At 38.2% G+C, this 144,179-nt stretch overlaps 1 protein-coding gene and 1 long non-coding RNA gene across 2 annotated transcripts; one reads left to right on the top strand and one right to left on the bottom strand.

The window, feature by feature from the left end:
- The first annotated feature begins 30,670 nt into the window (after positions 1–30,670).
- LOC149267116 (F-box only protein 6-like) lies at positions 30,671–79,170 on the top strand. The gene is made up of 2 exons (XM_089431421.1): positions 30,671–31,887; positions 78,826–79,170. Exon 1 carries the CDS (start codon positions 30,708–30,710, stop codon positions 31,878–31,880), a length of 1,173 nt encoding a protein of 390 aa, XP_089287547.1. The 5' UTR covers positions 30,671–30,707; the 3' UTR covers positions 31,881–31,887; positions 78,826–79,170.
- LOC149267117 (uncharacterized) lies at positions 32,679–96,711 on the bottom strand. The gene is made up of 2 exons (XR_016260515.1): positions 96,013–96,711; positions 32,679–32,969 (listed from the first exon to the last, which is right to left on the bottom strand). It is a non-coding gene; the product is annotated as an uncharacterized LOC149267117 (long non-coding RNA).
- Between the last annotated feature and the right edge of the window lie 47,468 nt (positions 96,712–144,179).

The raw sequence follows: 144,179 nt of genomic DNA on the forward strand, positions 1-144,179 counted from the left end.
AATCACACAATAAATGCAACACCTAAATCATCTCCTATACAACATAAGATCTTCCTCGTAGTTGGCTATGAACCAAAGCAATAATACATCAATAATGAATTGAATAACACGTTGGAATCTCTATCATAGCAAGGCTGAAATTTGAAGTGAAATCATGAAAATGAGAAAGAAGGCAAAAGTCACACCAGGATTGGTATGTTTCACTGCAAGATTGCTCTATCTCGCGGTGGATAGAGAAGATATAAACACTGGGTTGTAAATATAGATAGGGCATCCCATTACTAAACCATGACATATTATCCATAATGCCCTCAAGCAACAATGGTTTAGGCGGTTCGAATAAAAAACTGTAAAATATTTCTTTGTTGCCCTCCAATAAACATTTAGATGAAGAATGGGGCAAGAAGTCATTTAGGAAAAAAAAATTGCTCATATTGTAGGACTTGATGCCCCTTTTTGAATGGCTGGAAATTTGTGCAAAGTACCATCAATTGAAAACATTGTTGTACCAAAATCACACTCCCATGCTGATTTTTTACATTATAAATATACCAGTATCTGAAGATGTTATTCGCTGAAAATATTCTACGTAAGTATATTTTTAATGTTGTAAAAGATCTACCTACAATGCTGCAAAAAATATGCCTCATCTATGAGAAGACATGGCTGAAAAATTTATATATTGACAATCATAAAAATGTCCATTAGGCTGAAACAAATATGTGGCAAAATTAACATGGTTGTTTGTCCATCGCAATTTTTTTTACATATACTCCCAATATGTTTCTGTCCAAGAGACACAAAAATCTGCAATCTTGACCCTATGACCCTCATCATGAGAATCTTAAATAGGCTCTCCATGAAAATACTAAAGATCTATGTCCATACATGCCCGCAATTTTTTTTTCTTCGATTTTTTCATCCTCTTGGTTGCTATCTTCTTCCTGATATGAGGGGGTGAGCACATATGAAACTTTTTCATCTTCAATTGGCTTTTCTACAAATTCATTTTTTTTTAAATCATCAAAATTTGCTTCATAAAACCAAAATTTCGAAGAGGCAAATGGCTTTCCAAACCCTTGTCTTCAAGACCAATTCACTACCTCATCTTCCAAAGTAATTAGAAATATGTATATCATCACATCCTCATGCAAAATACCAAAATTTGAAATAATCTCCATGAAAGATGAAACATGTAGTGTGGTTGAATGATTATGCCCATGAAATTTTGGAGTAAGCTTCTACCAATCTTCATCAAGGATGTATCTAGGGATACTTGGGAAATCTATCGAGGGATAAAATGCTTCGATTATAGATTTTACCATGCTTTCTTATTTCAATATTGAGTATGAAAAACTGATAAGATGTCTAAAAAATAAATAACCATCATACTGTTGGAAATTGTAACTAGGTCTGGTTTTTGTAATGATCTTTTGTAATCATGACATTGTATATTTTGTATAAAGAAATAAAAAGGAAGTAAAACAAATCTTTTATTGAAAGAGTGGGTTTCATGCTCAAGTCTAGGTCAAAAGCCTGTTTTTCGTGCTTCTAGGTTTTTCGAGGTCTTTCTAGGACAAAGAAGAATTTATGTCATGTATTATAGTCCCATTTGGACACTTTGTAACAAAGAAAAATATTTATTTTTGTCAATAAAAATACATTTATTCCTTCAAGACCAAGTTGGTCCGAGTCAATGACAAGTTGGCATAAAGGAGGGCTATTCGACCCCTCAAGAAGGCTATAAATACAAGGAGCTCGACTCATTTTTAGCAATATTCATCCACAAGTTCAATCTGTAATAGCGAAGGAGAAGAAAGAGCTAAAAGGACAAAGGAAGGAAGAAGAAATCGAAGTATATTAGATCTATCTCTTTTTTTGTCCACAGGTGTGAAGTTGTTAGTGTTTTTGTGAAGCTATCAGTTGCAAGAGGCCGAAATTTCAAGGCTGAAATTCTGACAAGCAGTTGCAAGGCCGAAATTCTAGAGCGAAGCTCAAGAAGGTCGAAGTCTTGAAGCTGACTTGGAGAGATCTCGTTGGGGGGCTAACTTGGTGCTTAGGACGATTCTGGGCTTTGGTCTTTGGGTCTTGGAAGTCTCATTGTAAGAATATCCTATAAGAGAGAAGCTTTATTTTTGGGTTTTCCCCTTGGAGGGGTTTTGCCCTGGCTTGGAGCCTATATCTTGTGTAATCTGCCTCTTTGTGATCTTCATTGTTTTGGTAATTGTTTGATGAACACGAAATAAAGAAGTAATAAAAGACCAACTAACATCACAAGTAATTATCAAGTTAAGGAAAATCATCTATAATCTACAAGTGTCCTGATTTTCCAACATCGTTTTAGAGTTAAGGTGCAAGGAGACTAAAGATCACATCCTAGTTGGCACTATGGAAATAGTTATGATGAAGGGTTTCAAGATTCTAAGAAATCTCTCTACATCTATCAAGGGACACATCTTGAACATCATTTCCAAGCTAGAAGTAATGGATGGAAGTTTATTTTATGCTTTATCTAAAACTTTCAAGGATGAAAATGTGTGTGTTATCGACAACGGTGCTTCTAGACATATGATGGGAGAATGCAACCAGCTCCAGACTTTGTCAAAAGGAACATACTCTCATTTAATCAAACTTGGAGGCAAAAAGAGGTATCTAGTGAAATAAACTGGATCTACTTCGTTGGAGCTTGAATCTGGTGGAAGTATTCACCTCAACAACATCCTTTATGTTTTAGTTTTGAGAAAAACTTACTTTCTATTTCTTGTCTAGAAGATAAGGGTGATAGAATTTATTTTGTTGATGGAAATGTTCTGGTTTGGGGTAAGGGATCTAGTATAGATAATTCTAGGGTGATTGGGATTCATGAAGGGACATTATATAAAAAATTTACACCTCTATCACAAGCCTTAGTTCACTTGGATGTGAACCCTTTTGAACTATGGCACAGAAGGTATGGACACATTCATTATAAGATCTTTCCATATCTAAATCAAATGGTCAATGGCATCCCTGAATTAAAGGAAGAACATTAAGGGACCTATATGGGTTGTGCTCTAGGCAAAAACATGAAGAAGCCATTGCAAGAAGTGATACTAGATCTAAGGAAGTTTTGGATCTCATACACTAATGTGTCTGGTCCTATGGAAATAAAATCTCTTGGTGGGAATCAATTTTATGTGACCTCCATTAATGATTTCTCAAGGAAAACTTGGTTATCTAGATCAACTAGGAGATAGATCGAAGGACATATCTAGGGTGTTGATAAGTTAGATCATATCCTGGGTACTGTTATTTATATAATTTCCTAAATGGGCCATTTTCCTAGCAAGGGAACCTAGGTAGGTTTTGAAGTTATTTTTAATGAATATCTATTGATTGGGAAAAAATTGTTTGTGTTTATGTGATTTAGATTGATTATTTAATTTTCTTCTGTTAAATATTATTGTTCATGTTAAGATCCTAGTAATGCTTTTATTTAGTAGATCTGAGTTATTTTGAGAGCTACAACTTTAAGGAACTGATACCACAATCACTCAGCATTAGGTTTTTACAGGCATTGAGAGGCTAGGTTTGGGGCAACGACTATATGAGACAAATTTTGTTTGTAGGTTTAGAAATGGTCTATACGATGTTTCGACACATGAGCTACTTAAAAGAATTTTTCTTTGTACAAAGGGCTAAGAAGTAGTCTGAGTTAAATATTAAGAAATATATATATATATATATATATATATATATATATATATAAAAGGGGTGTGTGATTAGAAGCTATGATAGTTGTCAGTAGCAATCACAAGCCATGTAGGGTTTATGGTCAATAGGCTAGCTGATAGTTCTAACTGACATCCACCAGCTAAATTGTTGTCATTGACAACCATCAAACAATTGTGGGCACAACGTATAGGTTGAGGTCAACGTGAAGGATCTTTGAAGAAGTTGCTAGTGGGTTAGGCCGAGTGTTGTTGCACCACATTGAACCCACAACCAAACAATTGTCGAGCAACAACTGTGCAAACAAGGTTAATTGCTAGAAAATGCAAAGGAGACAGTCCATGGGGTCAAGGAACAATTGACATCTCTAATAGGTTGCGTGAGGATAATAGTCCTTGGCAACCATAACCACCAAACATTGGGATCACAAACCATATTTGCCAGCCACTATAGTGTGAGAGTTTGAGGGAAGATGGAGTCAATAGGGGTAGTCGCAAACACTAGTTGGGGCCATCGTCGACAGTTCATGGGGATGTAAGCAAGGCATGTTGGGGCTACATGAGGGAAACCAGTAGGGTTATGCCATTAGTTGGTTGCAATAGAGATGCAAAGCACGAGTTAGGAATGTCATTGATAGTTCATTGGGACGTGAGTAGGGGGTGTTGGGGTTTCACGAGGAAAGCAAGCAGGGTTGTGCCACCATCCAATTGCTGCAAAGATGTCAAGTAGACAATGATTGACAATGAGGAGTCATTGTTGAGCACCATCCATGATCTAGCATGGAGTGCACTCGATAGGATTGGTGGAAGACACAGGTGTAGTATGAGCGTCACTTAGTTTTTAAAAATGAGATAGGCCGACAAGAGACAATAAGAGATCTACCACAAACAATAGTGAAACTAATAGGATTGAAAAAGGTAACCTTCAGAGGGAGAGAGGGAGACCATACTAGTTAAATGATTGGCAACAAATTATTTTGTGGGCGTTCAAAGGATTGAAACACAAGTCCATAAGGGAGATCCTAACAAGGATTTATTCTTGTGAGATTAGATCAAAGATGGAAATGACTAGTCTTAAATTTGAGGATCCATTGGATGGAGCATCAAATTTCTTGGCTTGGAAGGCAAGGGTTATCTTGCCGCAGAAGGAGAACGACTTTTGGGAGATTATGGATAAGGGGATCCAATCGCCAACAGATCCAACATAGTAGGCGGCCCACGAAAAGGAGGACATTATAGATTTGTGTTTCATCATGGATGTCGTGAAGGATCACTTGATTCCTCACTTGGAAAAAAAAAGATAAACAAGGAGATGTACAAAGCTTTACTGGATTTGTTCCAAAGCAACAACATGAACATGAAGATTATCTTAAGAAATAGGCTTAGATCCATTTAGAAGTCAAAATCTGATAATTTTACCAATTACTTCATGGGATCAACATGCAGCCATTTGGGAGATGGTTGAAGAAAGAGAGCTCATGGATGTGACACTAAATGGCCTTCCCAAGTTATTAGAACCATTTTTAAAACAATATACAATTGGGGCACCTTCCGAAATTGGAGAGGCTTTGGGATGACAACATCCAAGAAGAGAGTTGGAAGGAATCTAAGGTTGAAAAACAGGAATATGAAGAGGAGAATATGGCCTTGGATGGTATCGCCAAGAATGGAAAAGGAAAAGGTTTCAAAGGTAGTAATGAGGGGGAAACCTCCTAGCCATGGAAGAAGAAGGACTTGAGTAAGATCAAGTGCTTTGGTTGCCACAATAGGGGGGCACGATGCATCACAATTCTTGAAGAGTAAGAAGGGGTAGGGCAAGTAATAGTAGGCAACAAAATCAATAGAGTTTCAACTTGATGAGTTTACAATGAATTTCGAGAAGGAGTTCTCATTTGATTTTATCTATCTACCAACACTAATACTAGGAGTTCTTGGTGTCTAGATAGTGGTGGATCATGCCATATTACACAGGTACAAGAGCTGTTTAGCAGTATGATGGACATTGAATCATATTTACATGCAAAGCTTGGTAATGATGCCAAGTGTCCAATGAAGGAGGTTGGAACTATTAAGTTTCAACTAGAGTTAGGAGGGATGTTGGAAGCCAAGGTAATGTTATTCATACTAGGGCTAAAAAAGAATTTTCTCTTAGTATCAATCATGGAGGACAAAGGATTTGAGGTTAGATTTAGGAATAAGAAAGTGTTTGTTCATCTAGAGAAGTCTATCCCATAAACAAAAATGGCTATTGGAGTTAAAAAGAGAAGTTTACACAGGTTGATGGGTAAACCTATTTAGACATTGATGGATGCTTAGGAGCATATAGAGGCTCCTAAAAGCACATTCAAGGAGAGTAGTCCTTCGAAGAAGGACACTGTGATAGGATTAAAAGGACAACAAGTTTTAGGTAGCTCTTTTGGAAGTGCTTCCCTCACTAAGAGAGAGTGTTGATGTTTGGAGCTCAAGCAAGCTAGTGTGAATGGATGTTTGTAGCCCTCACTGTAAGGCTAGTGTGAATGGATTTTTCATTCATGTGTAATCTAACATTTGATTAAGGGTCTCCTTACTTGTAGAATATCGTGTTTGAGCGATACTTTCCTTGGGGAAATTTCTTGGTCAAATTCCTGAATTAACGCAGGCAAAACTCAGAACATCATCCTGAAGCATTAAGGGAAAATCCACTTTGAAAACTGATCGAACTTAGACTAGTTCGGGCCTAAACTATTTGGGGTACGAAACAGTCAGGGGTGTCGAACTTTTCGGGGGTCCAGGGGTTCCAATAGGATTTGAAAAGGGCTTTAGAGTTGTAGCCCGAACTCTCGAATTTTCATTATAACGTGATTAGGTCTGCCCAGTGTGGCCCAAGTGAAGTGGTGATGTGGCAAGTGTCACATAGGCATGACAAAAGAGCGTGATGACATGGACAACCTAGGTGATGTAGATGGTTTCACGTGGGCATCATGTGGGGGCCACATGGGTGTCGTGTGGAAATACCTTGTTGACGCAACAAGGGTTTATTTTGTTAGGATATTCTGACACATAGGAAATACATAATTATAACTTGGTCTAGTGTAGAGTTAGGTAAAGTGTGTTTCTTTACTATGTACATTTGTAACTTACAATCTGACGGTCACGATATGTTCTAGACATGAAGTGATCCGACGGTTCATTCTCTCCTCGGTATTACCGACACTTGATCTATGACTTAACACCTGATTGGTCCATGATCTCTATTTAAAGAGCATGGAGGGTCATTTGTAGGGTGACTGTTCATGAAGAAGCTTATGTAAATTTTCTTTCTTTTATTAATAAATTGCCTGAAGTGGCCGCGTTGGCTTAGGCCATGGGTTGTTTCCCTCTTTGAGGGTTTTAACCACATCAGAATATTGATGTATTGATCCGTGATCTATTTGTGAGCAGTGTCCTTTGGTGTTCTATCTGAGGAACTTACCCTGTAAATTCCTACATGGTATCAGAGCTATTTGAGGGCAGCATCCATTGGTGATCCAAATCTGAAGTCGGTACAACTGCATTTGACTATCGTTTCCTAGATCTATTGTTTCCGACTTCTTTCGGGCCGAGAGGACTACTCTATTGTGTTGGAAGCATCTGTTCCAGTGAGGAACCCCTTTCGTTTCATGCGAAAAGGTTTCTGGTAGCCCTAGCTACGTCATTTTTAAGATCTGGAGGTATACAGTCTTTTTGTGCAGTTTTAGTTATTCATCTCTCTGTTTATTTCTGTTTATTTAGCTCCCTGTTTTTTATTACCGAATCTATACCTTGCATTTCTATCTATACTCTTTTTCCCGCGACTCTGTGCGATCTAGGCAAATCAGAAATAGAAAGGAAGGATTTTTCTCATGCGTATGCTCTTTTCCACCGCGCCTTTGTGTGATCTCAGAAAATCATAAAAATTGAGGAAAATATTTAGTTTCTGGCGAAAGCTAACTTCAAGCCATAAGGTTTGGTTTTTTTTGCATGTCCATGTTGGGTTGTGTGGTTTTTTGTTTTGTAGGAAAAAAGAGTTTTTTCAAGTAAGCACGCACCCCAAAGCTTCAATGACTAAAACAAAAAAACAAAAAAGCCTTCCTCTTTTCCAAAACTTATTAACCTTTTAAAACTAGCTCACTTGGTCCAAAATTACTTTATGAGAATAGAGGTCTTGGGTTCAAGTCTTTCTTTTTGTTGAGCTACTTTTTCAAAAAGCACATCTAACTTATGTTTTAAAGTTACTTTATGTAAAAGTGTTCTCACCCATTATAAAAAGTGAGTCACTTATAATTCTAAAGCCTCTTTATCTTTTATTTAAGTTACAATTTAATGGGTAGCTCATAAAGTACCATTGTAAAAGTGACTTTCACTTATTTATAAAAGTGGGTCACATAAAATCTTTTTTAAAGTGAGTTAATTAGATTATGTTTGGAAATGGCGGGGTGGGAGGGTGAGGGGGAGGGGGATTTTTTTTTTTTTTTTTAATATAACATTCAAATTCACTTCCGCACATTCACGCACTTCGTCGACATCTTCGACAACTTTTCTTCAAAAAGCCATAACTTCTTCATCTGGAAGTCGTTTTTAGAGCCGTTTTTTTTAATTGGCCTAATTTTTCGAGATCTTTCCATTGGAACACTTAGTTTCAGCATCTAAAATTTCAATATCTGTTAAAATGGAAATTCCATGCCAAGTTGTTCTTGACAGCACCAACTACTTCCAATGGTGGTCCTACATTGTGGATTTACTTAGAAGTAAAGGTCTTTACATAATAGCCTCAGGCCAAGAATCTAAACCTAAAGATGAAGATAAGGCAGCCAAATGAGAAAATAGGCAAGATCAAGCACGTGGGTTAATAGGGATGTCTATTTCTCCATACCTTAGATTCCATATCGCAAAACTTGATACCCCTAATGAAGCAATGAAACAACTCACTAAAGTTTTTGGAATTAAAATGAAATTAGAGCCCATCAACTCGAAAATGAGTTGTTTACGTTGGACCCCAATAATTTTTCTTCCATTGAAGATTTTTTATCCAAGTTTAGGACCCTTAGACTTCTTTTGGAAGGTGTTAAGGTGAAGAAAGAAGATGGTAGCCTTATCTATTCCATTCTTACTAAGTTGGGACCAACCCACTCTGTGTTTGTTTCCACCTTCCATTCTACTAGAGAAGCCTTCATTTCTCAAGAACAAGACTACAAGTCCCCCTCTTTTGATGCCTTTTGTGATTATTTAGTAAGAGAAAAATAAAAACTCTTACATCTTGGTCTTCTTAATCTTGGAAACTCTTCTAAGAAAGCCTTAGCTGCCCAACAACAACCAATTCAAAGAATCCTAAGAAGCAGTATCCTAAAAAGAATGGTCCTCAACCAAACAAGGGTCCTAAGCAATTTCAGTCTCAAAATGAAAAATCAATTCAAAAAAATGATAATGCAAATAAAAACAAAGGGAAGAACACTGATAGACATTGCAACTTTTGTAATCGAGATGGCCACTTAGAATCCAAATGCTTTAAGAAGATGGAAGCCTTGGAAGCAGCAATGAAGAAGCATAATATCCAATTGGAGCATTCTTCAACTTTAAATTCATCTTCAGGAATAACACTTTCTACATGTGATTTTCAAGCATCTCAGTCTGGTTATGCATTAAATGTATCTTCTTCTTCTCATTCTCATGAGTGGCTCATTGATTCTGGAGATTCTTATCACATGGCCAAAAACAAAGCCATATTTTCTTCTTTAAATGATTGTAACACCAAAAATATATATGTTGCTAATGATAGATCTCTTAGTGTTGTAGGGACTGGAACTATTCACAACAAAGGGGCCTACAGTGATTGCGAGCTTGAACATACAACCTTTCTTGGTAGGGAAAAAGTGGATTTGGTCAGTGTTTAAGCTCTGCCTAATGAACTCTAAAGCAAAGATCTGCATGTGCATGAACAACTGCAATTGATAAGGAGGTAGTTTAGACCCATATACCCTGATTTCAGTGTAATCTTCAAATAAGTACCAATCACCTACCCTAGATTCTTTGCTAACTTGAATAATATTTCTATGTTGGGTAAAGACTCTAGGAGGGGAGACTTTGTTGATAATTTTATCTGTTGTATACATGAAAGTGGAAATGAACTATGAAAACCCCTCATTAATGGGTTTCTTCTTCATAGAATTGTCCCAATAAAATACAGACTTTATCAGCGTGTTGGAGTCTACAATGTTGAGGCCTAGATAGTCAAACCAGTATGGAGTAGTATTTGAAATATGAGGTAAGGTAAAAATGGCCAAATTGAAACTTGATGGCTTCAGCGAGGAATCAAGGGATATCAAGAATGGTGTCAGGCTTCATATTAAAACATAAGAACCCTAGAGTATATTTGGTGACATTAGTTGTTTCATATTCATCTATTAGCAACAACATTAGGGCTAAGATGGGTTGTACAGTTCCAAAAAACAAGGAAATTAGGAATTTCTGTGAGCTTGAAGGTAATTAAGCATTTGGAGCTAAATTTTGTTGAAACAAGGCTTGTCTTTCAAAAACTAAAGGTCCATTGTAATTAAAAATAAGGGCGGTCTCTGTGAACTTTTATAGGTTAGGGGATTTTGGGTAGATGAAGGCGTTCTGGACCAATATGGGGTGAATTCTAGAATCGTGTCCCCACTTAATGAGGCACAACAATTCTTCTACTTGACGTATGCATCCATAAGCCAATATACAAATTCAGGGAAGGGATAAATAGTTGGGACTATGAGGTAATATAACGTTGATTCGGCAACTCGAAACGGGTCCTCTTTGTTCAAGTAATTACCATACAAGTCGAAATGGAGGTATGATTGGTGTAGAGGACAAAAAGGGTCATGAATTTCCGTCTATATGTTCGTGAGGGGGTCGATGTGACTGGAGGGTTTTGACTCTTGAGGTTTGGGGGTTTTGGAAGCAAACTTATTCATTTTAATCATTATAATGGTGTTACGAGGATAGGGGATCACATATTACCTGGTGAACGGAGATAGTTGGACGTTGTGGGTGGAAGGAAAGCTCTGTGTTGGTCATCGACTCAAGCGAACAGTGTTTGCAAGGGGAAGAACAATAAAAAAATGAATAGTTTGGAATGGTAACAGTCATTTTATAGAGGTGTATGGGCGGGAAAAATGAGGGGGTAACATGGCGTGGCACTTGGCATGGTAGGATTCGAGAAGTGAGAAGGGGAGTGACTAGTTATGGTGGGGTCAGTGCTCGCTTACTGATGTTGTTTTAGTGTTGGCACATTTGGTGGAATGCCTCGTCCCCACCCTTTTGATGGGGTGGGTAGATGGGGTCAAGAATGGGGTTCACCCCCCCCCACCCCCAAAATTGATCCTGATAGTTTATTGTCCCTACTTTCCTTTTTGACGACTCTCTAGTGGTAAGCACTGCCTTAATTTCCACACTTGTTACCCTGCCAGAGTCTCACTGGGAGTGGACGACTTCGGGATGGATAGGGATCCTCCCGATATTTTCTTGTCTTTTAACCATCATACGTGAAATGCGTTGGGGAGCCCACATTGTCTTATATTTTTTCTTTTCCAAAGTTATCCATTGCTCCCTACATTTAAAACAAGTTCTCCTCTGCATCATAAACATTGAAAAGAAAAATGAGGAGGATACAACACCGACTCCTACTAGGTATAATGCCTTGATGTCAGGGCATTGTTAACTTGCAAATTAGTGCCTTCAACTTGGGCATGGAGTAAAAAATATGTATAAAAATTGAAATCAAACTAAAAAAATTGTTGTTTACAATGAAAGGGGACATATGTCTTTAGTGTTGAAAGTAGTGTTTGAGGTACTACCCATTTACAGGCAGCCCAAACACTTCACCATCAAGGTTTTCCAGTGGAAATGTATTGTTCCATTTTACTTCAGCTATCTTGAAGGGTCCAAACCACAAAGGATAAAATTTTCCATGTTTTCGTTTGTCCTCTCTCCTGACATCCCATCTGAGTACAAGGTCACATGGCTAAAAAACTATGTCCTTAGTATTTTTGTCAAACAGAGACTTCATCTTGTCCTAGTACCTGATTAGATTTTGAGTTACTTGTTGTTTATTCTCTTGCAATACAACCAATTGATTTATCCTCTCGGTCAAGGGATTAAGCTCCTCTTTTGCATCCTCGATGAATTTTTCCACAGGAATAGCCAATTGGGAAAGGAAAAGGTGTTGAAGTCCCATACACCAACTCAAATGGAGACTTACCAATTGACCTCTTAGTGGTGACTCTATTTGCCCAAAATGAAAACTTAAGTTTAGAGTCGCAATTATTTTGGTTTTATGCTATGGTCTTCTTGAGAATTCTAACCAAGGTTTTGTTGGATGATTCTGCCAATCCATTTCCCTGTGGGTAATAAGTGGTGGAATATTCTAAGATGATGTTATAGTTTTGACAAAACCTAATAAAATTGGTAGACTTAAACACTTGAGCAGTATTAGTAGCTATTTTCTTTGGACAACCAAAACTGGCTAAAATGGTTTCCTCCATGAACTTGATGACCACCGTATCAGTTGCATTCCTGGTAGGGACAACCTCTACCCACCTGGTGAAGTAATATATTGTTGTAATAATCCACTTATGCTACCCACTGGACGGTGGGTGAATCTCCCCAATAAAATATAACCCCCATTGTCTAAATGGTTCTTCCACAAAAAATATGAATGAAATGCAGGGGTGTCAGCTTCTGTTTTTCAACAAATATTTGACACTCTTTGCAAGCTTTCACTTTATCATGTACATCACCAAACAACCTAGGCCAATAGAAGCCAACCTTCAAAATCTTATGAGTTGTTGCTTTCCAGTAGTAGTGTCCTCCACAAATACAACCATGGAATCCATCTATTATTTTGGACACTTCTCCTTCACCCAAACAAAGCAACATAACTCCCACAGGGTCATTCCAGTACAACTAACCATTAGAGATGACAAAATTTTGTGCTTGAAGTCTTAAAGCTTTGTACCTAGTCCTACCAAACTTAGGTGGGTATTCCAAGAACAAAGATAATGGACAATGAACTTGTACCAGTCAGAAATCAAATACTTCAATATTGCAATTTTTTGTACCTCTCTCATTGCACTTTCTTGTTTGTCTTGCTTCTCTGGTTCGATATTTTAAGTTAGCAAGTTTATACCTAATGCTTGGAAATTTTCCTCTGACAAAATCGTGGCCAACCCCTGAACTTTTACCAATTTGGTAGATTTGATGTCCATGTCATATTTCTGAATTTTGGTTATCCACTTGCCTCCCTTTCCCTCATTATCTCCTTGGGTGAGAGCAGTGTTTTTAAAACCAGAACCGGTGACCGGACCGGTCCACCTAATGAACCGGTTTACCGACCGGAACCGGTCTAACCAGGACTGGCTTGGTCTAAACGAACCGGTTTTAGAAAAATACAATAAATAATTAATTTTTAATGAAAAAAACTATTTTTAAGATTTAAAACCATGATTCCAAACCAATAGAGACAAAATACGCAAAGATTGCTCATTTATATACCATGTAAAGGTGAATATATCAAAATGGCACCGAGTGCAATACATATCATCGACAAAATACATAAGCAATGAGGCTCTAAATGGCTCTAGAGTGCAAAAACAAAGCCTACAAACTATGGGGCCAGTGGCCTACTACAAGACTCAAGTCTACATCTATGATAATACTATAATAGTGATCAACATTATCACTTGAAACTTCTCATGAGTCATCATGATCAAACTCAGTTGGTTGAGTCTCGACTCCCAAACTTTGCAATCACAAACTTCTCTATTGGTTCAGTGACTTGAGTCTCAAACTTCTAAAGGTATTCTGCCTTAATATGCCCTATTATTTCATTTGGTGCTCCACATGGCTTTACATGGCCTCCTATCCCAGCCAAGTGTTGCTTGAACCTGTTAATACCCCCTCCTTGAATGGATTTTTGGCAATATTTGTAGATAATTTTTCCATCAATCATATCACAATGAGCCCATGCGGTATCTCTGGCTTTTGGAGGCATGATGACTACTACTTAGCTTAAACTCTGTTGTTCCACTACTCCAGCAAAAACTCAACACTCTCCAAGCTCCCAAGCAAACTCACAAACACTCCAAATGAGATGTGCGAGACAAATGAGAGGGAGAGGGCTCTCTTAAAGGCTTGGAGAGGGTGCTTTTGGAGGGAAAGCACCCTTAGTTTCCCTCCAAAACCCCTAAAACACAGTCAAAAAGTTGCTTTTTCAATTGACGGTGGGCGTGCCTCCTAACCGGCCAGTTTAGGACGAAACCAGCCAGTTTGATACAAATCGGCTGGTTCTGTCCTAAACCGACCGGTTAGGACCATTTTTCTGAAGAAAAAGAAAGGAGAAATGCCCCCCCTTACCGGGTTTTTTGGCCGGTTTCGACTAGTGGGCCTGCTAACCGGCCAGTTAGACCGGTAACCAGTTAGCAAGGCTGGTTTTGAAAACTATGGGTGAGAGTTCCCTTTATAATTGTTATAAGAACATAGGAAACTATCCTAGATTGAAGGATATACGTTTGAAAATCCTTCAAGGCCTTTACCAGAGCATAGGCTTGTTTTTACAAAATATCATATTTCATTTTTGCATCCCTCAATACTTGGCTAGAAAATGAAACTGGTTGTTCTTTCTCTTCTTCATTTTCTGCAACAAGACAACTGCAACAATGTTAGGAGATGCAAAATAAAAGATAAGAAATTACTTTTGATAATCGGGGCTAGCCAAGATTGGAGCCTCTCCAAAGGCCCTTTTGATTATGGAGAATGATTCTCATGCTTCCAGATTCCATTTGACCTCTCTATCTTTCTTCAGCATGTCTGTGATTTCCCTCACAATCTCAGCATAATTGGGCATAAACCTCCTCAAGAAATTTATCCTACCTAAGAAAATTTGTATCTCCTTTTTGTTCCTTGGAAAAGGGATGCTACTAATTGATTCTACCCTTTTAGGGACAATATTCACCCCTTCTTTTGAGACTATATGCCCCAACAGTTTGCCTTCTCTAAGGGAAAATTGAGACTTCTTTGGGTTCAGGGACGAGCCATACTTCCTGCATTTCTCAAATGTATGGTGCAAGTGTTGCAAATGTTCTTCATCATACTTTGAGAAAATTGTTATGTCAGCCAGGTAACTAACCACAAATTTATCCTTATCTCCTATAAAAACTAAATCCATTGCCCTATGAAAAATGGCATCGACATTCATTAGACCAAAAAGAATTATGGCATACATGAATCTCCCCCAAGGCACGGTGAAGGCTATCTTTTTTTTTATCATCGGGATGCATAACTTTTTGGTTGTACCTAGAGAACCCATTAATCATGGACAATCTTGATGAAACCACCACTTTCTGCAAAATATAATCCATCTTGGGTAGAGGATACATATCTTTTAAAGAAGCCCTATTCAGGTTTCTGAAGTCCACACATAACTTGACCTCTCCATTTTTCTTCCTGACAAGGACTAGATTAGCCACCCAATCTGAGTATCTCAAGGGTACATTGATCTTAGCTTCAAGCATTTTCATGACTTCTTTCTCTATCAAGGGGAGAAACAGGGGATTTATTTTCCTATACTTTTGTTTGTGAGGTTTAACTCTTGATTTCAAAGGAATATTGAATAATGCTAGTATCATAAGTTTTTAAATCATCATAGGACCAAGTAAAAATATCAACATATTCTGTGAATAGGTCAAGATACCTTTGTTCGTATTCTTCTGGGATCCCTTTAGCCAACTTAACTAGTTTAGGTCGTTGTTTCGTACCAATGTTACAATATTCTATATCCTCCTCATGCTCCTTATTGGTTGGTTTGACTGCCACATCATTAACATCAAACAATCTTTCCAATGGAACCAACCCCTTTGCAGTTATGTTTCCCTTCAACTGCAAAATTTTATGCCTGGTCATAAATTCCTCCCAAGGCACATGTTGCTCAGATCCTTCAATTTCCTCCATAGCTTCACCCCCCTGGTTTATTAGAAAATCTCCAATTACTTCTATAAAGCATTTAATTTTATCTTCGTCCTCAAATACCTGCTAACATTTTACATTGTCTGGCACTAAGGGTTTATCCCTGACCTCAACTTCATACCTAAGTAGGGGATTTTGTGGTGGCTTGAAAGTGTTGGCTATGGTTTCTAGGGAATCAACCATTTTTTTTTCTCTTTGGGAAAAAATTGAATATTAAATTCGAAAAAAGAAATTTTCAATTAGATCCCATACCTCATTTATGTAGGATTTCAACCTGGTATGTTTGGTTTGGCATTGATTCCTAATTTCTTTTATAACCAGTTCAGAATCCCCCAAAAATATCAAACATTCAATCTTCAGATTTATAGCATCTTGTAGGCCCAACACAAATGCTTCATATTCCACAATATTATTAATAGTGTCAACTTATAACTTATATGAGAGAGGGATAAAGTTACCTTCAGGGGATACCAACAACACTACTACTCCATTTCCTTCTATAGAGTAGGGCCCATCAAAGTATAACTTTCAAACACAATCAGCTTTCATTTGCTTCTTATTGACCTGTGAGGGAATTTCCACTCGAGTATCCTCCATGATTCACTCATCCATTTCTAACAAAAGAAATAAAATATCTTTTTCTTGGCCATGTACTGGTGAGTTATTGGAATTATCTACCCTAGTGATAGTTACAAATCTTGACTCTCTGTATAGTTTACATTCTTCTCCACCAAACACTGGGATAGTGGCATATGCGAGGTCAAGTTTAATGGGCCCTCCTAGCTTCATTCCCCGTGAACTAGAAAGAATCATACCAATTATTGTAGGAATGTCTACAACCACAATGTCCATTACTACACTCTTCACTAGGATTTGAGCCAGATTAACCACTAAATACGTGATCATCCCAAGGAATTTTACCATTTTGGAATCAAAGGAGTATAAGTCCTTATATGGTTTTGTTATTTGCAGGCCCAACTACTCCATGACATACAGAGGCATTATATTATGAGAAGCCCTTGAATCTATCATAGAATTATGCAACAATAAATCATGAATTACTAAAGTAACATAGAATGGAGGTGTGGATGGGTCTTGCTCCTCCATACGCAGACCAAACATAACCACAAGCCTGTCTTCCCACAAATTCAAAATGTCTTGTGTTGAAGTAACATGAGACACATCCATGAAATCGAAAATATGTATTTTATAGGCAGGTTGTTTTAGGAATTCAGTTAAGGGAACATCTATATTCACCTTATCCAACCCCTTTCGTAAACTAGAGGTTGAGGCATTCATTTCCACTTTCAATGGCTTAATTGACTCTTTATTTTCTTGATGCACTAGCTTGGTTTGTACTAGTATTTCCTTTGTGTTTGCAAATTCAGACTTAGAATGAGTGGGATGGGAGGTTTCTCCTTTGGTTTTTGGATCATACCTAACAGGCCGTTTCCCATTATCATTTTGTTTGGGGGTGGCAGGTTGGGCAAGTTCTTCATTTCGGTCTTGTGTCTGGGATATTTTTCTAGACCTCAAGTCAAATCTCTTATGAAATTCTTCTTGCATGCAATCTGCAAACTGCTTGCAATAAGCATATGTTTCTTGTTTATCGAAGGGAACATCTGGATCATCCTCCTGTGCTTCTATTTCATGCTCCTCTTCCGATAGAGTTGAGTATTCATTCCCCTAAATATCAAGAGCATCTTCAATTCCTTCCTCAAGGTCATCTTCTGTGTACAAGGGGGGTTGTATTTGGTTTTGTCGGTATTTTCTTTCTCTTTGCATGAGTCATAAGGGAGGTCTCCTATATTGGGAAATGAAGTTTTTGTTGGGATCTTGTTGTATTTTTTTAGGAGGGTTTTTTCTCTCCAAATCTAACTTCACTATCTTATTTAAGAGATTAATGATCAACTTAATCATCTCATCCAATTTCTAATTTGCGCGACTGAAATTGGAGGGCCATGCACTGACCTGGTGGGAGAGCCACACGGAAACCCTGAGGTTGGAGGGATAACCTCCAGTGACTAAGTGGTAGGATTTCAAAACCATCATTAAGTCACAATTTTATCCCATTGGGTACGTGGAAGACCAGTGGATCTGGTGGCATTACTTCAAGCAAAATTTGGGCCAAAGCGTGCAAGAGTACACCACATAATTCAAGAAGATGGCTATAATGTTGGGTATTTATCCAAAGAACCCATATGCACTCCTCAAGTATGTGAGAAAGTGATGTTGTTCAAGCCCAAAATGATGGACAAGGTTTGTGTACAGTTACAGTACCTGGAGAACATAGGCTTAAAAAGAGCGGAATCAAGTGGATCAAAGCAAAAGGAGCAACAAGACGCTTCTAAGGAGGGGAAGAAGAAGCAAAAATGGGGAAAAGATAAAAAGACAACCACAACACACCAGTGAAAAGATCCTAGCAACCACTGCAACGTTTATGGCCATACAGAGGAGAAGTGTTGGAAGTTGCATCCAAAGCTAAACCTAAAGAACAAGAAGAAAGATAATAAGAAGAAGAATATCATGGCCACTGATTCGAGCAACCAAGTTGAAAGAAGCTCAGACATGGATGAGAAAATTGTCTATACATCAGTGCAAAAGGAGGTGAATCTAAGTAGCCTTCAAAAACAAGAAGAGAAAGAAATGACCAAACTCTTCCATGTAAAGGTATATAGTGGTACCTAGGAGGAGCATATTTCACATTTGACGCAGGTGCTGGAAACATTGAAGAAGCACCAACTACTAGCAAATCTTAAGAAGTGCAAGTTTGTGCAGCAGTCCTTGGTATATTTGGGATATGTGATTGGTGGAGGAGAATTGAATATAGATCCTTCCAAGATGGAGGCCATCATGAAATGGTTGGTGCCTACTAATGTTACTAAGGTTAGGAGTTTCATTGGAGCAACGCAGTACCTGAGGAAATTCATAGCCTTGTTTTCAGCAGTAGCAGCACCACTCCACGCCATAACAACAAGTGGCAAGAGTTTCCAGTGGGGAAAATGGCAACAGAAGGCTTTCAATGAGTTAAAGAAGAAGATTAGTGAAGCACCAGTTTTGGCATTACCAAACTTGCAACTACCCTTTGAAGTGGAGACAGATGCGAGTGGGTATGCTATGGGATATGTCTTGATGCAAGGAATAAGGCCCGTTTGCTACCATTCTGAAGTATTTCATGGGGCAGATCTTAACTACCCTACCTAAGACAACGATCCCTATGCACAAATAAGTTGGTCGATATGCTTTCAAGGCCACCCACATGAAATATTACAGCTTTGGGGACTCTTATGCACACGGATCCATTCACCCATGATGCATACAAAGAGGCATATTCAGGATATGAGGACTTCAAGGAGGTGTATCAGCAGTTGCGGAGTCAGAGTCATGTGCATGATGGCGACAACACCGTTGACTACCATCTCCGGGATGGATTACTCTACAGGCTAGATAAGCTATGTGTTCCTAAAGGTGAGCATTTGCAGCTGATTAGAGAGGCTCACACCTCCAAGGTTGCAGGGCACTTTGGTGTAGGGAAGATTGTGGCTAACTTGTAGAGGTATGTGTGTTGGCCCAAGATGCAAGAGTAAGTAGCTACGTTCATAAGAGGATGCATGCTTTGTTGTACTAGAAAGCCTGGCAACAGGAAACAAGGTCTATATCATCCCTTACTTGTACCTACTCGTTCTTGGAAAAGCATTTCCATGGACTTTGTGGGAGGCTTATCGACAACTAGCAAGGGACATGACTACCTGTTCGTGGTAGTTGACAAGTTTAGCAAGATGTGTGTTCTGAGGCCCCGTAAAAAGACCATCAACGGACAAGAAGCAACAAAATTATTCTTTGGACAAGTCTAGGTACACTTTGGGATACCAAGGAGCAACATTTTAGACAGGGATACAAAATTTCTTAGTGCACTCTGGACTACATTGTGGGAGAATATGGACACGAAGTTGAAGAGGTCTACAACATTCCATCCACATACAAATGGGCAGACAGAAGTAGCCAACAGGACTTTGGTGCAACTTCTAAGGGGTTACAACCAAAAGCATGCAAAGACCTGGGATGAAAATCTGGTATATATACAACATTCTTATAAATGAGAAGTCCACACTTCTACAGGAAAGTCCCCATTTGAAACTTGTTTTGGATATTTGCGACAATCCACATTTGAAACCTATTTTGGATATTTGTGAAATTCACCTTTGGATATTGCATATGGGCAGCAAGGAGGAGTGAAGGAAGACCTTACAAGATATGCTTTGAGGGCTGAAAAATTTATAGAGAAGATCAGGCATATCCATCTCCAGGTACAAGAAATACTATAGAAGTTGTAGGCAAAGTATAAGGCTAGGCATGATCAACACAAAACATAGAAATCATTCAAGGTGGGAGACAGAGTATGGCTACAGTTGAACAAGGAGAGGCTGCAGGGGCCTGGTAAGAAAATCAAGGCTCTAAGGTATGGTCCCTTTGAGATATTGAAAAAGGTGGGTGATAATGCCTATCGACTTAGTTTACCACCATATATGCACATTTACTCAGTTGTAAATGTAGAGAATTTGAAACTCTATGAGCCTTCCATGCTAGATCAAGAAGAGGAACAGGTCCTACCTTCTGTGGAGGATTTGGCACCAGGTGCTTTGGCAGAGTTGAAAGAAGATATAGTTTTGAAAAAGAGATCTAGAACTATAAGACAAGGGCAATAAGACCTTTGCGAGATCGGGTTGAAGGGACAACTTCTAGACAAAGCTAAATGGTACACCAAAGAGAAGGTGGAGGAAAAATTTCCTCACCTCATTCAGTAAAATATTTTGGGGACAAAAATCCTCCCAAATGGGGAGGTTTGATCTGAATTGGATCATCATATTTTTTCATCCATCTCGATGTATTTGGAGTGGAAAAAGTGGAGGAATCAGCTCACGGGACCGTTTTTACTGGCGGGGCCCAGTTTGAAAAAACGAGGTCCAAAACCTTCTAGGAGCATTTTGAGGCATCAAACAACATTTTTTTTGGGGTAAAAATTTGTCGCTTATGTGCTACACCTCTTTATTCTATTTTACACATAGAAATATTTCCAACGATGCAAGAATCACGTCAACCAGAGTTTGTATGCAAAATTTATGCCACTCAGAAGTTTACCTTCTTGTTTTCACGTCTATAGTTTGGGAGCATGCCGCGTCAACCCCCATTATTCATGGAAAAGGGGCTAGCCATTTGTTTTTGATGTAAAAGACTCTATTTTGTTACTCTAGTTAAGATTTTATGTAGTCAAACTTAACCACTAGTCGGCTATCAGACTGTGTTATAATCAGGCCACTGGGAGAAAGAGGCATTCCATCCTTTCGAGAGCATTTTGTTCCATAACTGAGAAAATATAGTTAGGGGAGATATGAGGTAAAGCACACAGAGCGGATATGTGCATTGTAGCAGTCCACAGGCCAAAGGCATTACTTCTTTGTATCTGTAGCCATGTTTCCAAATGAGAAAGAGAGTGAAGCGACCTCACATTAAAGCTGGGTTTTCTCCCAAAAAGGTTTCCCAGAGAGCATATCTTGTGTATTATGTGTGTGTGAGCTTATTTTTTCGTTCTCTACTTTTCTGATTGATTTACTTTTACATGCATGCACTAATTACAGTCAATTTTACATATCTAGAAATTAAATAAAACTGTAATAGTGTAGAAAGATGTGGTGTTCAGAGAGGTGAAAGATGTTATTAAACATGAATTTCAACCAAAGGAACTTGAGAAGATAGAGTTTGAGCTTAAGGAGGAAGAATCAGATTCTACAGTAGAGGAGGAATTAGAAGACGAAGAGCCACAAACTCCGGGTGTGAGAAGATCAGTTCGAGAAAGAAGGCAACCATAAAGGTATAGTTCATCTGCTTTATGTTCAAATTTTGCTTTATCTATTACTGATGATGATCCCAAAACTATGAAGGAAGCAGTAGATTCAAAGGATGAAAAACTCTGGAAAGAGGCCATGGTTGATGAAATGGCATCTTTGCACAAAAATGAGGGTTGGGATCTAGTGGAGTTTTCAGCTGGAAGGAAACCCATTGGCAGTAAAATATGCTCAGAAACTGCTCAATCATGAACAAGATGTTTGCCAAGTCCTTCCTAGAACTGCGATCTTTCCGGGAAATGTGTGGCAGTTTTTACCGAAAAATAAATAAATAAAAATAAAAAATCCCTAAAATAGGAATCTATTTTTAGCTACCCGAAGGAGGCACTTGAATTATTTTGGAAATTGTCGCCAAGTGTCGCCTTTTCCATGATTTTTGGCATTCACGTCATAAACTTTAACTTGACCAAATCAATTTAATTGACGTTGCTAGAGCTCATTTTCACATTAGATCTTAGAGCTCTGGAATTCCCAAGGAGATCAAGAAACTTCAATGCAATTGTTATTGCTTTTCGAGGTGAGTTTTGCTTTTCTAGTCTTTTGCTGCTATTTTGTCACCTTTTGTTGTTTAGCTAGAGAGAGTGTTGTTTCACTTGTTTCTTTGAACAAATACTGGTGTTTTAACTTGTTTTAGCTTGTAGAAGTGTTGTTTCAAGTTTTAGATTGTCTTTCCTAAGTGTCGCATGTATTTTCTCATTTTTGCACCAAGGGTCGTCGTTGCGGTGACTCTCTTCACATGCTTCATTTTCTTTCAGTTTGATTGATTCCTGCACTTGTTTCACATGCATGCATCAACACTTAGTTATATATACATTCAAAATCACACCATCTTTCAGATTTGCTTGTTTGCAAACTCCCCATGGGTAAATTTGGGCTCCCCTTGCCCGCATCTCACACTTCACCGCATGCACTGTGCAATCTGGGAGCTCAACGCCTCTACCTTGGCTTCTCAAATTGCACAGAGCTTGTCGAGGCCTGGCTCCAACTGCACACTCCACATTCCAAGAGTCAGCCTCCCAACTTGGCCACTAAGACTGCGCAATGCGCAATATCTCCCGACCTTTCCCCAGACTAAACTGTGCATTGCGCAATTCCAGTCATCAAGGTTCCCAAATGATTGCTAGGAATGCACAATGTGTAGTTCCCACAGTCAGTCAATGACTTCTGCTAACCAAAATTGTGCATTCCTTCCCATCATGAGTATAGTTTGTTATTTGATCTTGCCTTGAAGTTGCTTTGGTTTTTAAGCTGCCATGAGTGTCCTCTCTATCCCACAAGTATAGAAATTGTTGAGCATCTCTCAAGAAAATACAGTTAAGATGGCATCAAAGAGAGATGCACCAAAGAAATCGTCGAGAGAAGTACTGGGGAAGTAGTTGAGTAGATATCAGTTGATCTACTAGTTTATGCAGATACTGAATTATTCATTGAGAAGGGTACAAGGTTAACATGGCAACAAATTTTGTAGAGGACTTCAAGGAAGACTTAGAGGACCAACATGTTTATATCAATATCCAACAGTCAGGATTGTACATGGTTGCATGAAGGTACCCCACCTTCACATGTGCAGACATTATCAGCTGGATTGTCTCACACACAGATGAACAAACCATGACATTGAACAGTGCCAATGGGATAGAGCTTGCCACCTTCAGGGCGAAGAACTTTCAACAAATGTATCATTTACCCCAGTTGATGAAGCACATTGACTTATTTTTCTATGCCACCCATAGCTTTGTGAACACTAGAGATATCGTCAAGCACTGGGTGAAAGAGCCATCAAAGTTTAGACATACACCCAATCATGTTTACAAGAGAAAGTCTCTCAGGAAGGCTTATAAATTCTTGATCCTCTTTGCCTGCAAAATATACGGTCAAGAGAACACAAAAACCTTTCTTAAAGTCTGGGTAGTCGCACTGGACCAGTTGGTGAGTGATGGGAAGCCATTCAAAATGTCATATTTGTTGGCTCATCAGTTGAAGATCCATGTGACTAGAGCTCGAAATCTGCCTAAGAATGAGCAAGCAAGGTTTTACATGTCTGCATACTGGATGCAATCTATGCTCATCAACAGTTTCCTGGCATGAGTTGGACATGGAAACCAAAAGATACTACCATCAACATCTTTTACAAGTTTATTTATGACAGCACCTATCGAGGAGTGATGGCAAAGCTAATTGACTATTTTATCATCCTGTTGTACAAATTTATCTTTGAGTAAGATCCACCTTGCATGTCCCGAGAAGCAATGGAGGCAATAGTAAATATTGCATATTGGTATGCCTCACTAGGTGGCACCTTCATCAGAGTGTTTGGCAGAGAAAAGCCTTCGCATGTTCTACCAAGGTATGTCATCGATAAGCTGATCATGCAAGATGTTTCATATCACATTTCCACAGGGTTGTTAACAGGACTGCATAGGAAGAAGAAGTGCCATGGCCCGCTCTTCCTTTGCAGATCGGATTATATGAGATTAAGAGCTTGAAAGATGCAGATGCCAATGTTAAGGACATATTGAAATTCAAGTTTGGCACAAAAGAGTTTAATATGTATGATCCCCACAATATTTTCAAGGACCATTGTGCTAAGGTGTATTATCCATGATCCACGAGACATTTCATTGGCACGAGGAGGACCCTTGGAGGTACTGTTATAATGCCTACAAGCTCCATGAGTCGGTCAATATATCAACAACTTGGAAGGTTGCTCTACAGGCATCAACGACTCAGGAAGCAACAACAAAAACAATATTAAGCAACAATCCAATGCAAGACAAGGCAAAGAGGAAGATTGTTGAGAACCCAGAGGTAGAGCAAAGCTACACGATGAAATCAGATCTTATCTTGGAGAAGGTAGCTTTGGCAGCGGAAGCAGAGAGGGAGCAATAGATAAAGAGAGCAGAGTGAATGAAGATAGAAAAATAGAGGCTGCAGGAAGTATAAATAAAGTTGTAGGAGATGAAGAAGAAGTTTAAGGAAGAACAAGAGTAGAGGAGGAGAGAAAGAGAAGAGAAGCATAAATAGGAGGAAGAAGAAAGGCATGGAGAAATGACAGAGAAAATGGTGCCCATATAGGTTGATGAGCCAGAACAACCAACAACTGAGGAAGACGGTGAACAAATGTAAGATCGGGAGCTTGCTCAACAGATTGAGCAACTGATTGAAGTGACAAACATGGAGTTGGAATAGGCCTCCAAGAGCCACAAAACGAAGACATTGACCTTATGCCGAGAGCACCAGAGGTCATCTCTCAGTCTCCACCACCTCCAGTGTCAGAACCAATCCTGAGCGAGCAAGGAAAGTCATGAGGGAAGTCAAAGAGTCACATAGGGGAATGTTAAAGGTCACCCCACCCTTTGTTATAAATAGAACCTTATAACTCATAGAACAGGGTTTTGGGAGCCAAGCTTTTGGCTAAGCTTAGGCTTAGAAAAGGCTTGGGAGTATTGTGAAGAGCCTTGTCTTCTCCATAGCGTAGAGCGAGTATACTTTTTTGGAGGAGCAAGTGTTCTTGACTGTAATGTTCCACTTATACGAGATTAAGAGCTTGAAAGATGTAGATGTCGAAGCTAAGGACATATTGAAATTCGAGTTCGACACCAAAGACTTTAATCTGAATGATCCCCACGATATTTGCAAGGGCCACTGTGCGAACGTGTATTATCCATGGATCCACGGGACATTTCAATGGCATAAGGAGGACCCTTGGAGGTATTGTTACAATGCCTCCAAGCTCCATGATTCAGTCAGTATAACAACAACTTGGAAGGCTGCTCTGTAGGTAGCTGCAGCTCAGGAAGCAACAATAACAACAACAATAAGAAACAATCTAGTGTGGGACAAGGGAAAGAGGAAGATTGTTTAGAACCCAGAGGCAGAGAAAAGATACAATATGGAATCAGATCCTATCTTGGAGAAGGCAGCTTTGGCAATAAAATCAAAGAGGGAGCAATGGATAAAGAGAGCAGAGAGAAGGAAGAGAGAAAAGCAGAGGTTGTAGGAAGCAGGATTGAAGTTGCAGGTACAAAGAAGAAGTTGAAGGAAGAACAAGAGCCGGGGAGGAGAGAAAGAGAAGAGAAGTAGAAACAGGAGGAAGAAGAAAAGAAAGGCACAACGACAGAGGAACAACGCCCTTATAGGTTGATGAGTAGGAATAACCAATAGCTGAGGAAGACAATGAATAGATGCAGGATTGGGAGCTTGCTCAAAAGATTGAGCAACTGATCGAAGTGGAAAACATGGAGTTTAATAGGAGCCATAAAATGAAGACACTGACCTTGTGCTGAGAGCACCAGAGGTCATCTCTTAGTCTCCTCCACCCCTAGTGTCAAAACCAGTCTTGAGTGAGCAATGAGATATTGTTCTCCTTGATGATGATCCGATCATGGATGTGTACAATCTATCATTTGATGAGTTGCGGAAGAGGATTGTACAGGCGCGAAGGAAGCACTTTCTAGATGATCACGCATCACCTTCATTCATCAAGGAAAGGGTGATAGTGTCAGACACCAGGAAGCATCCAACTGCCCTTGCTGAAGCCAGCTTGGCCTATGCAGGAGCAACAAGCTCAAATGTTAAGTACTTGTTGGCCGAGAATGAACAATTGGCAAAGAACTTGCAAGTTGCCAGGCAAGAGGCAAAACAACTTCGAGAGCAGAGTGCAATTTCCGCATTGGGGGAGATGAGCAAAGTGATACTTGAGGAAGTATCAACACTTGAGGGTACCATGTATAAGCTCTATGAGGGATTTGTCACCATGCATAAAGCAGTGGTCCGTGTGCATGGCCTATAACAGCGGAGCAAAGAGTTTGCTCAAACTCTCAAGAATATACATGCTGCCATTGCCTAAGTACAAGAGTGGACAATACGGTATAAAGGGGCCCTGCTCGACTTGGTAAAGAAGATGAAGCCACAGGCGGAGCTGGAGAAAAAAAAGGTCTAGATGTTGATCCAGAACTATGAGAAGCTCACCCTATTCATCGACAACATATAAGCCTCATATGCACAATTGTACAACAGTTTCTATGTCATGGTGAGAAAGCACAAGATCCCATCAATTGGTTCCCTCACCGAGGATAAACCCAAGAACCAAGTTCGGCTAGAGATCGATGAGTAAATGGAGCAGCTGAGACGAGAGGCAACCAAGGAAGACATGGAGTTGAATGCACACAGCATGAAAAAGTACATCGATGGTCCTGTCAAGGTCAACACCATGCTTCTCATGCTTCAGAACGAGTTTGATACAGGTTCCAAGACCATCTACCCAGATGCCATGGAGGCAAGAGTTTTCTTCCAGAAAGACACCATCACATAGTACCAAGCTTGGCATCAATATGCAGTTGAGAAACACCGAGTGGTTGTCGAGCTGGACTTTCCCCCAACTCCAGAATCATAGTGTTGTGTCTTGATAGGTTGTCTCTAGCCTATTGTCTTATATGGGTACATGTGGAAAATGTAATATGTCATTATGTCATTATGAATACCTCCCTAGTTAATAGGAAGTGTTGAAGAATGTAACTAGGTTCAGTCTCCATAATTGTATTTATGTCATAATGAAATGTATTTATCAAAAGAAAGAAAAATAAAATTATTATTATTATTATTATTATGACTTATTAAAGTATGGGTTTCATGCTTGGGTCATCATGTTTTAGGTCAAAGTCCTCATTGAGGACTTTTAGGATTTATATTGAGTCATTGTCCATTTTATGAGACCCTTCTTGGGTTTTTGAATCATGTAAAAATAATTATTATTGAGTTAAATAAGTCATTTTTCACCTCCACACCATGTCGGGCCTCACTTGTTCAAGTCAGCCTACATGAAGGTAATTCGAACTCCAGAAGAGGCTATATATACAATGCAATTTGATTCATTTGGAGCACTCACTCACAAGTTCAATATACAAGCAGAAGTAGCTGCAATGTACGAAATTTCAGAAGGAGAAGGAGGATTATAAGATCGAAGTTTTGGGTCATCTCTCTCTCTCACGTGTGAATTTACTGGGCTACTACTAGAAGATCGAAATTTATGCTGCTAGGTCGAAGCCGGTACTGCATCAAGGTCGAAGTTGCTGCTAGGTTGAAGCTGCTGCTACATCAAGGTCGAAGTTGTTGCTGCATCAAGGTTGAAGTTGTTACTACTACTAGATCGAAGTGTTGCTGCTACTACTAATGTTGTTCTAGGTCGAAGATATTGCTGGAAGGTTATCATCTACTCAAGAAGGGAAGGATTGACTTGGTGATTGGAGGAAGTTTGAGTCTAAATTAAAGAGTCTTGGATTATCTCGTGAAACTATTGAAGGAAGAGTTGACTCGGTTTCCCCTAAAGAGGGGTTTTTCCCTAGATGTCCGCATACATCTGGTGTCCTTGATCTTCGTGTTATGGTTTTCGTAATTGCTTAATGAACTAAACTAAAAGAAGAACACAAGAAAGTTAATAAGACCATAAGAAAATCACAAGTAATTATCAACATAAGAAAATCTTTCTGCCTTTCTGATTTTCCAACAAAGACAACCTTCAATCATGTAAATAAGTTAGGTAAGTGTCTTTGAAATACATAAGGAGAAGCATACAACAAGAATTTAGAAATACATCCATGCTTATGACTTAGTTGATTTGACATTTCTAGGAAAATATTTCATTTTATTGTAAATATAATTCACTATTTATAAATATGAAAATATGATATATGTTAAAACATGATATGTATTTGTGGATCTTCTTTTTTATTTGTTTTTTAGGTAATGTGAGTCTTGAGATGACTATCAAGCATCTAAGTCATTGAATCACCCACATATCTCACCCCGCCTAGGCTATACCACGCCTTATCATGAGTGGATTTTTATGACCTTTTCACCAAGGAGTGTCTTAACATAGCACACTCACTGTCTATTCTACAACCTGTGGACATGTATATGTTGATTCTCAAATAAATGGGTTAAATTAAATAATATAGAATTGTTCAATTAATTTGTTATATTAAATTAACTAATATACAATCTTCAACTACTTAATTTGAATAAGATTAAAATAATTAGATAAAACAATTTAAACCAAGATTATACTTTTCTTTATAAATTACTTTACAAACTTTAAAGTATTTTCACAGGAAAAATTCTATTTCAACTTTACATTTATTTTTCAATGGGTAAAAGGGGTTTCAATTTTTTATTATAAACTAAACTATAATTTCATTTGAAATGAATAAACCTTGCCAAAAAAAGCATACCAAGTCAAAGTTAAGAGGGGAATGTTAGTTTAATCCGGGATAAGTTTGGTTTGATCATTAATGTGTAATTAATATAACCTTGATTTGGTCATTGATATGTAATTGATTTGACCATAGGTATGTTTAACATTAATGATTTAAAAATTGCATGACCATTGTATTGGGTAACCCATGGTAAATACAGAGGATATTTGATGTGATAGAGTCAAAGCTTCACAATAAGACCTCAAACTTAATTAATGTAAAATTATAAAATTTCATTATTTAGTATTATTTAAAGGCAAAGACTAACTATTTGATGGTTAACGATGAATCATGTTCTATATACAAAATTAAAGTTGAGTTTATCTATTATATGTTTTGGAGATTTTCCAGACACATTTTTTGGTTTATTTTGACTTGAGTTGGTCTGTTTTGGTTTGAATTAGGTAAGAATTTTGTTGGAATCCTAAGTTTGAGTTGTGAACGCTCCAAAATCAGATATGTCTCTCGAGTTGTTCAATGTCATGAATCTACTAAAAAACCCAATTTAAATAACAAAAATCAAAATTTTACCCATAAAAACCTCCTAAACTTATAATAATTAAATAACACTTAGCATTAAATAATAATATATTTCATTTACATGTGCCCCATAACAACATAAGCTTTTTAAAAACTTAATAAATAACTTATTAATAATGATTAATATCCCGAGACTAATAACACTAACCGATTTTTGTTGATAATCTCTCTATTACCATTATATACACTAATTTCAAACACTCGGTATTTTAAATAATTTTAAATTATTAATTCAAAATTAAGGTCGAAATAAAAAACCTATATAAATTGTTCAATGAGGTTGAAAAACACACAATTATTGGGTTTCACTTTGCGTTGGATTCAAAATGGTTAAAATGAAATCAAACTAGTCTTTGGTGTGTCCTGAGTTGGTCGAGCATCTCGTAGAGGAAATATTGACGTTGCGGTGGAAATGTCCTGAGTTGGTCGAGCATCTCGTAGAGGAAATATTGACACGTTGCCGGTGGAAATATTGACATGGTTATCCATGGAAATATTGGCCCAGCATCTTGTAGAGGAAATATTGACATGTTTAACATTAATGATTTAAAAATTGTGTGACCATTGTATTGGGTAACCCTTGGTAAATACCGAGTATATTTGATGTGATAGAGTGACTTCAAATTTAATTAATGTAAAATTATAAAATTTCATTATTTAAAACTATTTAAAGGCAAAGATTAACTATTTGATGGTTAATGATGAATCATGTTTTATATAAAAAATTAAAGTTGAGTTTATCTGTTATATGTTTTGGAGGTGTTCCCGCATATTTTTTGGTTTATTTTGACTTGAATTGGTCTATTTTGGTTTGAATTGGGTAAGAATTTTGTTGGAATCCTATGTTTGAGTTGTGAAAGCTCCAAAATCAAGCATGTCTCTCAAGTTGTTCAATGTCATGAATCCACTAAAAAAACCCAATTTAAATAACAAAAATCAAAATTCGACCAAAAAAACCTTCAAAACTTATAATAATTAAACAACACCTAACATTCAATAATAATATATTTCATTTACATGTCCCCACAATAACCAATCTTTTTAAAAAATTAATAAATAACTTATTATTAATAATGAATCTTTTTTAAAAATTAATAAATAAGTAATTATTAATAATGAAAAATATGGGCACGATAATCTCTCTATTACCCTTATATACACTAGTTTCAAACACTCTGTATTTTAAATTATTTTAAATTATTAATTCACAATTAAGGTAGAAATGAAAGGCCTATATAAATTGTTCAATGAGATTGAAACATGAAACACACAATTATTGGGTTTCACTTTGCCGTGGATTCAAAATAGTTGAAATGGAATCAAACCAGTCTTTGGTGTGTCCTGAGTTGGCAAACCAGTCTTTGGTGTGTCCTGAGTTGGCCGAGCATCTCGTAGAGGAAATATTGACATGGTTGCCCGTAGAAAGTCTGTGTAGATTTCGCAGTGTCTCTCAGCACTGGAATGCTCTAATTTCATCTGCGAAGTTCATAACGACTCAATGGGCTCAGGCCCCTCCCAACCGGATGCCATGGCTGCTTGTGCACAATGGAAAATTAGGGGTTGCTTACTGCTTCTACACAGGAACATGGAAGAAAACTTCTGCCATCTCCTTTTCCTTCGTCGGTGATAATCATGGAGTTCTTTCCACTGCCGCAGGCTTGCTCTTACTGTCTGATCGAGGATGTTTTACTGTCTGCAATCCTCTGACAAGATCTTTCATAGAACTCCCTCCCATGACATCCATAAGAAAAATCAAAACAAGAGTCATCGTGGCAGGGGAGGGTGACCACCCAGAGACTTACAAAGTGGTAGCGATGGGCTTGGACAGTATGAACCGCGGAGTAGTCGAAATCTATGATTCTACTAAGAAGTCGTGGGGGATTGCACCGCATCGGCTGCCGGATTTGATTCTTTACTATATTATTCATCGCTGTGAATTTGTTTTCTGCAGCGGTTTCTTCTACTGCGTGGGGCACTGTCGTGGGAATTATAAAATTATGGGTTTCAGCATGACAGATGAGATCTCCATTTCTAAAGATTTGCCAAGGTTCGTTTTTAACTCAGGAAATAGGACCTACTTGGCTGTGTGTGGGTCGCAGCTCCTAGTTGTGGTGACCACATTCCAAGGGGGAAACCTACAGCAGGTCATCATCTGGGAGTTTGAGAAGGTGAACGTGAACTCTTCCTCCTCATCATCGCAGTTGAAGTTGGAGTTGAAGTTGAAGGAAACTGTTAGAATGCCTTCATCCTTGTGTGAGAGTGTAAACAGTGTAAACAGATATCCTACAGACGGACCCTGGCCAACTATCAGGTGCCTAGGAGTTAAGGATTGTGTCTGCCTTAGATTCTTTCCGTATGATCGAGCGCTGAAGATGATTACTTACAATATAAGAGAAAAGACATGGACTGAACTTCCCAGCGTAGATTTCGAAGATGGATACTTTACCAATGTCTTTGAACCAAGGCCTGACATGAAGGTTCAGTAAAACCGTGGTACGCATTCTTTTGCCTTTCACATCAACGTTGAATATTTTTAATAGATCTGCATCCCTTGAAAGTTTACAGTGATTTTCTGTATGTATACAAAGGCTTGGGTGTAGATAGGAATTTAACAATTCACCATTATTAGTAATCTAGTAATATTATGTTGGCAGGCTCTTGAAAATGGTTAAAATCCATGACATTTTGGTGCTTCAAATCAGGATAGGAATTTTGATAAACATTCATACAACTGTTATGAACACAACTTTATTACATTATTAGTTTCAATCAAAATGTTTATTTTCATATTTTGTAATTTGTGAGTAGTTTGTTATTGTTATATTTTAATAGCTTGAATTTTAAACTTTGAACGGCATTCAGTAATAACATATAACATACAGCTTTCACATCACTGAATTTAGGAGATTTTAGGGCATTTATATGCATACAGCGTACTCACATCACAGATTTTAGGGCATTTTTATATAGACAGCTTACTCACATCAAAAGTGATACCAACATTTTGATTCTGATATTTAAAAAATGTACTTATTTCTGATTAAAAGTTTTTTATTAAAAAATGGGTGGCAGCAGCCCACTCATCTCCTTTTTCCCATCGTGGTTTAGGAATGAACTTCATATATGATATATTGATCATCTTTATAACAGCACGATTATATATATATATATAAAACTTCAGAAAGTTATGAAAATTACATTCTGAGTGTGCAGAAAACCAGCTACATATGGCTTCACCAAAAAATACCTGTCAGTGTTTGGAGTCTGAACTACTGTCCCAAATATACATCCACAAAAGTGTTCCAAAATAAATACAGAGTGAGAAAATGTAATAACAGTTCTGTCATATAACAGTGTAATCTGTGCTGAACATTTAGCATATATAGCCTGCGATTTTTTTTACAAAAACTATAGATAAGGACTGTCATTGCTCTACCTGAGTGCCCTCTATGAAGGGCCAGTGATAGAATCCATGCTCCTGATCATTGATGTGCTCCTTGATGTTGATGTGCTATGTGCCCATAACCTGCGAAGCACCCTCCTTAGACAAAGCATCAGCAGCCCCATTTTTTTCCCTGCAAATATGACAAACAGAGATTTCATCAAATGATTGTTTTAATAGATAGATTTCCTCTAGGATTTGACTGTGTGTGTGTAACATCTTGTTGGGTTGTTGAACCAATTAATAACTATCTTTGAGTCCCCAAAGATCTGAATGCGGCAAATTCCTTTTTCAATGGCAAACTTCAAACTCATAAGCTCTTCAAAATTATTTGTGCCTTGCCCCAAACCACTTTTCATCATGAAAGAATTGTTGTGTGATATATGAAGAACAACCTCTCCCCCACAATCTCCTTCAAAAAGAGAGGCACCATCAAAATATGCCCAGGGATAGGTAAAGTCTGTTGAAAATGTAACTAGTGTCAGTCTTCATAATGTAATTCAAATGTACCATTGATGCATTTTTATATTCATTATTATTATTTTATTTCTAGCCAAACAATCTTCTTCATGCTTATAGGGTCAATTGAGAAAAGAAAATATATTGAGTCAAAGAAATGTATTTTAGTCAAAGTCCCATTTGGACTTCTTGTAAGAAAAGGAAAAATAATTTTATCTTGAGTCAAAAGAGTCAAAATGTCATCCACACACCGAGTCGGCCCTCCCTGGACAAGTCTGCATAAAGAGGCAGCTATTCGACCTCCTGGACATGTATAAATACGAGGCAGTTCGATCTCTTTCACTCACCAATCTATTGCATCGATTTATATGCAAGAAGAAGAAGAAAATCAGCAAAAGCCAAAGGAGAGAGAGAGCAAAGTCAAAGGAGAGAGAAATCTGAGTTTTTTCCCTAGTTTCTGTGAGATTTTCTAAAATTTTTAAGGCTGTTACAGGGCTAAAATTTGGCCATCATTGCAGGTCCGAGTTTTTTAGAGATTTGACCATATTTCAGGGAAATTTGACTATTGTTGACTTTGACTTGTTGAGGAGACTTGAAGGAGGGCTGACTTGAGGGCTGACTTGGAATATTTGTGGAAGTCTTGGTCTTGGTCTTGGGTCTTGGATATCTCACTTTGATCTGATTCTATAAAAAGAGGATTTTCTTGGGTTTTCCCCTTTGTGGGGTTTTTGCCTTGGCTTGGAGCCTAATTCTTGTGTTCTTTTCTTTTTGTGATCTTCATGTTTTGGTAATTGCTTGATGAAGAGAATATAAATTTCATAAGAAACTAACAAACATTCACAAGTAATTATCAAGTAAGAGAAATCAAACATTATATAAAAGCATCTTGATTTCTTAACAAAGTCAATAATTTCTTCTACTATGTTATGTGAACAAGTAGGAGAGACAGAATCGGGGATCAAGGAAAAGATAGCATCCGATTGTCATTTCCTAGATCTACTATTTTTGACCGCTTTCGAGCCGAGTGGACTGCTCTATTGTGTTAGGAGCATCCGCTCTAGTGAGGAACACCTTTTGTTTCACGCGAAAAGATTTCTGGTAGCCCTAGCTATGTCATTTTTAAGATTTGGAGGTATACAGTCTTTATTTGTAGTTTTAGTTACTTATCTCTTTGTTTATTTCAGTTCTATGCCCCCAATGACAACTTCCCCCAATATGAAAATTTTGTCGATTGGGAGATTAAGGGAGGATTTTGCAGGAAAAGGCCATCTACTAGGACATCCTAGTGCGTCCAGAGAACTCTGCAATATCTAAGGACTTTCTCATCTACTAGCTCTGGAACAAATTGTGTTTTCAACAAAAGTTCTAAAGTGGCTAGTCCTGCTTCCATGACTGTTCTTCTTTCTTCATCGGATGGTCCCATCCACCAATCATATACAATGCTTGTCATTCTTTTTTCGGCTAGGACCATGATAGAAACATTATCTAGTTTTGTGGTGACCTGCATCTGATACAGAGCACTAGTCCATATGTGGATTGATTCTTCGGGATTGGATGAATTATCTAGATCTAGAATATATCCACTGGAATTTGCAGCATATAAATCTTCTTCTACACGTGGGTATTTTGAGACTTCTTTCAATACATGAGCTTTATTTTGGTTATTTATAGAAGGTAATATTAAAGAAGGAAATTTAGAAGCTGCTTGATCAAGAGTCATAATCTCTTTCTTTGAAGCAAATTGTTTTTCTGTTTTATATGCTTCTTTTTTTACTCTAGTCAACTTACCAGAAGTTTTCGAAGTTGACTCTTTTGCACTAGTGGCAGTGAGGTCTTCTTCTGTGTCTTCTTCCTCTTCTTCTTTATCCCAAAAAATGGGAGTGCTTATGTCTATTCTAAATTTTGGAATTTCCTTGGCTTTTTTCTTCTGTCTTCTTCTCCTCCTCTCTGTCTTTTCGGCTTTCTCAGATTGTTGCTCTTCATAGATATTTCCGATGATGAGTCAGCTTTTGAAAGATTGCAACAAACAGGTAAGCAGCCGATCACAACATTGCCCGCATTAAATTCTTTTTGTCCTTATCAAAAGAATACTGCTGCTTCTACAAGTTTCAAAATTCCCGAAAATAGAGTTGAAGAGCAAGCTCTATTAAAAAAGATCATTAAAACAAATAGTCTCATTTATATTCCAGTACAAGTACAAGTCAGAAATGAATGGATAAATGTTGACGCATTCATAGACACTAGAGGATCCAATAGTCTGGCCCATCCATCTTTGTTTAAATCTCTTTGGAAGCCACTCCAAAATATTCTAGTGTCTGAAACAATTGGCGGATCTGTTCAATTAACACATTATGTTGATAATATCTCTTTGAAAGTTAGGGGGAATATTGTAAAAATCTCTGTTATTCAGCATTTTGATCCATCTGCCAGTTTAATGCTTGGAATGTATTTTATTAACTCTGTGCTCCCAGTGACTATCAGCGAAGATAAGCTGATAATCAATTTTAAAAAGAAGGTTATTGTTGTGCCTAGATTATCCATGGCAAATTCTGAGGCACGAAAAGAAAATAGTCAAAAGAAAGTCGGGGCAAGAAAACCTCTTAAGGACTCCAATAATTGGCAAGAAGTTTTACAATTATATGAAAAAGGAATGGAGTTAAAGAACAAACAAAAGGCATGCATTGACCAAAATTGGTCCGCTGAGCAGATTTCTATGCATGATAGATTATTAGAAAGCTGCTCAAACAACCCTCAGCAATTCTGGACAGTAGAAAGCCCAAAGCAAGAAATAGTGACTCTACATGACAATGGAGTCAAAGGAAAACTAATTCCATGCACATTACTCTTGTTCAGTGTTTCTAGTTAGAAACCATTCAGAAATAGTCAAAGGTAAGCCCAGAATGGTAATTAACTACAAACCTCTGAATGTTATCACTCAGGGTTTTCATTCCTTTGCCGAGACCAGAAACTATTATGCAAAAGATTCAAAACAGTAAAGTATTCAGCAAGTTTGACATGAAGTCTGGATACTATCAAATTCATATCCAAGAGGAAGATAGGCATAAAATTGCCTTCATATGCCCTGCAGGTTTTTACCAATGGAAGGTGGTACCTTTTGGCCTCAAAAACGCCCCTGCATTCTTCCAAAGAAGAATGGATTTTATTTTTGGAAAATATGATTTTATTGTAACATATATAGATGATATTCTTGTACATAGTCCAGATCTTGAAACACATCTCAAGCATTTAGAGATTTTTCTAAATGAAGTTCAAAATCATGGTATAGTCCTTTCAGAAAACAAAATGGTCTTGTTTCAAGACAGTATAGACTTTTTGGGGATCAATGTAGTGAATGGCCGAATTCAAATGCAGCCCCATTTTCTACTAAACTGTCTCAGTTTCCAGATGAACTAAAAGACACTAAAACAATTCAAAGATTTTTAGGTGTCTTAAATTATGTTCACAAATAGATTCCAAGGTTGTAAGAGAAAACAACCCTGATCAGAAAACATCTCAGAGAAGTATGGTCAGCCAAAGCCACTGCAGCAGTGAAAGAGCTTAAATCAGAATGTTAGCAACTTCCAAAGTTACAACCACTAGGTGACATCATTCTGATCTTACAAACTGATGCTTCTGATAGTTTTTGGGCAGCAGTCCTTTTTGAGAAAAGGGAGAATGAAGAAGGAACTGAAGAAGAAAAACTTTGTGCATATGCCTCAGGTGAATTCTCTCCTAGTCAAAAGAATTATTTTATTGTTGAAAAAGAAACATTAGCAATTTTTAATGGGATACAGAAATTTGAACTATATCTGGCACCAGTAAAGTTTCTTATAATGACTGATTCTATGAACTTCAAGTATTTCTTGTCTGCCAAAATTTCAAGACAGCTTGCTAGAGGAAGGTTGCTCTCATGGCAGATTTAGTTTCAACAATTCGATTTTGATGTTGAATGGATACCAGGCAATTCTAATTTTTTAGCAGATTCTTTAACTAGAGATATGAATAAAGCTTTTGTTATATCATCAGGGAATTTCTTTATAATACCAGGAAAGGGACCCTCAGATGATAATTTCAGCACATTTGTAGACAGATTCATAATTCTGGAAAGCCATGCAAATCATTTGACAGAAGAAATCAAGAAAGTTGTGGGTTTGCATTTGAGGAGGAACCAGTGGATTCGAAGATGCCAAGCATGACAATCTAAAAATGTTGGCATATCTTTAGGCCTAGACGCTGATTTGGTAAAGGTATATCCTTTGCCCAACATGAAGGTAAAGATTTATTTCAAAAGTTTATGAAATCTATGGTCTTCTCAATTCACTGAAAATATGGTTTGGATCCTCAAAGCATTGAATTATTATCAGTTGATTGGAGGAATAGACTTTGCTCTAAGCATATATACAGGAACTCAAATGTTGGATTTAGAAGCTATTCCAATCAAAGCAGACTTAGAAAAATATCTTTTGTCATTAAAAATTCCTAATATTTTTGAGGAACTTGAAACATCTTTTTTACAAAGATATGATGAAAAATATGCCCCCAATGACACCTTCCCCCAATATGAAATTTTTGAAAATTTTTACGATTGGGAGATTAAGGGAGGATTTTGCAGGAAAAGGCCATCTACTAGGACATCGCAGTGCGTCCAGAGAACTCTGCAATATCTAAGGACTTTCTCATCTCCTTGGGATTACCAAAGTCTAAATTTTTGAGAATATATTTCTCCAAATCCTTTTACACAGGTTTTCTGTCATGAGATAACAGGAGAAATTAAGACCAGTAATAATATTGAAAGAATTAAACAGCTGGCTCTTTGGTTCAAAGAATTTGGGATGCTAAAGTTAACCGAGAAGCGACAGGTTTTATAGCAATTGGATGAACTACAAGGTGAACCAAAAGTTTTAAGATTCATGGTTAATCAAACAGCGTTAATCACAATCAACATTGTTTCAGCAAACTGGAATAATAATGTAGTTCATATTATTAGTTTACTGTTGTCAAACAAAATCTGTACTTCAATGATTTTTGAAATGGGATGGCAATCAAAAGCATACATCAACGAAAACTGTAGATTATGGGTCCAACATGCAATTGAAACTTCCACTAACATGTTTCAGATATTTAAGTGGGAGCTTCTAGATGGTATTGAGTTGGCAGTTCAGCCTTCTCCCATGTTCAGAAAAGTCTTTAAAGATTCTTTTCTAGATATTGATATCAGCCCAGTACCTTTCCTAGACAAGTGGGAAAAGCAAGAAGTGATGTTTACCCCACAACAACAGAACCTCCACAAAATAAAAATAAATTCAGACTGAGGACAAACATCAAAAGATCTCTAAATGACAATGAAACAGTATCAGCAGATGCCAAATGAAAAGGCAAAGTTGAGGAATCTACTTTTCAGGACATATATGCAAATGCACAGGACCCGCATGATATCAATTGGGATAAATAATACTCAAAGATGATGGAGGACGACTACCTCAAGATGCTTGAACGAAAAGCCTTTGAAAGACAAGTGTCTGATGATGATGATGATTATGATTCTGACCGAAGTCCGAAAGGATATTGGTAGAATTATTGTACCAGAAAGGTTGAGTAGACACCGTCGGCTAAAGAAAATGCCAACATGACCCTCAATTATTTCCTTTTCATTTCATGTCTTAGATAGGTTTAGATTCCTTTAGAGGTTATAAAAGAAGAGATCAATGGATAGAAGCCCAGAGGTTGGACGGAGTGCTTCTTGATCTTGATCTTGTATTATAATCTTTCAAGCTTTGTAATTTTGATCTTTGAATTAATATCGAAGCCTACTGGGCCGCCTGTCTGAGGACAGTTTCTGTCATCCAAAAGAACTTGGAACTATAAGGCGAAGGCGTTTGAAGACCCGTGGAGAGAGGTCATAGTTGCGCGAGCATGTTCGGTTGAGGAGAAGTAACCCACTTCAGATCTGTTGTTCAATAGTCTTCGAATTTGATCAAAAGTAAGTTCTAATATCAAGGCTTTCTATTGTTGCATTGTGCTTGCTTTGCTTAGCCTCCAGTTAAGTGGTCCCATAATTTGTGTGCTCAGTTTAGTAAAGCTTGCTACAGTGCTGCTACAGTTTCGCACTCAGAAAGGCAGAAAGATTTTCTTATGTTGATAATTACTTGTGATTTTCTTATGGTCTTATTAACTTTCTTGTGTTCTTCTTTTAATTTAGTTCATTAAGCAATTACCAAAACCATAACACGAAGATCAAGGACACCAGATGTAAGCGGACATCTAGGGAAAAACCCCTCTTTAGGGGAAAATCGAGTCAACTCTTCCATCAATAGTTTCATGAGATAATCCAAGACTCTTTAATCTAGACTCAAACTTCCTCCAATCACCAAGTCAATCCTTCCCTTCTTCTATAGATGATAACCTGCTAGCAATATCTTCGACCTAGAACAACATTAGTAGTAGCAGCAACACTTCAATCTAGTAGTAGTAACGACTTCAACCTTGATGCAGCAGCAACTTCGACCTTGATGCAGTAGCAGCTTCAACCTAGCAGCAACTTCGACCTTGATGCAGTAGCAGCTTCAACCTAGCAGCAACTTCGACCTTGATGCAGTAGCAGCTTCAACCTAGCATCAAATTCGACCTTGATGCAGTAGCGGCTTCAACCTAGCAGCAGAAATTTTGATCTTCCAGTAGTAGCCCAGTAAATTCACACGTGTGAGAGAAAGAGATGACCCAAAACTTCGATCTTGTAATCCTCCTTCTCCTTTTGAAATTCCGTACATTGCAGCTACTTCTGCTTGTATATTGAACTTGTGAGTGAGTGCTCCAAATGAATCAAATTGCATTGTATATATAGCCTCTTCTGGAGTTCGAATTACCTTCATGTAGGTTGACTTGAACAAGTGAGGCCCGACATGGTGTGGAGGTGAAAAATGACTTATTTAACTCATAAATAATTATTTTTACATGATTCAAAAACCCAAGAAGGGTCTCATAAAATGGACAATGACTCAATATAAATTCTAAAAATCCTCAATGGGTACTTTGACCTAAAACATGATGACCCAAGCATGAATCCATGCTTTAATAAGTCATAATAATAATAATAATATTAATTTCCTTTTCTTTCTTTTGATAAATACATTTCATTATGACTCAAATACAATTATGAAGACCGAACCTAGTTACATTCTTCAACACTCCCTATTAATTAGGGAGGTATTCATAATGACATATACAAGTACAAGGAAGATCTCAAAACACATGAACCATGAAGAGTTTAGGCACCGCGATGCCACAGACTAGATACCTAACCAAGGCAATCTATCCATGTCCTTGAACAATTTAGGCACTCATAGTGCCATGGACTAGATTCCTCACCATGACAATCTATTCGAGTGGGACTAAGATGGACTAAAGCTTTCATGCACTCTAGGTGCTTGTTGACGGTGCTAGACCCACCAGCATTCAAGGAATCTCCCCGATAAGAAGTCCCATCTAGACCTCTAATTGTTTGGAGTAGGAGTCCCAGCAATGGGTGGTAGCGTAATGCCTTGACCGCGGTAGCGCGCATAGGTAAGTCTGATAAATTTGGGTGAGAGCAAGTGTGTGATCCCACGGAGAGTAAAGTGTGATGCATGAAGGTTCTAACACATATAGGGGAAAACCAACCTTATAAACCTTACTGGTAGTGATCCCAACCTTATAAACCATGTGAAGTCCAGCCTTAAAAAGCAGTTTGAACTGATAGACTTAGGACACTTGCATTATTTTCTTTGTCTTCAAGTCTTGCAATCCAAGGAAGGTATTTCCCTTTCCCAGTCCAAGTATTCCTGTGATCTTCTACGCCACTTTCACATGGAAGACTGTAAACCATCCCCTTCTCCCTTTCAGTCTAGAGCCAAACTTTCAGTCACTTGTACTTCCCCTGAAGTTGATGCTACCTTATATTGTCAGCTTGTAGGAAAACTTTTGCATTTGACCCATACTCGTCTTGACCTTTCCTTTGTTGTTGGCCTTATTGCTCAATTTATGCAAAACCCACATGAAAGTCATTGGAAGGTAGCTAAAAGAATACTTCGTTATGTTCGAGGTACAGTTCAGTTATTGGTTAGTTTCCCTTATTCTGATTGGGCTAGTGACCCTGATGATCGGAAGTCTACTACAGGTTATGTCTTCACTCTTGGTTATGGACCTATTACATGGGATTGCAAGAAACAAAGTGCCATTTCTCTTTCTTTAGCAAAACCAGAGTATCGTAGCATCGTAGAAGCTAGTAAGGAAGCCTTGTGGCTTTTGTCAGAGTTTGGTCCATATCTCTATTTAAAAATCATGGAGGGTCATTTGTAAGGTGACCGTTCATGAAATAGTTAAGTATAACTTGGTCTTGTTATGTAAAATGTGTTTCTTTCCTTTTGTATTAATAATATTTCCTGAAGTGGATCCGCGATTGGCTCAGGCCGTGGACTATTTCCCTCTTTGAGGGTTTTAACCACATCAAGAATACTGGTGTATTGATCTGTGATTTGCTTGTGAGCGGTGTCCTTTGGTGTTCTATCTGAGGAAGTTACCCTGTAAATTCCTACACAATCCTCATCATGACTCCAAGTTTTCCATGTGATCCTTGGTGTCTTCCAACCATGACATCATATGTCATCAAATCAATGTCCATCAAGAGAATTATATTTCATTAATGACAATTATTGACCAACAATCTCCCACTTTGTCATTGATGGAAATATCTGGACATCCTCTCCCCTTTTGACATCAATGGCAAATGGGGTGGCCAAGTACTCCCCCTATCAAATTGATTTCTTTGTCATGCTGCTCCCCTTGACATGTTGCCCTACTCTTGTGAAGATGATTATTTAATGTGGTGCAAGAGAAATGACCCCCATATTCTGGCGAAGGTGTTCAAATGCTTCTCGTGGAAGAGGCTTGGTGAAGATATTTGCAATTTGTTCTTTTGTATTGATGTACTCTAACTTGATGTTTTTTTCAGCAACCTGTTCATGAAGAAAGTGATATTTGATTGGAATATGTTTGGTCTTTGAGTGCATGACTAGATTCTTTGAGAGACTGATGGCACTAGTGTTTTCACAATATATGGTGATTGGTTGTTTAGTTTCTATGTTGACATCCTTCAAAGCTTCATCCATAGTATATGTGTACAAAAATCTGCAGCTACTATATATTCAGCTTCCACTGTTGAAAGAGATATAGATGATTGCTTTTTGTTGAGCCAAGATACTAGACAATCTCCCATGAAGAATGAATTTCTGCTGATACTTTTTCGATCATCCACGCTTCCAGCCCAATCAACATCGGTATAAGTTGTCACTGTAAGAGTTGTGCTTTTAGGACACCAAAGACCAAAGTTAGGAGTTCCTTTCAAGTATCTGGGAATTCTTTTCACAACCAACAAATGGGATTGCTTAGGATCTAATTGAAATCTTCCCAGCATTCCTATTGCTTGCATAATGTCATGTCTTGTAGCAGTTAAGTATAGGAGAGCTCCAATTATTGACCTGTAAAGAGTTGCATCTACCGAGGGGGATTCATCATCTTTGCTCAATTTGCAGTCTGTGGTCATTGGTGTGCTCATAGGTGTACATTTTTCCATCCCATATCTTTTAATCATGTCTTTAAGATATTTTTCTTGAGATATGAACATGTCTACTGTGGTTTGAGATACTTGTAGTCCAAGGAGGTAAGATAACTCACCAACCATTGACATTTCGAATTCTTTTGACATATTTTGAGCAAACTCATGGCTCATCTCATCATCATTGCTAGCAAGAATCAGATCATCAACATATACAAGAGCGACTAGTAATTTATCCTTGTCCATCTTCATGCGACCCCCTTTTTGAAGCCTCTTGTTGTAGATAGTGATCTAATCTTGCATACCATGCTCTAGGAGTTTGTTTCAACCCAAGTAGTGCTTTTTTCAACTTGCATACAAAGTCTTTTCCTTTTGCAAGATCAAACCCTTTTGGTTGCTCCATGTAGACTTCTTCCTTGAGTTCCCCATTCAGAAATGTTGATTTTACATCCATTTGATAGACCTTGAATCCTTTTGAGCAAGCAAATGCCAAAAACATCCTTATAGCTTCCATACGAGCTACTGGTGCAAAGGTTTCTTCAAAGTCGATTCCTTCAATTTGTGAATAACCTTTACAAACAAGCCTTGCCTTATTTATGATGATTTGTCCATCTTCATTCATTTTGTTTTTGAACACCCACTTGGTTCCAATTATATTTTTATCTTTTGGACGAGGTACCAGCTCTCATGTTTTATTCTTCTTGATTTGAGACATTTCTTCTTCCATGGCTTCCACCCAATGAGGATCCTTGCTTGATTAAAAGTGTTTGGCTCTATCATATAAGAGAGCGACATCATCTTTCCTTGGTGTACTTGTCATCCTTCTTTGGGTTTGTATTCCCTCATCTACATTGCAATAATCTGTTTTTCCCAGATGATGTTTTTGGAGGAATTTCACTTTTGAAGGAGTTTGAGATGGTTCTTTTTTATTTTCTTGATCATTTTCCTCTTTTGCTGACTCTTCTTCTTCGAATTCTTCAAGGATAGAATCTTCTTCATGGACTTTAATTTCTTTTTTCTGGAAGAGCTTCATCAATTTTTACATGAATTCTTTCTACTACTTTTCATAGTCAATTATTGTAGCATTTGTAAGCTCTGCTTCTTGTAGAATATCCAAGAAGTATTCCTTCATCGACTTGAGAATCAAATTTTCCTGGTGAGTCATCATGGATCTTCATAAAACATTTGCTTCCAAAGATTCTAAAGTACTTACCGAAGCATGTCTCCCTTTCCATAGTTTGTATGATGTCTTGTTATTATTTGGTCTTAGTTGAGTTCGATTAAAGGTATAAACTATTGTCCCGACTGCTTCTTTCCAAAACTTGGGCTACAAATCAGCGGCTAGTAGAATTGTTCTTGCCATCTCTTGTATAATTCGGTTTCTTCTTTCTACTACTCCATTTTGTTTGGGAGTTATAGCAACATAGAGCTCTCTCTTGATTCCATGTACTTTACACAATTCATCAACTCTTTTGAAGTAAATTCTCCTCCTCTATCTGTTCTAAGGCATTTAATCTTTGAATCTTTCTCATTTTCTTCTAAAGATTTAAAAATTTTGAAACATTCAAAAGCTTCGGATTTGAATTTTATAAAGTATACCCACATCATTCTAGTATAGTCATCAACAAATAAAGAAATATTCATTTTGCCTTGTAGAATTGCAGTTCTAGTTGGTCCACATAAATATGCATGTATGATCTCCAAATGTTTTGATGTAGAGAACTCCTTAGTCTTGAAAATGATTCTTGTTCGTTTTCCATGTTGACATGGTCCACAGACAACTTGATCCGGCTTGATAATTTTTAGAATGTCCCTTACTGCATTTGTTTTGTTGATATTGATCAAGTTATCAAAGCTTATATGTCCCAATCATTTGTGCCATAGCCAACTTCAATATGCTCGACTTACATAACATTTATCTTCTTGAATTTTGTTCAAAATGTATACATTATATGGTGTTCTTATTCCTTTAGCTATATGTTCACGTGAGGAGGAGCTCCTTATCTCACAATCTTTCTTACTATAGACAACCTTGTGTCCTTGATCACAAAGTTGGCTCACACTCAAAAGATTGTGTTTGAGTCCTTCCACCAACAATACATTTTGGGCTTTTCCTTTTCCATTGATGAGAGCAACAATTCCTTTCCAACTATCTTGGCTGATCCACTTCCAAAAGACACATTTCCATCTTTCTTGATTAAGGAGGTAAATTTCTTTCGGTCACCTGACATGTGTCTTGAACATCCACTGTCTATGAACCATTGATTTTCATCACTATGAGCACATAGGGCTAGGCCACATTTATTGATAGTGGGTTCATCCTTTTGTAGAGCTTCCTTTTTTAATGGACAATTTTTTTCATCATGACCATAATCATTACATAATGAGCAACTTGGATTATACTTAGCCAAAGGATCAAAAGAGTTGTAAGTCTTGATTTTTCCTTGTTCTTTGAGGCCAAGTGGCTTGCTTTGTTGATTCTTATTTCTTGAAGCATATCTTTATGAGCCTTGCAATGCTTGGCTTGATGACAAAAGTTTTTATGATAAAAACAATAACCAATAAAGATTGTTTGGTAATTGTTATAATAACCTTGACTTGAGGTAGAATTCTTCCTTGGAGTTTTCCTTCCTTCATTCCTTGGATTGATAAAAGTGAACTTTTGTTCTTGATGAGAGGACTTCTCTTCTTTTGGATGACTGGAAATAATGTCAGCATAGCTTCTTTGGATTTCCTTATTAACTTTCTCCTTTGTACTTGATGATTCTCCTTTGAAGCCAATCCCAGATTTTTCATATTGAGGTCTTTAAGCATTAAGGATGTTATCAAATGTTTGAGAGCTTTTCCAACTCCTTTTAACTTGATCCAATTCTTTTCTTAGCAAAACAATTTTAGTTTCACGTTTTTCTCAAATCTCTTCTTTCTCTTTTAGTTTATTGTTCAAGAAATCTTCCCTCCTTTTTGCTCCCTCCCTTTCTACTTTGATAGAAACAATCTTCTTTCGTAATTTCTCATTTTCTTCAATGGCACTCATTAATAACTCATCCACATTTTCGCCTTCTTGTTCGGAGTCATCATCATTTGTAAATGCCATGAATATTACTTCTCTTCTTCCAACATAGTCATTTTTATCATCTGACTCATCATCATTTCTTTTGTGAAAAGTGATATTTTTAGTTGATTTCTTCTCGGTGACCGCAAATTCATCTTCATCAGAATCGTCTTGTTTGGAGAAGAAGTTCTTGTTAAAACCTTTCTTTTTGAACATCCCCTTTTTATATTCCTCCTCATCATCACTATCATATTTATGAGGACATTTTGCAGTATAGTGACTTATCTTTCCACATTTAAAACAAATAAGAGGATACTTACCTTTTATCTTGGATCCTTTTCTTAGCTTTCATACAAACTGTGTAAGTTTAGATTCAGTATCGGAATCATCATTGTTGGTATTCCAATTCTTCTCCTTCTTTTTTTATTTTGAAGCTTTGAATGTTGCTTCCTTGGAATTTGGGATCCCTTTTCTCATTTTATAAGCAATGATAATTCCATGAAGTTCATCCATTTTTAAAGTATCCAAATCCTTCATTTCTTCTATGGCACTTGCCTTGGAGTCAAATCTATCTAGAAGAGATCTCAAGGCTTTTTGAACAATTGTGCTTTCTTCAATATATTCTTCTAACCGTTTAAGTGAGTTGATGACTTTAACTACTCGAAGAAAGAATGATGTAATGTCTTCTTCATCATCCATTTTACGACCCTCAAATTGTCTTCTATGAGTTTGGAGCTTTGCCTTCTTAACTTTGGAGTTCCCGTCATATAAATCAATGAGTTTGTCCCACATTTGTATTGCAGAATCATAGCCCATGACTTTTGTGAATTCAGAGTCAGTAATTCCACTCGTTATGGAATTTAAAGCTTTGGAATTTGCGATGTAAGCTTTCTTTCCATCTTGATCAGTTGGAAGAGTGGGAGGAGTTTTGTACTCATCCAAAACAGATTGCCATACTTCAGGTCCAGGAGATATTAAATAGTAGGACATCCTCTTCTTCCAAACCAAAGTTTGTACCAGCAAACAAGGGAATCTTTCATGTCATTTCCTGATTCTTCATTATGACTCTGAATCCTTCTTCTCGCTGTTAGGTTGATAATGAAGAAGCTGGCTCTGATACCAATTGTTGGAAATACTGAGAGGGGGGTGAATCAATATTTCTTTACAATTGTTCTTTTTACCAATTAGATTCTTTACAATTATAGTCATAAATGAAATAAATAATAACTTTATTAAGGGAGGACTTTAATCCTCTTTTCAAATAATTGAGTACAATAATAGTTGAGGGCACCAACCCTTCAAAGTTCCAGGTACCAACCTGTAGCCAAGCACCAACTTGGACTTTTTAATGATGCTCTGACCCCTAGGGCTTTGAACCTATTCTTTTGAAGTCTCCAACCTTGTGTTTAGGGGCACCAACCCCTAGGACACCAATTCTTTTATCTTTTAATAGAGAAAGTGAGTAGTACTTACTTGGATGTCGTTGACATAATTCCTCACTGTACAAACAATTCCAAAATTGCTTATGTTGACTTCATTGTTCGATCACTTCGCTTTACAATGTTGACTTCGATTCCAAGATCACTTTGATTCATTGTGTTTTCTTTACTGGGCTTCACTTTATCAATCCCACTATCCAAAGGAGGGTTCTTCAAAACCACTTTGTCATTGTTCATAAGACACTACAATCTGGTCGTTTACTTAATCTGAACACTGAAAGACAACCTTACTACTAATGATTATGAAGTCCAAATGTTACATGCCCAAGCCACAGTCCTAGTGCCAAGGTATAAATTTACTAAAATAATAATCCAAATCATTGTTCTTTATCTCACCCAAAAATTTGATTTATGTTAGTAATATGTAATCACCAATCCATGTAGAAAGAGTTGCCCGATCGGGATTTGGAGACATAGTCCGAAGATGACCCGAGTCACTGCAATGCACCAGGTCTGAGGTTAGTCTTCAAGTCTGAGTCACAGAGATAATCCACAATGATGGAGTACATTACAATCGGTTGAGCACAGTCATAGTGAGCCATCGAAAATGATTTGAGGCTCAGTCTAAAGATGATTTGAGGCTCAACAATACACCAGGTTCGAGATCAACAAGGAAACCCCGAGTCCGAGTCACCATTTCTAAGAAGATTGCACTGTGTCAACAGGTCCAAGGGTAATCTGGGCAGTAGAATATGAGTCCAAGAATAATCTGAGCACGAGAATACAGGTCGGAGACATTTTACTGTGGGTCTAAGGTATGTTTATAGTGAATAAGATTAATCTGTTGCCTGGAGTTGTCAACCATCCGATATAACCCAAAACATGTATTCGTAGTCTTTTTCTTCTTCAGTTATAAGCCTTTTTTCCTTCAAGTTCACGAGTTGTGAGATGTAGTTATCTTCCTCTCTATTTTTCACCGAATACTTGACGAGAAAAGAGATGTTCGAGCACCAATATATATAGTGATTTTGGTGCTAATGCGAAGGGACATGATTCCTATAGGTAGGCCGACATGAGAGACTAAGTACATGTCGGTTCCATAAATAAATAATTATATTTTGTCTTTAAAACATCGATTTCTCTCTAACCACCAAGAGTTTGGAGGCATTTGAGGGCTTGTTGGAGAGGGGAAACAATCCTCTTTCAGATGGTCTATAGTTCATTTTGAGAGGATGCCTTCAAGGTGTCCAGATTTAATTGTTTTGTTGATTGTGCATGAATTTTTGTGCAGACAGTCCTCGTCATGAATCCAAGTTTTCCATGTGATTCTTGGTGACTTCCAGCGATGACATCATATGTCATCAAGTCAATGTCCATCAAGAGAGATATATTTCATCGATGACAATTATTGACCAACAAACATAACACTCAATAACCATATTTGAAAATACTCTTTTACAGTAGTAATAACAACAATACAACAACACTATGATAGAATCATAGCAGTAAAATCAATCCCTTAGATTCTTCACTTAGATGTCAAATCACTAAGCAATTTCCCTTTTACTTATGTCAAGTAATTATGCATAAAGAACATATATAGCTGAGAATCTAAATGCCCAAGCATGCCAATTGAATGATCTCCTCAACAACTTGAACTCTCTTCATAAAGTGTTGACACCAATCTCCAAAGAGATGGATAGTTTAGATTTCATCTCATTCGTTGAGATCAAGATCTACAACTTAATATGTCATTGACCCATATACCTTTTCTAAAAAGGTGGCCAGCGAGTCAAATAATTAAATTAAACTATTGTCTAAAGTATTGACTTTAATTAAATAATCATTGTAGGAGCTACTTGAGGTGGTTGGTTGCATGTCATGGCGCATGACCTATGCAAAACCGCCTTCCAAGCTACACATTCAACATTTCCTCATAGTGAGGAACGTGTTTTGCACAATACCCAATTTACCCTTGAAGAATACAATTTTTCCCTTCATCAAGGCCTTGGTCAAGATGTTTGCTATTGCTCGTTTGTAGGGATGTATTACAGCTTCATTGCCCCCTTCTGCACAATCTCCAATGAAGTGGTACCCATTCTAAATGTGCTTCAACTTGTCATGAAACATTGTATTTTCTAAGAGCTTGATGCAACTCTGATTGTCACAGTGAAGGATAGTTGGCTCCATTTCCCAATCGAAAAGTCCAACAAGAAGTTTCTAAAGCCAAATGGCCTCCTAGGTTGCTAAGCTAGTATCCATGTATTAAGCCTTAATAGAAATCAATGCAATTGACTTCGGGGTCCTATAGAACCAAGAGGCTGCTTAAGTCACTTGACATAAGGATTCTGAATTCAACAGATACGAGGATTCAAGTGTCGGATACATACATGTTGGCTACCCAGAACAGGACAAGTTCGGATATATATATATATATATATATATATATTAACAATTAGATATTTCTTACACAAATTCTCAATCCTGATACAAATTCAATGATTTCAAACATATATCTTCATCTAGATGTAAGTTTTACAAAGTAACATTATGCATACAAATACAATTGTGACATAAATGATAAATCATAATACATATTCAATTCATCAATGATCCAATAGGAGAAAGACAAGATAGTAAGATAAAGATATTGTAGTTCTCTCAGTAAGTCATCAAAATCAAAATGTGCTACATAGGTAGTGCAATGCCAATGGCAAATAGAAATAGCAGATACAAAACAACTACAAGTATACAAGCCTCAAGGTAGTAGGTAGCTCATGACTCATGAGTCATCAATCCTCATAGTCATCATCAAAATCAGTATCATTGTCCTCATCATCATGGTCACCACTGCTCTCCTCTGTTGCATCCTCCTCCCCTGTATCCAAAGTCATCCCTGCATCTGTTGGTGTGGAGGATGACCCCTCTATAGTATCACCATCATCAAATGTGATAGACTCTAGCACTGGATCATTGAGATCCAAATTGGCCAATGCCAACTCAACACTATTGTCCATACCCATATCATTAGGAAAGACATCCCACATCTTTGTATTTCCCTTCAACCACTCATCCCTATGCCTGTAAATAAGACGAAGGTTGGTGTGCACATACACCATTGTCTCTGCCCTAGATTGCTCAAGCCTGCTCTTCTTGAAACTGTACAAATTCCCATATGTTCTCCAATTCCTCTCGCAACAAGAGGATGGAGTCTCCTGAGAGAGGAGGCTCATGGCTAACTGTTGTAGAGATGGGCTTGTTGCCCCATGATTTGCCCACCAAGAAAAGGGCTTCTTAGCCCCTTGTCTCTAATCATATCGTTAATTTTTGGTATGTTTTATGCTTAAGAGCAATTTACTTCAATTTCTTTATTAGCCCAATATCAATATCCAGTTTAGCAATCACATCAGCATGATAGTAAAATTCAGATAGAACATAAACATAAACAGTAGAAGACAAGCCAAGACAAGAGGATACAAGATGTGGCACCAGCCAGGGACAAACCCCAATGTAGGGAAACCCTTGATTAATTCTTCTTATATTCTTCAATAGTTCAATAGAGAGAGAGATGGTACAATTTTACAAATCTAATAATTTATGATAGCAACAGTAAAGCCCTAACTAGAAAAGTCAACACTGGTCAAATAGGGAATACTTCTTCCTCTAAGCAGCTTGGTCAAACCCAATCAACTTTGGCCTCCAACAACAAACCCAAACAATCCAAAACAGTCCAGCCTAAAACTGGTCAAAACGGAAGTCAAACTGTGACCAGCAACTAGAGTAGTCAACATTGGTCAAACCAAAGGTCAAATCACCTCGGTTTCTGTGCCCAAATCTACAGCCTGCCAAGCAGAAGATGCCTCACCCAAAGCACAATCAAAGAGAGGTGATATCATACCATTCTCTACTGACCCAAAGTCAGTCCCAAATAAAAGAGTGTCTCATACCACTCTTACTAACCCTAAGTCAACTCCAATTGATCCCAGATCAATATAGGTCATCCTAGCATAGAGTACGGTAGTACACGATGCATCCATTAATAGTACTATGGTCCCTATCCTCATTGGCCAGATTAGAGGTACTTCCCATGAGTCTTAGACTGCATGGGTAGGATGTCTCAACAGGAGAAGGACGAACCACTCATCCTGCCTACGTGTCGCCATGGGGTATCACAGGGGAAGGCTAAACCACTCACCCTGTACACAGCAAACCACTAGGGGAAGGCTAAACCACTCATCCAATAGTTGCTCATCGCTCCAAGAAGTAACCCAAGCCCCCTGAAGCTCCCCAGGCTCAATGTCCATATCATACAGGACCCTCATAAGAGGGTCTCTCCACGACTCCTAATCGTTCTCAGAAAGTCAAAAATTTGACCTTTCCCAGGGGCTTTGTCAGAATGTCAGCGACCTGCTCATCAGTCCCAATGTGAAGCCTTATCGCTCCTTGTTGTACCATATCTTGGATAAAGTGGGACCCGATATCTATGTGCTTGGAGTGATCATGAAACACGAGATTCTCTGGTAATCAGATCCCACTCTGGTTGTCACAAATCTCGGTGGTAGCCAGCACATGTCCAAACAGCTCACTGAAGAGCTTCCTCAACCAGACAGCTTCATAGGAGGCCATACTAGCAGCTCTATATTCCGTCTCACCGGTGCTCAAGGCAACTAATTTTTGCTTCCCGCTCATCCAGGATATTGAAGCAGAACCCAAAGAAAAACAGCACCCAGAAGTGCTCTAGCAATCCACCAGACTGCCGACCCAATCAACATCAAAATAACCATGTAGCCTCACATCTCCGGCAGTGTATCTCAATCCATGAGTGATTGTGCCCCGAAGATATCTCAAAAGATTCTTGGCACCAATCCAATGTATATGATGAGGCTCAACCATGTATTGGCTCAACGTGCTAACTGCAAAGCATATGTCCGGATGGGAGTTCACCAAGAACATCAGTGCTCCTATGAGTTGACAATACTCAAAAGCATTTCCCAATTCAAGTCCAGAAGTACTACCACATAACTTCTTGAAGTTAAGTTCCATCGAGGTAGTCACTAGCTTGCAGTCCACCATCCCAAATCTTTCCAATATCTTCACAACATATTTTCCTTGAGATAGGAAAATTTATCCTGGCCTTTGCCAGACCTCCAACCCTAGGAAGTAGTGCATCAGTCCTAGGTCCTTCATCTCAAATTTGGAAACCAACTCCCTCTTACATTTGTGAATGAGAGTGTATGCACCTGTCAGAAAGAGGCCATCCACATAAAGTACCAGTATGAGAGGTTTATCATCTTCAACCTTAAAGTAAAGGTTCGGATCGGCTTCACTTCTAGTGAATCTCAGCTTCATCAGATAGCTATCAATCCTCTCATACCAAGCCTGGGGTGCTTGCTTCAAGCCATATCTTCATCAAAGGTGACATCATGACTTATCTCAACTTCCTTTTGACCAACCACATAAATTCTATAGCCCTTAAATTTTCGCTATAGCCCACAAAGATTCTTTTCTTCCCAGATGCACCCAATTTGCTTCTTTTCTCTTTCAACACATGAAAAAATACGAGGCTCCCAAAAATTCTAAAATGAGAGACATCGGGTTTCTTACCAGTGAACATTTCTTCGGGAGTCTTGGAGCCCAGTGCTTGATGAGGGCATCAGTTTTGAACATACATGGCGGTATTCGCTGCTTCGGCCCATAGAAACTTCGGAAGCCCTTAATCATGAAGCATGGCACGAACAGCGTCCACAATAATGGGATTCTTCCTTTCGGCCACACCATTCTGCTCGGGAATGTATGGTGTTGTGGTCTCCCTCTTAATGCGAGCTTCTCTGCAATAGTCATGGAATTCATTTGATTCATACTCAGTCCCATTATCAGTCCTCAATATCTTGATTCTCTTCTCAGATTGATTTTCGATCATGGCTTTGAAGTGACGAAACCAGGTGAACACTTCGTCCTTCTTTTTCAAGAAGTAGATCCAAGTCTTGTGAGAATAGTCATCCATAAAGGTGAGATAATATAAGTATCCTCCCAAAGAGTTTACAGGCATCATACCAAATATGTCGGAGTGGATCAACTACAATATATCGGTGGTCTTGCTATTACTTGAGGGGAATGGTCCCCTTGTAAGTTTTCCTTCGGCACATCCTGAATATATACCTTCATGTTCTGCTTCGAACTCAGGCATACCTGTCACCATCTGTCTCAAATTGGGAAGAGACTTATAATGAAGATGGAAAAACCTCTGGTGCCATAGTTCAGAGTATAGAGATGTGTCGCAAGACATGGCTCCCAATGGACTTCCTCCAACTTGATACAAAGTGTCAACCCAGAACCCAAGAGTAAAAGCATCTTTAAAATTCCTTTTCTTAAACATGTATCAGATTAGAGAGAGCTTCCTTGTACCCAGTGAAGTGCCTTGAGGCACCACTATCAATTAGCCAATTCCCCAAAGTGTCTAGAGGAGAGGTAGCGGAGAGGGCCGATATGAGATAGTATTCCTTTTGCTTATTGTTAACAACATTTCATTCTTCATACTTGGAGTTCCTTGCTTTCTTGGAGGGTTGACCATTTCCTTGATGTTCTACATTCCTTTTCCTTTGCCATTGAACTTGCCATTCCTTTGATTGTTGTTGAAGTTGCCCCTAGAATCATTGTGATCATCATCATGTGATGTGTCCCTTCTATTCGGACACTCCCTTGCATAGTGGCCAAACTTATTGCAAACAAATCACCTACCCTTCCTTCCACCCTTAGATCCAGGCTTTCCATTGAAATGAGATTTGGACCCTGCATTATTTCTCCTTTTGGAATGAGCAAAGAAAGCAGTGGGGTTGCCTCTATTAGAAGGCATTTCTTGCTCCACCATTCTTGTTTCTTCTTGAATGCATCTCGACATTAATTCTTCAAACCCTAGAATTCGATCTTTATTTAGAATAGTGGTTCTAAATATATACCACTCGGGAGGGAGTCCTCCGAGGGTAGTGATAGTAAGTTCCCTGTTAGGAATTAGCTCTCCAATCGATAGAAGATCATTCTTGATCACAATGATCCTTAAGAAGTAGGATTGAATATCCTCATCTTTGCCCTTCTTAATATCCTTCAATTTATTTTTGAGAAATAAAATTTGATTTGCATCACTAACCTTGAACATGTTGACCATCTTGTCGTAGATTTCCTTGGAGGTGTTTAAATCAGAGATGTAGGCCACCAAATGCTTGTCAATGGAATCTCTGATAATCTCCTTCGCTTTGACTTCAGCCTTCTTGTACTTGTTCTTTGTAGCAGCCAGTCAAATCAAGAGACATCTTCCATCCATGATAGTCATACTTTTCACGGAGCTTGTCTTTAGCCAGGAAGTGGGATGAGGTACCCATTGAGCGTTTTGTCCTTGTCCAACTGCCTTTGGTGATTGCTCTTTCACTCTTGCTTGGGCTTTGTCTTCACCTCAACTCTGATACCATGTTAATTTTTGGTATGTTCTATGCTTAAAAGCAATTTACTTCAATTTCTTTATTAGCCCAATATCAATATCCAATTTAGCAATCACATCAACGTGATAGTAAAATGCAGATAAAGCATGAACATAAATAGTAGAAGACAAGCCAAGACAAGAGGACACAATATGTGGCACCAGCCAAGGACAAACCCCAATTTGTGGAAACCCTTGATCAATTATTCTTAAATTCTTCAATAGTTCAATAGAGAGAGTACAATTTTACAAATCTGATCATTTATGACAATAGTAGTAAGGCCCTAACCAGAAAAGTCAACATTGGTCAAACAGGGCAGAATTCTTCCTCTAAGCAGCTTGGTCAAACCCAATCAACTTCAGTGTCCAACAGCAAACCCAAATAGTCCAAAACAGTCCAAAAAACTCTAGTCTAAAACTGGTCATTGAAAGTCAAATTGTGACTAGCAACTGGGGCAGTCAACGCGGGTCAAACCAGAGATCAGATCACCTCAGTTTTTGTGCCCAAATCTGTGACCTTCCAAGGAGAAGATGCCTCACCCAAAGCGCAGTCAAAGAGAGGTCAACACAACCCAAATGACAGCCTTCTGAAATTCGGTCAACGCAGTCAAACAACCAAATAGGAAGTGTCCTTCTTCCTTTGCATGTGTGATAGATTGTTGCCCAGATTAGCGTACCCAATCAAGTGAGGAGAGAGAGAGATGATGAGATGAGATGATGATAAAATGACTTGAGTTCTCCTCCTTTTATATGCAACGTTGAGGATGAGCCGGGAGTTTGAATGTATGTTTTGTTTGTTGGCCGACCTTGATAATTTGTCCATAATATAAATAAATTCATATCTTTATTTGTACATGTCGGAATCAGATGATCTTTAGATCAATCCTACACCTCTCAGACACCATGAAGTTGATGAGTGGGTGTCATGCTGGATCTGTCCATCCATAAAAAACAATGCTAACCCCAAATGTTGGCCATAATGCTTTAATAGGCTCAAGCATTTTTCCACCTCTTTTTTTGCCTTTGTCAACAATGTGGTTCCAAGCTTCTCTAACCCAGGAGGCACATACCTTGATGGAGCCACTTGAGTTAGAGCTCGACACATCTCAATAAATAGAGGTGAGCGTGCAACATTAAAGGATATGAAGTTTTGATAGAAAAAAAAAAGGCAATGATGAGATCAAACTCTTCCTGTTTCTCCTTTTGAAAAATCTTGTCCATTGGACCAAGTGAAATTGCCTTTCTTTTTGCTACTTGTCCCCCACCAAAACTCCAAAGTGGGAATTTGTTGCTAGTTTTCCTCAAGAATGGAAGGGGGTCATCATTTTTTTTTTCATTTGCCATACCAACATTTGACTCTCTTTCCATTTCTTTCCTCTTTGGTAAAATCACCTTTGTATGTAACGACCAAAAGTCGTATATGCAGCAGAAATATTAAAATACTTCGTAGACATGGACATCCATTATAGGACAATAATTGTAAATTGTATATTGTATAAAAAATTGATGTAGGATGATTACAAATGAGAAATGAGGGTCCTGTATATATAGCCAGGTAAGTACCCTTTCACGAACAAGAATGTCTCTAAGACATGCCTTTTCATTATTAACTAACTAACCATTAGTTAATTTACTTATTATTTATTATTATAATGTCTCTAAGACATGCCTTTTCATTATTAACTAACTAACCATTAGTTAATTTACTTATTATTTATTATTATATTTATATTTATTATCTATTTTTACATAATTTATGTTCATAACATTTTACAAGCTGCAATTCCACAACCCGGTAAAGCGAATAAATGACCTTTCACACAGAAATATGTGCTCGTGAAAGTATTGTGGCAATAGTTGCATTTCCAACTCACATTGCCTCCTCCCTTCACCTTGCTGCTTGGCCCTTGCTCTCTTGTGACATATTTCCACAAGGGATATTTGTTATCTTGAGGAGGAAGTCTTCCCTTGGCATTTGAAGTTGTTGTTGCAGCCCCACTTGCAATAGAGGGAACATTTGCAACAGACCCTGATGAAATTGGGAAAAAAGTGGCATCTCCAATGGGGACATTCTTCCCCTTCCTTTGCCCCTTCACTGCTGACCTTGATTGAGCCATGAATGTTGTAAAAAAATAAACCAAAAATGCACAAATTTGTAAGAGAAATGCACATGCAAACTGTTGTAATAAAAATGCAAAAATAATAGAGAAAATGCAATTACTTGTTGCTTGAATTTCCTTGAAAATGCTCCCACATCCTTTGCTCCTTGCTCCCAAACACCCACAACAAACTAAACAACTCAATGTGAAAATAGAATGGAGAAAATTGCCTTTATAACGTCGCATAGGTTCCCAATTTTGCGGATTCGAATCCGAAGATCGGGACACGATTCGAATTTGATCGTGTCCTGATTGGATACGACATGTCGGATTCGAATCCGCCCGAATCACTTCTGATTCGCCTGATTCGGGACATGACAAGCCTAGGGGACGAACCTTAATCTCCTAAGAGATGGATGGTTGAGATTTCATCTCATTTTTTGAGATCAAGGTCTATGACTTAATATGTCATTGACCCATTTACCTTTTCTAAAATTGTGGCCAGCAAATCAAATAATTAAATTAAACTATTGTCTAAAGTATTGACTTAGGGAATTAATTAAATAATCATTGTAGGAGCTACTTGAGGTGGTTGGTTGCATGTCATGGCACGTGAAATATGGAAAACCACCTTCCAAGCTACAAATTCAACATTCCCTCTTAGTGAGGAAGGTGTTTTGCACAACACCCAACTTATCCCTGAAGAATACAATTTTGCCCTTCATCAAGCCCTTGGTTAAGATGTTTGCTATTGCTCGTTTGTAGGGATGTATTGCAGCTTCATTGCACCCTTCTGCACAATCTCTAATGAAGTGGTTCTTGTTCTAAATGTGCTTCAACTTTTCATCAAACATTGTATTCTCTGAGAGCTTGATGCAACTTTGATTGTCACAGTGAATGATAGTTGGATCCAATTTCCAATCGAAAATCCCAACAAGAGTTTTCGAAGCCAAATGGCCTCCCAGGTTTCTAAGCTAGTAGCCATGTATTAAACCTTAATAGAACTCAACGCAATTGACTTTGGTGTCCTATAGAACCAAGAGACTACTATTGATCCTAGATGGAAATTGCACATGGAAGTGTTCTTTCTATTAGTTGTTACCTCCCCAATCAACATTGGTATACCCCTTGAACTTCACTCCATCTTGTTGAATGTACCTCATCCTATACTTGTCTGTGCCTCAGAGATATCTCAACACATGTTTCGCAACTACTCAGTGAACTCACTTAGGCTTCACCATAAACTAACTGAGTGTGTTCACTGCAAAACAAATACATGAGAGAGCCAATCAAATGTCTATATAAAGTAGGGTCCACTACCTCTTTTTTGGAAGTGTCAATCTTCTTCCATTTGGTCACGAGTGGTATGGACATGGGTTTGTAGTCCTGCATCTTGAATCACTTCAGGATCATAATTGTGCACTTCCCTTTCCAATAAAGCCAAATCCTTCTTCTTGAACTCTGCTGCTAGGTCCCTTTTACAGTCTACTATGAGCTTCTCAGATCTTGTGAGAAACAAGTCATCGACATATAACACTAATATGATAGGTTCCTCGTTTACCTAAATGTAATATAGGTTTGAGTCTGCCTCGCTCTTGGTGAAGCCTGTTATCACTTAGAAATGTCCTCTTGGCTGTAGGAGATAAATTCCTAAGGTAACTATTCAAACCAATCTTACAGATTGAAGGCTCGCCCCTTCAATCCAGAGAGGGCTCTCTCTGACAACCTAATCACTAGATTTAGTAATTGACTGTACTTTTACATAGTGGCAGTATCTTCAGTTGTGTTGTGTTGATGTAGCCTTTGGTTGGGCATGAAGGATATAGTCCATTAGGCAATGGAGTTAGCAAGCTAAGGTTTATGTCAACTTACCAAGATACTGGTTATTTGATTAGAACTGACAAAGGCAAGGTAGATGGCACATCCTAGACATTTGTCATCGTTGTAGTTGAAAGAGGAAAATAAAAAACAACCCACTACAGTAGGGCATATGAAATGAATCCTAAAGTAGCTTTAGAAGATGAGTGCAAATATTTGAAATCTATGAAACAGAGCATGAAAGCAAGGATGGATTCTATAACATTTACTCTTATTCAAATATTCAAAAGACCATACATTCAAGTGATATTACAAAGAAGGAAACACTGAAACATGTAGAAAACACATACTAAGACATACCATCACATGAACCTTTATATCACTAATCAAAATCTATTGATCTTGGCAAATTGTAGATTGATAAAGCTTTCAACACACAGACAATGGCTATTCTTTCATCAAAAACCAATTTTTTTCCTCATTTCTCATGTTATATATAGGAAAAATACAATAAAAGGTAAGATCCACTGAGTTTGGTAGCAATAATTGCATGATGTTTAAAATATCTGAAAGTTTAATTAGCAAAAAATAATCAGAATCCTATCATCTTAGCTATTCAGATCTCTATCTAGCACATAACAATGGTCAAAGTACATTGTAGAACTACTATGCGTATTTCCTACTATTATTTTGGAACAAGGACAAGTCATAGGTGTATTATAGGATCAAGCACTGCTCACTCACAAAAAATAATTAGAATCCTATCATCTTAGTTATTCAAATCTCTATCTAGCACATAACAGTGGTCAAAGTACATTGTAGAACTGCTATGCGTATCTCCTACTATTATTTTGGAATAAGGACGACTCATAGGTGTATTATAGGATCAAGAATTGCTCACTCCCTTTTAGGCTCGATATCTAGAACTGCAACTCGTCTTCCCTCTTAGTAGCAAAAACAGTGAATGAACTTGTAAACCATGCTAAAATTGTACAACTACCCTTGTAATTGCTTGCTCCTTTCTAGGTTGTTTTCCTTATGTTGACTGGTATTCTCTGCACTCCAATCACAAAAATCCTTTGACATTTACCATAAGATATCGAAAATAACTTACTGTCAAAAAAGATTAACATGGTGTAGGTCAAAATGTTGAGGTAATACTAGGGTTTGTTCAACAAAATTAGGGTTTTGTATATTTCTCTGCCTCATGAAGTAAACTGATTATTTCTCCATAGATTCTGCAGCCTGAGCAAGGAGGTCTAATTTATTCTGGCTTCTTGTCACCCTTCTGGTAGCTTAATGTATGATTTTATCAACCTTTAGGATTTCTTTCCCCTTTCTGTCAGCATGCTCTTTTTTTCTCCATCTCTTTCTGCTCTTTGAAGCTTGCACAGTCTCTTCCTCTGCTTCAATAATCATTGTATCCTTTAGCCTAGGGTTCATTTTAGCCTTGAAATTAAGTCTTAACTTGTTTGTAGGGCGAGTATGAGGTTTTTGCAGTAAACCCTAGGGCCTATTTCCATTTCTTCCTCCCACGTTTCCATTTTTTGTTTGCCTTTTTTACTTTGTGCTACTCTGTTTTGCCTCCTCTTCTTCTAACATCAGTTTTTGTTGTCTTCTTATTCCCCTTTCACAAGGTTTTCATCATGTTTTTCAACAGTGATGTGGCTAGACTCTCCCTTTGTATCCTGAGCTAGGTTTGGGTAGAAACTTTAGCTTGGCCTCTCCTTGGTCTTTTAGGTGCAGGTTGTCTTAGGTTTCTCTGTCTCAACTGCTCCACCTGCTTGTTTAGCTCATGAATATATAATATTTTAATTAGGTGGTGATGACAAATGTCATGAGGTTGTCGCTCAGGTCTGGTGCTTGCTTTGGTGCACATCTTTAGCAAACTTTGGTGAACGAAACAGGGCAAATTCATCTTACTAAAACCTGCTAAATGACATAAAACCTCATATGATACAAATAGGGTTTAGAATACCTGCCTTCACAAGTGAAGAAGAGTTGTACAATTCTAAGGGTGTTAGACCATTCGTGCTTCAATATATTTTGGATGACCCCTACATTCTAGTCTTAGTTTTGACAATTCTCCTTTAAGAAAAAATTCAAGTGCAATCTCTGTTTCTTAAACCATCTCTCACCCTCAATCGACAAACCCGTTGCCTCTGCAATGGATTCCTCTGTGACTGGGAACTGCAGGGTTTTGATTCTTGTTGTGTTTCCATCAAATGAGTAGATGAAATCATGGCACCAACTCAAATTGTGTCCATTGAAGCATTGAAATACTAGTTCCCATCTTGCATTTCTGAACAAATTCAACATCTCTGGATACACTTCAAAATATATCCCATCAAGCTTGAATCGCTTCACATGGCCTAATCAACCCATCTTGCAAAGAATCTGATGTTGCAAACACCTTTCCCAATCTTGAATTACCCTCGCTGGGTGTTGCAAACCACTCGAGAACCTTCCTGCACACTATAAACAAAATTCTGGGTTCGCTGGAAATTATCGTTTTAGGGTAAATAGGGCAAATTAGGGTTTGATTTTAAACGTCTCTCTTGGGCTTCAAATTGTTGCTAGTTGTCACATCATGGATGAACATTGAAAAGGGATAGGGCTTTGTGAAAAAATGCTTGGGCACTTGAAATAATAGAGTTGGAAGCTCGAAAACCTAAATTTAAAAATTTTGGTGAGCGCTACGAAAATATTTCGTAGCGCCAGTTGTAGGTTTGTGATAGACTAATTGCATTGCGAAAAACTTAGCATAAACTTGGTGTTAGGTGAAAAGACTTGATTAGACATGTCCCTAACCTTACAAACAAAAAATTAATAGCCCCCCTTTACATAACCATGACTTTGCAAAAATGAGCTGATAAAGATAGCCTATGGACCTTTAGGGAAAGGTGCAAACCTGATGCTAACAAACAAACCCCATGCTTTGCAAGTAGCTATCAATCCTAGCATACCATGCTCAATGAGCTTACTTGAGCCCATACAATGCTCTCTTTAATCTTCATATGTGGGAACCCCTCCCATGCACCTCAAAACCCTCTAGCTGCTCAATATAGAATATTTCCTCAACAACACCATTGAGTAACGTTGTCTTCACATCCATCTAGTGAATTCTCCAAACCATATACATTGCTATAATGATAATAGCCCTGATGTGTTAATTTTGGCATGTTCTATGCTTAAGAGCAATTTACTTCAATTTCTTATTAGCCCAATATCAATTTCTAGTTTAGCAATCACATCAGCATGATAGTAACATGCAGATAGAACATAAACATAAACAGTAGAAGACAAGCCAAGACAAGAGGACACAAGATGTGGCACCAACTAGGGACAAACCCCAATGTGGGGAAACCGTTGATCAATTCTTCTTATAATCTTCAACAGTTTAACAGAGAGAGTGAGATAGTACGGATATACAAAACTGATATTTTATGACAGCAACAACAAACCCTAACCATCAAAGTCAAAGCTTTTCAAACATGTCAAATTTGACCTCCAATCAGCACGGTCAATAGCCCAATCAACTCGGCCTCCAATAGCAAGAAGCAGCCCAAAACAGTCCAAAAATCCCAATCAAACTTTGGTCAACAACAGTCAAGCCTGCGATCAGCCCTAGAACAGTCAACATTGTTCAATGCAGGGTCAAAGAGGTTGTCCAGAACTGTGCCCTGCCAAGGAGAGGCAGCCTAACCCAATCCGCAACCAAGAAGAGTCAACGTTGTCCAAATAACCTTTCTGCAACCTCGATCAAACTCGGTAAACGCTGCCCTAAACAGAAAACATACTTCTTTCTTCGCACGTGTGAAAGGTTCTGCTCCAGCTATGCGTACCCAAACAAGAGAGGAGAGAGAAGGATGTGAGGATGAGATGATGAAATTATGCCATGAGGTCTCCTTTTATATGCAACGTTGAGGTTAAGTTGAGGGTGAAAATGATTGTTTTACTTGCTGGTTGACCTTGACAAATTGTCAAGAATATAAATAAATTCATATCTCCATATATACATGTCATAATCAATTGATATTTAGATCAATCCTACACCTCTCGGAGAGAGGAATCCAAGAAAAATATTAGCTGCCATAAATAAGGTGACCCATATGGATTTTGGCCCTAGTTTCCAATTTTAACACTCCCTCTCAACTAGGGAGAACTCCATTTGCTAATCCATCAATCAGTCGGTATTATCTCTTCCATCAATGCATTGCTCTGCGCTGCTCTGCTTTGTTGAACTATGAAGAAGAAATGATCGAGAATGTATCATACCATTCTCTACTGACCCGAAGTCAGTCCCAGACAAAAGAGAGTCTCATATCACTCTTACTGACCCAAAGTCAATTCCAATAAATAGAGTGTGACATACCACTCTTACTGACTAGAAGTCAGTTCCAAATGATCCCAGATCAATATCATCCTAGCGTAGGGAGTACACGATGCGTCCATCGGTAATACTATGGTCCCTATCCTCATTTCCCTACTCATTGACTAGATGAGAGGTACTTCCCATGAGTCCCAAATTGCATGGGTAGGATGTTTCAGTAGGAGAAGAATGAACCACTCATCTTGCCTACCTGTCGCCACGGGATATCACAGGGGAAGGCTAAACCACTCACCCTGTACACAGCAAACCACTAGGGGAAGGTTGAACCACTCACCCTATGGTTGCTCATCGCTCCAAGAAGTACCCAAAGCCCCCAAGAGCTCCCAGAGCTCAATTTTCATATCGTACAGGACCCTCATAAGAGGGTTTCTGCACGATTCCTAGTTGTTCTCGAAAAGTCAAGAATTTGGCCTTTCCCAGGGGCTTCGTGAGAATGTCGACAACCTGTTCATCAGTCCCAATGTGATGGAGCCTTATTACTCCTGGTTGTACCATATCCTGGATAAAGTGGTACCTAATAATGATGTACATGGAGCGATCATGAAATACAAGATTCTCTAATAATCGAATCCCACTTTGGTTGTTGCAGAGGATCACGGTGGTATCTAGCACATGTCCAAACAGCTCACTGAAGAGCTTCCTCAACCAGACAACTTCACAGGAGGCCATAGTTGCAGCTATATATTCGGCCTCAATGGTGCTCAAAGCAACCGACTTCTGCTTCCTATGCATCCAGGATATCGAAGCAGAACCCAAAGAGAAACAACACCCTGAAATGCTCTTGCAATCCATCATGTTGTCTACCTAATTAGCATCAGAATAACCATGCATCCTCACATCAACGACAGTGTATCTCAGTCCATGAGTGATTATGTCCCGAAGATATCTCAGAAGATTCTTGGCACCAATCCAATGTGGGTGATGAGGCTCAACCATATATTGACTCAACGTATTAACTGCAAAACGTATATCCAGACGGGAGTTCACCAAGAACATCAGTGCTCCAATGAGTTGACGAAACTGAGAAGCATTTCTCAATTCAAGTCCGGCAACACTACCGCATAACTTCTTAAATTTAAGCTCCATCGGGGTAGTCACAGGCTTGCAGTCCACCATCCCAAATCTTTCTAATATCTTCACAACATATTTTCCTTGAGATAGGAAAATTTCTCTTGGATTTTGCCAAACCTCCAACCCTGGGAAGTAGTGCATCAGTCCTAGGTCCTTCATCTCAAATTCGGAAGCCAACTCCCTCTTACATTTGTGAATGAGAGGGTCTGCACCAATCAGAAAGAGGTCATCCACATAAAGTACCAGTATGAGAGGTCTATCATCTTCAACCTTAAAGGTTCGGATCAGCTTTACTACTAGTGAATCCCAACTTCATCAAATCGCTATTGATCCTCTCATACCAAGCTTGGGGTGCTTGCTTCAACCCATAGAGATCTTTCTTCAACCTGCATACATGAGATTCCCAATCATGAATATCAAACCCCTCGGGTTGTTCCACATAGAATTCCTCTTTAATCGAACCATGCAAGAAAACAGTCTTGACATCTATCTGATGTAGGTTCCATCCTTGCGAAGCGGTAAGGGCTATGATCGAGCAGATAGTGGTGTATCGGGCAACAGGTGCAAATATCTCATCGTAATCTACACCTTCCTTTTGAGAGAAGCCTCAAGCAACAAAGTGAGCCTTGTACTTTTTTGGACTCCCATCAGCTCCATGCTTGATTTCGTAAAGCCATTTAGAGGTGACCACAGATTTGTCATGGGGTCTAGGGACCACATCCCAAACATCATTCTTTATAATGGACTCATATTCTTCATTCATAGTATCCTTTCATACTTGATGCTTCACGGCTTCTTCGAATGATGTAGGCTCGTTTTGAATGATAGTGCTCATAATGGTCAAGTATCCCTGATACCTGGTCGGCTTCTTGCTTTCACGGAAATTCCCTCTTGGTGCAATATGTCTCTCGGTATCTTCAGGAGTCTCCCGAAGCCACGAGGGCCTCTTCTTGGAGGAGGAGAGCTCTTGAGGAGGAGGATTAATAAGATCCATAGGTTCATCAACATCCGGCATCGATTCATCTTCTTTTTCATCCTGCTTTCTGTGTCAGCGTCTTTATCCTTCCTTGGTATAGGAAGGTTGTCAACCTTGCTAAGAGCCATATCTTCGTCAAAGGTGACATCATGACTTATCTCAACTTCCCTTTGACCAACCACATAAATTCTATAGCCCTTAGAATTTTCGCTATAGCCCAAAAAGATTCCTTTCTTTCCAAATGCACCTAATTTGCTTCTCTACTCTTTTGGTACATGAAAGTATATGGGACTCCCAAAAATTCTAAAATGATAGACATCAGGTTTCTTACCAGTGAACATTTCTTCGGGGGTTTTGGAGTCCAATGCTTGATGAGGGCATCGGTTTGAACATACACAGCGGTATTCACGACTTCGGCCCATAGAAACTTCATAAGCCTTTGATCATGAAGCATGGCACGAACAACTTTCATAATAGTACGGTTCTTCCTTTCAGCCACACCATTCTGCTTAGGATTGTATGGTATAGTGGTATCCCTCCTAATGCCAGCTTCTCTGCAATAGTCATGGAATTCATTGGATTCATACTCGGTCCTCAATATCTTGATTCTCTCCTCGGATTGGTTTTCGATCATGGCTTTGAAGTGACGGAACCAGGTGAACACTTCATCCTTCTTTTTCAAGAAGTAAATTCAAGTTTTGCGAGAATAATCATTTGTAAAAGTGAGATAGTATAAATATACTCCCAAAGAGTTTACGGGCATCATACCAGATATGTTGGAGTGGACCAACTACAATATATCTGTGGTCTTGCTATTACTTGAGGGGAATGGTCCCCTTTTAATTTTTCCTTCGACACATCCTGGACATACACCTTCATGCTCTACTTTGAACTCGGGCATCCTTGTCACCATCTGTCTGACATCGGGTAGGGCTTTATAATGAAGGTGGGCAAACCTTCGGTGCCATAGTTCAGATTGTAGAGATGTGTCGCAAGACATGGCCCCCAATGGACTTCCTCCAACTTGATACAAAGTGTCATCTTGGAACCCAAGAGTGAAAGCACCTTTAAAATTATTTTTCTAAACACGTACCTTTCTATCGATGAATTCCACCTTGAAACCTTTGTCTTCCATTGCCAAAATGGACACCAAGCTCTTCTTGAGATTAGATACATATAGAACTTATTGTAAATGAATCGTGTTACCTTGATTCAATTGAAGGGTAACATTCCCTACACCCTTTACGGGATAGGTGGCATTGTCTCCAAGAATAATTTCCAAGTTTGTTTCCTTCTCTATCAAATTAGAGAGAGATTCCTTGCATCTGGTGAAGTGCCTTGAGGCATCACTATCAATAAGCCAATTCCCCAGAGTGTCTGGAGGAGAGGTAGTGGAAAGGGTCGATATAAGACAATACTCATTTTTTTTTATTGTTAACAACATTTGATTCTTCATCCCTAAATTTCCTTGCTTTCTTGGAGGGTTGACCATTTCCATGATGTCCCAGATTCCTTTTTCCTTTGCCATTGAACCTGCCATTCCTTTGATTGTTGTTGTTGAAGTGGCCCTGTAGTGATAGTAAGGGCAGTGTCCTTTCTATTTCGACACTGCCTCGCATAGTGGCCAAACTTATTGCAAGCAAAGCATCTGCCCTTTCTTCCACCCTTAGATCTGGGCTTTCCATTGAAATGACCTTTAGACCCTGCATTATTTCTCCTTTTGGCATGAGCGGAGAAAGCAGTGGGGTTGCCTCTATTAGAAGGCATTTTTTGCTCCACCATTCTAGTTTCTTCTTGAATGCATCTTGACATCAATTCTTCAAATCCCAGAACTCGATCATTATTGAGAATAGTGGTTCTAAATATATACCACTCAGGTGGGAGCCCTCCAAGGGTAGTGATAGTAAGTTCCCTGTCATGAATGACTTCTCCAATCGATAGAAGATCATTTTTGATCTCATTGATCCTTAAAAGTAGGATTGAATATCCTCGTCCTTCCCCTTCTTAATATCCTTCAACTTATTTTTGAGGAACAAAACTTGATTTGCATCACTAACCTTGAACATGCTTACCAATCTGTCGTAGATCTCCTTGGAGGTGTTCAAATCAGAGATGTAGGCCACTAGACATTTGTCAATGGAATCTCTGATAATCTTCTTCGCTTTGACTTCTCCCTTGGTGTACTTGTTCTTTGTAGCAACCGGTGCATTTGATGGAGGCTCAGGGATTTTATCCTTCATATAATCCAACACTTCTTGTTCTTCCAATGTCAGATCAAGAGACATCTTCCATCTGTGATAGTCAGACTTTTCACGGAGCTTGTCTTTAGCAGATAAGTGGGATGAGGAACCCATTGAGCTTTTTGTCCTTTCCAACTGTCTTCGATGATTGCTCTTTCACTCTTGCTTGGGCTTTATCTTCACCTCAGCTCTGAAACCATGTTAATTTTGGTATGTTCTATGCTTAAGAGCAATTTACTTCAATTTCTTATTAGCCCAATATCAATTTCCAGTTTAGCAATCACATCGGCATGATAGTAAAATGCAAAAAGTACATAAACATAAAAAGTAGAAGACAAGCCAAGAAAAGAGGACACAAGATGTGGCATCAGCCAGGGACAAACCCCAATGTGGGGAAACCCTTGATCAATTCTTCTTATAATATTCAATAGTTCAACAAAGAGAGAGAGAGATAGTACAAATATACAAAATTGATATTTTATGATAGCAACAACAAAACCTGACCAGCAAAGTCAAAGCTGGTCAAACAAGTCAGATTTGACCTCTAATCAGCTCGGTCAATAGCCCAGTCAACTCGGCCTCCAATAACAAGAAGCAATCTAAAACAATCCAAAAATCCCAGTCAAACTTCGGTCAACAGCAGTCACGTCTACGGCTAGCCCTAGCACAGTCAACGCTGGTCAACACTGGGTCAAAGAGGTTGTCCAGAACTACGGCCTGCCAAGGAGAGGTAGCCTAACCCAATCCATAACCAAGAAGAGTCAACACTGGTCAAAATGCTGTCCAAATAGCCCTCCTACAGCTTCAGTCAAACTTGGTCAACGCTGCACTAAATAGAAAACAGACTTCTTTCTTCACACGTGTGAGAGGTTTTACTCCAGCTATCTGTACCCAAACAAGAGAGGAGAGAGAAGGATGTGAGGATGAGATGATGAAGTTATGCCATGAGGTCTCCCCCTTTTATATGCAACGTTGAAGTTCAGTTGGGGGTGAAAACGATTGTTTTGCTTGCTGGCCGACCTTGACAAATTGTCAAGAATAGGAATAAATTCATATCTCCATATATACATGTCGGAATCGGATGATCTTTAGATAAATCCTACACCTCTCGAAGAGAGGAATCCAAGAAAAATATCAGCTGCCATAAATAAGGTGACCCATATGGAGTTTGGCCCTAGTTGCCAATTTTAACATGATGGATGAGCACCTAGCTACATGGGCGAAGGTCTTGTCATAGTCGATTCCTTCCTTCTACAAAAAACCCCTAGCCACAAAACGAGCTTTGAACTTCTCCACAATGCCATTTGCAACATGCTTGATCTTGTACACCCATCTGGAGCCAACCACTTCCTTTCCCTCTGGCCATGGCACTACCTCCCAAACATTCTTCTTGATGACGGAAGAGTACTCGTCCACCATGGCATCCATACACAACTGATGCCCAAATGTCACCTAAAAACTAGCTGGTTCGGCCTCAATTAGTTCACTCATCAACGCCATGTAACCATAATAACATTGAGGAGCCTTGCTCAATTTGGTTGAATATGTTAGGTTACCAATGTAATCTTGGGGTTCTCAACAAGAGCCATCAACCCCTTAAACCGAATGAAACCTTATCTTTATTATTCATGAAATAGATCCAGGTATTCTTGGAGAAGTCTTCTATGAAGGTCACATAGTAATGGTACCCATTTAAGGATACAATTGGCATTGGCCCCCACACATCTAAGTTTACCAGGCCTGAAATCCCTTTGGCTCTAGTGACACTGCTCGAAAAGTTGGTCTTTTCAAAAAGTTGGCTAGGTGTGCCAATCGAACGATCTCCTCAACAGCTCAAACTCCTTTCATAAAGTGCTTAACACTAATCTCTAAATAGATGGATGGCTAAGATTTCATCTCATCTCTTGAGATCAAGGGATATAACTTAATCAGTCATTGGCCCTTTTACCTTTTCCAAAAAGGTGGCCAGTAAGTCAAATAATTAGATTAAGTTGTTGTCTAAAGTCCCAAATTAGGGAATTAATTAAATAATCATTGTAGGAGTTATTTGAGGTGGTTGGTTACATGCCATGGCACATGACCTCTGCAGAAGCACCTTCCAAGCTACAAGTTCAACTCTTTTACCCATTAACATCATTATAGTTTCTTTATATATTCCTTAGTTGTGCCATTTAAAAGCTAGTTGTTTCTTCCATGATTTGAACACATAATCTGAAGGACAACGCATAAGCATTGAAGTTTGAATCACGCTCACAATTCAACAATTGACAAACATTTGAGGCTTCATTGGAACAAGTCCTACATGTGGCAAATGAAGATGGTACGCAAGACAATGAGCCACACAAAGGGTCCACATTTCATTGAGCATATTAAAACTTCCTCCAATGCCGAATCTTCTCATGAATATTTTATTTATTAGCACATCTTTCCAAGAAAGACTATTTAAAAAGTTTAAAGCATCTTTTATCAAACTTTTATCATTCTAGTCTTGGTTCTGACATTTCTCCTTTAAGAAAAAATTCAAGTCCACACTTTGCTACCTCTGTTTCTTAAACCATCTCTCACCCTCAATTGGCAAACCCGTTGCCTCTGCAATGGATTCCTTTGTGATTGGGAACTGCAGGGTTCTGATTCTTGTTGTGTTTCCATCAAATGAGTAGATGAAATCATGGCACCAACTCAGGTTGTGTCCATTGAAGCGTTGGAATACTAGTTCCCATCCTGCACTTCTGAACAATGTCAACATCTCTGGATACACTTCAAAATATATCCCATGAGGCTCAAATTGCTTCACATGACCTAATCAAACCATCTTGCAAACAATCTGACACTGCAAACACCTTTCCCAATCTTGACTAACCTTGGTTGGATGTTGCAAACCGCTTGAGAACCTTCCTGTGAACTATAAACAAAATTTTGGGTTTGCTGGAAATCACTGTTTTAGGGTAAATAGGGAAAATTAGGGTTTGATTTTAAACGTCTCTCTTGGGCTTCCAATTGCTGCTATTTGTCACATCATGGATGAACATTGAAAAGGGATAGTGCTTTGTGAAAAAACACTTGGGCACTTGAAATTATGGAGTTGGCAGCTTGAAAACCTAAATTTAAATTTTTTTGGTAAGCGCTATGAAAATATTTCGTAGCGCCAGCTGTAGGTTTGTGATAGGCTAAGTGTGCTCCGAAAAACTTAGGATAAACTTAGCGTTAGGTGAAAAGACTTGATTAGTCATGTCCCTAAGCATACACACAAAAAATTAATAGGTCCCCTTTACATAACCATGACTTTGCAAAAATGAGCTGATAAATATAGCCTTTGGACTTTTAGGGAAAGGTACAAACCTGATGCTAACAAACAAATCCCATGCTTTTCAAGTAGCTATCAATCCTAGCATACCATGCTCAAGGAACCTACTTGAGCCCATACAATGCTCTCTTTAATCTTCATATGTGGGAACCCCTCCTATGCACCTCAAAACCCTCTAGCTGCTCAATATAGGATTTTTCTCAACAACACCATTGAGGAAGGTTGTCTTCACATCCATCTGGTGAATTCTCCAACCCATATATGTTGCTATAAAGATAATAGACCTGATGGATGAGCACCTTGCTACAGGGGTGAAGGTCTTGTCATAGTCGATTCCTTACTTCTACGAAAAACCCTTAGCCACAAAACGAGCTTTGAACTTCTCCACATTGTCATTTGCAACATGCTTGATCTTGTACACTCATTTGTAGCCAATCATTGACTTTCCCTCTGACCATGGCACTACCTCCCAAACATTCTTCTTGATGATGGAAGAGTACTCCTCCACCATGGCATCCATACAAAACTAATGCTCAAATGGCACCTAAATACTAGGAAGTTCGACCTCAATCAGTTCATTAGAGATTCTTCGGCGTAAATCACATGATATTTCATTTGTCGACCCCTTAAACCAAATGAAACCTTATCTTTATTCTTCATGAAATAGATCTAGGTATTCTTGGAGAAGTCTTCTATGAAGGTCACATAGTAATGGTACCCATTTAAGGATACAATTGGCATTGGCCCCCATGCGTCTAAGTTTACCAGGCCTGAAATCCCTTTGGCTCTAGTGGCACTGCTCGAAAAGTTGGTCTTTTCATACTTTCCTAGTGTGAAACCCTTGCACACATCATGTTGGTCAACCTTTAGCTGCAGTAGCCCTTTCACAATCTCCCTAAGCACATTAAGTGCTCCATGATGAAGATGAGCCATCCTTCTTAGCCACATCTACCCCAACCCTTTGCTAGAACTCACCAATGCCTGTGTTGGCTCAAATTGAAGCTTGGACAAATTGCCTTTCCTGACCCTTATCACTTTGATTGTCCTAGATTTCTTGGGCTTAATGTATACATTACCCTCCCTAAAGGTTACGATGTAACCCTTGTCCTCGAAAGTAGCAACTGAAATCAGGTTCTTGGTCATGCTCGGAATGTACAACATGTCCTCCACCAATAATAGTTTGTCAGATTCCCTCTGAAACTTGATTGTGCCAACACCATTTTCCCAACACTTCACATTCTCTCTAAGTTCTATGTAGAAATCCATCTCCTTTTCCTTCAAGCTGGTGAAGTATACCTTAACTCCCATCATATGGAAAGAAGCCCCATGATCAATACACCACACGCTAGTGGAAACCAAGCTCAAGAGACAAGAAATGAGTGAAAACTCATTGTCAAAATTTGTTGCAAACTCGTTCATTTTTGTAGTAACAGTAACCTCTTCTTCTATTTTCCCTTATTCTTGTTAGGGCACTTGCTAGAAAAGTGTCCTAGCCTATGCCATGCAAAACACTTGATCTTACTTAGGTCCTTGTTCTTCTCACCCTTTGAAGAAGATGACCCATCACTTGGCCCCTTCTTAACCTAAGACTTATTGTTGCCTGCTAGGGCAATTTTCTCCTCCTCTTCAAATCTCTTCTTTTGGTCACCACATTGAGCTCCCTCTCAGATTTCTTCCTAGATGAAATCATTCCACATCCTTTCGCAAGAGGGCAAGTGCTCCCAACCAACAATACACTTCGTGAATGCCTCCCATTATTGCGTAAAGCCATTCAAGTCTATATGCACTACCTTAGGGTTTGGGATTGTACCCCCAACAACTACCATTTCATCCCTCAACTGCGTTATCCTGGTCAAGCAGGTGGCAATGCCCTCACCCTTGGAAATTATGTTGTTGTGAAGCTTGTCTCTTAGCACCATCTTACGACTTTGGTAGTGCTCTGGTACAGCTTGGTGAGCGCATCTAACATCTTCTTAGCAGTGTCTTTTTCCGACTGATGGGGTACCAAGTAGGCTTTGACCCCATCGAGCAATGGGATCTGAACTAGGCAAAGTAACTATTGTATTAACGAAGTTCTACAACTTGTTCTCCTTGAAAACTACTCTGATTTGAACCCTTCATTGAAGATAGTTTAAGGAGCCTTCTCTGTCCTCATACCAAATCCTAGTGGCCATGACAGTGAACCCTAGAAGCTTGTTCATTGAAATTTGAATTCTTGACCTAGTACACTGCATCAAATTGCCTATATTCGTATTCAGATGCTACATGTCTGATACCATGTTAATTCTTAAAAACCCAGCTACAGTTTTGATGTCCAACAAAATATTCACATAACAAAGAATGAAAGATGCTTTCTAAACTGATTTGTAACAACAATACTCTGGGTTCTTAACTAGCACAAACAATAGAAACAAAACTCACAAATCCAAACACAAATAAAAGAATGACACAAATGTACCCTGGAAACCCCAATGAGGGGAAACCAACAAACGATGGGCTTTGATTCAGCTTCCAAAATTAGTTTACAGCAGATCTTTACAAGACAAAATTGATACGGAAATTCGTAACAACGAATGTAAGTCAAATCAACCCCTTCTCACCATTGTATGGCCCCACAAATCAGCCTCTGCACCCAACAAATTTATGCCTGTACAACCCAGGAAACTCATGGTTGTATGGCCCCTTTTTCTTAATCTGCTCGCTGATCTGAAATTGCCCAGTATGCTACCCTAGTGTCTTGACCTGCTCTTTGTTGCTTTGACTGTCAAAACGTTCTTTCCAGCTGAATGGCCAAGCATGCCAATCGAATGATCTCCTCAGCAGCTCGAACTCCTTTCATAAAGTGCTTAACACTAATCTCTAAATAGATGGATGGCTGAGATTTCATCTCATCTCTTGAGATCAAGGGATATAACTTAATCAGTCATTGGCCCTTTTACCTTTTCCAAAAAGGTGGCCAGTGAGACAAATAATTAAATTAAGTTGTCTAAAGTCCCAAATTAGGGAATTAATTAAATAATCATTGTAGGACTATGTTGCACGAAACGGGGAAACGGGTACGAGTTTCCGAAACGGGAAGCGATACGAAACGCAACCTCCCTAAATTTTGGAAACGGGAAACGCGATATATATATATATATATATATATATATTGAAAATATTTAAATATATATAGATATGTGCAATCATAAAGCATAAATGATACATTATAATTTATTACACTTAAACATTAAGATTTAATTTACATTTCATTTACTCATGAATGATCACATAATGAAAATAAAAATATCGGAATATCCAAAAACAACCTTTATTATATATCCAAATCACAAAATCAGCCTTTATTTATATTAATATATGAGGTTGCAAGTACAATAAAGACTATAAGGCTGCAAGAGAGAGATCCAAATCAGGATTTTCTGCATCCACATTCCATTCTTTAGAAGGACCATTGTTGTATTGGGAGTCTCCTCCTACATAGTCGAACGACCTTAATGCTCTTGATTAAATACACGTTTCATACCCTAGTAACCTACATGACCTTGATTATTGGGGATTTCCCCTGCATAAAGGGCTTGGTTCTCTTGATTAAATACAAGTTCCATACCCTAGTACATGATAAAATCCAATGGAAACATTGCAATCCCTCCAATCCTGAAATCCTGAAAAACAAATAAGTCTGCTGGATTTTGAGTGTGATCTAAAATTCTACTTTCTCCATATGAAATCCAATGAGGGCGAAACCACTCTCAAACATCCTGAGTCATTTCATGGTAATGTTAAAAATTTAAGTAAAAGGATGAAAATGAAAAATAAAAGAGAATATCACTTTTACTTTAAGAATTTAACATTACCATGAACTGCATATCCCTCAAACTTCCTGATGAACTGCATATCAACACTAGGGCAAAAATTCACTTTTATAAATTTAGACACGCATCTAGAAGCAACAAGAAGTCACTAACATACCCTAAAAGAAAATTAAAAAAAATAAAAAATAAAAAAAACACAAGTTAATGAGGAAACGTGGGTTGTACGGCCCTGAAACGCGTTTCCGGCCGTACTGGCCACGTTTCCGTTTCGGGAAACGTGGTAGTACGGCCGAAAACACGTTTCACGGCCGTACCAAACGCTTTTCCGCGTTTCGTACCCGTTTTCGTACGGAAACGGGCCTCTATACCACGTTTCCTGCAACATAGTTGTAGGAGTTATTTGAGGTGGTTGGTTGCATGCCATGGCACATTACCTATGTAGAAACACCTTCCAAGCTACAAATTCAATGCTTTTACCCATTAATATCATTATAGTTTCTCTATAAATTCCTTAGCTGTGCCATTTAAAAGTTGGTTGTTTCTTCCGTGATTTGAACACATAATCTGAAGGACAATACATAAGCATTGAAGTTTGAATCACACTCACAATTCAACAATTGACAAACATTTGAGGCTTCATTCGAACAAGTCCTATATGTGGCCAATGAAGATGGTACGCAAGACAATGAGCCACACAAAGGGTCCACATTTCATTGAGCATATTAAAACTTCCTCCAATGCTGAATCTTCTCATGAATATTTTTTTTGTTGGCACATCTTTCCAAGAAATACTATTTAAAAAGTTTAAAGCATCTTTTATCAAACTTTTTTGGTTTAGTTTTTATGTTCCTTTAGAAAAAAATAACATTGTTCCATGTGGAAGCTATTAATTTAGGAAAAAAACCTTCCATATTGTAGTAAAGGAAATTGTTATGGTTTGTGTTTCAGTTTCTTCTCAATGATTAATAGAATATAATCACAATATTTATGAACAACATTCTTTGTATTTCTATTTCAATTTCACAATTGAGCACCCCAAGCAAGTTGTCATGTATTTCAGAACAGCTTACATTGCACAATAAGCCTGCAATCATAGTCGAGTGTTTTCTTCTTAATCAGGCATTTAGTCACAACTAATGGTTGTTCATAGAGCAGTGTATCATCAATCCCCTTTGTTGGAATACCTCACTCCTAGGGTCCAATATGAATATCCTTTTCCTGAGCCTATCTGAAGTAAGAGGTCCAATGGTGCTATGCTCTGCTCTAGCCTTCTTTGAGCACTTGAAAACATGATACTGGAGATTTTTGGAAGTTAAAGCCTTTGAGGTTCTTGTCTTTAGAGACCACCTCTACCCACAATTCAAAAATTATGTTGTACCATTTTTAATTGCTTTGGCATCTTTCACCAAGTAGATTAGGTGACCATTTGTAATTAGAAATTAAAATGGTTCACATACATGATGCAACTCCTTGTTTCTATTTGCAATTAGATTTAGAAGGAAAATAGTAGATGTTACATTAAAAGCAGATTGCATGGAGGATGGAAAGGTCTCAAATCTCAAGAACTTTGATGAAAATGGCCACATCAAAGTGCCAACCTATTATTCTTAACAACCTTGTTTGAGTAGGAATACTAAATTGCAAATGGTGTTTGATACCCATAGCAATATATCTGGGTTGAGGAGTCTTGGTTAGTGTGTGTTTTTTCTAGCAATAGCAGAAAACCTAGAACTAAAAAGAATACGATGATGTACCATTTCATTTCATCAGACCACTTATAGAAGATGAAGAGATAGAACTTCAATATCATACCACACGAGTAAATTGTAGATATGTTTGCCCCTGTCCAAAATGGTATCGATCATTCTTTAGTAATTAGAATTCAGATTACCGTAAATACAGTATATTGACGTGATTTATGGATTAATAATAAATAAATGGAAAGAGGTTATATAAGATCTTTTTCTCTCCCCTTGTAAAAATGTAAGAAGACATTATAATTTAAATTGACCACAAACTTGATGGTTCTCATAAATTGCAGAATTCCTTCTCGGTTCAATACTTGATAGAAATGAACTTCTTCAAAATGTTCATTAGTCATTTTTCTGATGTTGCTGATCCTCTCAATGAGCTTACTGCAAACTATTAACAGTTCTGTTCAATTCAATAACCGAAAAGGTTTCCCGTGACCTTAGTTTGCTTCATGTATGGTGCCATCACTTGTTCTTCTTGTGTTGCTACAACCATTTTCAGTAGGGACAGATGCTTTGCAATTTACTTTCGGTGCTGTTCTTAAGCAAGAAGGAGATCTAGTTGGGTGTAATTAAGGAACTTTTTTAATCTAAGTTTAATTACATGTGATAAAATTTTATGCGTTGTTCAAGTATTGAAGCGTTGAGGTGTCACCCATTTTGTTTCCTACTTGTTTTCAAGTGCCTATCATAAGTTCTTAACTGGAATCTTACATCCAAAAGTCAAAAACCATTCTTGTACATACATGTCAAATCGAAACCTCTCCATTCTTGTACATACATGTCAAATCGAAACCTCTTTAGGATAAGCGTGAAGTTCCAGTTCGCTTTAAAATTGGTAATAAAGTAGTGGACACAGATTTAAGTAGTGGCATCATCATAAACTTAAGCCGTTAGATTATGGCCTTTGTACCATTAAGTAGGCTGTTGGAGTTTATAAAGATTTGCATTATTGTCCTGTACCATTAAACTAGGCTGTTGGAGTTTATAAGGATTTCAATTATAGTCCTGTACCGTTAAGCAAGCTATTGGAGTTTATAAGTCTTTGCATTATGGTCCTTGTACCATTAAGCAGTGTGTTGCAATTAATGCTTCTTGACTTGATTTTCCAGTTCAATTGGCCATCCATGATATTGTAAAATACTACTTTTGGATATTCAAGCTTGAACAAGAACTAAGCTGACAATTCAATAAATCTAGTCTATTGGATAAGTATTAAGGGCACTACCTTCCCAAGCTAAAAATCTGCCCATCTCATAGAGAAATAAGGGATAATATCCTGATGAGGGAGCAAATGAGAAAGTATATTATGTGATGTAATAATGTTTCTCAATTTCATAGCACTGCCATTAGTAACTGATTGAACAATTATGTGAGAGGCTAGCTTTTGTAGAACAACCAATTCAAAAGCCATCTCTACAATTATGACTGCCTTTGTAGAACATAACCTGGTTGCTTGCATAGATGTTTTGTAAAAGCTATTTGAAAATTTTCAAACCTCATAAAAATCATGTGCACTGTAGCTTGTATAGGCCCTTTCAACAGAACTTTGTAATATGCCTCTGGCGATGATATCCAAATTTCATAAAACCAACCATAATTGGACTGGTGTTTGTGTATCTTAGCAACTTTGACAACTTCTATATTAGGTTTACAAGAGTATGAGTGTGAGTTGTGGCACTGTTTTGTGGGCAAACATACCCTAGATTGAAGGACACATTTTCCATATTTCTTGTGAAAGGGAGATGAATATGAGTGCTAGTATCCCCAGCATCCACAAACATAGTGGGTGCCATTTCCATGTCCATTGCAGATGGGGACATCCTTTGGACATTTGGGCAATGGTAAACCCCCATCCAGAGAATGTCAGGACATTCCTGACACAGGTATAAAAAAAGAATATTAAAACACTTAAGAACATTTTATTTTTCATTTTTCTAAGTCCTTTCTGATGCATCCCACCTTGCATAAAACAGCATAAAAAGGGTTTTCCAAACCTAGACTTGCATTTGCATCATTTTTCATTCAGAAAACTGGCAACAATAACCAAGAAGAGTGTTTCTCAACTACAATGGGCGTGTTTTAGCAAAGATGAGAAATTTTTAAGCATTTCAGGTTGGATAAAGTTTGGGGGGGTGTTGTCTGCTGAAATCTGTGATGTCTCTTTTGTCTTCCTCAATCCGTTTTCTCACCTCCATCCCCAAATTGGTGTGAAACACGTGGTTAGATAATAAACTTCCCACCCATCGTCTCGCTTATCTTAGAGCTATGAAAAGCATACCACCCGATGTTGCTTTATGTATATCTTGACCTTCTGCATAACAAAAATTTATAGGTCATGGTTTATATGCTAGTTGGGTGTATTCTTCTAAACCTTAATGCACATAAGCTTTTCTCTACTTTTTACTATTTTCAAAAGGAAATTCCCTTCACCTTTGCAAAATAGTGTTATCAAGAATCATGATTTGCATATCAATACTGATGAATGTTTTGTTTTGATTATATTGCATTGTAGATTCCCTTCAATATCAGTTTGGCACGGAGAAGAGATGGAATTATATCAGAGTTCGGGGAATTGGACACTTTTGACACTTTTGAGTTTATGAAGCACTGTTAAGAATTTTGGCTTTTAAATTATTGTTGGAGTCAAATTAAAACATAGGTGTATTAATTGTTCTCCTCTATTAAGGTATAGTGATTTAATCAAATACGATATTTTGTTAAAATAATTTCCAGGTTGTTTTATAATATGTTTTTAGTTAGATGAAAATTCCACTATAAGATTTCAACCATTTAACAAGAGCATGTTTTTTTTTTCGGTTGAATAACAATTGAGTTTTGACAAAAACATGTTTTGCAAGTTTCGAAAAAAACACATTTTGCATTTTCACTTGAAAACTATTTGATGTCAGGGATATATTGTATTTTCAAATTTTAGAAAACTTCCCATGCAATGTTTGGGAATTTACCCTTTAATCTTTATGCCATACTAAGTCGCTTAACTATAAGGGATATGTAAATATGATATCTCTGAAATATGGGCCAGTGCAGATAAAATACAATACTTTTTAGTTGAACAACATTTCCTTAGTCATTTTGATTTTAATGTGGTTGTCTCTTTTTTGTTTTACCTTTGTAGTAATGTAGGAATGATTATTGAGTGTCTAAATGTAGGAATGAACATTTTCTTGTTTGCTAGGTTATGTGAGTCTTGAGATCACTGGCATGCCTAATCTGTGGCTTGAGTAGTTGTGACCTAGGGGCATCACCCTGGGATTATTATTAACAACCTTGTTTAAGTAGGAATATTAAATTGAAAATGTTGTTTGAGACCTATAACAACATATCTAAATTGATGTTTCTTCTAGAAATAACATGCAACATAGATCAAAAAGGAATACAAATACATTTTCATTTCATCAAATTGATTATAGAAGATGAAGAGGTTGAACTTCAATGTTATACGACACGAGTAAACTGCAGATATGTTCGCCACTGTCCAGAATAGTAACGATCATTCTTTAGTAATTAGGATTTACATTATCGTAAATATAGTAAATGACATGATTTATAATTGATAATAGATAAATGGAAAGAGGTTACATAAGGTCTTTCTCTCTCCACTTATATAAATTTAAGAAGACAATATAATCTTAATTGAATACAAACCTTAAGGTTCTCTCAGACAAAAGCTCTTAATTGGACTCTTGTGCATGCTTTTCAGGTTCATCCTACGTCTAAAATATAGTGGATGTGTATCCTCATGTAATCTAGCACAGATAAGAAAAAAAATATGCATCTTTAGGTACTCTTCCTCTAAGTTCTGTATGGTTTTCAACACCTACACCACATGTGTAAACTTTTCCAGTTTCTTAGAGTGTTTTGATATTTGAGAAAAAATGAACAAAGTAAAGTTTGTGTCTTTGTTATTCACTTGCAATGACATTGTTACATTCCAAAGTAAAAAACTACTCTTGTACATACGTCTCAAATAGAAAGTTCTTTAGGATAAGCATCAAGTTCCACTTCACTTTAATTTGGTGATAAAGTCAGGCTCTATTTGGACACAGATTTAAGTAGTGGCATCACCATAAACTTAAGCCTTTAGAATATGGTCCTTGCACCATTAAGTATTCCATTGGAGTTTATAAGGAGTTGCAGTATGGTCATGTACCATTAAACAAGGTTGTTGGAGTTTATAAGGCTTTTATTATAGCTCTGGTACCATTAAGCAAACTGTTGGAGTTTATGAGGCTTTGCATTATAGTCCTTATACCATTAAGCAGTGTGTTGGAGTTAACGCTTCTTGACTTGATTTTCTAGTCCAGTAAGACATCCATGATGTTATAAAATACTACTTTTGGATATTCAAACTTGAACAAGAAGTGAACTAACAATTCAACAAATTTGGTCTGTTGGATAAGGACATTACCTTCACCGGATAAATGGCTCTTTTCAACTATTTCTAAGAAATGCCATTCCCATATAAAAGAGAAATATGGGATAACATCCTCTTGAGGGAGGAAATGAGGATGTATATTATGTAATGTAATATTGTTTCACGATTTCGTAGCAGTGCCATTAGTAATTGATTACACAGTTATGAAAGAGGTTAGCATTGTAGAACAACCAATTCAAAACCCAACTCTACAATTAGTATTTTCATTGTAAAACATAATCAAGTTGCTTTCACAAATCTCTTGTAAAATCTATTTGACATTTGCAAAGCTCATATAAATAATGTGCTTTTCCCTTTTAACAGAGCTTTGTAATTTGCCTCTGGGGATGATATCCAAATTTCATAAATCCAATTATAATTGCTTGATCTGAGTGTATATTACTTGGCAACTTTGACAACTTCTATAGTTGGTTTACAAAAGGATGAGTCGGAGTTACTTGTTGGCAGTGTTTGGCTGGCATGCATGCCTCAAGCTAAGGGACACATTTTCCATATTTTTTGCGAAAGGGAGATCTGCATATGAGTCCTCACATCCCCAACATTCACAAACATAATGGGTGCTATTTCTATGTACTTGGTACTTACTTGGTGGATGGGGACATCCTTTGGACATTTGGGCAATGATGAACCCCTATCTAGTGAATGTCAAGACGTTCCTAACCCATGTTTTAAAAAATGAATATTAGAACACTTAAAACACATTTTTCTTTTCATTTTTATAAGTTCTTTTTTATGCATCCTGTTGTCACACAATCTAGCAAGGGTCCTTGAAAGGGTACCTAAGGGACAATTACTAGACCAAATGAAAACAATGGGGCAATGACACATTGTCACCTCAGTCAGTGTCCCATGCCCTTTACGAAATTTCACTGATGGGAGGAGTTTCGATTTAAGGGAAATCACTTGAATGATAGGATCAGTGGGAAGGTATGAGGTGATTTCCAAGGCCCATTCAAAGGAGAGGCTCAAATAATGGCTTAATGCTTCAAGAAGAGGCTAATGTCTCTTCAAGAAAAGCTTATGAGGAGACCTAGACCTAGGGCTAATAATATTCGATGATGATGAGAATTCCTAAAGTCAATATTTCTAAAATTCCTCACTTGTGATTAATATGCCTATATTAGGATTCAAAGTGAGGCAAGGATGGCTCATTCAATGCAAAGATTCAATCAAAGAATGACCTTTGGGAGGAATCTATTATCTAATATGACTTTCCATGAAAAACACCATGAGAGAGATATTGTGCGAGACCTAGGGTTGAGCAATATGTCGAGATAAAGGTTCATCAGGGTCAAGATAGCTAAGAGAAAAGGTTTTGAATGATAAGCTATAACTTGCAAACCTTCAAGAAACACCCAAGTCAAAGTAGCTTCAAGGGTTCCCACTTGGTGTGAGAGCCAGGGCATCAATTTATTTGAAATTACACTGTCATAATTAGTTCAAAATTGGAGGATGCCTAAAGGAGACATAAATGAAGAAACTTGTTTGGACGGAATCCCAAAATTCCTCCTCCCTAAAATTTTTCACCAAGCCCTAGAAAATCTCCTTATCCTTAGAGGGACGAAGAAAAGAGGTGAAATAATGATATTTCGTTGAGTTAATGTGATCACCAATGATCTAGGACTAGTGCCTAGCTATTGGGAATATTGGACTCAAAATGAACAAGGTTTGGGAACATCACTCTTCAAGGAGGCCTAAAGAAGCAACTTCACCATCTATGGATGCAGCTACACGACAACTTTAGACTTTCACACTGATGTCAATTATTATGGAGTTTCAAGAATTCAAATACAAATTATCCCCTAGGAACATCCTTTCTTTCTTTGTCTAATGAGTAACACATGCAAAAATATCTGATAGTTTCAATGATTCCAATAATTCACATTAATTAGGGAACATTTCACCATATGAAAATAATTCCATGCATTTGACATCCATTAAAATAGAAATATAGCATTATATTGCACTTACAAGACAAAGAAGAGTACATCCAGCCACAATATTGCCAAAAAGAAGCTCCAAGAGAGATAACAAAATCTTTCCACACATCAAAATGCATTTATTCATCCAAAATCGTTCCATAATTACAGGTCCAAATTCTTTAGAGAGATATCCCAAATCCAAGTGATAATGAGAGGTGAAATGATCCTCTCTTATATTTATACACTCCTCTAAGTAGTTCGAATGGCCTATTCTAGCCTAATGATGCACCTCATAATAAAATAATGTGCAAATAACAATACTTTAGTGACAAGCCCACCAAATAGCTCCACCATAAGAATAATTAGCCTCGCAAGAGTGCTGAATGATAGATAAGTAGCTAGGAGGGCTTGGAAGGCCAAATGAAGTCCCTCGTGTACCAAAATGAGAAGAAGGGAACCAACAATAGTGATGAAGGGGGTGGCTGTTGAAATGATAGATAAGTAGCTAGGAGGGACCTTGGAAGGCCAAATGAAGTCCCTCATGTACCAAAATGAGAAGAAGGGATCCAACGATAGTGATGAAGGGGGTGGCTGCTGAAATGATAGAGAAGTAGCTAGGAGGGCCCTTGGAAGGCCAAATGAAGTCCCTCATGTACTAAAATGAGAAGAAGGGATCCAACAATAGTGATGAAGGGGGTGGCCCCTTAATCTCCAAGCAAATGACATGTGGTGCCCCAAAGTGGCTATGGGGGCATAAAAGCATCCTCATGGGTCTCCAATTGAATCGAACAAGCATGTATCCCATCTGCAAGGGATGGAACAATGATGCAAACCCTCCCTTTGCCTCCCATGGTGAGACACAACCCCAAGGGCCCTAGATCAACTTTCAAGTGTGTGGTGCAAGTGTGTAGCCAACTGAGAAAGGTGGTACAGGTGCATCATCATCATCACATAAGTGAGAAACAAGCGAGCAATGAATCGCATTGAAGAATCCCATGGCATGGTAATCTTCTGTCTAATATAGTGGAGGCCCATGGCCCTCAACGCACACCCAACAAATGCCAATATGACTCTCTAGAGGGCTTGGACCTCGTAGAGGGAGACCAGACCCCAAGATGAAGACCTACCTGCAATCATATATAAGATCTAATGCGTCTCCTCACCTTCTAGTACAACAAATCATTGGTGTAATTGAGAAAATGAGCTTACAAATCATGGAACCAAGTGGGCACTTCATAGTGGCATTCCCTTCCATATTGGGCTTTAGAGTGTATTCTCCAAGTTTAAGGAGGTTAATTAAGGACCTTATTAGGTGGTTTCAACCTTTAAGCGAGTGGCAGGTCCATGGTACATCAGTCATATGGCTGGTGTCATGTGATATGATGATGGAATAGGGTGGAGCATGAGGGGAGGGCTCCAAGCCACATGCCATGGTACAAGGGTAGTTATGATGAGGGAAGCCCACACTTGGGTGTCTAGATGTAGGAGGGAGAAATCATGGTACGTGAGTTACCTCTGACTTTGTTTTTCCACCCTTCTTCATATGCCTTTTGTCTTTTATTATTTTTTCTTGTATAACTGCTTGGGGCTCGAGGGGATGAGAGCATGATACAAATGATATAGCAGTGAGTAACCCCTTTAAGATTGGGAAATACATTCCCCACCAAGTGTTGGGATAATTAGGGGTTCCTTAGTGATGCAGGGGGCCAATATAGGGGCCCTATGAACCAAGGTGACGGCTATAATGATAGGGGGTAGAGTTCATGTTAGATTTTGCATATGTGCTAAATTTGTATGTCCCGACCATGTTTTGCATTTTATGGTACATTTCTTATTGCGAATGGCCAAATTTTGATTTTTATTTTATTTTTAGCTGGATCAAACCTCGGGGCATCGTTTCTGGCCTGACCCAAAGTGTGGACAAGGAGATAGGGAGGCTAACACCTTGTGGACCCAATGGACAAATTTGGACCCGGATGGGAAGTATGTGAAAATGGGCTATAGTGAGTGGAGGGTAGTGATGTATGTGGTGTCGAGAAGCGAGACCACACAACCAAAATTGGGATTTCCCATGTTGTGACACTCCTAAAGCTAGTAGCCAATAAAGGAGATCCCATGGGCCTATGATACAAGGTTAACCACCAAGTTGGAAAAAGGGACAAGAGTACAAACCAAGCCCATTCTTTCCGCCAAATCCCTCCACCAATCCATGCCAAGGCATGTCCATGATAAGTAAGAAAAAATACCCAACTACATAATGAAATCCATACCTTTGGTGTTGGAAGGCCCACCTTCAAACATGCGATCATAACAAATGGGCAATGGTACATAATAGTTGGCTCAGATGGCGGAGATGGTGGCACATTGAGCTATCTGGTGGTTGCAAGGGGTTGTTTCTATCGACTAAAGACAATCTAGGATAAAATTTTCTCCTATGGGTGTCACCCATTGGTGGTGGGGAACACATCCCACCTCACATATTACAACATAAAAAGGGTTTTACAAAACTAGACTTGTTGTTTGCATCATTTTGCACTAATAAAACAGGCAACAACCAAGAGAGTGTTTCTCAACTACAATGGGCATATTTTAGTAAAAGTGAGCAATTTTTTAGCATTTCAAGTTGGATATAAAATGTTAATTTTTTTAGGGGTGTGGTCTGTTGAAATATATGGGGTCTCTTTTTGTCTTCCTCAATCTATTTGCTCACCTCCATCCCCAAATCATTGTGAAACGCAAGCGGTTAGATAATACACTTCCCACTCATTGTCTAGCTTAGCTTAGAGCTATATTTAAGTAGACCAGCGTATGTTGCTTCATATATTTAATAACGCTCTACATAACAAAAAGGTAGAGGTCATGGTTTATATGCTATTTTTGTGTATTCTCCTAAATCTTAATGCACATAAGATTTTCTCTACTTTTGGTTATTTTCAGAAAGGAAATTCACTTCATCTTTGCAAAATAATGTTATAAAGAATCATAGTGGACTGGTTGAGAGGGCTCTGATGGCGGAAGTGAAGAAAATAATGGTGGCCGTGGACGACAGTGAACTCAGTCATTATGCTCAGCAATGGGCTTTAAACAACCGGCATCTTTATGGAAGCGCTGTTTCTCTTGTGATATTTCACGCTCAACCAGTGGTAGCCTTCAACACCGCTGCACCAATGGGGATAACAACTCCTGGATTAATTGAAACGATTTTGGTTCATCAGAAGCAGGTTTCTCAAGCAATCCTTTCTCGTGCTAAAGAGATATGTGCTCAGGAAAATGATATGGACAGCGAGAGAGCCGGGAAGACAATAAAAGGGAAAGCCTGTGTTAACTTTTCTGAAAACCTGCCTGCCCATTCGAGCTGCGCGACAGGATTCAGTCAGCGCGTTGATGTAGATTTACGGCTCAGGGCGAGGGAAGATGGGAATCTGGTGACTTCCGAGGGGTGCCTGGGCATCTTGAATATGCTCATTTGGAGATTCGTTGCCAAATGGGGGCAAATGAAGGTTGCATACAAAGTGTTTGAGAAAAGTCCTGAACGAGATGCTATTGATTGGAATGAGTCGCTTTCTGGTTCTGTGAAGAATGGGAGAGAGGACGACGCACTGGGACTGTTCTGGGCAATGCCTGAGAGAAATGTGGTCTCATGCACTGCCATGTTTACAGGACATGCGCAGAATTGTTGTATGGACAGGGCACTTCTGGCCGGAAGCAAGCAGCGATTCTGCTCCTCATTTTCGCCAGATTTGCTTGCAGAGGTTCCTCTATTGATTCAGCCAGATCTGTTGGAAGAATCTCAGGAATTTCAAATCCAAGTCAAACTATTGGGCAAGACAAGGATGCATTGGGTTCGAACAACAGATCTAGTCCAGGATCTTCTGCAAAAACTGGAAAGCCGGATGGGGATCCCCTCCTCCTTCCTCAGATTGTTATATGAGGGTAAGCAACTAATGAGCCCCCTTCCTCTCTCTTTTTACAGCATTCATAAGGACGCCTCTATCGAGGCTTCTTTTCGCTTAAGAGGTGGTTCCTTTGGGCAGACCTCCTCTGCCCCTTCTTTCTCTTACAAAGATGCAGCTAGCAAAGACGCTGCGCAACCACAGTCCGCTTCGAAAGCAGCCCACCCAAACGCGGCTCCAAAGCCTTTTGTGGTAGACAAATCAGAGGAAATTCCTTCCATCAATTTCTCTCACGCCGAAATTGAAAATCGTTTACAGATTTTTGAAGAATCAGCACTCATCTGCAGATTTAATGGGCTTTGGCCTCGCACAGCAGATCTATACCAATGGATCCACTCCACTTGGACCAAAAAAAGCAAGATTTACTTATGTTCAAAAGGGTTCTTCATTGTGGTTTTTGACTCAAGTGAAGATTACCAGAAGGCCTTAATGGGAGGCCCTTGGTTCTGGGGTGCGGCTGGGCTCTTTCTCACTCCCTGGTTTCCAGAATTTGACCCTTCTACAGCAGTCATCACCAAGCTTCCGATTTGGGTCAGGCTCCCGAATCTTCCAGCTCATCTATGGCATGTATCTGTTTTCATTGCCATTGGAGAGACTTTAGGACGGTACCTGGCTGTAGACAGCTCAAGAAAGGAAAATGGTCTTTTCACCTACGGCAGACTTTGTGCAGAAATAGATATCAGTAAAGGACTTCCGGATCAGATTAATCTCAAGATTGGAGACTTCCACTGGACTCAAACCTTGGATTACGAGAACACAGCCTTCAGATGCCGCCATTGTCATCAAACGGGGCACCTCCAGAATACATGTCCTCAGTTCCTCCAAAAAAAGAAGAATCTAAATCGCAAACCCAAAGCCAAGCGCTGGAATCCTTGTGAGCCTCCCCGCTCAATGGGCAGTCTAGATTTCTCTAGTTCGGATGAGGAGGAAACTGAAGCTGTTTTGCAGAAGGATGAGGCTACGGTAGCAGATGTGCAGAATGATGTGATTCCGATAGATACTCCCTCGGGAGCTCCAGCAGTCTCCTCTGACCCTCAGTTTTCTCAGAAGCATACTCATTGTTCTTCTTCCTCAGATTCTGATAAGGAAATTCAGCCGCCAGTGCAGAATAGTCTACAGATTGTCTTGGCTCAGCCAAACTCCACTGGGTGGGTCAAAGTAAACAAGAAAAAAGGCAAAAAATGTCGTGTGGCTGGAAATGATTCCTCGGGGTAATTCTCTGAGTTGAGTTCTTTCTTTTTGTTCTCCTTTGTCTACTGAGTCCTTTCTTGGATTGTCTCTTAGCGCGAGGTGGTAGCCTATCCCCTGTGGCTCCCTTGCTTTTCTGCTTCGCTTGCTTGCAAGCTTGATTGTACTATACTTTTCTTTTTTAATAGAATTAGTCTTTATTCAGAAAAAAAAATGTTATAAAGAATCATGGTTAAAACAATTTAATTTGTTCTAAGAAACAATTGTAGAAAAAGGATCATATATAATGCTAGATTTTGAATATTAGTATTGGTGAATGTTTTGTTTTGATTATATTGCATTGTAGATTCTCTTCAATGTCAATTTGGTATGGGGAGTAGTTTAAATTGTATCAGAGTTTGGGGAATTGCACATATTTAAGTTCGTGAGGCATTGTACAAGAATTTTGACTTAAAATAAAGGGATTCAAATTAGGACATAAGTTTATTAATTGTTCTCCTCTATTGAGGTATCGTGATTTAATCAAATGGGATATTTTGTTAAAATATTAATCAAATATGATATTTTGTTAAACATTTTTCAAGTTGTTTTTGAATCTTTCCTTAGTGACATGAAAATTCCATTATAAGATTTCACCCCTTTAACAAAAACATGTCTTTCATTTTCACTTGAATAATATGTGTTTTGACAAAAACATGTTTTGCATTTTCACTTGAACAATATTTGAGTTTCGACAAAATCACATTTTGCATTTGTGTTCTATCTTTGTAGTGATATGTGATAACAGATGGAAGTGATCACTAAGTATCTAAATGTAAGAATGAGTACTTGATCTCATGAATTTGTGTTTTTTTCCTTACGAGTTCACACCTCAACTCTCTCCTATGATTTAATGGCCAATTCTTTGTGACTCAACTCATCATCTTCTGATATTCTTTGACTTGCTAATATATTTCAATGACAACCCTCGTTTTTCTTCCTTCATAAGTTATTCTCTAGTGTTTCCTAAGTCTACATCTTTCTCTTCATTTCTTTGTGTTTCAATCTTGCACTCCAGTTTGTTTCGGAAGTCTTCAAACTTGTTCTTACTATTTTTATTTCAAATGGAACCTTTAGATCCATTTCTATTGGTTTTTTTTGTCTACCTTGTCATTTATGTGCGCTTCTTGGTGTACTCTTGTAATGTCCCAAATAAAATCTTTGCAAAAATTTGCATCAAAATCTATGTTGTTAATTTCAAAAACTCATTTCACAAATTGAAACTATAACATTAATCGGAAAAACAAGGAAATATGAATTGCAACTAAAAATTGACAGAATGCATAGGCAATAGAACCCATCCTTATTTTATTAATATAGAAAATGTTGGTATAAGAAACTGGAAATGATTGAGGTAATGGCCTCAAAATATCTACAATAGTGTTGTAGCAACCTCCAAAGATAATTGATTTGTTGAAAACACTTGTAAATTATGAATGAATTCACCAAGGGGAGAGGTGGGCTCTCACCCACTCTCGCTAAATTAACCGAGGGTTTCCATCCCAGGGCTACAATTGAAGCTGGGAACTCCCGGTTCTCCAAACCTCTCTAGAAGAAAAATACCCAACTCAAGGATGTCCCAAATGATCTTCTTCTCCTCCTTTTAAAGACTCTATAGATAGATCTCCAAGCCTCTAGAAGTATCATATTTCATTTTTTATTGTTATTCTAGAAGTTCTTCCCTTGACTTGACCTTAAGTGACTTTTTAATTTTATTTTATTTCACTTAAGTCAATTTTGGCCTTTTTTTCCTCCAATTAATTATTTCCCCCATTTTTAATTAAATGACTAATTAAAGTCATTTTTAAGTTGGGAAAACGATAAATCACCCATCATACTCTCGCTATCCACTAGAAATCACTTCTCAGCGTCACATCCTGTAGATCTTCTCGTTCTGATTCCAACAAGCTATTACACTAAGGTATTGCATCAAATATTCCTCTCAGAATGCCACCTTGAGCATAATTAATTAAGTTATGCCCAATAATAACCCCATTTTAGGGGAATTATTAGAAAGGCACAAAACCAAAATCAAGTTGTGTGGAAGTACCCATGATAATAAATATGCCAAGCGAATGTCATCATATCCCATAAAACTCCTGCAACCTCACCATCACATACCCTGGAAACCCATCTTGGTTGTATTATAGAGGAAAATAAAAATGGGGACATGAAAATCCTCCCACCCCAATATTGCTTGCCCTTAAGCAATCCATCTTTGTCCACTGTAGAGGCATTTGCAAACTGATAGCAAGATCCCATATGAACCATTGTGCTACGCCATGCCTCCATGCTAACCAATCATGAATGGATCCCTCAACACCTGGATTTGAAACCCATCTCTGACTCAACCTACCATTAATGGATCCACTTGGATCCTAAATCCACCATGGCCAGTCATCATCTCCCATACCCCATGGCTCTGGTTTTGCTTTTGTCTCTAGCCGTAGACGTTGCTCCATTAGTGGAATACCAACTCATCACATCTCTCCAATCCAACCCCTAGCATAAACCAAGGTCAATCCCACTATGTCGATATTGTGATGAAATGTTGACGAGTGGTCGGCCTACATCTTGAGGCCAGCATATCCCTTATCTCTAAGGGCCCCTGTTGTACTACGCTCGTGACTAAGAATGACATTTCGTCAATAAGATACCAACTAATGATCTCTCGCCAATCCAAAGCATGGACACTATTGTCTGGAATAAGTCTACTATGTTGATGTTGGTCCATGCTCAACTCACGTTGTTCTTCCCAGTCAATCAACGAGATTTGTCTAACAAATCCTGCCCTTCTATAATGGACAGAAGTGGACAAGTTGTATTGCAAGCCTTGTCTATGTACTCCTAGAGAGGGTTATTGCCTGGAAATATTGCAGCTTTGTTGACTGCCACTGCACTTATCTGCACCTCATCAATGGGTAGGCTCCAACACCTCCTGATGACAAGTGTCTACAAGTACTACAACCCTATTGGTTGTCTGTACATCTGTATGTTCCTCACAAATGTCTGGCCCAAAAGATAGTTGATCATCCTCCTCCAACATGGGCTCAACATAAGCCATTAGCTGAAACTCCAAAAATGGCCCATCTCGCACACTGTGCATATCATCATCCTCATCTGACTCATGCCCCACCATATGTTACACATTCTGAATTGTCACTGGTGACTTATCTCCTTGAATGTATCCCATAGGGTTTTCTGACAACTCAACCTACACACAGGAATACATATCCAACCTAGTTTCAACAACCCCACATGACTGTTCATGCTCCTTAGAAGCATCCTCATAAGAACCCATGCATCCTCATAAGAACCCATGGACTCAACCAAAAAATTATAATCCTCACCTGAAAAGTCAGAAGGAACCTCCTCCTGCGCTAACTCTACCATCTCCTCCATGTCATTCATGCATAAGTGGTCAAGGCCCTAAGGTTCCTTGCAAATGAAGCAAATACCTTTCCTACTAAGCTCATTCTTGTTGCATGGTTGGTCACCACAAATTCTCTTGAACTCTGCCTAGGTCAGTCATCTCTTGAACAATTTTATGTTCTGCTCAAACCAACCTTTCGACTAGTTCAAAGGTAGCAGGTGAGACCAATTGTTTCTTCATCCAAATGGACAACAATCTAGACTACAACTCCCTGCAAATGGCATCATGGCCTCCCATACATGACAACAAAATATATTGCATGTGTGCTTTGACCGTGTCAGGATGATGTTTCCTAATGTTGAAGAATCATTGGAACATTTGGAGAATCAAGTCATCACACTCTAAGTCAAACACGAGGTCATAAGATCTAACCATGGCCATGACTTCTAAATTTTCCATCTTCATCCTGAAGGTAGGATCCTCACTTTTATCCAAGTCCCGCAAGGTCTCTATTGCTAGCCTGAAGACTTTCTTCATAATGTCATCATTATAAGAGGGTATAGGTGCGATCAGCATCATGATACTACTGAGACAAGAGGCAACTAGAAGTTTGAACCCTTCACAAGGGTGCTTCAAAAATGTGTGTTGTATGAGAGCAAGCATGGCTGGTTTTAGAGCCCAAATCAAGCTTTTTTCATCTGACGAGTCCACCTTGGAAAAGAGTGAAGCAAGTTCTTCCAATTTGAGCAAGGCCTTTACTGTAAACCCCATAAATTTCAAATTTGTCCCAAGTACAAAGATTTTGTGTCCTATCTCATGCTCTTCCTTGGGTTGTTCCAACTGTATAATGTTGAGAAATCTAGGGCAACTAGATTAGGTGATTTCTCTTACTTTGATAATTGATAATTGTTTGTGATGTATTTTTACTTTACTTGATTAACTTCTTATTTCCTTTATTATTATTAGTGTTCTCTATCATCAAAACCTCTCCAACTGAGAGGAAAACCCATCAGAATTCTTCTCTTCTTATAGAATTTTCCTTTGATGAATTCCAAAACCTATGACGCTTGACCAAGACCCTCCAAGACCAAGTCAACTTTTTCCTTCTTGAACGGCTTCCAGCAACAAACTTTGACCTTCCAGCAACTTCTCCAACAACTTCGACCCTAATATCAATTTCCGCAACTTTTACCTTGATGCACATTCGACTTAGCAGCTTCACAGCTTCGACCTATTGGAAATACTAAGGGGGGTGAATCAGTATTCCTTTTCAATTGTTATTTTTACCAATTAAATCATTTATATTTAGAACACAAAATGAACAATAGGAATCAATGCTTTTATTAATATAATCTTTACAATAAATCAGGTACAATATATATAAGGCTCCAACTAGTTGCCAAGCACCAACTTGGTCTTTTGTGAGGCTCCAACCTCTAGGGCACCAACCCCAATGGCTCCGACCCTATCTTGTCAAGGCACCAACCTTGGATTTAGGAGCACCAACTCCATCGACACCAATCCTTTCAATTCTGAGGCACCAATCCCAAGGGCTCTGACCCTATCTTGTCAAGAAATGTTTTGATTGTATTACACTACTCTCAAAATCTTCTTCACTGTGTTCTGTCAATCTACAGCTTCACCGCTACATCAATGACAACCTGTCTTCATATGAAGAAGTATTCACAATTCTTCATATTCGCTAAACAGAGTCTGCAAAGTTACCTCATGATTATTTCAAATAGCCATCATGATCTACAAGAGTCTTCACACAACTTCAATGTGTCTACAATGAACTGCACTAAGCTCTGCACAAAAACAACTCTCTGTTTCAAGCCTCTGTTCTCACTGTCACGGTAAATGCTTCAGGAGTGACTGCTTCAGGATTAACTGCTTCAGGAGTGACTTATTTAGAGGAGTGACTGTCGCGATTTCACATTGTGCGTTCAATTAAAAAACAGCCCTGTTCATACTCAGATAATCATCTTAGATCCGCAGAGCGTCCTTTTGAACTGTTATCTGAATCACTTTCAAACACAGGTCCGAGCTTTTCAATAAATAACCTAGTCAACAGAATGTTCGACCTTCGGCTTCCTTCTTCTTCCACTAGACCTTTCGGCTTCCTTCTTCGCTCACTCGACCTTCAGCTTCCACTTTCGTTCGCTCGACCTTTGGCTTCCAATTTCGCTCACTCGACCTTCAGCTTCCCGATCTTTGGCTTCCTCTTTTTTTTTTGCTCGCTCAACCTTTGGCTTTCCGATCTTTGGCTTCCTTTGTCTCTTCAAGTTCACGAGTTGTGAACTTCTTTATGCTTTATTTTTATGCCGAGATAGATGCTTAGAACTGAAGCGTTTTAACTCGTTTTTATACGATGTTCACCAATACTCAAAAGACACGTTTAGTGGAGGAGAGGCTGACTTATGATGTCACATATTAAAATTATATCAGTGAGGCCCTTTTTTAATATAATATACTTATTATTTACGGAAATCACATAAGAGCTGCTATACCCACATAGAGGTCCCACATGCCACGTCATCAACTTTAATCCCGCAATCGCAATTTCATGAGAATTGGAGTCATTCCTTTAATCCCGCAATCGCAACTTTATAAAAATCGGAGGTTTTACAAGTGTGCACATCCACTGTCTTTTGATGGAGCGGATGCGATATTCAATGAACTGTTTTTAATGAATCCATCAGGTCCACAATATTATCGTAATCGGCTGTTGGGTTCACAAGTCTTATCGCAATCGGCGGTTCGACGGTGACAACTCTTATGATTTGCGTAACTTCCCCGATATCTGGACGCGATACTACATAAAGGTATGTTCTAATGGAGCTATCGGGTCTACGTATTATATTGCAATCTATGGTTTGCGGCACTTCGACTGGCACACAGATTAAAACGGCCTTAACCCCTGCAATTGACTATGATCTAAGAGTTGAATATGAGATCAACGACTAGGATTGAGTGCGGGACTTCAGCCACGATCAAGGAAATTCATACTTTCCTACCCCCGCAGTTGCTAATCAATGTCGATCTGACAATCAAGATTTATTCGTCCGCCATTCTTCTTCCGCCATTAATATTTGTTGATCTATCGGATCTGTTGATCTGACGATCCAAATCAATTTCCGCGATTCACCTTCCGCAAGCACTTGGGTTTGATCTCCGTCATTCATTTCTTGACTCCATTATATTGCAATCGGGGGTTTTAATGTGACAGGCATTCATAACTTGCGACGCGAAGGTTCCAATACGTGCTAATGCGATATTACAATAGGGCGATTACCATAAACTGTTTTCGGATCCGCAATACATATCACAGTCGAGGGATTCATTGTGACACATAATAAAATGGTAAAGCCACCGATAACCCGCCGATATAATTCCTTCAATGCAATGTTCCTCTTTTTTCTTACGATAGCACTTACCCTTGGGCATATGCAAAAACCTGCTTCTGTTGCTCCGTAACCTACTTCTTTAATGACTTCCGATGAACTCTTCCTCTCACTTTTTGGCTTCACGATGGCTTCTCCTCTTCACTCTCTCTTTATCTTCTGATGGCTTCTGATATCTTTCCTCCTCGGTTCCATTGTTTCTATTATGTCCGTATTCAATCCTTGGATCCTCCATGAGCAGTATTATGATCAATGGGCATTAATGGGCAACCACACATGTCACAAAAATTTGCCATCACAAACACTGCCATATTGACATCAATGACAACCTAGATTAACATGACCTATAAGTAACTTCACAACTTCAACCTTGCAGAGTCACAACTTCGATGCAACTTCATAGCTTCGATGCAACTTCATAATTTTTGTCTTGCTCAATCACTGTAGAAACATTAACAAGAGAGAGAGAGAGAGACCCAAAACTTTGAACTTGTTCTTCTTCTCCTTCTTTGTCCTTTTCTAGCATCTATCATGAGGAGATTGAACTTGCTTGAGTGAGTTTTCAAATGAGGTCGTGTTCCTTCTTATTTATAGGCTTGTGAGGGATACAAATTTATTTTTCTCTTTTCATTAGATCCATAAAATCATGATTACATATGACATTATGAAAACAGAGCCTAATTACATATTTCAACATAGAATAACATGTACCCTTTTGAAAAAGGTCTTCTATTTGTTGCTACTAATTTATTAAGAAAAATTATGAAAGTTTGATCCATGTTTTAGCTAAAGAATAACAAGTACATCGAACTATTTTATCCATCACTTGATTGACAAACTCTCCAATCACACCGCAACACTCAACAATGTTATTCATAACGGCTAACAACTAATATTGACAACATACAAACGAATGCAATGTTGTCTTACACTCAATAGCCATTTTTTTAACTTAATAGATGGCACTATGACCATTTTCTCACTCAAACATCTTGAGACAAGCTTGATGACTATGGCAATACGTTGACTTTTCCCTTAATTTCTCCAAGTTTTGGGCAGTTCTCAGTGAAGTCCTTTGTCAAATAGTTTGCGACATATTGTTGTAGGCAGATTTCTGTTTGTTTAGATTAGAAAAAAATCAAGGCACAATGCTATATATATGTACGTTCCAGAATCACTATATCAACAACATACAAAGGGTATTTTAACCACAAATGACCAGCTCATAAGATATAACCCTTATATATATATATTTTCTTTCTCACTGAACACAAAGATAGCAATGACCAGCGTTCCATATCATTTCCAGAGTGTATGTAAATCAGCAAGGCAAATACAAAGATAGGTACACTATAAAAATAAACCTGATAGCACAACGTATAGGAGAACCTGGAACTGGTGGCTTGACACAGCTGATTCAATCTGGTACGCTACATCTCTGATGCACGCTAGTCAACAAACTGGTCCAGCAAATGATACCTTGTCCAACAAAAATAAAGAGGAGTTTCATTCCCCTTGTTCACAACAGAACTCGTGAAAAAGTCCAGGGAAATTCGTGCTCTATTTCATCCTCAGGAAAATCAATCTATCTTCTTGATGTCTTTATCCAGCAAATCCCACTTCTGAATGTGGCTTCCTATTTTAATGTGACTCGGCCCTCTCCATACAAATTGTGGAACAATTCAACACTGAAATTAGAACCTGAAATGATAGGAACGAAATGACAATCCTTGCTGGTATGAAACCCTAAATCTGAAGACAAGAGTCGGCCTCAAACTGAAGGATCGAATTCCCCACCATATTAGTCGGCCTTCTCTGAATATGACCACCTTGGCACCGACTAAAGTATGAATATGTCCTCAACTGGAATGATCAGCTTCCAATTCTGAATATATATATATATATTCGGCCTCTGCACTAAAGTCAAACCCGACCCTTTAAATTTTTACAGCTCCTCCAGGAAATGAATAGTCGACCCTCTTAATCACTTGGATTTTTATAAAAACATTGGATCACGGCCCACACTAATACTCCACGCTTTCTCATTTGGCTTCATAAAATAATTGGCCATTCTTTTAAGATTAATTGCGATCTCGGTCAAATTTCTTCTTTGTATTTTTAATATGGTATATAAAAATATAAAAATTTATGGCATAGTAATTTATAAATGAAATAATTATTTTTATTATATTTCATTAAAATTTGACAATATAATTTCAAAAAAAATATTCTTTACAATGCATTTTTAAATATATAAATGGATTCAGCACCATGAAAAAATTTTGGAGCATTTGAATTATGCAGATTAATAATTTATCTCAACCCGATTTTGATTAAAATTAACCAAAAAAATATCGTGAAAAAAGTCATTTAGTGAACAAGTTAGACTATGCTAAAATTTATTAATGAGGCCCCATTGAAAATTTAGTAGGGCCTTTTAATAATTTGAATAATTTGTCCCACAATCATTAAATAAAAGACAAATTAGAAGGAATCTGTCTAATGTTTTTTAATAAAACTTTTGTAGAATGACGAATACAAATTTCTCCTAGAATTGTCAAAATAAACTTGAGCTTTGGTTTCCCTAGCAAAATATATTTTTTGCAAAAAAATGATGACTCTCGCAAATAGACAAATTTAGCAATTTGTGGAATCACTGCAAATAATCTTAAAACCCTCAAACCATAAAAGTTGCAACTCAAAATTGAAAACCCTCCAAGTTGGCAAGATAGACAACTTTGATACCATTGTAATGTCCCAAATATATTTGCTTTGATACCATTGTAATGTCCCAAATATATTTTTTGCAGAAATTTGCTTCAGAATTTTATGTCATTAATTTCACAAACACATTTCACAAATTGAAACCATAATATTAATCGGCAAAACATGGAAATATGAACTACAACTGAGAATTGGCATAATGCACATATAGTAGAACCCATACTTATTTTATTAATATAGAAAATGTTGGTACAAGAAACTGGAAATGGTTGAGGTAATGGCCTCAAAAGATCTACAATAATGCTATAGTGTAACAACCCACCTAAACTAATCCACTAATATAAAGTTTTAAACTTTATATTAAAAACAGATATAATAAACCTTAAAACAAATATGAATCAAAGTTTAAAATAAATATGATTAAATTTTATAAATATAAATTTTAAACTTTCTAAAATATATAAATTGAACTTTATAAAATTAAACCTTACGATAAAAATAAAATAAAAAAAAACACCCTTATATAAGGGGCGCATAAACCAAATGGGATACATAAGAAAAGACATAAGACAGCAGGGGAAAAATATCTGAGAGCCGCAAAATGCATGGAAGGCGTGTCGGGAGGAGGGAAGGCGGTGGCTGCAGGTAGGAGGGCGGCCACCGCTAAGCCCGCAGATAAAAACTGGAGGTCTGAACCGAGAAAGGGGGCTGGAAGAACAGAGTTAGAAACCAGGAGGAAGGATTCAGCAGTGAGAGAGGTCTGCTAGTGAGAGAGGTCTGCCATTGGAAGAGCTTTAATCCGTCTGAGGTTCTTGGCACGGGGGAGAGTGAGCTTCTGTGAGAAGCTTACTAGATTGAGCAGCCAGTCTCTGCTCAATCTAGCTGGGTGGAATTGGTCTCCCAGGTAATTGGAGCAGAGCAGTAGCAGCATCATCAACTTCACCGGATCAGATAGCAGTCCAGGTAAGTACAAAATCAAAAAAATTCTATGGTTTCTGTTTTCCTGTTTTCCTGTTTTGATCTTTACACATGGTATCAGAGGCTGTCGTTCAAACCCTTCGGGACCTCACAGGCCCTACACAGCCGAAATATATATATATATATATATATATATATATATATATTTGCTCTGTTAAAATTCTGCAGTGTAGTAAAAAAGAAAAAAGAAAAAAAACCAGGGTTCTCGTTATTCCTGTGTTTCTGCAAGTTTCGTCCCTTATTAACCCACTTTCCTGTGACTGGCTTAGTCTAATACGCTCGAATTTTTTTTGTGTTGATCAATTTTTAAGAAGAAAGATGGATCCTTAAGATTATGCATAGATTATCGAGACTTGAATCGAGCTACAGTAAAGAATCAATACCCTATGCCTCGAATCAATGATCTTTTCAATCAAATGAAAGGAGCTATTGTCTTTTCAAAAATTGATCTTCGATCAGGATATCATCAGCTAAGGATTTATGAAAATGATATTTCTAAGACTGCATTCCGGACACGTTTTGGACATTATGAATTTACTGTGGTACCATTTGGATTAACAAATGCGCCAGCCGTGTTCATGAATCTTATGAACAGTGTTTTCCGTGAATATCTTGATCAATTTGTGCATGTCTTTTTAGATGATATTCTCATCTATTCCAAGAATGAGAAAGAGCATGAAGATCATTTGCGGATAGTATTGTCCTGCCTTAGAGAACGTCAGTTATATGGAAAACTATCCAAGTGTTCCTTCTTTCAGGAAAGGATTCATTATTTGGGTCACATCATATCAAGTGAAGGGATTTCAGTAGATCCTGAGAAGGTAAAAGCGATCATGGAATGGCCAATATCGAAAAATGCACATGAGATACGAAGCTTTATGGGTTTAACCGGTTATTACTGGAGATTTGTGGAGGGATTCTCCAAAATCGCAAAGCCAATCACAACCCTTCAGCGTAAAGGTGTTAAGTATGAATGGACCGAGGAATGTAATAAAGCATTCTTTGAACTCAAAAGACTACTCACCAGTGCACCAATCCTAAGAGTCCCTGATATGGGCAAAGATTTTACGGTATGTACTGATGCATCCAAGCAAGGGTTGGGTGCAGTGTTGATGCAGGATAGGGGAGTGATAGCATATGCTTCCAGAAAGTTAAAACCTCATGAAGAACTCTATGCTACTCACGATTTAGAATTAGCCGTTGTAGTGTTAGCTTTAAAGATTTGGAGACACTATCTAGTGGGACGAAGTTTTACACTTAAAAGTGACCATCAAAGTCTACAATATTTGTTCACCCAAAGAGACTTAAATGCCAGGCAAAGGCGATGGAGTGAATTCCTAAGTGAATATGACTTCGGAATATCATACATTAAGGGAAAAGAAAATGTAGTAGTCGATGCTTTAAGCAGGAGACCTCGGGTATTTTCTCTCATACCCATTAAAGTGGACTTAAGACAACGAGTACTGGATCATCTTATAAAAGACAGCTGGTATTTAAAAGTGAGAGCAAGTCTTGAGGGTAAAAGGGCAAAAGAACCTAAATTTGAGGGATATGAATTAGAAAACGATGGAATCTTACGATTCCATGGAAGGATGTATATTCTTGATGATAAAAATCTTCGAGATACCATCCTTGGGGAAGCCCACAGAGCAGTATATTGTGCTCACCCTAGAGTAGGGAAAATGTATGCGGACACCAAGAAACTCTTCTTTTGGTCAGGTATGAAGCGCGATATCACTCAATTTGTTGCAAAATGTTTGGAATGTCAGCAAGTAAAGGCAGATCATTGTCACCCAGCGGGCCTCTTACAACCCCACGACATTCCTATGTCTAAATGGGAGACCATTTCTATGGATTTTATAACTGGACTACCTCTTACTTCTCAAAGACACAATGCCATTTTGGTAGTGGTGGATAAATTAACAAAAAGCACCCATTTCATTCCCGTAAGAGATACTTACGATGTTGCTGACGTAGCTCGAGTATTCATAAATGAAATTATGAGATTTCATGGAGTACCTAAAAAGATTATATCCGATAGAGATTCGCGATTCACTTCTAGATTCTGGACGTGCATGCAGACAGCCTTAGGTACTCAGCTAAATTTAAGCACTGCTTACCATCCTGAGACTGATGGGCAAACTGAAAGAGTAAATCAAGTTCTTGAAGACATGTTGCGAATGTATGTGATGGATCAGCAGTCATACTGGGGAAAGTACTTACCCTTGGTTGAATTCGCATACAACAACAGTTACCACAGCTCGATTGGAATGCCTCCATTTGAAGCTTTATACGGCCAACCTTGTAGAACACCGTTAAGTTGGGACAGGTTAGAAGATCTAGTGATTATAGGACCCGAATTAATCCATGAAATGGAAGCACAGGTAAGACAAATTAGACAACGATTAAAGGAAACCCAGGATAGACAAAAGAGTTATGCTAATGCTCACAGAATTGATAGGAAGTATGAAGTAGGGGATCAGGTTTTCATCCGCATCAAACCAAATAAAAGTACTATTCGATTTGGAAAAGGGACAAAGTTGTCACCCCGATTTATTGGGCCATTTAAAGTCGTGGAAAGAGTGGGACCTATTGCCTATCGTCTTGCCCTGCCACCTCACCTGCATAGAATTCATAATGTATTTCATGTTTCTATATTAAGACATTATATAGCTGATCTATCTCATAACCTCCAGTGGAAGGAATTACAGGTATCGGATGAGGGAGTCATAACGGTCGAACCGTTACATATACTGGAACGTAGAGTTCGTCAGCTGAGGAACCGCCTGGTGGACCAAGTTAAGGTCCAATGGGACAAGTATAGTCCTGGATCAGCAACTTGGGAAAATACAGAGGACATATGTCAAAGATACCCTAATCTATGTCAATTTTGAAGAACTTTAAACTATGTTTAGTATATATTTACTTCACTGCAATCAGAGACTCAAAAACATTTTGAATGATTATAGATAAACGTGACATTTTGTGACATAATATATGTTTAATTTCTGCAGGTACATGAATACCAAAACGATATATGTGGTTCGTTTTACTAAATTATAGTTGTCAAGGTAAAGTTAAAAAAAACCGTTGAATGATTTTACTTCTGAAAGAAATTAAGATATTATAGATCTGATTTATTTATACATGTCAATATGACCAATGGAATAGAAATCGTTGAATGATTTTACTTCTGAAAGAAATTAAGATATTATAGATCTGATTTATTTATACATGTCAATATGACCAATGGGATAGAAATCAGGAAGTGAATACATTCTAGATGAAAGTCAAAAGACATGCATGGAATATGGCAAAATATGTTGTATTGTAGTATCATAGATGAATTCATAAGTGAATAATACGTGAGTTATTTTGAATATGTTGATACACATTTTACGAATGCATAGATAAGTGTATGATTGCAGGTAATAGACAGTTACCGGGATGACCACGTGATGACAGAACCTCAGAACAATTAAAGCTCGAAGTGATTCTATGATAGGGTATTAGCCCTAATTCTACTAGGAGGGGTGGAGGTGTTGCCCACCGTTTATCCTTCGAATCCTAGAGTCATGGGAGGACTGTGTGAATCACGCTCCCCTAGACGTGTGATGATGACTGTCAGATGCCTACTGAGAATCAGGTCGGTATAACCGACGCTGTCACCTTAGAGTTTATGAATGGTTAGGTCAGTAAAACTGACGCCATGGCATACTCCAATAGAGGAAGGATAGGATGGGAGCAGAAGAGATTAGGAAGGATAGGAGGATTTTAGAATAGCTTGGGGACCTGGATAGGGAAAGACGTGACCATTAAAATCTTAAACCTAAAACTCTAACTTCGGGACGAAGTTTTCTGAAGGGGGAGTGTATGTAACAACCCACCTAAACTAATCCACTAATATAAAGTTTTAAACTTTATATTAAAAACAGATACAATAAACCGTAAAACAAATATGAATCAAAGTTTAAAATAAATATGATTAAACTTTATAAATATAAATTTTAAACTTTATAAAATATATAAATTGAACTTTATAAAATTAAACCTTATGATAAAAATAAAATAAAAAAAAAAAAAAAAAAACACCCTTATATAAGGGGCGCATAAACCAAATGGGATACATAAGAAAAGACATAAGACAGCAGGGGCAAAATATCTGAGAGCCGCAAAATGCATGGAAGGCGTGTCGGGAGGAGGGAAGGCGGTGCCTGCAGGTAGGAGGGCGGCCACCGCCAAGCCTGCAGATAAAAACCAGAGGTCTGAACCGAGAAAGGGGGCTGGAAGAACGGAGTTAGAAACCAAGAGGAAGGATTCAGCAGTGAGAGAGGTCTGCTAGTGAGAGAGGTCTGCCATTGGAAGAGCTTTATTCCGTCAGAGGTTCTAGGCACGGGGGACAGTGAGCTTCTGTGAGAAGCTTACTGGATTGAGCAGTCAGTCTCTGCTCAGTCTGGCTAGGTGGAATTGGTCTCCCGGGTAATTGGAGCAGAGCAGTAGCAACATCATCAACTTCACCGGATCAGATAGCAGTCCAGGTAAGTACAAAATCAAAAAAATTCTATGGTTTCCGTTTTCCTGTTTTCCAGTTTTGATCTTTACATATAGTGACCTCCAAAAACTCTCATCTCTTGAAAACACTTGTGAATTCTGAATGATAACATCTATGAATTTTGAATGAATTCACCAAAGGGAGATGTGGGTTCTCGCCCACTCTCGTTAAATCACCTGAGGGTTTCCATCCTAAAGCTACAACTGAAGTTGGGAACTCTCTGTTCTCCAAACCTTTCGACAAGAATAATACTCAATTCAAAGATGTCCCAAATGATCTTCTTCTCCTCCTTTTAAAGACTCCATAAATAGATCTCCAAGTCTCTAGAAGCATCTTATTTTATTATTTTATTATTATTTGAGAAACTTCACTTTGACTTTATCTTAAGTGACTTTTTTTATTTAATTTTATTTCATTTAAGTCACTTTGGGTCTTTTTCCTCCAATTAATTACTTTTCTCCTTTTTAATTAAATTACTAATTAAAGTCATTTTTAAGTTGGGAAAATGATAAATCGCCCACCATACTCTCTCCGGCCACAGGAAATCACTTTTCAGCATCCCTTCATGTAGATCTTCTCATTCTGGTTCTAACGATCTATTACACTAAGGTGTTCCATCAAATATTACTCTCGGAATGCCACCTTGAGTGTAATTAATTAAGTTATGTCCAATAATAACCCCATTTTACGGGAATTATCAAAAAACCACAAAACCATAAACAAGTTGTGCTGAACTTTTCATGATGATGAACATGCCAAGTGAATGTTGTCAGATCCCATAAAACTCCTCAAAACTCACCCGGCACCCCTAATGACATATTCCTACTCGTGCAGCTTGGCCATCACATACCTTGGAAACTCATCGTACCTGTACTATATATGAAAAGAAAAATGGGGCGTGAAAATTCTTCTTATCACAATTATTTTCCATCCTCATGACATCAAGATATTACACACTCTTTATTTTATTTATAGAATCCAATCATAAGTCCAAGTTTTGTGGGGTTATTGTACCACCTTCTTTCTTTTCTGTTGTTGGTGAATTGTACTTGTGTGACATGAGCTCAATTTTGTCTGCTACAACTATAACCACTAGGTGCACCACATTGTCCTTAACATGGATATGGGTACATCAAAGGAATCAAATAAAAGACCTCATAATATTTTACATAAAACATTTTCATTGCTTTGCCAAGTGAGTTACACCCCTAAGAGTTGGGTTATTGTCTTATAATTATAAGGAAATTGAAATAGTTTTTTCCCCTTAATATGAACAAGGCATGTAGGTATCAAATGCTCTATTTTTCTTTGTAACATTGGGCGTTCATATACTTATGAGTTGTCTTTAGTTTTAAACCTAAAAGGCTAGTAAAAAAAATAAATTATTTTTTGGTTTCTAGTAAAAAAAATTAGCTTGTGGTACATCATCTTATGAATTAGAAGATTTCACTTTCCATTTCCACATTTCCTCGTCTACATGTTGGAATATGGTTGAATAAGAATTTTTGGCAGGGTTAACCTATTAATATTTATGATATTATAATTCATATATATATATATATATATATATATATATATATATATATATATATATATATATATATATATATAGCTTTTTTCTTCCAAAAAGGAAAAAATGTAATTCTACTTTAAGAATAAACAAAATTACACCATGCGCCATTGCAGTTTCAAATCTCTTAGAAGGACAAAGCATCCCTCCCAAAAATGATAAACAAGGTGATAATCCACTTAACGTTAAATACATTGCCAAGCTTGAAAAGTAGGGGTTTTGTCCTTGTATCTTCTATTTTATAAGTTCTTATAGCTTTAAAATATGCTTTAGCCACATAGGGTGGTCTATATAAATAATTTAATGAGCATAAATAAAAAGCTCCAACAATTCAAGACCATAGTGAAGGAACATCTTCCCTGGTGGAAAGAGCATTATCCAAAGACAAGTATAACTCCATTAATGTCTCTTCTATTATAAACTTTGACTTGTTGACACTCTTTTAATCGAACATCTTTTGTTACATTTTGTTTGTTAAAGAGATGAGTGAATAAAAAAAAGTTAAATGAGTTTGCAACTTCCTTTAAATTCTCGCCCAAATGTCTTAAATAAATGTTTTGAAGTTGTCATGTTTCATTCATCTCAGTGATTACAATCTTGAATCCCCAAAGAATATGTAATCGTGAGACATTTTTATCCAAAGCCCATTCAAGAAAATCCCTTAATACCATGTATTTATCTCCAAAATAATCAACATGCATATGATGGGAAGTTTCACGACGTCCTACAAATTTCCCAAGATGCTTCTAAAGTCCTAAGATTTTAATGCCATCCCACTTTGTAATCATTTAATCCATACCACCTACTATGGAGTAGGGTATCCTCCTAGTGTGCACTAAGAACAATTGAAGTTTGTCTTATCAGTATATGATCACTGGGAATTTATGATTACAATTGTTTTGTGTCTTATATATGTTTATCTAGTTCATGAATGGTGTGTGGTGTGTATGATTATGTAAAGATTGGGTATAATGTATATCATTATTCCATGGTGATAATGTGTAATCATGGTCCTAGAAACAAGTTGCAATGGTGTAATGCCTATTAATATGCTTCTATATAATAATCTAGCAATACTTGGACATTTGCAAGGGATTGATATTGTGGCATTTTGACTAAGAGTTTCCAATCTCAAGCATTATCCTCATTGACGTGTGATATACATCGAATTTTCAGGGTGATTCAATAAAAAATAATGGACATAAAAGAACCACTATTCAACCATGTATTTCATTAATGCATTCCAAATAAGAAAATATTAGAAAAGACGAAGCCAATGGTTGACATGAGCAAAAGTGGGTTTGAATGCTCAAACTATGGAAATAGATTTTGTTCATTGATATGATGCAAGGCTTGAAAAGGCAAAATGGAGAACCTTGAATAATTGTTTGCCTCCATCCATTTTAATTCAACACTTTTGAGCTTTTGATGTTCAAAATCTGCCTTACATATGAAAATAATTCATTGTGAATCTTGTTTAAACAATTTTTTGGTGAGGAATGGAAATATCAAATTGTATGTTCAAGCTTGGCATTAATGCTGAGAGAGAGTCAAGCTTCAACATTTCATTTGAATGTGCATTCATTGGGGTAGTTTCTTGAGTTAATCTAATTTAATTTGCTTGAAGTGCAAGGTGTTTTTTAAGGATTCAAAATTTATGTCTATGTATAATATTCTAGGCAACTATTATTGTTTGAAAAATTATGCATATACAATGTAAGTGAATAATAATAAAAACATGTAATTTGTACTAAAATTAGTAATATTTTGATCACAATAACGATGGTTGTGGATAGAAAGGCGGACGACGGAACTCTGGTGCTAGGGTTTCATTGAGCGAGGGAAGGAGGGCAACAGGCACCCATGGAGACACAGGGAGGAGGGAGCTCCGCTCCCTCCTACAGTAATATGGTAGCAAACAGAGGAAGATGAGAGAAAAAGAACAAACCTACACAATCCTTGGAGAACAAGACAAAAAACACTGAAACTCAAAAGGCGGAAAGCAGCAAAACCCATGCAGATCAAGGGGCCCACGAAGAAGAGTGTCAAGAGGAAAAAGAGGAAGACAGAGGTCAGGGAACAGAGAATGGAGACAAGATGGGGCCCTGTAACCTAAAACCACAACTAAACCTCGAGTTATTCTGAATGATCCAGCTCTGCAAGCGCACAGGCATCACATGGCAAACTATGCCATCATATGCAAATTTATGGGGATCTGGCCATCAGAGAAAGCGTTGTACACCTAGATAAAATAAAACTGGAAACCAAAGGGGGAGCTAAATATACATCTTGGTTCCAAAGGCTTTTTTACTGTGGTGTTACGAACATGGAAGACAGAGACAGGATTTTTGAAGGAGGACCATACTTCTTTGCAGCTGCTGGTCTCTATATGCGGCCATGGACAATGAACTTCGTGCCAGAACGAGAAACCTTCACTTCGGTACCGGTATGGATTAGACTATACTCCTTACCTTTAGATTATTGGATGCCAGAGTCTTTAAAAGCTATAGGCAATAAATTAGTTCATTTCTTCAAAATTTCAGAGGCAACTCTAAGGGGAAAATATACTTCCTATGCCCGCATATGTATGGAGATGGACCTATCAGGAGCCGTTCCGAATGAGGTCATCCTAGAAGTCTATGACGAGGAATGGGTTCAAACAGTGGACTATGAACATATCCCGTTCAGATGTCACAAATTTCATGAGCATGGGCACCTATCCAGACACTGTCCTCTTAATAGAAGGGAGGAAAACCTAAATAATAGCAAAGGGAAAGACCAGACAAGTTTTACCAAAGTAGAAGGAATAGGAAAAGGAGGGGGAAGAAAAGCACATAAGAACCCTATTGGGAATGATAAAACAATAAGTTACAAGAGGTTTGAGATCTTAGGAGAAAAAGAGGCAAATGGAGGGGATAAAGAGAGTACAGAGAAGAAGACAACAAAAGGGAAAGGAAGAGGGACCAACATGGAGTTCACGCAGGAACAGAATGAACACACAATGGATCCTTTGAGTACCATGGAAATAGAAAAAGACCAGGAAATGTCTCAAAGTGAAAGTGGCACAAAGGATCAAGATTTACAAGAGATCCTAGAAAGGGAAAACCTAGAGCTGGAAAAGTTTCTAGAACAAGGAGGGAACCTGGGAATAAACTCCATCCCTTAGGAGGATGTGGACAAGGTCCAACAGATATTCCTTAACAAGTCACACCATATAGCTGCAGGAGTCAAAAGAGGACATGACAACCAGGAAAACAAAGGGTCTTCCTCAATCGGATTAATAACAGGAGAACTAACAAAGAATCCAGGCAAGAGGAGGGGAAGAAAAAGACAAAAAGAACTACTATTGGAGTGTGGAAAACTCATGTTTGACTTAGGAAGGATGAACCTTTCCAGTTACTCCTTTAAAACCCCACCTCGATGAAAATCACAACCTGGAACATTAGAGGACTAGGGAGCAGGAGAAAACAGAGGAATCTAGGTAAAAGGATCAAAGAGGAAAAACCTAACATAGTATTCATACAGGAAACAAAATGCTTTGTGGAGAGGATCCGTGAAAAACATATCAAATGGTTAAATAGATATTAATACCTTGAAGTTAAAGCAAATAAATCTGTTGGTGGCATTCTCACTCTATGGGATCCACAGAAATTTGGTGTGATTGATGCGGAGGCATCCAGACATCACCTTTCACTGATTTTCCAACCGGTGGGAGACAGACAATGTTACATGATCACCAATGTCTATGGACCGCAGCCAATGGAGGACAAACTTTGACTCCTCACAACACTGGAGGATGTGAAGAAGAGATACCCAGCTCTACACTGGATACTTGGAGGTGACTTTAACATAACAAAATCATTGATGGAGAAGAAAGGTGTTATGAAACCAACTCACAAAAAGATAGAAAAGATAGATCAACGTCTTAGAATTTAGCCTCTTCGAGGGGGCAACCTCCTTTACATTACATAAATGAACAATTCTTGGATGATTCAAATGACAAAACCTCCTTTCTATATATAGGAGTCTAAGGAGTAATATAACCCAGCCGACCTAACAATAATAATATAAAGCCACGAAAATAACAATAGAGGGATTCTATGGGGCACAGTAATAACAATATGGGGACAATAGGGGCACAACAATATTAATAAGGGATACAACTACAATAGTAATGGAGTAATCACTAGTATTATAGGGACCTAACATGCCCCTCTCCTTCAAAAAAGTGTTGTCCTCAATGCTTGAGTAGTTCTGGATGCTTATGTATAAAATTTTCATCCTCCCATGTGGAATCTTTAGCGGATAAGTTCTTCCACTTGATGAGATACTCCGAAATTGATCGATTTCATAGCTGTCAAGTTCTTGTTTCTGTGACTGCTTCCGGTTCCAATATAATTTTTCCTTCCTCATCAAGTTCTGGCAATATTGTTTGAACTGGGAGCTTGTCGCCTATAACCTTCTTTAAACATGAAACATGGAAAACTGGGTGCACTCGATAAGCTGCAAGAAGCTCCAATTTGTACGCCATAGTACCAATCTTTTGCAACACCTTGTACGGACCATAATACTTTGGTGATAATTTATTATCCTTCTTAGCTTGCTTGAGGGGCATTTGTTTATATGGTTGTAGTCGTAGGAATACCCAATCACCTACATCAAAACTTCTTTCGCTGCGATGTTGATCTTCCTGTTGTTTCATTCTATTTTGTGCCAACACGAGGTTATCCTTTAAGAGTTGGAGGACTTGTTGTTGATGTTTGATGTGATGTTCCACTACTTGAACCTTAGAATTTTCTCTTAAATATGATGTGATGGATGGTGGCTGATATCCATAAAGTGCCATAAATGGGGTCATTTTTGTTGTTGTATGGAAGGAAGTGTTATACCACCATTCAGCCAAAGGCAACCATTTGACCCATTGTGTCTGTTTATCAGATACAAAGCAACAAAGATATCTTTCCAAACATTTGTTTACTATCTGAGTTTGCCCATTAGATTGAGGATGATAAGATGAGCTATGAGCCAACTGAGTACCAAGACAAGAAAATAATTTTGTCCAAAAATTTCTAGTGAAAATGGGATCTCTGTCACTTATAATAATCTTTGGGTTTCCATGTAGCTTTTGAATTGTTTTCATAAATGCAGTAGAAACTGTACTGGCTTTAAATGGTTGTGATAATGCACAAAAGTGTGCATACTTGGTAAGTCTGTCAACTATCACCATGATGACACTCTTTCCCTTAGACTTGGGTAAACCTGTGATAAAATCCATTGAAACCTCCTCCCAACGTTGGCTTGGAATGGATAAAGGTTGTAATAGACTCGGGGTCTTAATTGTTTCAACTTTATTTTGTTGGCAAACCAAACATTCCGCCACAAACTTTTGAATATCCGATTTAAGACCATCCCAAAAAAAATCCTTCTTAACCCTGTGGTAAGTTTTTAAAATTCCTGAGTGCCCTCCTAAGGGAGAAGTGTGCAATTCCATAAGAATCTTTTGTTTGAGTTGGGAATTCTTATAGAGGTATTAGCAATATTTGTACCATAACGAATCATTTTGCCAGCTAAATGTATTAGATGTACTGGAATCTTGTTGTAACTTTTGAATAAGTTCCCACACTTCTTCATCATTCTTCCATTCCTCCCTTGCTTCATTTATCCAATCTGGTTGGATAATAGAAATGGTGCACAACAATGCTTCCACATCCTCATCCTTCCTTGAGAGTGCATCTTCCACCACATTTTGCTTCTGTTTTTTGTAGATGATTTCAAAGTCATAGCCCAACATCCTTGTGACCCACTTTTGTTGCTCTCCAAAGGATAATCTTTGTTCTAAAAAGTATTTAAGGCTATCATGATCCGTTTTTACCTTGAAGTGTCTTCCCATTAGGTAGGGTCGCCATTTCTTAAGTGCATGTAGTATTGCCAACATTTCCTTCTCATAGATAGCTCTGTGTAAAAATTTTCCCTTGATTGGACGACTTTCAAAAGCAATGGGTCTTTCATCTTGCATTAAAACAGCACCAATTCCATTTCCTGAAGCATCACATTCCACAATAAAGGTTTTTGTGAAGTCCGGTGTAGCTAAGACCGGTGCTTGGCACATTGCCTCTTTAAGATGTTCAAAGGTCTTTGTTGCTTCTGCAGTCCGTGAAAATGCATCTTTCTTCAATAATGTTGTTAGAGGTGTTGCTATTCTCCCATAATTCTTAACAAACTTGTGATAATACCCTGTCAACCCGAGAAATCCTCGCAGATGCTTTATGGATGTGGGGATTTTCCATTCCTTAATGGCTTTATTTTTGCTAGGGTCGTCTACCTTAACTCCTTCATGAGATACAATATTACCCAGATATTCCACCTCTTATACTCCAAAGAAACATTTGGATCTTTTTGCATATAATTGTTTCTCCTCCAATAGTTGTAGCACCCTGTTAACATGTTCAACATGATCCTTCTAAGACTTGTGGTAGATTAGTATATCATCAAAAAATACTAACACAAACTTTCTAAGGAAGGTTTTGAAAATGGAATTCATCAAACCTTGAAATGTACAAGGTGCATTGGTAAGGCCAAAAGGCACGACCAAAAATTCATAATGACCCTCATGAGTTCTAAATGTTGTTTTCGGAATGTCTTCAGTCTTCATTCTGATTTGATGATATCCTGAACGAAGATCCAACTTGGTGAAGTAAATTGATCCATGAAATTCATCCAGTAATTCATCAATGACCGGAATGGGAAACTTATCTTTAATAGTGAGCTTGTTGAGCTCCCTATAATCCGAACACATGCGCCATGATCCATCCTTCTTGTGCACCAATACTACTGCAGCAGAGAAAGAACTTTGACTAGGTTGAATTATACCAGCCTCTAGCATTTCTGCAACCATACATTCAATTTCACTCTTTTGGGCATAGGGATATCTGTACGGCCTGATGTTTGGAGGAACACTTCCTGGAATCAAATGAATAGCATGATCATGATCACGAATAGGTGGGAGACCTTTGGGAGTCTCAAATTCCTTGGAATGATTGTCCAAGACATTTTGGAGATCTGGAGAAATGGATGATTCCGATGTGGAAACATCTAGTGAACCTAATTGTGCAATTACACCTCTTTGTTCCTTTTTTAGAAGCTTTGTCATACCGTTAGAGCTGATTATCTTTCCTAGTTTCCCTGCAATACCCCTTAATTCAACTTCTTTTCCTTCCACAGAAAATTTCATGAAAAGTTCTTGAAAATTAAAAGCTATTGTACCCAAGGATTGTAGCCATTGGACTCCTAGTACAACATCAGCACCTCCCATTGGAATGGAAAGCATTGGGCTAGTCAATACATATTCTCCCATGGATAGCTTGATATTATGGCACTTTCCGGAGCAATTTATCGTTCCTCCATTTGCAACCATCACTTGACACTCTGGTGCTGGATATAGGAAGCAATTCAATTCTTTTGCTATCTTACAATGAATAAAATTGTGGGTACTTCCTTAATCAATCTACACTATTACCTTTTTCTTCTTGATTTGTCCTTCTATCTTGATGGTTTGAGGAGTGGTAATTCCAGCCAATGCATTACAAGATATGGTCGGATTCATTTCTTCTTTATCTAGGCTGTGTTCCTGGAGTATACCCTCTTCTTTTGACCTTTCTTGCTTCTTTTCTTCTTCCTCTTCATAATCTATGTAGAATAATTTCTTCTCAGCACACTTATGACCTTTAGTGTATTTGCTATCACAACCGTAACAAAGCCCTTTTGCTCTTTTTTCTTCCAATTGTTGTGGTGTCAACCTTTTAGGTTGTGGAAGACTAGGGGCAACAACACTTCCATCTTTATAGTTGTGAGTGGTATGCTTCCTGGTTGCCATAATTTTGCTTTCCGTTTTTCTTGCTAACTTGAATGCCTTCTCTAATGAATTAGGTTCCCAAAGGCGAACATCATGTTGGATATTATCCTTTAAAGTCCCTATGAACACACCAATCTTATGCTCCTCTGGAATATTTTTTACCCTTATGTTCAATATTTGGAACTCCTCAATGTGCTCCATTACTGAACCCTTTTGTTTGAGACTTAACAATTGGCTAAAAAAAGTGTTGATTTTTGTATCCTCATAATTTGTTGTCAATTCTTTCGTAAAAATTGCCCAAGTGATAATTTGTTTACGAGAGAAAAGCCATTAATACCATACAAATTGATTTGGTTCCAAATATAAAGTTGAAATACGTACCTTTTGTGTGTTTTGCACATTATTGAGATCAAAAAATTGCTCCATCTGTAATATCCATGTTGCGGGATCCTTGCCATCAAACTTCCTCATATCGATTTTTGGAATATGGTGGGTCTTCGGTCCAACATTAGAGTCTATGAAATCATGATTAACATTTCTTTTGTTCTCATCATGAGTTTCCTTTACTACCCTTTCATCATTAGTAAGCATTTCTTGTAGAAACTTTGTCAAATCTGTCTTCAAATCTTCCATGCCCGTCTTCAAATCTATGTTCAAATCATCCACCTTAGCTTCCACGACATTCATCTTAGCTTCTACGCTTTTCTTTAAACAATCCATCTTAGCTTCTACGTCGTTCTTTAAACCATCCATCTTAGCTTCTACATCTTTCTTTAAACCATCCATCTTAGATTCTGTTACATTTTGTGCAAGTGACACGTTGCACTTGGTCTCGTAATTTTGATATATCATGTTGCATTTCTTCCTCTTCTTCATGAGTCATGCTAGAGCTTTCAGGTTGCTTACTAGGTGTTTGCATTTTCTTTCCTCGGGGCATCAATTATCGATAATAATGCTTTACTATTCCCTTTGAATTCCTTCAAACTAATTTTTCAAACCAAGCTTCTGCAAAAATTTAAAAAAACTACACACCTTTTTTCACTTTGTAGGAGCTTGATATTAAATCTGATGTATCTATGTAATTTCGGATCATCTAGTTCTGAAATTGTGATCTGCAGTAGCCCTCTGCGTCCTCTTTCCAATGCCACTAGTCTGATCCAAAATGGATTCTCCAAGGAAGAGTTATGCCAAATCTCCCACAGTGACCTGATTATAGACTAGTTCATTAGAACGAACTTGTACGATGTGCCACGAGTCACTGTTTCGACCTTTGGCTCTGAAAAATATATACAATAAACTATAGTCCATCCTCTTTTTGTACCTTCTTAAGAAATTTCAATCTGATGCTCAGAGAGAAAGTTATGACGATTTTCCCCAGGTCACCTGTTTGGAATGTAATTCAGGAGTCTGCAAAAAGACCAACTTCCTCAGATCATATCTCCGTAAATATAGTGCGAAAAACTCTGAAATTTGGACCCAAGGTTCAGTGCGATTTCATCTCAAATGGGTTTTTTTTGTAGCTTCTGAAACATCGCAGAAAAATGTTATAGCGAAAATGCCATGATGACCTATTTGGAGCAGCAAAACCCTAGAATCCAAAGTTATGATACCAAATGTTATGAAACCAGCTCACAAAAAGATAGAAAAGATAGATCAACGCCTTAGAATTCAGCCTATTCAAGGGGGAAACCTCCTTTACATTACATAAATGAACAATTCTTGGATGATTCAAATGAAAAAACCTCCTTTCTATATATAGGAGTCTAAGGAGTCACAATATAACCCAGTCAGCCTAACAATAATAATATAAAGCCACAAAAATAACAATAGAGGGATTCTATGGGGCACAGTAATAACAATATGGGGACAATAGGGGCACAACAATATTAATAAGGGATACAACTACAATAGTAATGGGGTAATCACTAGTATTATAGGGACCTAACAAAAGGAGGAACTAGAACACTTGGTAGAGACTTAGTTGCCTTCCAGAACTTCATCACCAATATGAAATTGGTTGACATGGAAGCAAGCAATGGAATCTTCACTTGGAATAAAAAAAGAGGGGGACCTACCCAAGTAGCCTCAAAACTAGACAGATTTATTGTTTCAGAGGAACTTCTTCTCAAGGGATGCAATTGGAAGCTTCTCTATTTGGCAAACCAAGGAACACACCCTTCAGATTTGAGAATTCTTGGCTCACATATTCAGATTTCCTCAAAAACATCGAAGAATGGTGGAAGGAAGAGCTTCACCTGCAAGGTACAAAAATGTTCCTTATACAAAACAGGCTCAAACACATTAAAGGCAGACTCAAAGAATGGAAGAAAAAAGAATTTGGTAACATCTTCAAAGCTAAGGAAGATGTGGAAAAGAAACTAAAGGAAATAAACCAGATTCTTATAACTGAAGGCTATACATAAGAAAGGAAAGAGATGGCAGAGTCACTTCAGCAGGAGTGGGACAATAGATGTCTTCAAGAGGAAATATTCTGGAGACAGAAATCCAGAGTACAATGGATTAAAGAAGGGGAGAGAAACACCAAATTCTTCCACAGATCCACCATAGCTCACACAAACAACAATAGAATTGTGAAACTTACAGACCAGCATGGAATAGAGAGAAACACTCATGAATAGATGGAGAAGGTTCTACTCCAGTATTTTTAGAAAATTGCTGAGGAAACCTCGAAAGACGGATACCAATCCACAAAAAGATTTACTCAGTACATCCCTAAATTGGTTACTAGAGAAGATAATTTCAACCTAAACAGACCAGTAACAGAGGAAGAAATAGAGGAAGTCGTGAAAGAGATGCAAAATGGGAAAGCACCAGGCCCGGATGGCTTTAATGTATATTTTTTCAAATCTTATTGAAGGATAGTGAAACAGGACATCCTGGAGGTAGTGGAAAACTCTCAAAGATTTAAGACAGTCTTAAAGGCACTCAACAAATCTTTCATAGCCTTAATCCCCAAACAGGAAAAGGCCACCTCTCCAGACAGATTTATACCCAATGTGATATACAAAATTATATCCAAAGTCATTGCCAACTACCTCAAACCTCTCCTCCCAACCCTTGTGTCAGAGGAGCAAACAGGCTATGTGGAAGGAAGACAAATTTTAGATAATATAATTCCAGCTCATGAAATGGTTCATTCACTCATTACCAACAAACAAGCATGAATGATTATGCAGCTGGACATAGCAAAGGCCTATGACAAGATTAGCTAGTCGTACATAAGAGCAATATTAAAAGCCTATGGCTTTGATCACAATTGGATTAAATGGGTTATGGATTTAGTTACCACCGCCAGCTGTTCAATCCTTCTCAATGGCTCTCCTTCAAGAACTTTCAAGCCTTCTATGGGTCTCATGCAAGGAGATCCTCTTTCTCCTTTCCTTTCATTCTAATGATGGAAGGGTTAGGGAGAGCTATCAGAGTTGCTAAGGAGGAAGGGAGAATTCAGGGTCTAAGACTCACTCAAGGTGGGGACATTGTGACACATCAACAATTTGTGGATGATACCATGCTTTAAGGCACACCCACTGTCAAGGAAGCCAAAGCATTCAAACAGATTCTGAGTGAGTTTGCCAGGGCAGTAGGCTTAGAGGTAAGTCTCACTAAATCTAAGATTTTCTTTTTCAATACGAATATTTCAATTCAACGAAATCTTTCCAGAATTTTGGGCTTTCAAAGGGAGTCACTGCCTACGAAGTACCTGGGAGTTCCTCTCACTGACAAACCGCTTCACAAAGATATCTGGGAACCTGTACTTAATAAGCTAAAAGACAAGATCAGCAAATGGACAAATAGAGCACTAAATCTAGCAGGGAGACTGATTCTCACTAAGACTATCGTCCAAAGTATCCCTATCTATATACTATCTGCCATCCCAGCACCAACTGGTGTAGTTACTAATATAAGAAACATTTAGAGAGACTTTCTCTGGGGGAAAGGTGAAGAAAAGAAGAAATGGGCCCTGGTGGAATGGGACAGAGTGTGAAAACCTAAGTCCCATGGTGGCCTGGGTCTGCATGACCCAGGAATTCTTAATAGAGTTCTTGGTGCCAAAATCTAGTGGAGATGGCTAAAAGAAATTCAAGCCCTCTGGGCAAGACTTTGGAAGCAAAAATATGCTAAAGAATGGCAGGAGAAGAATCTAATCAAAATGACAGGACAAGTAAAAGGTTCTGCAATTTGGAATAGGGCATGGGAGAACAGGGCCCTAGTCCAAAATCACAGTTTCTGGGAGATAAAAAATGGAAACCTGGCTTGGTTCTGGGAGGATAATTGGTAGCAGGAGGACAATCTCCAAAGTGAAGAATTAGAAGACATTCACACTGATATCATCAACAAAGGATTGAGATGGGTAAATGACTACTGGGACCAATCAAGGAACAATGGGAAATGGAGAACATGGAAACTTCCATATTACAGAGGAATAGGAATGCTGCATACTCAAGCTATAGCCCTTAAAGGTCTTTTAGACAAGAGACAAATCTTAACTTCAAACTTGAATGATCAACTGAGATGGGGAAAGAACAAGGTAGGTCTCTTCAACCTCAAGGAGGCCAAAAGGATAGATGCAGGGTTGAACCTATCAAACACAGATAAAACATGGAAAGAAATCTGGGAAAATCCTCACTGGATGAAAGTCATATTCTTCAAATGGCTGGTTCACCAGGGCAAGATTCTAACATGGGATAATCTCAGAAAAAGAGGCTTTGTTGGCCCCTCAAGATGTCACTTATGTAGCCAACAGGAAGAAACTACAAATCGTCTCCTGAATAGATGCACTTTCACCACAACACTTTGGAATTGGGTTAGAGAAGTCTTTGAGCAGACAAATAGAGATGTTAATGACATTATCACTACTTTGAAGAATTGGAGGAAAAATTTCTTGGATAATGAGATCCTAAACTCTGCCTGGATGCTGACCCCAGGATTCCTAAGTTGGAATGTTTGGAAGGAGCGCAACAACAGGATTTTCAGGGAGAAAGCAAGTTCGGTGAGCAACATCCTCAAGCTAGTCCTTAAACAAATCAAAAAAACAGTTCATATCCTGGGAGGTGCAGCTATAGGTAAACCCATTGGACAAAGAGAGGCCAGAATTTTGGAGAAGTTGGAGCTCAAGGTTATTAACCCTCAGGGTCCTATGCAGATTAGCAAGATAACCTCAACAGAAAAGTCTTCTTGGCAACCCCCTTCTCAGGGCTTTTTAAAATTCAACATAGACGGGGCTTCAAAAGGGAATCCGGGAGAAGCTGGTTATGGAGGGGTCTTGAGGGATGAGGAAGGAAATATACAAGTCATCTTCCACAACTATCTAGGCAAAGCTACCAACAATATGGCTGAGCTCATGGTGATGGAATTATGCCTGGAAATACTGCTCAAGTACAACATTCAAAACCTCATCATTGAGGCAGATTCAGAATTAGTCATTAACTCAGTGAAAAGGATAAATGTTGGCGCTACTCCTAAGAAATCTCATAACACTGGAGACTTCTGCAAGTCTATCAAAGAATCCAAGCACACCTAAGATTGCTGAGAACCCTCAGGTTGGTGCATGTTCGTAGGGAAGCCAACAAAGTTGCGGACTGGCTGGTCAATGAGGGGGTCTGAAACAAGCATATCGATTTATGCTGCTGGTGGGAGGACTTCATGGATGACAGGTTGAAGGAGGGTTGCGCATCCAGGGCCCTCAATGATCGACAGCAGTATCAGGAAAATTCGAGAGACAGTACATGATGATGCAGAGCCACAGAGACGGGGTCCAGTTGATCTGGTTTCTTCATGAAGTGTTTTCATATAAGTAAGATCCTTTTGAGGATGCAGGTCTATGTCGGCCTCATTACCTCAGGTATCGACAATCCAGATGTCTCAGGGGGTCGACTAGATGGAGGGATCTTCATCTCCCTTTAGCCCTTGCGTCGGAGCCCACATTTCCGCAGTGAACACAAAACCCCAACTTTTATCCCTGTAAACAGCTTTACGACCCTTGAAGTGGTTTCTAGTATATCGCGTGCTCATCAAGCCGAAAGTGGTTTTTCTCAATCAGGAGCGATTCCACCCACCATGCGACACGTGGCTAAGGGCGGGGAGGAATTACCGCCTTCATCGCGCGCTAACTATCGGCGCTTTTAGTCTGCGCGATATGATCCTGAACCGTTGGATCTAGCGAGGTTAATCTACAGCCAGGATTTGTCGTGCATGTTGGTGGGTCCAAAACAATGGTTATGTTTCGTGTTGTTCGCTTGACTTCTCCGGGATCGCACGCAATCGGTGGATTTCGGGTGGTTTAAGTGATCGGAAGATAAGTCAATATCGGACCTGATTGGATTATAGATTATGGTACATTGGGTTCTTCGGGTCCGATTTATTTGTTAACAGGTGTGCTTGTTGGCCACCCGATGTGTTTTTCATCCGCTGGGTCTGCAACACAAGATCCAACCGTCAAGTTTGGACTGCTTGTTTGATTTGATGGGCCCAAGTCCTTGGGTTGCTTTGTCGTCTTGAGACCATGTTTTGGGGTAGGCCTGTCATATTGGTGGGCCTTACCACTGAGGTCGCCTATTGTACACTCTTCCCCTTTTTTATTTGAATAGAAGGATCCGCTCTTGCCTTAGCAAAAAAAATAAAAAAAATTAGTAATATTTTGGCAAATATTATCAATTTAATCATATCTATGTAAAAAAAATAAGTGAAATTTTAACTAAATGTACGAATATTTTTTCCAGAAAATGTCCATAAGGTAGCCATCTGGCGAAAGTTCCAAAGAAAGATTGCCTAGCATTGGAAACTTACCTACTTATTGTTGATGATTTTAATCATGGACATGTATTTCTCCGTTGGCATGTCAAGCATGCAAGAGTTTTTCAATTCCTTCTTAGGGACTTGCTAAATTGAGTAAGTATATTATATGATATTTTCCCTAAGTCCAACTTAGGAAAAACAAATTGATTAATGTTGGCTTTTGGACTAGGTTGTCTAAGGAAAAGTGAATTATTCACTTTAGTGAATTAGATCTAATCTCAATTGTTGATATCAAGTGGGTTAGGATTTGGTCATAGCCATCCATCACTTTGGAGATTAGGGTTAGAGATCTAGCTCGATAAATAATTATAAAAGGACATCCTAGGGAAAGAAGGAAGTCACAAGCGATTTTATAAGTGATTTCCATATTTGAGAGAGATTTTCCCAAGTGAGTGAGATACTTAGGCAGAAGAGAAAGAATTACTTATAGAAGAAGATTCTAGGAGGAAATCTAGTGGAAGCAAGGAAGGTCGTATTGATTTCTAAGAACAAGAAATTGTTGAAGCCACACATGTGGAGCGAGAGAGATTGCAAAAGGTGCCACATGTGTGAGGAAGAGTTTGTTGAAGTCGCACATGTTAGGAATTTTTTGCAAGTGCTACATGTGTGAGAGAAACCAAACCCCAACCGCATGAGTGAGAGATTGGGCCACATGTGTAGGAGAATAAAGAGATTTTGTAAGTTGCAATTGTGAAATTTTTTGTTGCTAATAGGCCACATTGTGTGATTGTGTTATTTATCTTTGCGTTTTATTCCGTTGCTTATCTATTGTTGAGAAATTTTGTGTCTTGATGAAAATAATTTAGTTTCATATTGTTCATCATAGCAGTTGTAGAATTTTGTGGAAAATCTACATGGTTTCAGAGCAGAGAACAACATAAAGACCAACACCAATAAGATTAGATTTGTGAAGAGCACATATTAGTTTGTGAAGAGAAATTCTTTGGACAAGGAGTATGGCATACCAAGGACCGAGAGTAGATCAATGTTTAGAAGGAGCATCTAACTTCTCCTCATGGAAGGAAAGGATCAAAATAGTGTTGGAAAATAATGGGGTGGGAGAGTTTGTCAAGAATATTATACTGCCACCACAAGATCCCCAACAGTTGGCCCAACATACTAATAATGATATCAAGGGAAATAGGATTATTCTAGAGGGGGTCAAAGATCATAACATTCCTCATCTCCATGAGAAGAAGACAACATATGAGATGCTCCAAGTCATCTTACAACTATTCTAGGGTACCCATGATTACAAGAAGCTTTCTCTTAAGGACAATCTAATGAGTATTTGATCCGGAATTATGCGGGAACGAAACATAATACATATATAGACATAAACATAGATATGCAATAGAAATAAAACTTTGTTTCATTAATATCAAAAAACAGAAATATGTTTACATACAAAATGGAAATAAACTAGCTTGGGTGATAGTAGCTTTATCTCTGAGAAGAGATGTGGAAGCTACATGCCTCTGAACTGTGTTACAATAAAGGTCAGTGACCTTTTTATCATTGAGAAAGAATGAAAAACCCTAAACACCGAAAAACCTAACCCGAGGAGATGAAGCGCCAAAAGCTTGTGGGCCCCCATTGGGGTAAGTTGGAACGTCAACTTTCTGAGGTCATAACTTTGGCATATGATCTTTGTTTGGAAATGATAATACCTCGTTTCAAAGATCTCAAAGAGGAGGAAAAAAAAACAAGTTTTGTACTTTTCTAGTCTCTATTTTCCCTAAAAACGTCTTTTAGTCCCTCAAAATGGCTTCAGAAGTTTAGGACCCGAAATATTGCAAAAAATAGTAAGTTGTGCTATAATTAAGGAAACTGAAAAGAAACTGCTAGAAATATTGAGATGGGGGTGAATCAATGTTTCTTGTACAATTGTTATTTTATCAGTTTTTAGATCACTTATAACTAGAACACAAAAACAATAATATATAATAAATTATTTTTTTAATAAAAAATAACAAGGACTTCAATCCTCTTCTTTACAATAAATTAGGTACAATACTGCTTAGGGATCCAAGCCTAGATGAAGACACCAATCTTCAGTCCACCGGGCTCTAACCTGTATTTTTCTAAGCACCGACTTGGACTTCACGAGGCTCCAACCTTATCTTCTCCAAGGATCTAACCTTGTCTCTATGAGGCACCAACCTCTAGGGCTGCAACCCTGTCACTGATACAGGCTCCAACCTCCTCTTCTTGAGGACTCCTATTCTCTAGGGCTCCAACCCACTGCTTCAAATATTCAAGATGGGTTCAAGATGGTCGGTTTGGCAATGGTGCAGGCAATGCATGATCTGATGTATTTCCCAACATCATGTCAAAGATTTGGCCAATAGAAATACTTCTGTAGTACTGCCACCAATTTCTTGACCCCAAAATGCCCAGCAGCGTGACTATAGTGTGCTTCCCAAATCATCCTGGCAAGGTCGCTTGAAGGAACACAAAGGTGACCCAAGTGGCATAACAGGGCATCTTGGAGGTGAAAATCTAGAACATGCTAACCCTCCAAGAGTGTCTGGTATATGTGGCTGAATTCTGGGTCGCTTTTGTAGAGAAATGGCCAATCAGAAGTCTTGTGCCCACAAGAGTTGAGCACGGTGGTTAACGCCATGATCGGTGGTCGACTGAGGCAATCTGCAACATTATTGGTATTATCGTTCTTATACTTGATATTCAAATGGAACTGTTGCAGGTATGTGGACCACTTCTAATGGCAATCATTCTGCAATTTCCCTTGGGTCTATATGAACTGCAGGGGTCGATGGTCTGTGTGGATGATCGTTTCCTTCCCCAAAATGTAATGCTTCCATTGTCAGCAGGCCTGCACAATGGAATACATCTCTTTTTCATAAGTGGGATACTTCCGGACTGTGTCTGAAAGTGTCTCACTATGATATGCCACTGGATGCCCGTGTTGAGTAAGGACTGTCCCAATAGCATAGTCAGAGGCATCTGTCTCGACCTCAAATGGTTGTTGCAAGTCTGGTAATGCGAGCACTGGTGTTGAGAAGAGGAGATCTTTCAAATATGTGAATGCCTTTTGTTGAGATTCACATCAAAAGAATTTTTCTTTCGCTCCTCCCTTGGTGACTTGACTCAAGGGCCAAGTGATATGAGAAAATCCCAACATGAACCTGCGGTAGAAGTTGGCAAGACCTAGAAAGTTGCCAAGCTTTGTCAGAGTGGTTGGAGATGGCCAATCCCGAATGACTTGGATCTTGGCTGGATCCACATGCACCCCCTGTTCATCAATAATGTATCCCAGATACTGAACCTGGGTCATGCCAAAAGTACATTTCTCCAAATTGGCACATAACTTGTGTTGCCACAGTGTTTGGAGAACCTATCGGATGTGGTGGAGGTGCTCTTCCCAACTCTGGCTGAAGATCAGGATGTCATCCAAGTATACCACTACAAATGAGTTGGTGAATGGCTGCAAGATGTCATCCATTAGCCTCATGAAGGTTGTAGGAACATTCGTCAATCCGAAAGGCATAACCAACCATTCGAAAAGGCCCTCCTTGGCTTTGAAGGCAATCTCCACACATCAGAGGGTTCGATTGGTGCTTGGTGATATCCTGACTTCAAATCGATCTTGCTGAAATATTTTCCCCCCTTCATTTGGTCAAGGAGGTCATCAATCCGTGGGATCGGGTACCTATTATGGACAATGATATTATTCAACACTCGATAGTCAATACTAAGTCTCCAAGTCCCATCCTTCTTCTGTACCAACACGATCGGGCTCCCATAGGGAAATGAACTCGGACGGATGTGACCTTTCTGCAGCAGCTCCTGAATCTGCCTCTTGATTTCATCGTTCTCCAAAATGGAGCACTGATAGATTGGTCCATTGGGTAGTGGCGCACCTGGGGTCAGATCGATGGAGTGCTTGACCTGACAGTGCGGAGGAACCCTTGTGAGGGAGATGAAGATGTCCTCGTACTCCTCCACGACCTTGTCCATCTGTAGTTTTCGTGTGGAGGGGCCCTGTCTGGAGGTCGTGGCCACCATCTTCTCCTTTCCTTGAGGACGTATCATCAAGAAAACAAATTTCCTGATTTTGGAAATGAGCTTACTACATTGTTTTGTAGTAACCAAAGAGATGGTGGTAGGAAGTTCTACCTCTGGTATCCTGTACAACTTATTTCCCAAAGTAATAATAACAACACGGGGCCTTGATTCATACACAACATGTAGCTTCCACAAGTATGGTTGTCCTAATAATACATCACAAACTTCAAGGGGAGCAATGTCACACAATACCTCATCCATGAAGGGCTTGATGTTGTATGGAAGGTGACACTGCTGGCTTACGCAAAGACCCCGTCCTTGGTGAAGCCACCCGATGGTGTACGGTTGTGGATGTGTTGTGGTCGATAAGCCCAACCACTTCACGACCTCTACCGAAATGAGGTTCTTTTGGCTCTCATTGTCGACAATCAACTGCTATGGCGAGCCCTTTACCCACATCTGTGAGTGGAAGAAATTCTCCTCCTCCTTTGGATCTTCGGGTTCCTCCTTCTAGATCTTCATGGTGGCAATGTTGGCATTGGGCTCCACATCGATAATCTGCTTCCCTTTGTCATTCCCCTTATTGGGCTCTAACTCAGAGTCGGAACGTGCATCTGATTCTGAAACCTTTAGCTCGGCCACCAGTGACTGCTTAGCCTGACAGTCACTTGTGTTGTGAGTGGAGCTCTTATGGAACTCACACCACTTTCCCGTGTCCTTTTTTGGCTTCAAGGCACTATTCTTTTCTTGCAGCTTTGGCAGGTTGTCTTGGGCAGCCCTGCCTTGGCTTTGTCCTTTTTTCTACGGTTTGGGGGCACCTTTCCCTTGGTTTGGATTCGCAGATCCAAAGTCTCGCTTCTTCTGTTTAAACTTTTGCTTGACCTTGACGGCATATCGGTATGTCATGCTGAGCGAGGAGATGTTCAGGAATTCTATTTCTTCTTGGATGTACTTGTGTAGGAAGCCATGGTATTTGAGTACCAAATGCTGCTCTGAATCCTTGATACCCAACTTTGTGCAAACGGTATGGAAAATATTGGTAAATTCTGGCATGTCCTGGTCCCTTCCCTGCCGCAACATGGTCCATTTTATGTATTGATCCTCATAGCTTCCGACAGGGTAGTACAGCTCCTTGATGGCATCCCAGAATGAATCCCAAGTGGGTGTGGTTGAAAATAATGAGCTTGTACTTTCATCCTTCTGATCGTAGTAGATTTCCCACTAGTCCTTGACGTGGGGGGCTGCTTTGAGAAGAGCAAAAATAAAATTTTCCCGACTAGAAAAACCATGAACAGAAAAATAACCCTCTAGCAGATTTAACCATTTATCAACGGTATCTGTGTTTATCTAACCCTTGAATATGGAGATTTCAAAATTAACTTGTACCTTAAACGGTGTGGCATTTCCAGAGTAGCTGTTGGAAGCCAATGTGTCGCCCCTGGGTAGCCGCTGAAGGATCTGGGGAAAGTTGTCCATCATCGCATTCCTTTGTCGCTCGAGGGCTTCTTCGAGCAAGATTTTGATAGGATCTCCTGCCCCCTCATCTTTCTTTTCATCCGCCATGGGAGGCCGTCGAGATTTGCGAGGTTGGTCTTGCAAAGGTTCGACTAGTTCAAGCCCTAACTCCTTATATCCCGACCTCGTTGGGGACATAGAAAGAAAAACAAAGAAAAAGCAAACCACTCTGATACCACTAATCCAGATTTAAATAGGAACGCAAAAAAATACAGAGATAACCATAAACACAGAGATGCAGCGGAAATAATACTTCATTTCATTAATGTAAAATACTGAAATATGCTTACAAACAGAAATGGAAATAAACCAGCTAGGGCGATGGTAGCTTATCTATGAGAAGAGATGTGGCGGCTACATGCCTCTGAACTGTGTTACATTGAGGCTCGAAGGCTTATTTATTATTGAGAAATAATGGAAAACCCTAAACATCCAAAAACCTAACCCTAGAAGATGAAACGCCAAATTGTGGGCCCCGTTTGGGTAAATTGGTACATCAACTTCCTGGGGTCGTAACTTTGGCATACGATCTCCATTTGACTCGCACAATATCTCGTTAGAAAGATCTATTCAAGAATTACAACTTTGGGAAGAGCAACATCGGTCCATGGACCCATGTTGCTCTCAGTTTTCCCAAAAAATGTCGTTTAGGGCCTCAAAATGGCTTCGGAAGTTCAGGACCTAAAAAACTGCTAAAAATAGTAAACTGTGCTACAATTAAGGAAACTGAAAAGCTTAAAGAAACAATGGTTGGGGTCCAAGTGGACTTGGCAGGTGGCCAACAATATCCACCTGGATCAGAGAGAGAGAGATCCAAAACTTAGATCTTGATTGTATTCTTCTTATCCTTGATTTTTGTCCTTTTCCATCTTCTTTCTTGAGGATATTGAACTTGCTTGTTATGTGTCCAAATGAGGTTGTATTCCTTCTTATTTATAGGCTTTCTAGGGGTACCAATTACTTCCTTGAGGCTGAATTGTTCTTTCATGTAGGCCGACTTGCTTGAGTCACCATGACAAGGTCTTGGAGGTTTTTTGACTCAAATAAATTTCCTACAATATGTAACATGCCCAAATGGATCATCCATACATAACAATGAATCAATTGACTTGTAGACTCAATGACAAGCCTTAGAAGCACTCAATGGGTGCTTGACCTAAAATTAAATTTCCCTTGAGCATGAAACCCATGCCTCAAGAATAACAATACTAAAATTATTTTTCTTTTTACAATAAATATATAAAATCACTATTACATATGTCATTATGAAGATCAAACCTAGTTACATAATATAAAATGATTAAAGGAGTTCACTGTGTCCAAAATAAGTCTCGTGTGTATCAACAACATTCACTGAATCCTTGTCCTGTGCTTGTTGAGGAAAAACTGGAAAGTTTCATGTAACAACATATCAACATACCACATACCCTAAAACAACACATTTGTCAGTTTTATAATAAAAATAGCCCAAAGCAGTAGTTCTTATGCCAAACTACAAGCAAATTTAGATCATAATTATGAGATATAAAAAGAGACATACTTAGGTTGATAATGGTTGTTACAATCATAAAGTATGGTCTTGAGATTAAAAAACGGTGAGGAAAATACAGGAAAATGCTTGCAAGAGAATGCCAATACCATGTCCCAACAACTCCCCCAACTTAAGAATCTACATGTCCTCGTGCATACCCTTATAATTGGTTTTTGATATGTTGAGAATGGAGTTCTAAGAAATTGTAAGCACTTGTAGTATCCTCTAAATTTTCTCTATAGCCTCGGGAAAGAACCAACTCCATTTCCCATAATTTATCAATGAGACGATATGGATGTTGTGTTGGAAATATTGAGAGGGGGGGTGAATCAATATTTCTTTTCAATTGTTATTTTTATCAGTTAATTCATTTATATTTAGAACACAGAAATAAATAACAGGAATAAATTCTTTTATTAATATAATTTTTGCAATAAATCAAGTACAATGTATATAGGGCTTCAACCAGTTTCCAAGCACCAACTTGGACTTTTTGTGAGGCTCTAACCTCCAGAGCACCAACCCTGTCTTGTCAAGGCACCAACCTTGGATTTAGGAGCACCAACTCCCAGGACACCAATCCTTCCAGTTTTGAGGCACCAACCCCAAGGGCTCCAACCCTCTGTTGTAAGTTTTCTGGATCCGTTTGGTGGTAATTCTCTGCTCCCAACCCTACTGGACCTATGACTTACTTCTATCCTCCTGCTTCTTACACGTCTGCCCGACCTTCGGCTTCCTCTATTTCTTATAGTCCAAACACTGTAAACTTTCCTTGTTCTTTTTTATAGATGCCCGATATGCCCTGACCTTTGGCTTCCTTTTCACTCGCTTGATCTTCTGGCTTCTTGACCTTCAACTTCCTCTATCTCTTTGAGCTCACCAATACTCAAAAGACACATTCATTCGGAAGAGAGGTTGAATTACAAAAGTGTTGCATACTGAAATTATATCAGAGAGGCCCTTTTTAATATTTATACAATAAACTCAATTTTACGGAGGATTTCATAGCAAAGGCTATCCCAACAGGGAGGTCCCACATGCCACATCACTACCTCAATTTGCAATCTCAACTTTTGGAAAACTCCCACAATCACAACCCTTTGGCTTCATAATATAACATTTCTGATGCCCCTATTTCCGATGGATGCGATATTCCACTAAGCTTCTTTTGATAACTCAATCGGGTCCACAACTTATATCGCAATCGGCGGTTGGGTTCATAAGACTTATCGCAATCGACAATCCGACGGTGTCAACCCTTCTAAACTTTGCGATTCAATGGATGTGATATTTCATTAAGCCATGCTATAATGGTGTAGCGGGTCCGTAATGCTATCGCAATTGTAGTTTTCATGTGGCATTCATTTTATGAATTGTGATATGAAAGTTCCAATGGGCGGATGCGATATTGCATTAGAGCTGTTACCATAAACTGTTCGGGTCTGTGTATTATATCGCAATCAGGGATTTCAGTGTAACAACAGCTTCAATACTTGCGACTCGACAGATGCGATATTGTATAGTGTTGTTGCCATAACATGTTTCGAGTCCACAGTAAATATCGCATCGGGGGTTTTGGGTAGTGGCACATAATAGAACGATCTGCTGATATGATTTCTGCCAATGTTATATACGGTTTGCGGGACTTCAACTAGCACTTGGATTACAACCACCCTTAACCCCTGCAGTTGACTGTGATCTGAGGGTTGACTATTAGATCGACGACTAGGACCGAGTGCGGGACTTCAGCCATGATCAAGGAAGTTCATACTTTCCTACCCTCGCTCTTCCGATACTGCTCCGATAGCTCTTCTCTGCTATGATAGCTTTGCTCTGCTCTAATATTATCTACTCTGATAGCTCTGCTTTGCTTTGATATTCCAAGTTAACTCCTCCGTTAACACTATTTATGCACCTCCGCTGATGTGTTCCTCTTTGCTTCTTGTGGCTTCCAATGACCTCTTCCGATGGCTTCCCTAATGCTTGCTCCTTGGCTTCTTGCTCCTGTTTCTTCACGGATCTACTCTGCTTCTTATTATTTAGTATCCTAGAATATTGCCATATTGACATTAATGACAATCTAGATCAACAATCTCCCCCTTTGTCATTGATGGAAATATTCTTCTTCTCTCCCCCTTTGACATCAGTGGCAAAGGAGTGCACAAGAACTACCCCTGTCGAACTGCTCCCCTTGTCATGCAACATCTTTATGAATCAACTTAAAGTGATTCTAAAGAAATAACCCCCATCTTTTGACGAAGATGTTCAAATGCTTCTCACAGAAGAGGTTTTGTGAAAATATCAGTTATCTACTCCTTAGTATTGATATATTCCAAGATGATGTTTTGTTTAGCTACTTGTTCACAGAGGAAATGATACTTGATTGGTATATGTTTGGTCCTTGAGTGCATCACTGGGTTTTTGCTGAGGCTGATAGCACTTGTGTTATCACAATAGATGGTGATTGGTTGATTTGTACCTATGTTGACATCTTTCAGAGCTTGCTTCATCCATAATATTTGAGTACAACAATCTGCGGCAGCTATATACTCGGCTTCAGCTGTAGATAGTGAAATGGATGTATGTTTTTTGTTGAGCCAAGATACTAGACAGTCTCCTAGGAAGAGTGCATTTCCACTAGTACTTTTTCGATCGTCGACACTTCTGACCCAATCAGCATTGGTGTATGTAGTCACAGTAAGAGTTGAGCTCTTAGGATACTAAAGACCGAAATCAGGAGTTCCTTTCAAGTATCTGAGAATTCTTTTTACTGCCAACAAATGGGATTGTTTAGGAGCTAATTGAAATCTTCCCACCATTCCTATTGCTTGCATAATGTCAGGTCTTGTAGCAGTTAATTATAGAAGGGCTCCAATTGTTGACCTGTAATTAGTTGCATCTACCAGAGGAGAATCATCATATTTGCTTAATTTGCAATCTGTGGTCATAGGTGTGGTCATGGGTGTACAGTCTTCCATTCCATATCTTTTAAGCATGTCTTTAAGATATTTGGCTTGAGATATGAACATGCTTGTCGTGGTTTAAGATACTTATAGTCCAAGGAAGTAAGATAGCTCTCCTATCATCGACATCTTGAACTCTTTTGACATAATTTGAGCAAACTCATGGCTCATCTCATCATTATTACTAGCAAAAGTAAAATCATCAACATAGATTAGTGTGACTAGTAACTTATTCTCATCCACCTTTATGTAGAGATTACTTCCTGCCACCCCCTTCTTGAAGCCTTGTTGTTGTATATAGTGATCCAATCTTGCGTACCAAGCTCTAGGAGCTTGTTTCAACCCATATAATGCCTTTTTCAACTTAAAAACAAAGTCCTTTCCTTCTGCTAGATTAAACCCTTCTGGTTGCTCCAAGTCGACTTCTTCCTTGAGTTCCCCATTCAGAAATGTTGATTTTACATCCATTTGATAGATTTTAAATCCTTTTGAGAAAGAAAATGCCAAGAACATCCTGATAGCTTCCACACGAGCTACTGATGCAAAGGTTTCTTCAAAGTCAATTCCTTCAATTTGTGAATAGCCTTTACAAACAAGCCTTGCCTTATTTCTGAAGATTTGTCCATCTTCATTCATTTTGTTTTTGAACACCCACTTGGTTCCAATTATGTTTTTATCCTTTAGACGAGGTACCAGCTCCCATGTCTCATTCTTCTCGATTTGAGACATTTCTTCTTCCATGGCCTTTACCCAATAAGGATAATCACTTGCTTGAGTAAATGTTTCTGGTTCTATCATGGATAGAAGAGCAACATCATTTTTCTTTGGTGTACTTGTCATCCTTCTTCGGGTTTGCATCCCTTCTTATATATTGCCAATAATCTGCTCTTCTGGGTGATGTTTTTGGAGAAACTTCATCTTTGAAGGGATTTGAGATGGTTCTTTTTCCTTGTGTTTTTCTTGATCTTTTCTTCTTTTTCAGGTTCTTCTTCAATGAGAGGGTCAACTTCATGTTCTTCAATTTCTTTTTCTGGAAGGTCTTCATCAATCTTCACATAAATTCTTTCCATTATTTTCCGTAGTCGATTATTGTAGTACTTGTAGGCTTTGCTCCTTGTAGAATATCCAAGGAATATCCCTTCGCCAACCCGAGAATCAAATTTTCCTAGTGAGCCATCATTGATTTTTATGAAGCACTTGCTTCCAAAAATCTTGAAGTATTTTACTGAAGAAGGTCTTCCTTTCCATAATTCATAAGGAGTCTTCTCATTATTTGGTCTTAGTTGAGTTCGATTCAAGGTATAGACAAATGTCATGACTGCTTCTCTCCATAATTTTGGCTACAAGTCAACTGCTATTAACATTGTTCTTGCCATTTCTTGAACTGTTCGGTTTCTTCTTTCAGCTACCCCATTTTGCTTGGGTGTTCTGGCAGCAGAGAGTTCTCTTTCGATTCCATGTACTTTACAGAATTCATCAAATTATTTTGATGTGAATTCTTTCCCTCTATCTGTTCTAAGACATTTAATCTTAGAGTCCTTTTCATTTTCTACAAGAGCTTTAAGATTCTTAAAACACTCAAATGCTTCGGATTTATATTTTATGAAATATACCCACATCATTCTAGTATAGTCATCAACAAATAAAGCAAAGTACCTTTCTTCTTGGAGTGTTGGAGTTCTGGTTGGTCCACATAAATCAGCGTGGATGATCTCCAAAGGCTTTGATGTAGAAAACTCCTTGGTCTTGTGGCTGGTTCTGGTTTGTTTTCCATGTTGACATGGACCACATACTCCTTTATTTGGCTTGAATAACTTTGGGATGTCTCGTACTGCATTAGTCTTGCTGATGTTTATCAAGTTATCGAAGCTTGTATGTCCAAGTCACTTGTGCCACAACCAACTTTCATCTGTTTGACTTAAGTAACATTTATCTTCTTGAATTTTATTCAGAATGTAGATGTTGTCTGGTGTTCTAACCCCTTTCGCCACAAGTTCCCCTGAGGAAGAGTTCCTTATTTCACAATCTTTAGTGCTAAAGACAACATTATGTCCTTGATCACAGATTTGGCTAACACTCAGGAGATTGTGTTTAAGCCTATTTACTAGCAAAGCATTTTGAGCCTGTCCTTTTCCATTAATAAGGGTAACAGTTCCTTTTCCAACAATTTTGGCAGATCCACTTCCAAAGGATACATTTCCTTCCTTTTTGTTCAATGAGACAAACTTCCTTTTGTCCCCTGTCATGTGTCTGGAGCACCCACTATCTACAAACCAATGATTTTCATCACTGTGAGCACATAGAGCTAGGCCACATTTATCCGTGTTGGGATTCTCATCTTTTTCTTTTCTTCTTTTGAGGGGGAAATTTTGTTCATTGTGTCCATTATCATTACATAATGAGAAAATCGGATCAAATTTGGCCAAAGGGTCAAAAGAGTTGTAGGTCTTGATTTGTCCTTGCCTTTTGGGACCATATGGTTTGTTTGTTTGATCCTTCAATTTTGATGCTTCGTTCTTACGGGCCATGCAATGTCTAGCTTGATGACCAAAATTTTTACAATAAAAACAATGCCCAAAAAAGATAGTTTTGTACCTGTTGTAATAGCCATGATTTGAATCGGCATTCTTCCTTGGAGTTACTCTCTCTTCATTCTTTGGATTTGACATGGGCCTTTGATGAAATAATGTTTTGTACCTGTTGTAATAGCCATGATTTGAATCAACATTCTTCCTTAGAGTTACTCTCTCTTCATTCTTTGGATTTGAGATGGGCCTTTGATGAAATAATCTTTCTTCTTTTAAGTTGCTGGAGAGTATGTCGGCATAACTTTTCACATTATTCTTAGTACTTGATGATTCTCCTTTAAATCCTATTCCAAATTTGTCATGTTGAGGTTTTTTATTATTTAGGATAGTGTCAAGTATTTGAGAGCTTTCCCAACCCTTTTTGACTTGCTCCAATTCCTTCCTTAGAGATACTATTTCGGCTTAACGTTCTTCACACGCTTCTTCTTTTTCTTTTAGCTTATTTTTCAAGAAGTCTTCCCTTCTTTTTGTTTCCTCGTTTTCTACCTTGAGAGCGATGATTTCATTTCGTAATTTCTCATTTTCTTCAATGGAACTCATTAACAATTCATCTACATTTCCTTCTAGCCCTGAATCATCATCATTTGTGAATGCCATGAATAATACTTCTTGGCTTCCAACATGGTCATTTTCTTCATATGATTCTTCATTACCTCCTTTGCGGTGAGGGAACTGATTAGTTGATTTCTGTTTGATGACTACAAATTCATCTTCATCAGACTCGTTTTGCTTAGAGAAGAAATTCTTCTTATTGAACCCCTTCTTTTTTTTACCATCCTTTTAGAATTTTCCTCATCATCACTATCATGCTTATGAGGACATTTTTCAGCATAATGACCTATTTTTCCACATTTGAAACAAATAAGAGGGCACTTACCTTTTAGCTTAGATCCTTTGTTTAGTCTTCGTACAAATTGCGCCAATTCGGATTCAACATTGGAGTCATCACTACTGATATTCCATTCTTTCCCATTTTTTTATTTTGAGGCCTTGAATGTTGCATCTTTGGAACTTGGGCATCCTTTTCTCATCTCATAGGCAATGAGGATTCCATGAAGTTCATCCATCTTGAGAGTGTTTAGATCCTTCATTTCTTCTATAGCACTTACTTTGGAGTCAAATCTGTCTGGGAGAGATGGCTTCTTGCTCATGGCTTCCCTAATGGCTTTGCTCCTTGGCTTCTTGCTCATGTTTCTTCATGGATCTACTCTGCTTCTCATCATTTAGTATCCTAGAATATTTCCATACTGACATTAATGAAAATCTAGATCAACATGTTGACATTGATAGGCAAGGAGCCAAATAAGAGGAAATTTAAACCTAAGTCCAAGTGAAGCAGGCCCACTTCTCTTGATGCTTTCTAAATATTGAGAAACCCTAGAAAGTGCCTGTATAAAGTTTAGAAAGAAATAAGGGTCCAAATCCTTCAATTCCTTCCTACAAGCATCCCATATGAGCCTACTCCCATATAATGCATCATGTTTCATCCCTTTGATACTTTTGAGACAACAATCAAAAACTTTGTTCCTGAATTCAATTAGCATCTTCTTAGTGTTCATATATTGTCATATCTTGTTATACACCATAGAGACTCTTTCAGTAGGCCCAAGTTCATTTCAGATAAACAATTTCACCTTTCCTTCATTAGTTGTTACAGTATCATAGGAAACTTCCAACTGACTTGATTTTGTACAAAAGACACAAAATCTCTCAACTGAATACTTCCAATGTATGGTGTAAGGTTAAAGGTTCCTTCTCCAAAATAGGCATAGTCATGCAAACAATTCACATAATAAATGTCATTCCAAAAAAGTGGCCTTATGGAAATTTTCCAGAAAGTCTTGAACTTCCCTCACTTCATATGATTGTTTATCCTTGAGGGATATCGAAAAAGGAAGAACTCTTCTTGCAAAAACATGGGATAGGATGTATAAATTATGATGTAGATTTGCAACTACTCATGAAGTTTTAATCAAAATCACAAGACAAAAACCTACTCTACTGCTCTACGGAAAGTAATTCACAATCTAGAACAAAATTTATAGACATGCAATAAGAAATAACACACATGTAACAAGTATTTTCCCGAGGATAAAAAATTGTTGAAAACACCAATCCCTGCTTGCATTAAATAAGAAAAATAGAGATTTATTACAATTGCTTTGCTCAACTTAGCACAACCTGCAAGTGCATAACCTATCTCTCTACTCACTCAAAGGATTTGACCCATACTTAGTCAAAATTTTCCTTTTATTGAGCTCCCATTTCCTTGCATTGTTCCTTGACAAATTAGGCCCCTATTATTTAGGAAATTCCTTAATTTGATTGTGCAATTCCTTTAGGTTGATCGTTTGACTGCATGCAACACCTATACACTCAAGACTAGTCTACAACTAATGTCACATTGCCTTGGAATATCCACCATGCTTAGGAACTCGGGTTCTCGGCATGTGATAGCTATTTTGGGATGATTGATCAGTTAACTGAATGATCATTGATTTTGACTAAAGTCCCACTTCTTAATTGACCTTCCACTAGTTCCTCCAAAAGTTGGAACTAGTTTAATTGAAAACAACTTGAGATAACTGACTTTGATTGCTACAAATTAGCAATCACACATGTTGAACTAAGCTTTATCTCCTCTAAATTGAATTTCTAGAGTAAATTGGGTGACGCGAACCATGTCACACAAGTTAACATCATCCAAGTTGTATGCTGACGTGGAAATTCGAATTTTATCAATTTAACGAAGGCAAAAGCAAATTGAGAATTTCTTGCTGCATTTTTCAACAATCCCTCTCAGCAATAAAGGGATTATCAACCACCCCTATCCTACACCTATGGAACTCAAACTACCCTCATGACAAGGCCTTTGTAAAAATGTCAGCATCTTGTTCCTTTGTCAGAATGTACTACAACAACATTATATGCCTTTGCACACAGTCCTGTAAATGGTGATACCAGATATCTATATGCTTGGATCAATCATGAAAAATAGGATTCTCAGAGAGATTAATGTAATTATGATTATCACAGTATATCACAGTTGGATCCATCATCTGATCAAACAATCCAACAAGTATATTTCTCATCCATATCACCTCACATGTTACTTGTCTTGAAACCATGTATTCTTCTTTTGTCGAGCTGAGCGCCACAAACCTTTGCTTCCTACTGTGCCAAGAAACCGTTATGGACCCAACACTGAAAATTCCACCTGATGTACTATTTTGGTCTGCCGGAATCCCTAACCAATCTGCATATGTGAAGCCACACAACTTCACTCCCTTTGTCCGTCTTTACCATAGTCCAAACTGGGTAGTGCCTCTGAGGTACCATAGAACATGCTTAGCTGCCCTCAAAAATAATTTGTTTGGCTTAACCATAACTTGGCTCACCTGGTTGACTTCATAAAACATATCTAGTAATGTGTTCACAAGATAAATTAGTGAACCCACCAACTACTGGTAAATTGTAGAATCCACTTTCTCATCTGAAATGGCATCCTCTTTCCTCCAGTTGGTTGCTAGAGGTGTCTCCATGGGTTTTCAACTCTCCATGCATAATCTCTGTAGTATCTCGTTTGCATACTTTCCTTGAGAGACAAAAAGTTCCCCATCACCTTGTCATACTTCCAACCAGAGGAAGTAATACATGAGACCCATGTCCTTCATTTCAAGCTCCCTTGTAAGGTCCTCCTTGCAAGATCTGATCAGCTACTCATCGCCAGTTAAAATCAAGTCATCAACATATAAGACAATAATCAATAATTTTCCTTCTACCAAAATATGATACAGGTTTTAATTCACCTCACTTTTGGCGAAGACCAAATCGGTGAGATAGCTATCGATCTTGGTGTACCAAGCACGAGGTGCTTGTTTGAAAATGTACAACGCTCACTTGAGTCTGCACACATGAGACTCTTGATCAAAAGTCTCAAAGCCTTTTGGTTTCTCGATGTACACCTCCTCCTTAATAAATCCATTGAGGAATGTTGTTTTTACATCCATCTGGTGGATATTCCACCCCATTTGCGTAGCCAAAGCAAGAATAGATATAATGGAAGAGTGCCTTAGTGCAGGAGAAAATATCTCCTCATAGTCAATCCCTTCAACTTGAGAGTACCCCTTGGCCACAAATCTGGCCTTATACTTCTATATGCTTTCATTTACTACATGCTTTACCTTGAAGATCCATCTCGAACCCACAACCGATTTATCTGTTGGTCTAGGGACCACTTCCCAAACACTATTCTTTATAATGGATTTGTATTCCTACACCATTGCATCAACCCATACAGGTTTCTCTACTGCTTTCTCAAAAGAGGATGGCTCAGTCTCTACAAGCTCAGTCATTAGAGCCATGTAGCTAGTGTACCTATCAGGTGGCCTTCTCTGCCTGCGTTGATTTTAATGAGCACCCACATTCTCCCTCACATCTTGCACAAGTCCTTTAGCTTGAGTGGTTTTCTCCACTCTTTGATCCTCAATTTGTGGCTTCTCCATGACTTCTTTGGGTTCCTCCTTTGGAGTTAAAATATCCTCTTTTGGTGGGTCTCAAGCTCCCTCTCAGTAGAGCATTGCATCGCTTTCTCCTCAAGAAATTTTATATCCCTTCACACAACTATCATTATGAGGGATGAAAATTACACACGGTAGTTGCGGGGAGTTTCTATGTAACCCACAAATACCCCCAATTTTGTTTTCGGCTCTAGCTTCTTCCTTGATTCTTTGGAGACATGGCAGTAAATAGAGGCTCCAAAAATCCTGAAGGGTGACACATCCGACTTCCTCCCTGAGAAATCCACCTCTGGTGTAATCATGCCTAGAATTCGATGAGGACTCTAGTTCTGCAAATAGACTATTGTGTTGCATGCCTCAACCCACAAATGTAGAGGTAGTCCTTGGTCATGCAACATCCTCCACATTAATCCCACAATGCTACGGTTCTCTCTCAACCACCCCATTCTGTTGTGGGTTGTGGGGTGTTGTCAACTCTCGTCGAATGGCTTATTTTACATAGAAATTTTTAAATTCATTCGACATGTACTCACTTCCATTATTTCTCTTGAGATCCTTCACCTTCTTTCCAGTTTCTTTCTCAACCAGTGCCTTGAATTCTACAAACTTGGAGAATGTCTCATCTTTCTTCTGCATGAAGAAGATCCAACACTTCCGTGAGAAGTCATCAATAAAAATGACAAAATATTTGTGCCTAGCAGTGGAGGCTGTTAAGAAACGTCCACAGATATTAGAGTGAACCCTTTAAAGGATTGCATGTGCTTTATTTTCATGATCATGGAATGTGTATTTTGTGTACTTCCCCAAAGTATATTCCTTTATATGCATCTTGTTGCTCAAGTGCTCCTTTGGGGAAGTGTGTGGTTATTTGTTGCATGATATTCAGGGCGTCATGGTGCAAATGACCAATTATTTTGTTCCAAAGTTCACTGGCATCGCGGCTCTGCATCTTCTTCGCCTTTATGCTTAATGCAACACAGTCTTCGACATCTAGCTTATACAGGTTCTTCACATGAACCTCGATTTTCTTCACCTGTCCCATGGTTATGTGTCTTAGGAATGTTTTTCCTTTGTTGAAGATCACATCATAACCACGGTCTTCCAAAACTGCAACAGAGACGAGATTTTTATTTAGGCGTGGAATGGACATGACACCCTTGAGCCTGGGGCGGAGCCTGACTCCCTCTCACAGGTGACTATACCAATCTCGGTTGTGATATACCTTCCATCATCCCCCATCTCGATGTGCATTTGCAAGTCTTTTTCCTCTAGGTCAATGAAAAAATATTTACACCTTGTCATGTGGAATGATGCACCTAAGTCCAGGTACCACACACTCCCCATCACTGTGCTGGTCATGCATTCAATGAGGGTAAATTCAAGATCGAACTATGAAGCAAAGCTTCACCTGCTGCTCCTCTTGAGGTCTTCTTTCTTGTCTTCTTGTGTGGACACTTCGTGGCATAGTGCCAGAATTCATGACAATGGAACCATTTAATTTTGGACAAATATTTCTTCTTGCCCTCTTGATTGGATTCTGGTTTGGATTGCGATTTCTTCCCATTTCCCTTCTTTTCCTTTCCTTCCAAAGAAAATTTTTCTTCATTCTCACCCTTGGATGCAGTCCCATCTCTGGTATTTCGCCTTATTTCCTCCTTTACCAAATCATGCCATAAGTGATCCCAATTTGGTAGTTTCTCTCTCCCCTTCATCGAATCTTGATAGCTATACCAGCTCTTGGGAAGGCCCATAAGGGCTAGGCTTACCAAGTCTTCTTCAGGGACATTAAAACCGACCCCACCAAGTCCATCACAAAACTATGTAAACTTGCTCAGATACTACGGAATAGTGTCATTCTTAGCATCTTGATACTTCGAAGTTTATCCTTGAGTGCCAACTTCCCGTCGTCACTATTATTCTCAAACAATTCTATCAGTTCTTTCCACATTGCGAATGGAGTTTCTTTTCCATGCATATTTAAGACAATGTGATCTCGTACTCCCTCTACGATTATTCTCCTCACCTTAACGACATCTTTCTTCCGTTGAGCAAGGTTTTGGGCATCAAATGATTGTGGTTTTGCAACATCTGACTTGAGGTATTCTAGCAATCCATTATCATCCAACACCACCTCCATGTGAGTCTTCCATGCAACAAAATTAGAGGTGTCTTCCAAGGCATACTCTAGCCTTATTCCATTGAAGGTTATCTTCTTAGCTCTGAAGAAATATTGCTACATTGATCTCCAAAATCAAACCTCCTGAGAACAACTTTGAATTCTTGTTCTAATATGAATCCTTCTCTGATACCATGTATAAATTACTATGTATATTTGCAATTGTTCATGAATTTTTAATCAAAATCATAAGACACAAACCTACTCTACTTCTCTATGGAAAGTAATTCACAATCTAGAACACAAATTTTAGACATGCAATAATAAATAACACACATGCAACAAGTATGTTTCCTGGGGAAAGAAAAATGCTAAAAACCCCAATGTTTGCTTGCATTAAATCAAAAGAATATATATATGTATTAAAATTTCTTTGCTCAACTAAGCACAACTTGCAAGTGCATAACCTAGCTCTCTGCTCACTCAAAGGCTCTGACCCAGACTTAGTCAATTTTTTCCTCTACTTAAGCTTCTATTTCCTTGCATTGTTCCTTGATAAATTAGGCCCCTATTATTTAGGAAATTTCTCAAATTGATTGTGCAATTCCTTTATGTTGATCATCTGATTGCATGCAACACATGTACACTCAAGGCTAGACTACAACTGATGTTACAATGCCTTGGAATCTCCACCAAGTATGGGGAACTTGAATTCTCTGCATGCACTAGCTATTTTGGGCTGATTGATTAGTTAACTAGATGATCACTAAGTTTGACCTGAAGTCCCACAACTTAACTGACCTTCCATTAGTTCCTCCAAAAGATGGAACTAGTTTAACTGAAAAAACTTGAGATAACTAACCTTGATTGCTACAAATTAAAAATCACATATGTTGAACTGAATTCTAACTCCTTCAACTCTAATTTATTGACTAAACTGGGTGACACATGCCATGTCACACAAGTTAACATCATCCAAGTTGTCAGCTGATGTGGAAATTAAAATTTTCTCAATTTAATCAAGGCAAAATCAAATTGATAATTTCTTGCTGTATTTTTCAACATAGGATGGAGAAGGAGGTCTGAAACTCAATAAGTTGTGAACAGGTTCATACATTGAATCATTTTCCTACTACAACAACTGTACTTCCCCTTGTATTTAGTGCTTGCTTCCTTTCTTTTTGAATCTTCACCAAGTCTTGAATCTTCATATTTTCAACCCATGTCCTCTTAAGATCATCAACAAATTTGTTATTTTGTTTCATAGGGATAACTTCATCCTTCAGTGAAATTGCTAATTTCTTCAATTTCTCTAATTCCTCAAGAAAAAATGTTGACTTCAATGTCTCTTCAAATTTTAACCGAGTTGTTTTTGTTAATATTGCAATAACAAATTCAACAACTTCATAGAGCATCTCCTCGTCCCATTTCTCCACCTGTTGCATTATCTCAGTTGTTGGTTCTTGTATGATAACAACATTGTCGATAGGTTCTTGTGGAGCAACGACCAATTTTATTTCAGTTTTTGTTGTTTCAACTACTAGTTCTTGTGTAACAATAACATCATAAATAGGTTCTTGTGGAATAGCATATTGTTTTTCTCCATCCCGCTTTGCTTCATTTGTTAATTCTTATGTCACAACATCATATTCAGTAGGTCCTTGTGGAATAGAGGCTTGGAATTATTCATCTTGTTGTTCAACTTGGATTCCAACTGAAATAGTGGTTAACCTTTCGAAACCTTCTTCCTCCAACACTTGCTTGCACCATTCACACAATCTCACTATTATACCATCAAATGCATTATTTCTAACTGTTGGGCATGGCCCAACTTGGTCCAAATTTTGGGTAAAGGACCCCGTGAAAGAAGGAGCAGACCACGTAGAGCTGGTGAAGAAATATTTATTGTGCGGACTTTTATGGCCTTAGGGATGGGATAAAGCCCTTATTTTGTAACGGGTATTGGGTAGTAGTCCTTATTTTATGGATCCATGTTATGTGGACCATGGTTTTTCTATAGATGAATTGTATAAAAGGATATGTAATACTTTGTAATTGGATCATCTTAGAATGGGAATGATAGAAGCATAAGTGAATCTCGGTTTCCGCATCTCTAGTCTGTAGTTTTGGAGAAGGCTCTGCAACTGAGTATGCGAAGACCTTGAATAGTCTGCAACCCAGTGTGCAGAACACCTCCAACTGAGTGCGCGGGTTGGAGAAGTGAATGTAATTGAAGATCTTCTTAATAAAGAAGAAGTTTTGTGGAAGTATTGTGTCTCTGTACTTCTTATTTATCTACTCATATGTATCGGATTATGTGTGCCTTTTACCGAATTATGCGAAGAACTGTAAGATAAAGCGTTATGTGTTGAAGTTTATGTATTTTTGTATATTAATCATCTGAACGAAGTTCTTATCCATGTGAAGTTATAATATTGTTATAAAATAGAAGTAATTGCACGACGCCACATTTCATTAAGCATATTAAGGCATCCTCCAATTTTGAATCTTCTCATGAATATTTTATATATTTGCACATTTTTTCAAGAAAATACTATTTAAAAAATTTAAAGATCATTTTATGAAATTTTTATCATTTAGTTTTATATTCCTTTCTATTTATGTTTTTTTTCGAAGATTAATAGAGTATAATCTCAATATTTATGTACAACATTCTTTGCATTTCATTTTCAATTTCATAGTTGATGATCCCCAAGCAAGTTGTCATGTATTGCAAAACAACTTACAGTGCATGATGAACTTGCAATCATCATTGAGTTTTTTCTTCTTAATGAGCCATTTAGTCACAACTAAGTGATTGTTCATAAAACAATGTATCATTAATCCCCTTTATTGGAATACCTCAACCTTAGGGGCCAATGTAAATATCCTTGTCCTATTCCTATCTCAAGTAAGAGGTCTAATGGTACTATGCTCCACTCTAGCTTTCTTTGAGTATTTGAACATAGAAGGTTTTTGGAAGCAAGAGCTTTCGATGTTCTTGTGTTTAGATTCTATCTCTTCTCACAATCCAAAAATTAAGTTGCACCATTTTTAGATGCTTTGGCATCTTTCACGAAGTAGAGTAGGTGACCATTTGTAATTAGAAATTAGAACAACTCAATTACATGATTCATCTCCTTTCTATTTGTGATGAGATTTGCAAGGAAAATAGTAGATGTTTCATTAGAAGCAAATTGCGTGGAGAATGGGAAGATCTCAAATATGAAGAACATTGATGACAATGGCCACAACAAGTGCCAATATATTATTATTAACAACCTTGTTTGAGTAGGAATATTAAATTGCAAATGTTGTTTGATACCTATAACAACGTATCTAAATTGAAAGGTCTTGGTTGTGTGTTTCTTCTAGCAATAGTAGGCAACCTATACCTAAAAAGAATACACATACATTTTCGTTTCATCAAACTGATTATAGAAGATGAAGAGGTTGAACTTCAATGTTATACGACACAAGGGTAAACTACAGATATGTTTTCCATTGTCCATAATAGTAACGATCATTCTTTAGTAATTAGAATTTACATTATCATGAATATAATACAATGACGTGATTTATAATTTATAATAGATAATGGAAAGAGGTTACATAAGGCCTTTCTCTCTCCACTTATATAAATGTAAGACATTATAATTTTAATTGAATACAAACCTTAAGGTTCTCTTCTATTGTATAGTTTCTTCTTTGTTCAATATTCGATAGGAGTGAACTTCTTCAGAAAGTTAATTAGTCATTTTTCTCATATTGCTTATCCTAAGAATGATCTTACTGCAAACTATTAACAATTCTATTTGAATTCAATAACCAAAAAGGCTTTTAGCAACTTAAGGTTGGTTTATGTACAATTCCATCACTTCTTCTTGGATTGCTACAAAGATGCTTTGCAATTTTCTTTTGGTGCTATAAGAAAGGAGGAGATATGTTTGGCTACAATTAAGGAATTTTTTTAATGTAAGTTAAATTATGGTACATATGATAAAATTGTATGCATTGTTTCAAGTATTGAAGCATTGGTTTTTCTGCATATTTTTTTCCATACTTTTTTTAAAGTGTCAAACAAAAGTTCTTAATTGGAATCTTGTGCATGCTTTTCAAGTTCATCCCACGTCTAAAATGTAGTGGATGCGTATCTTCATGTAATCTAGCACAGATAAGACAAAATCCTATGCATCTTTAGGTACTATTCCTCTGAGTTCTGTATGATTTTAAACACCTACACCACAGGTGTAAACTCTTCTAGTTTCTTAAAGTGTTTTGATATTTAAGAAAAATGAACCAAGTAAATTTTGTTTCTTCATTATTCACTTGCAATGCATATTTTACATTCCAAAGTAAAAAACTATTCTTGTACATACGTGTCAAATATAAATTTATTTAGGATAAGCATCAAGTTCCACTTCACTTTAAATTTGGTGGTAAAGTCAGGCTCTATTTGGACACAGATTTAAGTAGTGGCATCACCATAAACTTAAGCCTTTAGATTATGTTCCTTGCACCATTAAGTATTCCATTGCAGTTTACAAGGATTTACATTATGGTCATGTACCATTAAACAAGGTTGTTGGAGTTTATAAGGCTTTGTATTATAACTCTTGTACCATTAAGCAAACTGTTGGAGCTTTTAAGGCTTTGCATTATAGTTCTTATACCATTAAGCAGTGTGTTGGAGTTAACGCTTCTTGACTTGATTTTATAGTCCAATGAGACATCCATGAAGTTATAAAATACTACTTTCGGATATTCAAACTTGAACAAGAAATGAGCTAACAATTCAACAAATATGGTCTCTTGGATAACGAAATTACCTTCACAAGATAAATGGCTCTTTTCAGCTACTTCTAAGAAATATCATTCTCATCTAAAAGATAAATATGGGATAACATCCTCTTGAGGGAGGAAATGAGGATGCATGTTATGTAATGTAATAATGTTTCTCGATTTCGTAGTAGTGCCATTAGTAATTGATTACACAATTATGAAAGAGGTTAGCATTGTAGAATAACCAATTCAAAACCCAACTCTACAATTAGGATTTTAGTTGTAAAACATAATCAAGTTGTTATGAAAATTTGGGATGATGGATTCCAATCCCATTACTACTCACATGATCACCAATATCAAGAAGTTGAGAAGATATGACTCAAGTCTCGTAGATCCTACCTCCTATCATAAGTTGGTGGATTCTCTAATATATCTGGTAAATACTAGGCCAAATATATGTTTTGTTGTGAACATTATTAGTCAATTTCAGTTGGAGCCTTGTCATGATCACTAGATAGTTGCCAAATATATATTGAGATATCTTCGTGGCGCTATACATCACTGCCTAAAGTAAGATAACAAGGAAGGTAAGTTGATTGGCTTCACAAATTATGATTGAGGTGACAGTGAGACCGATGGAAGAGGAACTATAGGTGGATGCTTTAGTCTGGGGTCTGCTATGATGTCATGGATGAGTAGAAGCAATATCTCGTTGCTTTGAGTAGTGTTGAAGCAAAGTATGTGGTTGCATGTGAATTAGGAAAGGAGGTTGTATGGTTGAGAATTCTTCTAACATATTTGTTTGAGAAGCCTTCGAGTCCTACTGTGATAAACAATGGCAATCAAAGTTGCATCAAGATGTCCGAAGACCTCGTGTTTCATGATAGGATGAAGCATATCAACAATAAGTTCCACTACATTAGGAGCTTGGTGCAGGATAGGATCGTCAACCTACAATATCTCCCGACCGACGATTAGGTAGCTGATATATT

Source organism: Pinus tabuliformis, chromosome 6, assembly GCF_031772625.1.
Source record: "Pinus tabuliformis cultivar Carrire ecotype Pingquan chromosome 6, CPIR1, whole genome shotgun sequence".
NCBI lineage: Eukaryota > Viridiplantae > Streptophyta > Pinopsida > Pinales > Pinaceae > Pinus > Pinus tabuliformis.

Bases quoted from the DNA above. Each gene is read 5' to 3' on its own strand.
- LOC149267116 (XM_089431421.1), top strand. From the start codon at position 30,708: ATGGAATCAAACCAGTCTTTGGTGTGTCCTGAGTTGGCAAACCAGTCT.